Source organism: Bidens hawaiensis, unplaced genomic scaffold, assembly GCF_021521415.1.
Source record: "Bidens hawaiensis isolate Kalapana, Puna unplaced genomic scaffold, B.hawaiensis_p1.1 tig00014836_1, whole genome shotgun sequence".
NCBI classification, from domain to species: domain Eukaryota; kingdom Viridiplantae; phylum Streptophyta; class Magnoliopsida; order Asterales; family Asteraceae; genus Bidens; species Bidens hawaiensis.
The window spans coordinates 64359-208537 of NW_027492312.1; the positions used below are offsets into that span (position 1 = coordinate 64359).

General features: G+C 35.9%; 9 protein-coding genes and 3 pseudogenes across 11 annotated transcripts in view; 8 read left to right on the forward strand and 4 right to left on the reverse strand.

The window, feature by feature from the left end:
* The window catches only part of LOC143547836 (putative pentatricopeptide repeat-containing protein At5g06400, mitochondrial), a 3097-nt gene extending 113 nt beyond the window's left edge, over positions 1–2984 (forward strand). Inside the window, exon 1 of the mRNA XM_077039154.1 lies at positions 1–2984. This exon is cut by the window's left edge and continues 113 nt beyond it. Within this exon, the coding sequence (XP_076895269.1) occupies positions 1–2984 (2984 nt within the window).
* Positions 2985–6750: 3766 nt separating this feature from the next.
* Positions 6751–10156, forward strand: LOC143547837 (uncharacterized). The gene is made up of 4 exons (XM_077039155.1): positions 6751–7309; positions 8084–8239; positions 8499–9125; positions 9217–10156. The coding sequence occupies exons 1-4, from the start codon at positions 6947–6949 to the stop codon at positions 9427–9429; spliced, it is 1359 nt and encodes a 452-aa protein (XP_076895270.1). The 5' UTR covers positions 6751–6946; the 3' UTR covers positions 9430–10156.
* LOC143547841 (uncharacterized) lies at positions 9445–10224 on the forward strand. Its single transcript, XM_077039158.1, has one exon. It carries the CDS (start codon positions 9445–9447, stop codon positions 10222–10224), a length of 780 nt encoding a protein of 259 aa, XP_076895273.1.
* A 14583-nt stretch (positions 10225–24807) lies between these two features.
* LOC143547838 (F-box/kelch-repeat protein At1g55270-like) lies at positions 24808–27296 on the forward strand. The gene is made up of 2 exons (XM_077039156.1): positions 24808–25222; positions 25597–27296. Exons 1-2 carry the CDS (start codon positions 25151–25153, stop codon positions 26845–26847), a joined length of 1323 nt encoding a protein of 440 aa, XP_076895271.1. The 5' UTR covers positions 24808–25150; the 3' UTR covers positions 26848–27296.
* Positions 27297–53456: 26160 nt separating this feature from the next.
* On the forward strand, positions 53457–54403 carry LOC143547842 (uncharacterized). The gene is made up of 2 exons (XM_077039160.1): positions 53457–53852; positions 53942–54403. Exons 1-2 carry the CDS (start codon positions 53457–53459, stop codon positions 54401–54403), a joined length of 858 nt encoding a protein of 285 aa, XP_076895275.1.
* Positions 54404–67114: 12711 nt separating this feature from the next.
* On the forward strand, positions 67115–67567 carry LOC143547843 (putative F-box protein At4g10190). Its single transcript, XM_077039161.1, has one exon. The coding sequence runs from the start codon at positions 67115–67117 to the stop codon at positions 67565–67567; it is 453 nt and encodes a 150-aa protein (XP_076895276.1).
* A 2964-nt stretch (positions 67568–70531) lies between these two features.
* On the forward strand, positions 70532–71742 carry LOC143547827 (DEAD-box ATP-dependent RNA helicase 41-like). Its single transcript, XM_077039149.1, has one exon. The coding sequence runs from the start codon at positions 70574–70576 to the stop codon at positions 71714–71716; it is 1143 nt and encodes a 380-aa protein (XP_076895264.1). The 5' UTR covers positions 70532–70573; the 3' UTR covers positions 71717–71742.
* Positions 71743–72787: 1045 nt separating this feature from the next.
* On the reverse strand, positions 72788–83397 carry LOC143547844 (callose synthase 3-like; annotated as a pseudogene). The gene is made up of 42 exons (XR_013137854.1): positions 83219–83397; positions 82849–83138; positions 82039–82139; positions 81839–81963; positions 81634–81727; positions 81409–81519; positions 81208–81324; positions 80973–81063; positions 80773–80866; positions 80454–80580; positions 80182–80319; positions 80006–80092; positions 79836–79928; positions 79632–79750; positions 79406–79523; positions 78993–79324; positions 78851–78903; positions 78713–78773; positions 78507–78588; positions 78379–78428; positions 78226–78312; positions 78015–78152; positions 77844–77938; positions 77680–77764; positions 77436–77596; positions 77219–77342; positions 77035–77126; positions 76853–76955; positions 76618–76769; positions 76330–76439; positions 76096–76221; positions 75957–76025; positions 75522–75859; positions 75318–75437; positions 75121–75239; positions 74968–75051; positions 74758–74870; positions 74449–74678; positions 73578–74374; positions 73450–73500; positions 73177–73362; positions 72788–73099 (listed from the first exon to the last, which is right to left on the reverse strand). The product of XR_013137854.1 is annotated as a callose synthase 3-like (transcript).
* Positions 83092–88250, reverse strand: LOC143547845 (callose synthase 2-like). The gene is made up of 5 exons (XM_077039162.1): positions 88139–88250; positions 87272–87372; positions 87085–87203; positions 86923–87013; positions 83092–83169 (listed from the first exon to the last, which is right to left on the reverse strand). Exons 1-5 carry the CDS (start codon positions 88248–88250, stop codon positions 83092–83094), a joined length of 501 nt encoding a protein of 166 aa, XP_076895277.1.
* A 4768-nt stretch (positions 88251–93018) lies between these two features.
* LOC143547828 (putative E3 ubiquitin-protein ligase LIN) lies at positions 93019–98326 on the forward strand. Its single transcript, XM_077039150.1, has 8 exons — positions 93019–93117; positions 93940–95500; positions 95784–95954; positions 96049–96683; positions 96765–96909; positions 97008–97259; positions 97355–97667; positions 97766–98326. The coding sequence occupies exons 2-8, from the start codon at positions 93965–93967 to the stop codon at positions 97879–97881; spliced, it is 3168 nt and encodes a 1055-aa protein (XP_076895265.1). The 5' UTR covers positions 93019–93117; positions 93940–93964; the 3' UTR covers positions 97882–98326.
* A 567-nt stretch (positions 98327–98893) lies between these two features.
* Positions 98894–101579, reverse strand: LOC143547829 (acyl-lipid (9+3)-(E)-desaturase pseudogene; annotated as a pseudogene). Its single transcript, XR_013137853.1, has 2 exons — positions 101514–101579; positions 98894–100069 (listed from the first exon to the last, which is right to left on the reverse strand). The product of XR_013137853.1 is annotated as an acyl-lipid (9+3)-(E)-desaturase pseudogene (transcript).
* A 6477-nt stretch (positions 101580–108056) lies between these two features.
* Positions 108057–110235, reverse strand: LOC143547830 (non-structural maintenance of chromosomes element 4 homolog A-like; annotated as a pseudogene).
* Positions 110236–144179: the final 33944 nt, after the last annotated feature.

The following is a 144179-nucleotide window of genomic DNA, read 5'->3' on the forward strand; positions in this document are numbered from 1 at the left end:
AACCCACCTGTAACCCATATCGGAACAACACCCAACAAGACCATATAAAAAATGGTAAAGAAAAGAAAGAATTTGCAAATCTTTTTGATGAAATCACTGAAATTATAGGAACCCATGACTTCAAGGTGGATAACAATAAAGGGTTTCCAATAATAAACTCAGGGAGTGATGATTTGAGAGATTCTTTGGAATGCACACAAGGTGTTTGTGGAAATGCCTGTATGAACCAAGATTTGGAAATCGGAACAACCCGTGTTTCGGAAAAGGATGTGAGTCTTGTAGTGCATAAGGTTACACAGATTTTAAGGGGCGGAGAGAGCGAGGCATTGATTGAGAGACGGTTGGATGAAATGCGTGCCGAGTTAGATTCCGATGTTGTTGATAAGGTTTTGAAGAGATGCTTTAAAGTGCCTGATTTAGCTTTATGGTTCTTTAATTGGGTAAAGCTTAAAAATAGATCATTTGTCACGACTGCAACGTACAATACGATGATTTATATACTTGGAGAATCTAGAAAATTTGAAGTGGTTGAAGAATTAGTTAATGAAATGGAGAATAACTCGTGTAGGAAAGATATTAAGACATGGACTATTCTTATTTCTCAATACGGGAAGTCGAATGTTATTGGGAAAGTCTTGTTGCTATTTGAAGACATGAAAAGATCGGGTTTTGAACCTGATTTGGCGGTGTATAAAGTAATGCTGCGTGCACTTTGTAATGGTAAAAAATCCGACATTGCGATGGAGTTCTACAAGGAGATGGTGTCGAAACAAATGGAACCGGATAAAGCGTTATACAAACTGTTGTTACAATGTTTAGCACATTCTGGAGACACTAATGCTGTCCGCTTGATTGCTAGTGACATGATAAAGATTTCCCAAATCCCTGAACAAGAAGTTTACACGTGTATGCTTAAAAGCTTTTGCATTTCAAGTAGAATAACAGAAGCATTAGAAGTCATAAAGGATATGAAGAACAAAGATATTGCAATGGAGGCTGAACATTTTGAGATGTTGGTGAAGGGAATGTGTCGTGCGGGTCGGATCACTGATGCTTTAGAGATTGTTGATATATTAAAAAGAAAAGATGTTATTGACAACAAGATTTATGAAATTGTTATCAATGGGTACTTAAGAAGAAACGAAATCTCTAAAGCACTCGAATTGTTTCACAAGTTGAAAGATTGTGGACAAATGGTTACAGTCTCTACTTACACAGAGCTGATGCAACACCTTTTTAGAATCAACGAGTTTGAAAAAGGGTTTGATGTGTATAATATGATGCTGGAAACAGGACTCGAGTTAGACAGTGTGGCAATAACTGCTGTAATTTCTGGTTATGTTCAACAAAACCGTGTTTCTGAAGCTTGGGAAATCATAAAGAATATGGAGAAGAAAGGAGTGAAATTGACTAGTAAATGTTATATGGTTTTCATCAAGGAATTATGTAAGATTTCTAGGTATGATGAAGCCATTAATGTTTTGAATAATATGAAAGGTTTAAAGTTAGTTATAACAGATAGCATATACAACTGGATCATATCTCATTTGGGTAAAAAAGGAGAATTTGGGAAGATACAAGAAGTAAAAAAGATCCAAAGTACGAGCAGTAACAGAGACGTAACCACCCTTGATTCAAGCTCGGTCCAGGTACAGCCAAAAGACGAAACTACACTTGATTCTGTAGTAACACGTGCGCCGCCTGCTAAGTCTTTTACCGACCATGATCTTCACAAAGTTTGTGATATTGTGTCATCCTCAATGCCTTGGTGCTCAAAAGAGGAATCCTTACAAAAATGTGATCTTTATATCACACCAGATTTAGTTGTGGAAGTACTGAGAAAATGTAGCCTGCACGGCGGTGCAGCATTGCAGTTTTTCACATGTGTAGGTAAGAAAGACGGTTACAGACACACTGCAGAGACGTATAACATGGCTATGAAAATTGCTGGAAAAGGGAAGGATTTTAAGCATATGAGAAGCCTGTTTAATGAAATTGTTAGAAAAGATTTGTCGGTTTCATCAGACACTTTGACTATTATGATTCTGCAATATGGTCGAATAGGTTTGACCGAAATTGCTCTCAAAATGTTCAAAGAAATGAAAGATAGACGTTTGAATCCAAATAATAGTACATATAAATATTTGATCATTTCCCTTTGTGGGAAAAAGGGTAGAAAGGTAAATGAAGCAATCGAAGTGTTTATGGAGATGATTCAAGCTGGATTTGTACCCGATAAAGAGTTGATAGAAACATATCTTGAATGTTTGTGTGAAGTTAATAACGTGACGGAAGCTAAAAAATGTGTCAACGTGCTATGTACACTTGGATTTTCAACTCCTTTAGCTTACTCGTTGTGTATTAGGGCTCTCTGTCGAGCAGGTAATATAGAAGAAGCTATGGTGATGATAAACGAGGTTAATGAAAAATACCAAAATACCCTCAACGGGTACGTTTATGGAAGCTTAATTCACGTGCTACTTAGGCAAAGGCGGTTACAAGATGCATTGGAGAAGATAGAATCAATGAAACAGATCAACATCTTTCCTACAGTTCATGTTTATACATCTCTAATAATTTATTTCTTCAAAGAAAGAGAGATATCTAAAGCTTTAGAGGTTTTTGAGAAGATGAAAGAAGACGGGTGTGAGCCCACAATCGTTACACATTCATCGTTAATTCGTGGTTATGTGAGTAACGGGAAGATTAATGATGCTTGGAATGTTTTTCATAAGATGAAAAATGAAGGGCCATTGCCAGATTTCAAGACTTATTCTATGTTTATTTCGTGTTTATGTAAGGCAGGCAAGTCTGAAGCAGCCATGCAACTTCTGCCTGAGATGTTAAGTGTTGGGTTTGCTCCAAGTACGGTTAATTTTCGTGATGTATTTTATGGATTAAACCGAGAGGGAAAACATAATCTAGCTCAAACTGTTCTTAGAAGAAAATGGGATCTTGCGAGTAAAAGAAAATTGTTAACTTAATCTTTTCAAAATTGATATATGAACGAACATTCTTCGGTGGATGCAACTGTGTTATTGATATATTATCAGTCTTGTAATATAAGGGATGACTAATTCACATATAATAGATATTATTAGAGCTTTATTTGATGCTACAGTCTTCTAAGATGTAAGATTCCTGAAGCAAATCCCATGATTTAATTTGATCTAATTTCCTGAAGCCTGGTTAGGTTTGTTCTCAAGCTTGGAACTTAAACGAGTCAGCTTCGCTCGACACGTTTATCTTAATGAGAGGAATCATTAAGCTCGAACTCAATGAGTAAAAATCTTGAGACAACGAACTTATATAAAATCTTATATATTGCACATCAATATAAATAGAATTATAATTAACGTTTCTAACATCTAGATGGTGTTCTTGCTTTCATTTCTAAACACACGAAAATATACAAACTTTTACATTCATCAACATTAACTTCATTTTCTATTCGCACTTCATATGCCCAAAATATGATAAAATTTAAACGAAACATTTCTTATAACCTTATGGTCCAAAATATGCGATATGCGAATTGGTCGAGTTGATATTTACTTAAGATGTAACATATTATGTGTTCCTATAAAATGACTCGACTCATCACATTTTACCATTTATTAATTTAATATACAAACGCTTTTGTCCAATAATTTATATTTCCAATTTATTCTCAAAATACGTATACGACACGTACAGATAATAATTGTTGGCAGCCTATTTTCGAAAATTTGCATGACATTGAATGAAGCGGTGTCGGTGTACTCTTTAACATGTTTTGGAGTATAAATAACGACGATGACATGTCGTATTCATGAATAATTAAAATATGTTTGCATAGGTTATGTTCTTTATTATATTGTACAACGATTTCAGTGAAAGAATCATCAAAATTTGCAACTCACATAGCATATACATACTATATGGATGTATATAGGTTGGAAATTGGAATAGAGGGAATATACACATTTATTGCTCTTTATTTATTTCTATATATTTTAACTTAATGAACTTTTATATACTTTATTTATTTTAATAAAAATGTATACAGTAAAAGAGAGTATTTGTATTTTTAATTCGAGTACATAATTACCATATTGTTAAAACATGTTACAAAGTTGATAAACTTGTGCATACAACGTTGCATTGAAAAACATTTATATACGTTGTTTTTAACTCAAGCGTCAATCTATACGACAATGTATTACCTGACACTTTAAACTCAAGCGTCTACAAATTTCACATTCTAGAAGTTTTTCGCTCTTTAAAATTTTAATCTTTTTTAATGTATATGACCGACTCTCTATATATGTAATATTTTTGTATGATATAATTCTTATTTGGACTGCGTTATGAGAAATTTTCAACATTCTTTGGTGCTCTTTTTGGCAAATGCTTAGTAAAATTACATTTTTCAAAAAAAAAAAAAAAGTAATTTGCACATGCCTATTAAAGAATTACGTGAACATTCAGTTCCCTTTAACACAAAAAGTTGTTCACAAACCTACTAATTTTTTATTATCCCGTGGATACCTCCCATGCGTTCACCAATTTTGAGATTGGCTTCATCTAACTACGTATAACACATGATGATAATATTTTATTAGATACAGATATTTAATATTTAGCTAGAGTAGCTGGAGTAGCAAACGTTTGTGAACCATTAGTTGAATTTTATAGTTTTGAATCCGAGACCTCCAACTAAAGATGCATGAGCCTCTATCAAGCCGGCTATTCTACATTAACTATAAAATATTTTTTATTAAAGTTTTCATAATATTTTAAATTTAATTTAACACAATGAATTATTTCAAAATTCAAACGTCTCCTCTATTTTAAGGTGTATAAAACTAAAACTATTTTATATATGAAAATCTGTCTTAAATCCAGAATTATTTAAAGATCAATAAAATTATAGAAGTAGATAAGTAATTTGATTTCTAGAATATAAAAAGTAAAATTGCTTGTGTCCGCTTGAGTTGACTTATTAGGTAACATTAAATGGGTTTGGTTGAAAAATGACATATCATATACATGGTATATGACTATGACATGCAAAAAAAAATATAACTAAAATTATGAGCCATATGTCATACCAAAAATATCATATGCGTCATGTGAGGGATGGGGGGTCGTCCTAAACAAATCGTTAAAAAATTTAAGCCCTAAAATAAGATTAGATTTAAATAATTAAATTTTTAAAAGGATTTATAATTTAGGTTGAGATTTTTTTATATATAAATGACCTTCAATGAATGTGTCAAGTTATTCTAGACAAAAATAGAAATATGAGATAGATTTGTAGCCACACGAAAAAACTCCTCAAAAAAAAAAAAACTATAACTCAAAATTTAATAAAAAAACGAAAAAAGTAAAAACACAAGAATGTTTTCACCGTCTTTCTCGTTCTCACAAAAAAACAAAAAATGGTAAGTGGTTGTGTCTTTTTGTTTATCATTGTGTTTTGTGTTTATTTCCGTCATTGATTGTGTCTTTTTTTACTTGACATTATGTTTTCTTTTCTTAATATTGTGTTATATTATTCAACACTGTGCTGTATTTTGTTCAGCATGGTGTTACATTTTGCGATAAATTGTGTCTCTTTTTATTTATAATTATGTCTTTTGCTCATTTTCGTTATTGTGTCTTTGATCTCGGCATTGTGTCTTTTCGTCAATTTTTTTATTATTTTTTGTAATTCTTTTTAACGGGAATGATGACGGAAACATTTTAGTTTTTTAATTTTTTTCGCTTTTTATTTATATTTTGAGTTATGATATTTTTATTATTTTTTTGAAATTATTTTTAAGGGGCTTTTTTGTGAAGTCACATATCCTTCTCACACTTCTTATTTTTGTTTCCCTTTGTATTTTAATTTTACCTTAAATGAATTAGGTAATTTGGTTTAAACATTAAGAATACAAACTTTTTTTATTACACACACTTATATATAATATAAGGAGATGTTCGTGCACACAATAATCTTAACATGAAAACGTAAGAAACAATATTAATCTATCAAAAATGAGTATGTAGAAAACAATACAAATCTATATAGGCGATATTTGTAATAACAAAGAAAAAAACTAATATTAACACCAAAAGAATCATAATCAACAAAATAATAACAAATAGTTATTCATGTTATATATTTTTTTGTATTTGATTATGAAACAATAATATAAAAACTATTAAAAATTTCAAGCTTGCCCGAGACGGTCACCCATCCCTCTCCAAGGCCTCAATGAGAGGCAATAACAGTTGGTGTTCAACAAATAGTATGACCATATGATATGTTTGGCTAAGACATAAATAATCGATGTGATCAAAGGCAACATCATATAATACGATAACCATTTTCGCCTCATTAAAAAACCACACAACATCATACGACACATATAATACGAAAGAAACACCCTATACAGATTTAAGTGTGGAGTCTTCTTAGTATAACCCTATTTAATATAATTATTTTAGTTTTTTAACAACGTTTAGAAATATCAACAATACCCGAGTGAGTCTTCCTGAAACAGGATGTCAACCGTCCATACTGATTTTAATTATCGACACTCCAGGTCCGACTCACCCAAAATCACTATCAAGTAGGTAACCCACCTCTCTAAAAAAACCTCTTAACCATCACCCTCACGATATTAAACACTATTCTCGTAATTTTATTACACAAGATTTTCTTGAAAAAAAAAAACTTAACTCAACCACACCCATTCTAGTTATTACTTATAGTTATTACTTAACCACACCGCTTTTAATATCCGCGTGTATGTGTTTTCTTTGACCTTAATTCTCACTCACTCTCTCTACATTAACGGCATATTCATCTCTCAAACCATTCCAGCTTTCTTCAATTCGGACACAACCCACATTCAATCTTGAATCTTCTCTTCAAACCCATTAATAAAAATCCAATCTTTACCCAAACCCATATCAAATGGTGGCGAATGTGATCAAATGGAGGCCATGGCCACCGCTTCTGTCAAAGAAATACAAGGTCAAATTGGTGGTCAAAACAATGGAAGGAGAGTGTTGTGATCCTGTGCATGCGGACACACGGGATGATAATCATCATAGGGTTGTGGAGATTAGATGGAAAGGCGCCAAGATTAGTTTGAGTTCATTTAGAAGAACAGTTAAGAGGAATTACACAAGGGTTGGTGTTGTTGACTCAAACGGTGTCGTTCAATGGGATGAAGAGTTTCAAACTGTTTGTACACTTTCTGCAGCAGCTTCTAAAGACAACAGTAATAATAATGTTGTGTTTAATCCTTGGGAGATTGGTTTTACTGTCTTCAATGTAATTTTTTTTTTTTTTCATTTTAAAAATTGGGATATTTTCCCTTTTTGTCATGATGTTGATTATATACATACACTGATATACATATGCTATATGACTATATCTACCTTAATTAGGGTTTTATTGCATTTTTGTGCATGTTTATATGAATTTTTGTAACCAGTTGTGTGAAATTAGGATGTTAATTTGGTTATTTTTGATTTAATTGTTATAAGTTTTATACCCTTTTTGATTCTTTGGACTAGAAGATATGCAGCTAAGAACGAAGGAATGAAGATTATGCTAATTTGACCGATTTTATTAAGGTTATTGTGCTAAGTCATTGTGGTTATTTTAAATAAGTTTTGCAATATCATACGATGACGAAAGCCCTAGTTTAGCTCAAGATATGATTGGTGTGTTAGTGACGTTTTGACTTTGGTGGAAACGTATACGGATGACGCAGATCATAGATTTAGATTGTCGCATATTACGTACCGTTAATTTGTCGCATTATACGTATCATAAATTGCTTCATTATGAATATAAATTAGTAAATCCGGCCGTTGTATTGTATGATGTATCTAGGATCCAACTTCTCACTAAACCAGATTATTAGTTTTCAATAAACTGATTCGTTGCATAGCTAACTGCAGAATATTAATCAGATACTCACTTTTAAAACGTGACGCCAGTTATCTCGTTTAGAGGTTTTTAGTGAAGCTGATGTTGAGAATCTCTAAATCAAGTATTTATGATACTGTTTGCTAATAGTATATTGTTTTCTTAATCCAGGGATTAAGCCCAGGACCCAAAAACAAGATTCCTATAATTGGAACAGCATCTTTGAATCTTGCAGAATTTGTTTCTGCTGCTGAAGAAAAAGATCTTGACCTCACTATTCCTCTCACCGTATCATGCGGACCAACCGAACCTCGCCCCTCTCTTCATGTATGTGAACTCAAATCATAACATTTCATAACTTGTAGCCGTTTATTGTTATATGCATGTAGGTCCCACAAAATCACATCATTATTTCTTTAAAGACCGAAACTTTTTCAGAAAGGCAAATGCGTATCTACTGAACTATTCCACGTGTCAAAATTGTATGTTAGTCGGTGCATATTTTTAGAAACAAAATACCTAAAATATCCTTGAACAATACAATCTATTTATCTCAAGAGTTGATGATGTGAAATTGGTTTTGCAGATACAACTAAGTCTGATGGAGTTGAGAGGTGAACAGGAACCAGCAGAACCGACAGAAAGTCAAAGTCAGAGTCAGATATCAGAAACTTCACCAGAAGAGAAAGACGAGCTTTCTGCACTGAAAGCTGGATTAAGAAAAGTCAAAATCTTTACCGAATCAATTAGACGAGGAAGAAAAGCGTCTGGTGAAGATGATCATGATAGCAGGAGTGAAGAAGGCGATTATTCCTCATACCCATTGGACTCAGAATCACTTGAGGAATCTGAAGAAGGCGAGTCAACTGAAGTCAAAGAAGATGATGACACTACTATCAGGAAATCATTTAGCTATGGTACATTGGCATATGCTAATTGTGCCACAGCATCTCTTAATGAGGACAGTGTGTATTACAGTAACAGAAAGTCTGATGTCGGTTGCTCTCAAAATGATGATTCAAACGCTTCTGATTCTGAACCGTATGTGATTCCTAATCCAAAACGCGGTATCTTTCCTTGGAAGAAAAGAAAACTGAATTTAAGATCACCAAAAAGTAAAGGTGAGCCCCTTCTAAAGAAAGCATATGCCGAAGAAGGTGGTGATGACATTGACTTTGACCGCCGCCAGCTCAGCTCCGACCAATCTCTTGGGGTAAAACTGTAAAACTAAAAACCCTTTTGTGTTTTTCATTTTTAACATAAAAAAGTTATCCTTTTTAATGTATTCTTTTTTATTTGAACAGTGGTGTATGTTAAACGACCAATCTTCAATATCTGAATTTGGAGATGATAGTTTTGCGGTTGGAAATTGGGAGCAGAGGGAAATAATCAGCCGTGACTCGCACATGAAGCTTAAAACACAAGTTTTCTTTGCTTCAATAGATCAACGGTCTGAACGAGCCGCTGGTGAGAGTGCATGCACCGTCTTAGTTGCAGTGATAGCCGATTGGTTCTAAAATAACCTCGATCACATGCCGCTTAAGTCCCAACTCGATTCTTTGATAAGCGAAGGCTCATTAGAATGGAGAAACCTTTGTGAAAATGAAGTTTACCGGGCCCAGTTTCCCGACAAACATTTCGATCTTGACACCATTCTTGAAGCCAATTTACGCCCTTTATTGGTTGTTCCTGAAAAATCTTTTATCGGGTTTTTCCACCCTGACGAAATCCAAGAGGGTAGTTTTGACTTTTTGCATGGTGCAATGTCTTTTGATACCATGTGGGATAAGATCAGTCGCGAGTCACAGCCACGAGTCTACATCGTGAGCTGGAATGACCACTTTTTCGTGTTGAAAGTCGACTCCGATGCTTATTATATTATTGATACTTTAGGGGAGAGGCTTTTTGAAGGGTGTAATCAAGCTTATATCTTGAAGTTCGACCGAAACACAATAATTTATCAACTTCCGGATTCTGAACCCGCTTCTGATGATTCTAACAGAAAGTCAACTTCAAAAGCCGTTGACCTGGTCAGCGGTTCGAGGGAAAACGAGATGGTTATCTGTGAGGGAAAAGAATCTTGTAAGGTGTATCTAAAACGCTTTTTGGCAGCCATTCCGATAAGAGAACTGCAAGCAGATATGAAAAAAGGTTTAGTTTCTTCAACACCGCTTCATCAAAGGCTTCAAGTTGAGTTTCACTACACTCAGTTACAACCGTCACCGAGTCTTGACCTCGTCCCAGTCCCAGTCCCAGTCACTGACACCTCAGCACCAGAAGTTGATGACGCCGCAGAACCGGTTGCTGCATAGGATAGTTTCACAAAGGGCAATGAGAGTTCTTGATTAATAGTTTAAAAGTAGCTTTGTTTTTCTTGAATGTTGTTCATAGTTTTTGTGTTATAACTTAAAAGGGAATCCTAACTGTGTAGTCTCTGTTTGCCATCTTTTGCAAAATGAAGACGTTGACTTTTTTTGGTCAACTTATGTTTTCTGGTTTAAATTTTGTTATTTGATTAATTGATTCCAATTATCTAATTCCAATTCCCAAGCTAATGGGAATTTGTTTTTCTGTTAGTAATTTGAGCCTTTAGGCTTGCTGCAGGTAAAGATGTTGACTTTTTTAGTCAACTTCTTTTTTTTCATATTGTGTGGTTTGATTCCAACTGTTTTAAGCTTCCAAGTTGATGGGCAAATGGTGATTCTGCAATAATGATGATTGTTTAATGTAACCAACTAACCATGTGACTCGTGTGTTCGATAAAAAAAAAAGCTCGACTTTTTGGTCAACTTTCTCTTTTATGCTCCAAAATGTGTGGTCTGGTTCCAATTCTGTTGATTTGAACCCACTTTCTGACTTCAACTCCTCCAAGTTGAGGGAGCAACTGGTCATGAATTTTTTATATGTAAATGTAACCATGTGATTCATTTCATTGGCTGTTTATATGCATTTGCTGTAAAGTTTTCACCTTTTTCATTTGTGGGCGTTGATTGTGACTTTGTGGTCTCTAAAAGTTTTCTTTTTGGTAAGAATTTGTATCCAAAGTTTACAGGACCCTACCTTGAAGGGTATTTTTTTTAGCGGCCAATTTGGATCACTGACAATTGCCTCACCCGATCATCTTCGTTCCACCCTCACGAGGAAACCCACCAATAAGTAAGAAAACCACATGTGACCCAACTTGAGCCCCCTGTTTTTTTTTCTCAAGTCAGACTTGAACCAAACCACCACCCCCCTCCCTTCATTAAATTGAAGTCTTTGGATGTCTTACCTTTATCTCTATAAATTTTTATGTGGTCAAAAAATTTAATTTTAAACCTTACAGATTTGTATTGAAATATTATTTGTATCACATTATTTTTAATTTTTAAATACTTATTTAGTTGTTTTTATCACGATACATTGTTTATTTAGTTATTTTTATGAATTTCTATCATGATATGATATTTTATTATGTAATTATATAATGTGTTATTAATGTCTTATGAAATATTATAATTTATATAGGCTCGTATCAAGCTATGTATATGAAGTCCGGGTTAAAATTTTTACCACTAATCGAACTCAAGCTCGTTTAACTTTGGTTCTGAGTCAAGCTTTTAATAATTCGGTCTTAGAGTGGGTAACAAATGTCTCAAATCATTCACCAAATTGACTTATGGACTCTTTGTTGGTATTTATATCACATAAACATTGTATACATATATAACAAACTCACACATAATAGTATAATACACCACATGTTACATACATACTAACTTACAAAGTCTTACATGTAAAATTGTAAAGTACCGGACTGACACTTAGGAGACCAAGAGCCTGGCCCATTGAGTTTTCTTTAGTGGGCCAATTTTTTGGTTTATGCATCCTTTGTTGAATCATTACTCTAGTAAACTATATGTTTGTATATCAAAAACATTTGTCATCCTCGCCTTCCTTGAACGTAGTTTGTATCATGAATGGGATACACAAGTATAAAATTTTACGCAACCGTTCTAAAAGAATATTAATAACAATAAAAGTTTTACGCATCCACAAGTCTTCAAGATGATGGAATTTACACAACCGATATGACTTGTGAGTTTGCAAGACAGGATACTGAGTCTTTGATGTCTTTTAAGCTCGATGACCATTTGTACGAGGCCCGTCAAAATGTTGGGAGATTGAAAGTAATAAATAAATGGTATAATGCATGTATGTATGTATGTATTAAACTGGATAATATGATTGTAACAATGAACGTTATATCATATTTAATTTGTTGAGTGATGATGACGAGGAAGATCCACCTACTTATGAACAAGGCACCAGAATAGAATTTTAGTGTTACCAAGAAATGTCGGAAAACACATAATATTAATGCTCGTCGTCCACTTCGACATGTTTTAATGGAACATACATGATCCTAAAAACTAACTATATTTATGTTTGTAATAATTAAATCTCTGTCATTTTTAAACCTATACGTTTATAATTCCTTTAATTAAACCAACACTACTTTTTTTTTTCAAACCAAGGCCCAATTGCTATAAATCTAGTGGGTTTAACTGGGCTTCTTCCCGTAATTACTTACTCGGAAGTCGGAACAAAAAATAATAATCAATTTATATGTATATATAAATCAGTGAAGGACCTCTTAAATTTTAGAGTAAAGTGTCATTTTAGTTCTTGTGGTTTGACAAATAATACGAATTAGTCCAAAAAGTTTATTTTTTGCATATGGACCCTCCACGTTTCCCAGTTCTTGCCAATTACATCCAAATCACTAACCCAGTTAAATTTTATCGTGAAGTCAGGGGTAGACATGTCTTTTCACTATTTCTTTATTATAATACTTATTTAAGTAAACTGCGATTTTCGTCCTTTTGGTTTCTCAAAATCTGCAGTTTTAGTCCAGTAGTTTCAAATTTGCAATTTTCTTCCTTATGGTTTCATTTCACTTGCAATTAAATCCGAATTTATTAGCCTTGTTAAGTCTTGTCGTTAACCCATTTGCGTGCCCCTCATGTGACGATCAATTTCGTCTTTTTTCTCTACAAATAAACCTCAGCCCTAATTCGCAACCCCCTCACGTGAGGGGCTGGGGTGTATTTGGGGAAAAAGGGAAATAAATAAGGAACAAAATTGTCTCTCACGTGAAGGCATACTGATGGGTTTAACAACCAAACTTAACGAGATTAGGGAATTCGAGTTTAATTGCAATTGAAATGAAACCACGGGGAAAATAATTGCAAACTTAAAACTATTGGACTAAAACTGCAGATTTGGACAAACCACAAGGACGAAAACCGCAGTTTACAGAAATAAGTATTATAATAAAGAAATAGTGAAAAGACATGTCTACCCCTGATTTAACGATAAAATTTAACGGGGTTAGTGATTTGTATGTAATTGGCAAGAACTGGGAAACGTGGAGGGTCCGTATGCAAAAAAAAAAACTTTTTGGACTAAATTCGCATTATTTGACAAACCACAAGGGCTAAAATGACACTTTACTCTAAATTTTAAGAGGTTCCGTTAATTATGTAAAATGTACAATTTTATATGCTTATATTTTTCAAAATTTGAGGGCATTTATGTCTTTACTCAATACTCACTAATAGTTACTTTTCATTCTAATTCTATAGTTACACTAAATTCTCTTATATAGTTACAATAATTACCCTTGAATTTTAGATAACTTTTGTAATATTTGAGAATAATTATACATCTAACCCTTCATCTTTATCCGAAAACTTGACAAATTTATTTATTTTTTTGTTTCCGTCTATATATTTAAATATATTATGTTTTTAACAAAATTGAACATATCATTATAACGTGTTTATTTTTTCGACGTTTAGATATAAAAAAAATTCAAACCGATGTGTAGATTATAATGTACAAATCAATGAAGCATTAAAGTACAACATACATATGCAACTATAAGCTTATATATAAATTTTCATTCACATTTTATATTTACAATAATTACCCTTAAACTTTATATAACTTTTGTAATATTTATAAATTGTTGTATATTTAACCCCTCATCTTTAACCAATAATTTGATAAATCTATATATTTATTTTTTTCATCAATATCTTTAAATATATAATGTTTTTAAAAAAAAACCAAAACCAATATTACGACGTGCATGTTTTTGTCGACGTTTAGATATAAGAAATTTACAACACCAGTGTGTAGATTATAATTTACAAGGTAATGAAGTATTAAAGTACAACTTAGATATGCATTATGAACATACAAAATGTTTAAACTCATAAAGATGCCATCAGTTTTACTTTATCAAATCATAATTTATAAAACCAATCCTCCCATTTAATATAATTTAAATTACAAAATAAAATGAATAAATTAACTCCAACTAATATTATTTTGGATATGAGTTATAGTTCTCTTGTTAAGATCTTATAGCTAAGTTCAAACTAATGAAAAGCCCAAAAACAACTCAATAAAAAGGGTTCGAGCCATTTCGAGTGGACCCGAGCTGGCTCGATTTATGAGTGAGCCAAGCTCAAGCTCCCATGGTCTAGCTCTACATGTATTCGAGTCGAGCTCGAGCTTGGCCGAGCTCGGCTCGCTCGTTGACAAGCCTGCATACATGTTCCAACCGAACCAATTAAACAATTACAGTAATAAACTTTTGTAAATTATTACACGATTAAGAAAACTAACATAAGTATAGGGAAAAATTTTAAAAAAAATATATTAAAAATGAGACAAAATGAGAAGTGTGATTAGTATTTGTGACCTCAAAAGAAACCCTTAAAAATTTAAAAAAAATATATTAAAAAAATCATAACTTATAATATAAATAAAAAAATAAAATAATATAACACAATGCCAAGCAAAATATAACACAATTGGGTAGGATAACACAATATCAAGAAAAAAAGACATAATGACAATAAAAAAATTACACAATAAATGACGAAAAAAAAAAAAACACAATGATCTTTTTTCAAAAAAAAAAATTAGAACGAGGAAACTACGGGAGGAACATTTTTGTTTTCCTTTGTTTACTTTTTTCATTTTTATATAAATTTTGAGTTATGAGTTTTTATTAATTTTTTGAGGAGTTTGTTTTTTGGCCACAAATCTTTTTTATTTTTTTCATTTTTATCTCTCTTTGTAGAATAAATTGATCATGTATGGATAAGTATTATACACTGTATCACGAGAGGATTGATAAACTAACATAAACAAGTATCCCATTGCAAATTGTTGTCGCCGCAGCATCGTGCGCGGGTTTCATGCTAGTTTTGTTTTAAACATGACACTCTATAACATATTTATGTGACTATCGGTTCGGATTTTATAACTCATTATATCTGTTAAAGAATTATTCACGAATACATTATATGATATTCTACTTAAATTAAAACATGTGTATACACATATGCATGCAAGTGTGGTGGACGGAGGGTAAAGTTTATTGCAGATACCAAATTATAGCGAGTACAAATTAAATCATGTGAAAGTTTCACATCTAAATACAAATGTGTATGTTATTTACATAAAAGACCATCGAACTAATTTGCTTTGTTTTTTTTAATTAACTGTTTACCTACCTTTTTGTAGAAAATATAACATACACATGACTTACACATGCGTAACTTAAACGAAAGTTAATTTATAATTTTTTTAATTTGATAAGAGTTGAAAAAACATTGTATTTCAACTAGTTTTCTTATATTTTAAAACTTTTAGCGTTAGAAAAATGTTTAATTTATTTTATTACCTGTGATCTCGAAAAAGTATATATATATGTTTTTCCTAAAACACTTGTAGCAAAAGTGTTCTCTCTCTAACCCTCTCCTATGAAACGTCTAATACTAACAAAAAAAGGATGGTTTGTGAGAACACCAATAAGAAATCTGAATAGAATACTTAAGAAAAAGTGGGCACACTTTTTTGGAGTAGTCATATAAATAAACAAAATTTATAAATATACAATTTCAAGTGAAGTGTGCAGTATTGTTTTGTACTTTCTGTATCAAGTTTAGTACATTGCATAATGTGTTGTAGGTTATGCATTGAGATTTGTACCTTTTAGGCTTCTTTTTATTTTATTTGTTTAATTGTGTCGAATCTTAATTGGGTTGTGTTTGTTGTTTGCATGTGAATTCCCTCTACATCAGTGTATCTGGAATTGGCTGCATAACCAGTCCTGTTGAGTACTTTGGACTTCCTTCATTTGAACCAGGGAACACGACCCATGGTTAGACCAGATTTTAAAATTCGTTTCCAAAGCTCCATTTAGTGATTCGTTTACTACTTCAGGTTTATATTTTATTTACCCTCTGTTTCATATTTTGTTAAAACCGAGGTCCACACCAAGATAAAGTAGACTCATATTTGTTTTAAATATATATGCTTGCAATTTGTTGGAACAAGAGAGACAGAGACACATAGGAATCACTTGGGGTGATAAGAAGAGAGAGAAGAGGACACACCAGTTTATTTCAATGTTGATTTCAGAATAAGAACATGAACATGTCACAAGACATGTTACAAGTGCAACATAGATTAAACTTTTGATTATGGGAATGCTATTTGCAAACGGGCCAAATTGGCAAAAGAAACTTTTTAACATTATGATTCTAGGTTAGTTTTGATACGAGTAAACATCAGTTACGAGAATTTTTAGATCTAACTAACAAAAGGGTTGTTGACCCGTTAGGGCCGCGCAACTAGTAATATATGTAAAAGGGAGTGTACTCATATAAATACTATAATAGATGTAAAAAGGGCACGCAAGGGTACATAACATTGACCACCCTTATTTTATTACATTTTCTTAATTAATTATTATCTCGAAAACCACCTAAAGAGAATCTTTTATGTAAATATTTACTTTTTCCTATTTCTTAATAATTTCGAATGTCCATTACTAAACAGTAAATTTATAGTATATAACATGAGTATTTGTAATATATTGCAATTATAGAAATTAATTTTGTTTTTTATTCATGCAATTGACTGACTTTTTATGTAGTGTTCAATTATATGGTATTATGGTATGCATATATTTTTTGTTAACTATAAATTTGTTACCAAAAAAACTCACAAGACCCGCAAATACGTGATATAACTCATAACTTATGTAATACAAGTGACCTATGTTATGATAAAATATTAACGATAACAAGATTCAAACATAAGACCTTTGTTACAATGAAACTTGTTTACTACGTGCAATTTTATGGCTAATTGAACAACACAAGTTTATTATTTGGTTGATTAAATCATTCACTTCGCATATATGATAAAAGTGTTTCAATGAAATTTCTTAGAACTACCATCACTCATGGCTTGTTATGGAAGCAAGTCAATTGAGAATTAAGATATTGTAGCATCTACTTGAGTTTTTAATTGAATAATAGTAACATTTCTAGAACCTTGGTAGTGGGATTCCGGTGTCAGGTTATCATAAAGATTACTAGCTGATGCACACAACCAAGAGTTGACTATATTGGTGGTCGAAACTCATAATTTACATGCTTATGCGCAAATTTTAAACATCCTACCCGTAATCACAACAACCTAATGGCAACGACGGAGCTCTACCAACTTAGCGAAACACCCCCCCCCCCCACACACACAAAAAAAAAAGAAAGAAAAAGTTAATTGTAGCATACATGAATGAGTTAGACGCTTATTCTATTCTTTCGTTGGTGCAAGTGGCCAGACCATCCTTGACTTAACACCAAAGATCTCATCCATGAAGTAAATCATCCCACCTATGGTCCAACCAATTGGAAGAGAATCAACAGACACCTTTCCAGAAGCGATTCATCCTTCCTGAACACAACATACAACTCTCCGTTGTACTGTGCTCTCCAAGTGTGTCTGTACCCATCTTCTTCCATACCATGACAAGTCTTTGTGTATTATTATTTGACCAAACCTTGAATTTTCGAATGATAGCTCTAAGATTTTTAAAGACCGGCTACCGGGATTATTTAGCTAACTTAACATCAATTCAATTGATAATTAAATTTTTATTCTTTCTAATTGGTTATTGAACTCTACATTATCTTTTTATAGTCATAATTACCTAATAAAACCTTATTGTAGCTCTTATTTTATTTACTGGTTGTACAACAAATTATCATTACTCATCTAACTCGACCTATCCTATAACAAAAATTTCATACGTCGAATTAAGAAACATTCGAGCACTATAAAAACCACCCTGTTGGAAAAAATAGTGAGCCGTCATTGGTTATGGATTTAGTTTGATTATGCAGGCTTCTCGTTCAGTTGAGGTTTCATAAAGGGTTCTGGTCCAAAACCGAAATAAGTTCTTAAAATTGAAGGATTTTTATGATTTTTTGTAAATACCACTCCTTGAAGAGGTTTAACTCAATGTTGCAAAAGTCGCTAAGCAGACCCTATGCGGCCGACTGGGGAGTTGGGTGTACTCGGAGTACTCGAACATAGTAAATATAATGAAAATTAGTTTTTGGATATTATATAGAAGTCGAATATCATACATTTACTAATATTTATAACAAAATAGGTAAAGATCAAATAAATAAGAGAAATATATTTTTAAATAATAATTTATTCTAAATATTGTTAGTCATTAAGTAAAAAAAATATATTTATTCTTTAATATTAAAGAAATACGAGTTATGTTTTATTTTTACATGCCAAAGTCGGCTCAAGTTCGCCGACTAGTTGCGATTCGGACTAAGATTGACCACCTTTAGTCAATTCTTAGTAACTAGGCGGAATTAAAGAAACTCGGTCTTGAAAACCTACTTTTACAACATTGGTTTAACTACGAAATAATCATACCTTTCATATTGAAGATTATTGCTCCGTATTTATTAACATTACATTACATTACATTACATGTGGGACCATGCTTATCATTTTAGACGGCAATGTTTAATGAAAACGAAGAAACATAAATTACAATAATGCCTAAAATACCCTCTAATGAATATGACATGTCATCGTCACATTAAAATTTTATCAGTTTTTTCTTTTCTTAATATGAATATGGTAAATTACTAACTTGTAAATAAGACGACTATAATGTCAAATGGAGTTGTGACTTGTGACCGGCTCAAAGTAGCTGTTGACATATAGTCCACCAACGGTTTTTGACCTTTTCTAAGACCCTCATTTTCTACACCTATTAATTAATGATTTTGTATCCAAGGAAAAAACATGTTTTAACCTAACTTCGAAAGACATTTAATATTAAACTAATTTTTAAGTAGAAAATTAAGATAGTGTTGTCGTCATGTTAGTCAATACCGGAAGTTAGAAACGAAAAACTATTCAAGTGAACACTGAATTCTACTGCTATTTACCATATAAATTATTGAACATAAATAAAATGAACACTTTTTTCGGGTAAAAAAACAAGTCAAATCTACCCAACTTGGAGTGGTCTTTTTGCATCTTGTAAGTATTTGGCTTTAGCCCCTTGCTCGAAGAAAGTAAAAATAGTGAATTAAGATAAATATATAAACACATGTATATATTGCTTTGAATATTGTATATATAGTTTCAGTATATTTACAACTCTAGATCAGTTTATAAGGACAAAGAACCACACACCATGATCACCCAAACCATCTTAAGACGGTACAAATATTCTCCTTGGCTCCTTGCACTATTACTAAGACCCAGGTCCAGCTATGAATATACGAGTGTTTGTTAAGCTCTCATGGTTATTTAACGCTCCCCAATTGGAATTATAGTTGAAATTTATAAAAACAAATAACAATGAAAACATGAAAATGGAACAAACTCAAATTTATATATATTTGAAGTTTTATTTAATAAAAGAAAACATATACATAAGCGAGACGCCGAAAGTTGAATTGTTTTCAACCAATTTTTTACTATATTAAATACACATAAAATAAACAATAAAATAATTGATAATTTCGTAGTTGTTTAAGCTAATAGTTAATCATGCAAAGTCATCAACCTTTTTTAATGTAAGTAATTTAATGAATAAGTCACTATAACTGAAAAAAGTCAAATTAAAACAAATAAAAAAGAGAAAAAATAAGCAACACATTTCTTCCTCCCCTTATAAATCATTCACATGTTGAGTTTAGACCTTTTATTAGAATAGTAGTAATTTTAAAGGTTCGTGATTATGAGCTAAAATTGTAGTTTAATAGTTAATCAAATATTAACTATTTCAACTTTTTGTTTAATATTTTAAAAGTCAGATTAACCTTGCCATATCCGAACCAACACACAACGTTATATCCCTTAATCCTCAGGCCAATCGCAAACCCAAGGGCCTAATAGCACCAATAGACATGTTTAGTTAGCTAACACATCGATTTCCACATATACCTTAAAACACTTATTTATCTCTAACGGTCTAACCCTACAAAATCATCACATTCTTGCATCGTTACCTTGTACATGATACAAGTCATGAACTCAATAAAAACCTATATCACATAAAAAGATTTTAAAGAACAATAATAGAAATAGAACCAACTTAGCCAACCCAACACACCCGGCCTCATCCTTTCCTTAGGACATCTCCCCAAAGGGCACCCTTCTCAAGCGATTGTGTTATCCACAGATCCTTTCCCTCATCGATGAATTCTCCATGAGAGGCGGGTTAAAAATTGTCTTCATACCGTATTTTAAATATCATGATACGTGCCATATATCCCTTGAAGTCTTAAACTAGAAAGTGAAGTATTTATGGAGCATGCCATGTGACATCTTATACCATTGTTTAAAAGTTGTAGTATCATGATATGTGCCTTCACAAAAACCATTATTTTTATATACTTGTTTTAGAATCTCAGTTTCTGTCATCAATCTAAGTTTCTTTATAATATCAGTCATGGTTTAGTTTGATCCCATATTGATTTTGGTCTGTTTGTTGATTTTAGTCTGTTTCTTTTTATGGTGTATAAATCACATCCTTTTAAAAGGAATTGTAGCTTACAAAATATTATTATACGGACGACATAGGGCATAAGCTGTCTATCAGTCTCTTAATGGTTTTATTAAGTGACTACTTATGAATTAGTTAGAGATATGGTGTGTTTGATTCATTAACAAAAGACCTAATAATGGTTCGTGAAGTTTCTTAATGTGTAAGGTTAAGAAACACGTTGAATGATTCATGGACTACATCTTAATGATTCAGCAAAGGATTACCAAACTACGTCTACAAGGCTTTTTTAATATACGTGATCCATATATTCTATAGAATATATATAAACTTTCTTTAGAAGCCAAGTAAAGTTTCAAAATACAATTACTTAGTGTTTAAAGAATGAACCAGATCACGAATCAAATCCGCCACCGGCTTGGTTCAGTAGGTTTGGGTATTTTTTATTGGTTTTTGTAAGACAACTATTATTGTCGTTTTACAAAAAAAATTACGCTCTAACAATACATATATATCAACTAAATACATTCCGCTCACATTTAAGCTCCTTTGTCCCAAAATTTCTGGTTATTATTTTCTTTCGACATAAAATCAATTTATTTTTAAAACTTTTAGTTAAATATAGTATATGTATAATTTATGTAACATGTAAATACTTTTTTTGAAATTAATTATGAAATCGTTTGTTTTTCAGTCTCATTCAACCGGTCAAATAGATAAACCAGTAAAACAACCATAACATATTCGATTATAAAAAACATTGATCAATATAAAACTAAAGAGCTATAAACTCTAAACGACCCTTTCAACATCCAAATATCATGACATCAATGCTAACAATACTTAATACATTTTTATATTATATTGTCATTATATTATCACAAAATAATGACTTAAAAAAGACCCAAACTTCGTTGACCTACCAAGGTAATTTTTTAAAACAAATCCCTTTTAAAGTCTTGAGTTCATTACCCAATCACTACAAAATCAAATATATATTATATACTAGGTTATGTACCCGTGTATTACACGGGTTTAACAAATTAATTTTATAAATTTTATTATATAGTAAATGCATACAGCATAATGTTGGTGCTATGATATTATTTCATATCATACAACATGAAACCATAATACCATAAATTATGAGTTTAACATTAAATATAAAAGGTTTTAAGAGTATTGCCAATATAGTAAGCGCATAATGTTGGTTCTATAATGATATTAACAAAATTCAAAGAACTTATATTTACAAACATAAATCATATGTTTAATAGTGTCTTCGAGAACCATATCGTTTGTTGGTACCTAACTATTTCAAACATAATATTTCATGATCATACAACATCAAATCTTATATAACTTAAAAGATTTTAAACAACATAAATTTCTGAAAGAGACACCGTTTCATCAAATAAAAAACAGCCTCTTTAAAACCAGACATCTGATAAAAGGAAAACATCAACAAAAACCCAAGAAAACAAATTGTAAAGAAACGTAAATGAGCCAACATTGAAAAATGGATAACAAAAAAGGAATTTATTTGTAACGATAAAAAAATCAGCATCTACTTCTCAGTTTTTGGAATCATCAGTCTGCTATTCAAGTTGCATCGGGCACACCCTTTGCGTCAATCTTCTCTTTAAATCAACATCGGTAGTCTTGCGGTCTTGCCCAAATTATCATCATTATTGAAAAGCTGGGTTCATTGTTAGCAGTAAAGAAAATAGAATCCTACATAAAAAAAATAAAGAAAACAAATATTTTAAAAAATTAATATCCTTCAAAGTAACATCAGTTTTTGGTAGCAATTATGCATTAGTTAGATTCTCATAATCAGATTCGTCAGCCTGCATTTGACATAAAAGGTGGTATGTTTTACTTGCACACATACGGCTGGTTTATTATATAAATGAAGAAATATTATAATGATGTTTGATATGGAGTTTTTTCAAGTCCGGAAATAGTTTTTGGATCTTCAGTCATTTTAGAAATTGAAAAAAATCGACATCTTTATCAATATTATTGTTCTTGATCTCGATTCTAAAGGCGATCTTTCTTTCTAGTAAGATATTGAAATGAGTAGGAAGCTTTGCAAATTCAGCCGACTGTGGAAAACACTAAATATAATTACTGAAAACATTATAAAGTATAGTAAAGTTATTATAAACGGTTGAAAACGACAATCAGTATACCTTTTCTTGTTTTTCAAGGCTTGTATAACAGTTTGTCCTAAAAGCTCATAAACCTCCCGTTCAAGCATAGCAAGAGTCACAGTCCCCGTGCAATCCTGGACTCTTATGGGGATCTTGTTTCTAAAAAATTAATACTTGTAATAACTTTAAATAATAAAGCATACCAATTTTATGAGTATACCACCTAGGGAATGAATATGAAAAAGTTGTATTGTAGATAAGTAGGAAAATATTTAAAACTTAGGAATAACATATGATACTGTAGTTTAAGTGCATTTGTCATTGACACGGTGTACTCCTTATTGAGATCAAAATCACCTGGATCTTCTCTCTTTTGAATAGTGACTAAATTAGTTCATATTCCGTTTTTACATAAATCACATCCAAAATAATACCATGATTCTTTAATGCATACATCTTTGATCTTACCAGCAATAATAAGGGATTTCACATATATCATTAATGGTATGTTAATAAACATGTTTAGTTGAATATAAAAACATTAATTCAAAATAATAGAACATACCTTTCTTATTTCATTAATTACACGAATGTTGACGAAATCAATTTCATTAAGAAATTCTTCTTCAAGTGACGAGACCCTAGATATACCAACGAACCGATGAGAGGATGTTGCTTCACCAATACTTTTCTCTAGAAAGCTGGTGTGAATAAATATTATCGCTTATGTTGATTAAGTAACTTTAAATAATTCAAAAAAAAAGTATACGCAAGACATTCATAAATGAAATGTTATATGGTAACGACTTGAAGTTGAATAATAACGTACCTCTTCTTAATATAACAATTTCATTGATCGGCGAATATATAAACAACCGATAGAAACCGTAATCATTAGAAACACTACTATCCTCTGCAATAACCACAAATTCGTTTATTGTGTGAAGTGTATTGAAATAATCAAAATAAATCTGTAGATTTGTTAAATATATACTCAAATAAAAATGAGACGATAGAAATCAAATTGAATATTATAAGTTTTTAACAATCAATGCTTATAATGGGCTTTCATAAGAAAACTTTTATGAAAGACAAAAACTTTATTGTTATTGTTATGTAAACCATATTGTTGTAATCAAAGTATTATGAAATCATAAAATACTGTTAAGATTCAAAGCACTAATGTAATAAAAAGAAGAAATGCATATCTGTGAACAATAATGTACCACTGTAATCACACTAATCAAGATGGCTGAGTACCTTATATCCCCTGTTCACATCAGGTTTAGAGTTAAAATGCATCATATTTGGAACTGCATATATCATATAACGGAAACATATAAAAATCGAATCCCTAATTCACAAAGTAGTTGAATTAAATGAAATTTCAAAAGACATAAAAAACTAACAGAAAGAGAGGTACCATGTGAGAGAAATCAATTGTTGGTGACTCCGCCCTAAGTTTTGATGAGGGTTGTTGGCATTGAGAGGATTTAGATATACTGATTACAGATTGATTAGGGTTTGATTTCGTTTGAAAAGTCATCGACGGCGTGGAAGCTGTAGTTTGACAGCAGTGATGGAGATGAAATTGGAAGTTTCGGTCGCCCGTGATTTTGAGAATGGGATTTGATGGATTGAAACATTACGAAAGATTTTCTGAAGAGAAGATATAGATTGGCACAGGAGAGGTTTGGGAGTGATTGTGGTTGTAGATTAGGGTTATGAAAGGAGTGTGGTGAGAGGCGGGATTTTGAGAGAAAGAGGTGGCTAATTAGAGGACACATGTCACAAGTAAAATTTTATTTATTAAATTGTATAGATTTATTAATTTCCCAAATTCAGAAATTAGATTTTTATTCAATTTACTACTATATAACCTACCATAATTAACAACAAATTCAACACCGGTCCAGATGTGATTGATTCATTTCTCATTCTCACTTCATCGATTCAATTTGCTTAGCTTCAATCGCACATATTCAAGGGTTTGCTTTGTTTTGTTTTGTTTTGTATTGTTTTGTTTGATCTTTTGGATTTGTCTCGATTATTGTAACCCCAGGATCAGATTTCAAGACTGCCGGTCTGTCATTTTTCTTGATCTAAGATAAACATAAACCCTGGTCCCAAATCTTTTATTATTTGATTTGTGTGTATGAAATTGGTACAATTGTGAGTTAGATGGCTCAATTAGCTGAACCTCAACGTTCACCAAGTGTTCAACAAAGGGGTTTTCGTCTTCAAGCTCCACTGGTGAGTTGTTGCTTACAGTTTTGGTGTTTTCATGGATACCCAGATGAAATTGTTAAGAGATATTGGCATTATGCTTGATTCATGATGTGGGTTTTTGTTAATTTCAACTCAATTTTGTGGGTTTTTGAAATTGTTGAATTTGGGGGTAAATTGTATGTTGAACCCTAGTGTGTGTGTTTGTGTGTTTTCTTTGTAATGTTAGTTTTGTATTATGTTATTCATGAAGTTAATACACCAAATCTGTAAGTCAACCCTGCAGACACAGTGGGTTTTATTGATCAATTTTGGGATATTTATGTTGAATTTTACTTATTTATGATGAATTTATGAAATGATATATTTGTCTGGTATTATATATTTGATAAATGATTCAGGTGGAGTCGGTTTCGTGCTACTGCAGAGTCGACGCGGGTTTAAAAACCGTAGCAGGAGCCCGAAAATTTGTTCCCGGGTCAAAATTATGTATCCAGCCCGATATCAACCCGCGTGCACACAAGTCCAAGAGCGGGCGTAGGGAACGGAGCAGGGTCCAGCCGCCTCTTTTATCTGGACTCCCGGACGACCTGGCCATTGCATGTCTGATCCGGGTCCCACGAGCCGAGCACAACAAGCTTCGGTTAGTCTGTAAACGATGGTTCCGGCTTCTCTCGGGTAATTACTTTTATTCTCTTAGAAAGGGTCTTGGGATGGCAGAAGAATGGGTTTATGTTTTTAAACGAGATCGTGATGGACGGATTTCATGGCATGCATTTGACCCGGTTTACCAACTTTGGCAACCGCTGCCACCTGTCCCGGTGGAGTACGGTTATGCAGTCGGGTTCGGATGTGCGGTTTTAAGCGGGTGTCATTTGTATTTGTTTGGAGGTAAAGACCCGCTTAAGGGTTCTATGAGACGGGTCATTTTCTACAGTGCGAGAACAAATAAGTGGCACCGAGCTCCTGATATGCTTCGAAAACGACACTTTTTTGGCGCATGTGTGATTAACAATTGTCTTTATGTGGCGGGTGGTGAGTGTGAGGGGATTCACCGGACCCTACGGTCTGCGGAAGTTTATGACCCGAATAAGCACCGATGGAACTTTATATCGGATATGAGCACGGCTATGGTGCCATTTATTGGGGTGGTTCATAACGGGAAGTGGTTCTTGAAAGGGCTCGGGGCCCACCGGGAGGTTCTTAGTGAGGCATACAGCCCAGAAACGAACACGTGGGGGTCGATAACGAATGGAATGATTAGTGGTTGGAGGAACCCGAGTACTTCTATGAACGGGCATCTTTATGCTTTGGATTGTCGGGATGGATGCAAGATTAGGGTTTATGAAGAGGAATCGGGTTCTTGGAAGAGGTTCATTGATAGTAAGGTTCATTTGGGGAGCTCGCGTGCATTGGAGGCTGCGGCTCTCGTTTCGTTAAACGGGAGGTTGTGCATTATTAGAAATAATTTGAGTATAAGTTTGGTGGATATATCGAGCCCGAATAAAGAAGTGGCTAGTAACCCTCAGATTTGGGAGAATATTGCTGGAAAGGGTCAGATCAAAACATTGTTTACAAATTTATGGTCGAGTTTGTCGGGTCGGAACAGTCTCAAGAGTCACATTGTGCACTGTCAAGTGCTTCAAGCATGATGAGATGTTGGCTGTTGAAGGATCTGTTTTCGGTACTCGGTGTGGAGATTGATTCGAATAAGAACACAGGATCAAGAAACTTAAGATGAGGGGCATGATGGTAATTGGTAAGTTCAGAGGTGAGGTAGGTTTTGTACAAAAATGTTAATGTAAGAACTCAATGGTGAGAAAGCATGAATCTTTGAACTCTTTTTGTGGCTGTTATGCCCTGTTTTGAAATCTTTGTGGCTTGCATAATTTTATTCTGTTTTCTGATTTTGATTCTCTTGATCGGTTAACCGATTTCCGACGCGGAAACCTAAACATTTGGAATGGGTATGAGACCGGTTTAAAAGTATTTGACTGGTTTAAATGATATCTTCTCAACCTATTCACCCAAATCAAAATCAAATATCTTGTATAAAAGATATATAAATAGTAAGTTAAATTTTGCTAGAAACTCGAAATCATCAAAAGAGATTATTCAAGTCGGGGTTTTCGATGAGTTTTAACATCAAGTTTCAGGTAATGGACATGGAACCTGAGTTTGTAATTTCCGTACCGTTGTCATCTTTATTCATTTAATCTTCTAAGATAATTGATCACACTTTTAACACATTTGGGAGCTTGATAATACACCATGTAATAGTCATTGCACAGCTGAAAGTTGATACATACATTATACACTTCTTAGGGGAGACCAGAGAAGGGGGTGCCATCCTTTCTAACCATCTTTCACCTTCTCTTTCGTCCACGTTAGCGTCTAGTCATTCCGCCATTAACCGTCTTTCAACCTTAGAAATGCCACTAATTCAGCTTCATCTATCTTTCAACCATTTTTTTCTTTCACTTTTATCTAAAACTAAATATCTAAACTCTTTTAACTTAAAAATAACATAAAGTTTAAATAACATTATATTAATTAGAAAAATATAAGACTTCAAAAACAGATAAAAAAAACATAAATAAAACAAGCACCCTAACATAAACAAAAACTAGAAGTTTCATTCCAACGTTTAGTGATTTCTTTTTTTTTTCTAATACTGATTCTTTAACTGGCTCGAGCAAGTTCACGAGAGATTTACACATGAAATCCAAATCCTCTTTTCTTTGTTGGGCTGCTGTTCTTCCAAAACAATTTGTGCAGCTTTGTTTTTCACGATGTTACTTTCGTCAAGCTTGATGGACCTTTCCTTGTGAAGTCGGTTATCACTTCTATCAAATCTGGATCGTCGCTTGAGGATGCTTGCCTTTTCTGTTTGCGGGTTGGTCTTTTCAACTTCAACTCTTGCGGGAAAGGGTCTTATGAGAAATGATCTTGCAAGAAAAGGTCTTGCGAAGAAGCCGATGTCTTCATTCGTTTATGTAACACTCCAAAATTGAAACATTATTATACTATATTAAGTATCGGAAAAGTAGGTCCCAAAATACATTTTCTTTCGTTTATAACCGTTTTTAAATTTGGCAACTGATAGTTTTGGATTCTTACTTTAAACAAAACAACCATTAAAGACATTTCCAACTTCTTTGTGTTATTCGTGTTTTATCCCCGATTTCAAAATAAAAAATAAATAAAGAGAAAGCATCCACGATACTTATCCGAGGTTGCACCTAAGGTATTACCACGCCACAAGTTAGTTGTATAACATAAGGATTTGCATCAAAACATCCCCAAACCGTGACAAGATAACCAAGCGAACGAATCCAACGTAGGCCCCATTCAATATGGCATAGGAGAGACTTCGCATAATTAAAGACTATAACAAAATTCCATATTGGTGTAGGCTATGCTGGGTGGGGCGTAAGCTACGCCCCCTGTAGCACCACTTCAAAATTTGCCAACTTAATTGACCCGCTTTGATTTCGTTCAACCTTTTAAACACTTCAATGTTCAACATTAGAAACCATGAACATTATTACTAAGTTCTAAACATACTATTTTAAATCATATCTTGATTCACAACCTTGTTACAAGAGTTAGTAAGGGTCAATATTCGATGACTGAGAAATTGTTAGATTTTGGTCCATTACATCAGTATGATGTTAGAAACATCAAATATAGTAAATATGAACCGAGTTATCTTAATTCAATTCAAGAACGTCATTAAACTACATGTAAGGCTACAACTTAAGTCCCCAGTTTATGAACATGAATCCAAAATAATATCAAATCAAACAACCAAGATGATGATATATAACCACAAATTAACATAAGAAAACCAAACTTTGGCACCATTAACATGATCTAAATATGATGAAAATATAAGAGTGAACTGCGGTTTTTGCCCATGTGGTTTGTCCAAATATGCAGTTTTAATCCAATAGTTTCAAATTTGTAGTTTTCGTCCCTGTTATTTCATTTCACTTGCAATTAAACCCGATTTCACTAATATCGTTAAGTCTGCTCGTTAAACCCATTAAGTGCCCTTCACGTGAGGGGTAGTTTTGTCTTTTACTCCCCAAATACACCCCTGCCCTCACGCGAGAGGGCTTACGAATTTGGACTGAAGTTTATTTAAGGAGAGACATGACAAAACTGCCCCTCATGTGAGAGGCACGCTAAGGAGTTTAATGTCCAGACTTAACGGGGTTAATGGATTCAAGTTTAATTGCAAGTGAAATGAAAACACATGGACGAAAATCACAAATTTGAAGCTATTAAATTAAAACCGTAGATTTAGACAAACCACGTGGACGAAAACCGCAGTTCACTCAAATATAAATAACCATTTTAAGAAGAACTTCCAACATAATTTGCTATTTAAAATCAAATCCATTACCATCAACAAAGTTCTAGGGTATTTAAACAATAGGATAAATTACCACATAAATTTCAACAATTATGATAACTAAGAGTTAGATACACAATCCTCTCTTCAATGTCTTCAAAAGATTAGAGATTTCATCTTTAACATATCAATTTTCATTCTTTCAACTAGCATTATAAAACGTATTTTACTTAAATCTTCATTAATTTTGAACTTTATAGTTCCTGAATTTAATATATGAAAATCCTTTGGATATAAATATCCAGAATTTGGGATGTTACAGTTTAGACGATTGGCTCATTGAAACATCGGCTCCCACTTTTGAAACTGGACTCCATTTCATATGAGTAGTAAAAACCTCCCACTCCTTTAAATTAAGAAAACCGTTTTTTGCTTTGTTTCTTCTTCCTATGCTAATTAGCAAGTGACATTGAATTTCCATAGTTCTTTTTAGAACATTTAGGGGTGTAGAGAGGAGTGCTTTCTTTTTCAGGTTCGAGCCTTAGGGGCAGAGTTCCCGCCGGGTTGAAGACTGTACCAAGCCCATCCCGTGGGCACTCCGTCCACCCTTGGTACATATAAAGGAAATTATTATGATATATTAGCTGTCATATTTAGTTGCCTGTTTAGTTTATCTGTTTCCTTTTTGTTCTCCTTGATCTTAGGATCTTATTTTGTATTTAACCTCTTGTTATGATATGAAAAACCAAGATTGAATACCAAATTCTATATGGTATCAGAGCGGGTTCTCAAGAACCGCCGCTCGTAACCTAAGATGGCCGGAGATAAATCCAGCGGCAGTGGCAAGAATGAAGCCATCGACGCCAACTCACCCTATTATTTATCCCCTTCTGACTTACCCAAACAGATGCACGTCAATGAAACCTTAACCGACGGAAACTATAGTGACTGGGCGAAGGAGATGACAAACTTTCTGTTTGCAAAGAACAAGATGGGATTCGTGGACGGTACGATCCCTAAACCAGAAAAGGCGGCAGCCAACTACATGCTGTGGATGCGTTGTGACGCCATGATCATTGGATGGCTCACGACAGCGATGGATAAAGACATCAGGGGGAGTGTGAAGTATGCTAACGCCTCCTCTGAAATATGGAATGACTTGAAGGAAAGGTTCGGGAAGGAGAGTGCGCCTCGAGCCTATGAGTTAAAACAATCTCTCTCAATAACCCACCAAGATGATTCGTCCGTTTCGGCGTATTATACCAAGCTCCGTGGGATATGGGATGAGATACAATCTGTCTTTCCCATCCCGCGATGCACTTGTGGAAATTGCACTTGCAACATTGGGAAAAGACTCACTGAATTCAAGGACAAAGAACGATTGTATGAGTTTTTGATGGGTCTCGATAGGGATTTTTCAACAATAAGAACTCATGTTCTTTCCATCAAGCCCACTCCCACACTTGGAGAGGCCTATCGTCTAGCTTCTGAAGAGGAACAGCAGAAACAAATCACCATGATGAGAAAAACACAGGTGGAGCCGGCTGCGTTTAGAACTCAAGGACAACGGGAAGGTTCTTCCAGCTTTCAACGAAGCAAACAAGTTGATCATTGTTCTCACTGCGGGAGAGATGGTCATAAACGGGAAGGCTGTTTCAAATTGATAGGCTATCCCGAATGGTGGTCCAGTAAAGGTAAGATGGACAAAGGGAAGCCGAAGGCTGCACACGTTGAGACCGAATCCAGTCTAGCGGGCCTAACAGAAGCACAATACCAAACTCTCATGAAACATCTTGGTGGCAGTGGGCAGCATACAGAAGGTGAACCTACTCGTAAAGCAAACATGGCTGGTAAGCGTAATGAACCTGATTATTGGATCTGGGATTCGGGTTCGACCGAACATATTGTACATAAACAGGAGTCTCTTGAAAATGGCACTCGAGCCATACGAGAGGCGCCTGTTATGATACCGAATGGCGACAGTATACCGGTAGAAGCTAAAGGGAACTGCACCCTAATCGGTGGAATTAAAATCAAAGATGTTTTACACATTCCTAACTTCAATTGCAATTTGCTTTCTGTTAGTAGACTATCAAAGGAATTACAATGTATTGTAAGTTTTTTTCCGGATTTTTGCGTGATGCAGGACTTACACTCGAGGAAGTTGATTGGCACGGGTAAATGCGTTGAAGGTCTATATCGGATGGGGATGGTGGCTCAAGAAAGGAAGGCTATGGCAACGAAGGTTGATGCAAAAACTTGGCATTCAAGACTGGGCCATGCATCTGAATCCAAGTTATCGCATATTTCTTTTTTAAGAGAATTTTCTTTCAATTTTAAGAACAATGTTTGTGATTCGTGTACTAAAGCAAAACACACACGGTCTCCTTTTCCTAAGAGTTTTATTAAAACTACCGAATGTTTTGAGTTGATTCATTGTGACATTTGGGGTAAATATCGTAAACCATCCACAACCCATGCAAGTTTTTTCTTAACTATTGTGGATGATTTTAGTAGGGCTCTTTGGATTTTTTTAATCAGGCACAAGAGCGAAGCTAGTGATTGTTTGATAAACTTTCACCAAATGGTTAAAACCCAGTTTTCAAAAACCATCAAACGGATAAGAAGTGACAATGGAGGTGAGTTCACTTCCAACCGCATGAAAGAATTTTATGCGCGTGAGGGTATTTTGTCAGAAACTACTTGTCCTCATACACCCCAACAAAACGGAGTGGTTGAACGAAAACATCGACATCTCCTCGAAACGGCTCGGGCTCTCATGTTCAACGGGGGCATTCCAAAGAGATTTTGGGGAGAATGCATAGAGGCGGCTGTCTACATCATTAATCGCCTTCCGTCTAAGGTTATTAACAACCAAACCCCTTATGAGATCATTTTCGGACAAAAACCCGACTATGAACACATGCGGACTTTAGGGTGTTTAGCCTATTATAGCAGCATAGAGACAGGAGGTGACAAATTCGAATTCAAGGGAAGACCGGGAGTGTTTATGGGTTACCCACAGGGAACGAAAGGTGTCAAAATTTTTGATCTTGAGCACGGAAAAATGATAGTCTCACGTGATGTCAAGTTTGTTGAGAATAATTTTCCATTTGCTTATCTCAAATCCAAGGATCCAACTTCTGATATTTTTGAGCTCCCCATGTGGCATGAAGATGTTTATGCCAAGCATATGGAAGACGACAATGGTGAAGAAAATGCCATGTCCGATTTCTATCAGGAAACCGAACCCATTGAGACTACTGAACCGATTGAAGAGACACAAATCGAGGATAACATTGCCATTGAAGAATTTCATGTTGACCCTCTGGCTCCACGGGACACAAGGATCAAGGTGCCTCCATCCCGACTACAAGATTACAACGTGTCACTACCACCATCCATAGACCACGCCAAACCCGTGCACAATCGAACTTCTTCTACGGTACATCCTCTTTCCAATTATGTTTCTTATAACAAATTTTCGGAATCTCACAAAGCTTTTTTAGCGGCCATTACTGTTTCAAATGAGCCAAAATCCTTCAAAGAAGCTATGCAGGATAAAGATTGGCGTGATGCCATGCAGCAAGAGATTAAAGCTCTTGAACAAAACGAAACATGGACGTTAGAACAATTGCCAGAAGGGAAACACGCCATCGATTCGAAGTGGGTTTACAAAATAAAATACAAACCCAATGGCGAGATCGAGAGATATAAGGCCCGTCTAGTGGCAAGAGGATTTACTCAGATAGAGGGAATTGATTACCATGACACTTTTGCCCCAGTTGCAAAACTGGTTACTATTCGAACTCTGATCACGGTTGCTGTCAAGAAAGGATGGTCACTACACCAATTGGACGTAAATAACGCTTTTCTTCATGGTGATTTAAAGGAAGAAGTATACATGAAGATACCGCAAGGTTTTTCCAATCCAGAAGAATCTAGAGTTTGTCGTCTCAGAAAGTCCCTATACGGATTGAAGCAAGCCTCGCGTACTTGGTATCAAAAGTTCACAGTCTCGCTTCTAAATATTGGTTATAAACAATCTCATGCTGATCATTCCCTTTTTACCTATCAAAATGAAAGCAAGTTTGTGGCAATTTTAATTTATGTTGATGATGTCGTTATTACTGGTAATGACGAAGATATGATTCAAAGAACCAAAGCTCATTTGGATACGAATTTCAGCATTAGGGATCTTGGCCCATTGAAGTATTTCTTGGGTATTGAGGTTGCTCGGACTGAAGATGGGATTGTTCTAAGTCAGCATAAATATGCCATGGATATACTAATTGATTGTGGGCAGCTTGGATGTCGACCCAGTGGTTTTCCCATGGAGCAAAATCTAAAGCTTGATAAATGTCTTGAAAGTCACAAGGTCGATGCCTCTCTTTATAGGCGTCTTATCGGGAGACTGTTATATCTTCAGGCCACGCGTCCTGACATTGCCTATGCGGTCAATGTACTAAGCCAATTTGTCTCCGATCCCAGAGATAACCACATGAATGCAGCTCTTCGCGTGCTTCGTTACATAAAATCTAGTCTTGGTCAAGGTATATTTATACCAAAGGATGGTGGAATCCAACTTGTCGGTTATTGTGATGCCGATTGGTTGGGTTGTCCTTTCACCAGACGCTCGCGGACGGGTTATTTGCTGCTTTTGGGTGGTGCTCCGGTATCCTGGAAAACAAAGAAACAGTCAGTAGTTTCCCGTTCCTCGGCGGAAGCTGAATACCGTGCTATGGCTACTACAGTTAGTGAAATTCTTTGGATTCGTTCGCTGCTTAAGGATCTTACAGTTGACATACATGATGCTACACCTCTTCATTGTGATAATCTAGCTGCCAAACATATTGCAAACAATCCAGTTTTTCACGAGCGCACCAAACACGTGGAAATGGACTGTTTTTTTGTCCGAGAACGTGTTGAATCCTGTGAGATCTTGCCCCTTCACGTGTCCAGCAAACAACAGATTGCAGATCTTTTTACCAAGCCCTTGGGAACTCAGCCTTTATGTGATCTTCTTGGCAAGCTAGGTGTTCGAGATCTCCACACTCCAGCTTGAGGGGGAGTAAAGGAAATTATTATGATATATTAGCTGTCATATTTAGTTGCCTGTTTAGTTTATCTGTTTCCTTTTTGTTCTCCTTGATCTTAGGATCTTATTTTGTATTTAACCTCTTGTTATGATATGAAAAACCAAGATTGAATACCAAATTCTATAACATATATATTACTAGATTTTAAAAGCTTTTATTAGAACATAGACTCAACGGGGCTCAAATACCCGGTGGCTTCTGACTTTCAAAACACACATTCGATTACAGAAACCTTATTATCCTCTTTTACGTCTACAACATGACTCCATGGTCCTGCATCTACTCGGCTGTTAGCATTTCAACCTCGTCAAAAGTCACTGGAAACTTCAAGACAACAAAATGAAACTAATTATTTCTGTCATGAATGGAACACGAAGCATATATAGTTTTTATGTTAGCCAAACACATTTAACTATTATAAACAATCTATAGCAGCACCTTAATGCAAGTCAAGGGGTCAACACTAGTGCAAAAACAAATACATTTCATGGCGGAAAAAAATAGTGAAAACAGTATTAGGCCACTATAAAACTGTACTAAGCAATTGCATGCATATATATAGCTGTAGTAAGGAATTTTGTTCACATTTTCAAATAGTATTAGGCCACTATAAAGAGTACTAACTACTATCTGCCTGTAGCAGATAGGCGTTAGGTCCGAATATGGGTTAACAGAGTATTGAATGCCACGTGGCCGGTGCAAGCTGGGACGATCGACTTGCTGACAATTCCGGAAATGAGTTCTCATGGTTGTCAAAAAAGGTTATAAAATAAAAAAATAGGGATAAACAGAATAAGTGCCAATTCACAAAAGAAATAAACATGAAATGTTGGCAATTTGTAATTATCCATATGAATACGTACATACATGTTATATATTGTTTTATAAAAACCTTGCATTTCGAAACAAAAATAATAATAATAATAATAATAATAATAATAATAAACAACCTGAGAATTAATAGGATTTGCTGATTGAGCAGAGGCCGGCGTACACGAAGGAATCTTGTCAAACTCACGGATAAAAAACAACAGATTACCAAACGAAATATGGAAGAAGACATCATAAGTACCCAAGTTAACCCTAATTGCATCAACATCATACCTGGTATAAAGGGTTCTGTAATGGATCCCAACCAAATCCGTTTAGTTTCGTAGTAGATACGGCGACTGAACTGGATATAGCAGGGTTTCTCCAGTTCAACCACGAAGGTTCCTTCAAAAAGTGAGACAATTGTGTACGATTTGATCGAGTCCGGGAACAGCCCCTTAGGAAGATCATACCTCTCCAGAACGTCGTAGAAAGTTGTTGAGGAGCTGACTGTCAGCAGCGTTAGGACCAGTAGGGCTTTTGCTGCCATTGTTGTCATCATCATTTCGGTTTTACTTCTGTTCCGTGTGAACTCATGATCATATTTACATACGACCAGCTAGATTATATGTCTGTTTTTTTTTTCTTTTTACCACGTCTCAATCAAATAAAGCCATTCTGTTTAAGTTGTGACAAGTGGCACTCTTTCCTTTAATCAATTTTTGTTTTCAAACTGTAAAGCCCTACCCTTCCACCATGGCCATCTCAGAAAATAAAAAAAATAAGAAAGGCTCTTATATATAAATACAAAAATATAATATGGTATGAAAATATAACGTATCAAAAACGACATCTATTAGGTCGGTAAGGTAAAATATAGGTGATGCAGTGGCGAATTGATGTGAATTTTGGCAGTATCGGCCTCATTTGTTATGGTACTTAAACCAAACCCAGAATCTAATTTCGTAAAGTTAACATATTTAAAAATAAAAAATAAATAACAAAAACACTAACGTTGTGAAGACGAGTCAATGCGAATTCGATCGGTATTCATTATAAGTACGGAAAGTAAGACTAAAATATAATTTCGTTAACTTATCATTTCTAGAAAAAGAAAAAGATACTTAAAAACGTAGGAATAACTAATAGAAAGAACAAACAGCGCGCACACATGAAAATAAAGAGTAACTGATAAAAAAAATCTTAAACATGCTTCCAATTAGAGGTGCACAAATCGGGTTTTATAAATACCTGGGTTGTGGTATGACCGGGTACGGGTATGAACGGGTATTGGTAATAATCGGGTCGGATTCGGTATTGTCTCTAAAAACCATACCCTATTCATCGGGTTCGGGTCGGGTATAGAACCGTGTATTCTAAAACCAGGTATTTGAATACCCTATTATCGGGTATTGAAAAAACCCTATTTACGGGTTTTTCGGGTTTTTTTCGGGGTATTTTTCGGGTATAGATGGTATAGATGGATTTTTTAAAGGTTTGCACTTTTTTAGGGGCATTTTTCGGGTATCTTTAAGGTATTTTTCGGGTATGAGTTTTCGGGTATTACCGGGTACAAATCGGGTCCGGTTCGGGTTCGGGTTTTAGTGCCAAAATGCATACCCTATCCGACCCTACGGGTAGGGTCGGGTACGGATTCAAGTATTAAAAAAACCGGTTTCGGGTTTTTATTTCAGGTCCGGTTCCAAATTCGGGTTTTTTGTGCATCTCTCCATCCAATGGGCTTAGAAGTTGAGCAAACAAGCATAACATGGACAAACCGACAGAAAAGATGGAGTTTTTTCAATTACGGGGAACGAAAAATGTCTATGGCGGTTCCCCTTGTTGGCCATTGCATCATGGGCGGACCTACACTAATGTTACGGGGTCGGCTGACCCCTGTGAAAAAATTAAATTTAGTGTTATTGGTGTGTTAAAAATCCCGATCGAATCCTGTAAAATTTTGAGACCGACCCCTGTAAAACTAGTTTAAAACTAGTGAGGATGTAAGAAGAAGAAGAAAAAAAAAAGAAAATATAGGCTTTGGACTCGCCGGAAAATTCCGTTGTCTGTGTAAGATGCCGGGAGAACTGAGGAGTGTAGGGCTTAAAACTTAAAAACGAAGAAGATGAGTTATATTTAATACTTTTTTTTCCTATAGTTTAGATTGACAATCAATTTTTTTCGCTTTTCATCTGTTGTATTATTTTTTTTTTCATAACTATTTTATGTTTTCATTCAGTAGATGTTATATTAATTTTCAATAATTTCTTTCAATGTTTACATTATGTGACCTAACCCGAATTAAATTAATAAGTTATTGTACATGTGCATTACGGTAAATTTCTGACTCTCATGAAAAACAATTTTAGGCCATAAAATTTAAGTGAAGATGAAGAAGGAAGAATGAACTGGTTTTTAGGTTAAGTTATTGGGTATATAGTCACGACAAAAGCCAATATTAATTGTTAAATATTACATTTCACGGACTTTATTTTGGTTATATAACATTTTGTTTAATTATCTTAATTTTTATATGACACGGTCCGATGTGACTGGACCGGAACCGATCCGGATCGAAAAAAATATATACCAATTTAAACCGGCCAAACGGCCGAACCAAGTCGTAATAAATTTAAATATTAAATACCGATAGTCAATTGAGCATCAACCTAAAAAATTTCCAGCCCCTGTAAGAAAATTTTTTGTACCCGCCATTTTGCATGAAGGTTTTATTTGGATGTGGCATGCATAGTTTATCCTACTTGGCTTACGGTGAACTCATGGAAAAACAAAAAGAATGATATATTCCATGTGGATGGACTGAATGAGGATAATCACGTGAAGAAACAAAATGATGCTGGGCTAAAAAGTGATCAAGTTGATGGATCACAAATGGGTGGATTGGTTTCTAAAATTCACCAGTGAACAAGAAACGGTTCAATGCTCCTTTCGACTTAGGTGGTATAAATCTGGAGTTGGGCGAGGCGATCGTGTAGTTAACTTGTGTGGTCGGTCCATGAAAATAATAGATGAGAGGCAAGTTGATGTTCCATTTGAGTGTTCGACTCTAGTGGCTTTGGCCCAAAGGCAAAGCTCGAGGATGAGGTTTTACAGAGAGAATGATGCCGGTTGGAATTCTCTCATAAATTTGAGTTTGGCATTTATAATTTATTTTCCATTTCCCAATAAAACACCTATTTTGGTAAATTGTTTTCAAATAATCCATTTTGGTAAATACTTCTTCTACCATCCCATTCCGTTGAAGGTTACAGCTCTTGTTTCGTTAAACGGGAGGTTGTCAGTACAAGTTTGGTTGATACATCAAGCCTGAATAAAGAAATGGCTAGTAACAATCAAATTTGATAGAATATTGCTGGAAAGGGTCAGATTAAAACATTATTTACAAATTTATGGTCGAGTTTATCGTGTCGGAACAATCTCAAGAGTCACATTGTGCACTGTCAAGTGCTTCAAGCATGATGAAATGTTGGTTGTTGAAGGATCTTGTCAACGAATATTTCGATTCGGGTAATTTGATTATGATCAATTGTTTCGAGTCATTTGGGTAAAGCGTAGAATCAGTATCAAGAAGCCTTGTTGTTTTATATATATATATATATATAATATATATATTGTATGATATATATAGGATTGATTTCTTTTGAGAACCACTTTGAGTTTTAAGAACTCAACGTAACAATTTTTTTTTCGAATTTTTTTTACACATGTGTAATATGTAAGTGTAAGTGATGTACAAAAAATTACGGTATTTTTTTACATACCGAATCGACTTTTTACACATGTGTAACAAACGTTTAAACTTGTGTAATTATCAAAAATATTTATTCTCTCTCCTGCTTCATTTTTTAATCAAATTTAATCTCAGCCACATATTTCATATCATTTAATTAAATGTGTGGTTCAAAATTGTGTTCTTAAAGTTCTTAAAACTCACCATGATTCTCAAAATAACCCTCCCCTAGATAAGCATATGTAATAATAATATATTAACAACAATAATAATAATGATTATGTTGATATAAATTATTTAAAAAAAATACCGGCCACTTAATTTTATAAATGTAATGTATTTGACATTTTTATTATTTTATTAACAATTAATCTTATTCAATAAGACTGAAAGTGAGTAATATGTATAAGTTTCTAATAAAACACCTATTTTGGTAAATAGTTTTCAAATCAACCATTCTGGTATAAAAAAAACTCTATTGAAGGTTACGGCTCTTGTTTCGTTAAACGGGAGGTTGTCAATACAAGTTTGGTTGATATATCAAGCCTGAATAAAAGAAATGGCTAGTAACACTCAGATTTGATAGAATATTGCTGGAAAGGGTCAGATTAAAACATTATTTACAAATTTATGGTCGAGTTTATCGTGTCGGAACAGTCTCAAGAGTCACATTGTGCACTGTCAAGTGCTTCAAGCATGATGAGATGTTGGTTGTTGAAGGATCTTGTCAACGAATATTTCGATTCGGGTAATTTGCTTATGATCAATTGTTTCGAGTCATTTGGGTAAAGCGTAGAATCAGTATCAAGAAGCCTTGTTGTGTTATATATATATATATATATATATATATATATATATATATATTGTATGATATATATAGGATAGATTTATTTTGAGAACCACTTTGAGTTTTAAGAACTCAACGTAACAATTTTTTTTTCGAATTTTTTTTACACATGTGTAATACGTAAGTGTAAGTGATGTACAAAAAATTACGGTATTTTTTTACATACCGAATCGACTTTTTACACTTGTGTAAGGTTAGTTACACAAGTGTAAAAAGTCGATTCGGTATGTAAAAAAATACCGTAATTTTTTGTACATCACTTACACTTACGTATTACACATGTGTAAAAAAAATTCGAAAAAAAAATTGTCAAAAATATTTATTCTCTCTCATGCTTCATTTTTTAATCAAATTTAATTTCAGCCACATATTTCATATCATTTAATTAAATGTGTGGTTCAAAATTGAGTTCTTAAAGTTCTTAAAACTCACCATGATTCTCAAAATAACCCTCCCCTAGATAAGCATATGTAATAATAATATATTAACAACAATAATAATAATGATTATATTGATATAAATTATTTAAAAAAAATACCAGTCACTTAATTTTATAAATGTAATATATTTGACATTATTATTATTTTATTAACAATTAATCTTATTCAATAAGACTGAAAGTGAGTAATATGTATAAGTTTCTAATAAAACACCTGTTTTGGTAAATAGTTTTCAAATCAACCATTTTGGTAAATACTTCTTCTACCATCCTATTTTGGTATAAAAAAAACTCTGTTGAAGGTTACGGCTCTTGTTTCGTTAAACGGGAGGTTGTCAGTACAAGTTTGGTTGATATATCAAGCCTGAATAAAAGAAATGGCTAGTAACACTCAGATTTGATAGAATATTGCTGGAAAGGGTAAGATTAAAACATTATTTACAAATTTATGGTCGAGCTTATCGTGTCGGAACAGTCTCAAGAGTCACATTGTGCACTGTCAAGTGCTTCAAGCATGATGAGATGTTGGCTGTTGAGGGATCTGTTTTCGGTACTCAGTGTGGAGATTGATTCAAATAAGAACACAGGATCAAGAAACTTAAGATGAGGGGCATGATGGTAATTGGCAAGTTCAGAGATGAGGTAGGTTTTGTATAAAAAATTTTAATGTAAGAACTCAATTGTGAGAAAGCATGAAGACCGAACCTGTATAATAAAAAAAACTTTATTCAGGTATTTCATCATACAGTCGGTGTGCAAGTATAAAAAATACAGTAGAAATACAAGTTTGTAGTGAATTGAACCCATAATAACAAAATCAAACAAGAATTATACCCATACCACAAATTCATATATATTTTCATCAATTTAATCATTTAAGGTAAAAACATAAACATTAGTATGTAATTAAAAATTTTGAATTACCTTTAAAATGGGGATGAATAATAAAATTGATGTAGACGAAGAAGATTGTATGTTGAATTGAAGTCTGATCAGCCCTAATTTCAAACGTGTTCGTGAGTGAATCGCTTATTCGGTCTACCCTGTATAACCGGTAACCGGGACCGACTTCGTCGGTTAACCGAGTTTTGAATGTAAGTCAGTCTTCAATTTAAGGAATTTCGGGTATCGTTCTCGGGTCGGTCCATCTCACTTGCACACCATAAAATTGTTAAAAAAGTATATTCAAGCAATTAAAACTTGAAATTATTAAAACTATAAAATTGTTAAAAGTATATTCGAGCAATTGTTAATTTTGTTCGTTCGGCTCTAACCGGTTTTCTTGTTCATGTAATGAGCCACAAATTTTAAATGAATGCATAAACAAACGTTAACATAGACGAGTTTATTTGAGTGGACGTTAATGAACATTATCTCTAGATAATTAGTAACACACTAACACACAACACTAACACATTCAGGAGCTGCTAATACATAGATACCATAGTCATTCATAGTGGAAAGTTGATACAGACACGATATTATACACTTTTTAGTACAGATTACTAGATTCCGAAAGTTTTTACACCTGAACAGAGGCTCAACAGGGATCAAATAACCAGTGGCTTCTGACCTTCAAACACAGGATAAAGATATAGAAAGCTTATTATCCGTCTACAGCATGACTCCATGGTCCTGCATCTACTCGGTGATCAGCATTTCAACCTCGTCAAAAGTCACCGGAAGCTGTAAACCAACAAAATAAACACCACTTCCGTCAATGAATATACCATCAAGCACAATTAGTAAACAAAACTAGGAATAATAAACATAACAATTGGCAAATGACAAAAGAAATAAACGTGCAATGTGGATGTTTTCTACTCAAAATTTTGCAATCTGTAATATATGGTTTTCGTTAGATTTGGAACTTTGAAGAAAACAACAAACCTAACCATTTATATACATGTATACATACATATCTGTACAAATATACAAATACATGGTTAAATCTGTATTTATAAATTCATACAATTTTTGGGACATTTCGTATTTTTTGGTTTCGGTATTATGGTTTCTTGATCAATCAAAAGATATTAGGAAAACGACAACGCAATACCAACGCGAGTACCGTACCGAAATACCAGAACCAAAACAAAACAAAACATTCAATTTGATATTTTATTTCGTACCGAAATACCAGAACCAATACATATTTTATTTTCGTTATTTTTGGTACCGGTACAGTACCGATCTCATCCACCTAACAAAAGTACGGATACTAAATTTGGGGGTTAATCACAATTAACCTTAAACTAAATATAATGTTTACAAGCAAGTAATATACCTGAGAAGAAACAGATTTCGACGATTGGCCACACGCGGCAAGAGCGTTATCCGTACACGAATGAATCGTCTCAAACTGATCAATATCGAGCTTCTTATTAATAATCCCAACAGTGAAGTAAATATTTTCAGAGGTCGGCAAGTCAACTCTAATCTCATCAACACTGAACCAAAACAAGAACCTCTTGACTTGGATCCCATCCAGATCCGTAATCGACCCGTAGCTCAGCTTCCCAGTGATCTTACTATCATAGTAGACAAGATAATCAAACTGGATGTAACACGGCTGGTCCAGTTCGACCACGAAGCTTCCGTCAGAGGAGAGAGTGTAGGATTTGACGGAGTCGGGTAACAGGCCGCTGGGAAGGCCGTACTGTTGGAGGATCTGGTAGACGGTGGGTTGGTCGTCGGAGAGTGAGGTGATTGAGGTGATGAGTGTGATGAGGGTTATGAGTAGTAGTAGGGTTTTTGCCGCCATTGTCGTGGATGATGATAATGATGATGAAGTAGGTGATGAAGTAGATGATGACTATTGGTGGTGTATTTAATGGTAGGTGTGTTTTGTTTGGTGAATTTGCAATATTTGTTTTCGGTGGATTATGACGATTTTGATATAGTGGTAAGTGGTTTGGGTTATCTAGTGAAGATTCAAAATTTGATTCTTACTTGTGTGACTTTTGACGGATTATGAATATGAAATATTTTAGTATGTCTTGTGAGGTTGTCAGTTTGAATCCTGAGCCCACTCGTGTTTCGTCACACTGTATGTTATGCCAGAAAGTCTCGCTCTTGTGGTGGCACAGTGACTGTCAGGTGGCAGCCGATTATATGGTTTTTTGAGGGAATGCCCAAGCAAAACTCTAATATCAATGTGGGCCCGGTTAAGACAACATAGTCTGGCTAGAGTGGGGCAACGAGACTCTCCAAAATTGGGGAGTGTAGTTGTGACAACTGGCAAAAATTCAAATCAATATCCGTACAACTCATTAATAAAAATTAATCATTATTATTTATCACAGGCATTTTAACACGGATGTATGATCATTCATCACCTGGAGGTCATAAATTCCAAACATGTTCATTACGTACAGTAGGTAATTATAGGAATTACCGTGTCACACGCACAATTACCTGTTACACATAAAAGTTGATGATACTATATTTTGTACATTGTATATAAATAACGACTCTAAACAGTGTTCGAAGCGTAACAGTACTTTATAATCAGTAACAAACTTGTGTAAATGAACCCATATGACATCTAAGGCATCAACCTGGTGACTGCTAAATATTTTATTGCACATTATGGAATACAAAGCCACGTCTTAGTAATACTAAATTAACAACTAACAAATACCATAACATAAAATGAATGAGTAACAATAAATAAATTCCATACTGCAAAAATATCATTTCTTATAACTCTCTCGTTGATATTCAGGATGTAAAATGTTGCTACAACAAAAATAAGACCAATGATAGTGAATGGACTGGTTAGGCTAACAGGATTCAGGGGTTCCGGTTAGACTAACGCAGGTCGTGGTGTCCCTCTACGTTTGCAAAACGCAGAGAGAGGTTCACTAGTTTATTGTTGTTTGTTATAGCTCACCGGAGATCCAAGGCCGAGATGTTTGGAATCGGTTTTTGGATGAAGTTCTTGGTGAAGTTATGATGTTTGTGAAGTAAGAAAGAAATAAGCAAAGTGCATATTTCTCAAGGAAGAAGATAAGATAAGGGAGTGTGTGTTTTGCTCAGATCTTGTTGTGTTCTTGTTTATGGCTAAGTCATCCTTTTATAGAGGGAGAGATGCAAGCCTTTCGTCCAGTTATAACTAAACTAGTTAGCCTCCAGTTTGCTAGAGAGTTGACCTTTATGGGCGGGAAGCTTTGGACCGTTGGTCCATGATTAAAATAATAATACTTTATCTGAGTATGTTCCCTGTTCAGAGGGAATAGTGATGTGAATAGTTATTTGACATCGTATTGTAGCACGTGGGTATTGTTGTCACATCCCGCCTCAAAGCCTAGGCGTGTGACCACAAGTTGGTACCTGTTTTCTAAATACATCAGAGTTGCGAGTTTATTTTTAGCGGAAGTCTTTAATAAAATATTATTACTTTTAAAAACTTATTAAAAGCTCGGGTTTAAATACCCGTTCAATGTTTTCAATACATTTCTTTAGAAAACATAAATTTTTTTATAATATTTTCAAATAAAATATCTGAGCCATCAGATAGCATCTAATGACTACAACTACAATCTTTTATTCCTTCTTGTTTGTCTGCTCTAACCTTTCTTGTTTCCCTGTGACATGGGTGGGAAAATACGTCAGCAGAAAGCTGGTGAATAACGCTGTGTAACACCCCAACCCGGAACAGGCTAACGTGTTACTATTACAGATATCAAATCAACGCCACAATCCAAAATACAACAAAAATTAATGCAACCTACGTCATATTATTAAACAAAATGAATTAACTTTTAGAAGCTTGAACTTCATTTTTTTATCTCTCATCACTAAATTCCCAGAATCCCGGATTACCTGAAAACAAAATAAGAAAAACAAAACAAGAAAACACGGCTGAGCCAAAAATTGCCCAGTAACGGAAAGAGCAATAGTATAGGTAAGGACAGACGTAAGAGAATAAATATACGAACTTCAATTCAAACTCGAAACCAACCTTTTTTACCTAAACATATACTTAATAAAATTTGGATGTATGATCCGACACTTGGTCAGAACATGGTCAAACGCATGCGGAAATATATCAGAACTATAACAAAAACACCCAGAGCCAGAAACATATAACTTGTAACATATAATGTGTGACGAGTAACATATAACGTGTAACATTTAACTGAACTATAATTTAATGCGAAACATAATCCGATACACGATCGGGACGAAATCTGAATATACTCAAATTTAATCAAATGCATATACACATATCAAAACGGACCAGAAATATAGCGAAACAAAATATAATTACTAAAATACACGACGATGATGTTAAAATAAATAGGTCGTGTAATACGGAAACACCCAGAGCCTAAACAGAGGGGTACACAGCTAGCTAGTCCATGCACCAAAGAGACGGTGTGGGTGGCGTGCACACATTGTTCCATCTCAAACAGAAGTCAGGAGTCAGGAGTCAGGAGTCGGAGCTAAGATCGATCTATACGCCTCTAAGTGGCCAAGGTACTACATGAGTACTTTCAGAGACGCCGTGAACTTTGATTACGCACTGTCACGATAAGTGCCATGTCAGGAGTCAGGAGTCGGAGCTAAGATCGATCTATACGCCTCTAAGTGGCCAAGGTACTACATGAGTACTTTCAGAGACGCCGTGAACTTTGATTACGCACTGTCACGATAAGTGCCATGTCGTTGACGCCCCAACGACAAGTCAGAAATGCTCAGGTAACAGAGTACTAAAACTAAAAACATATAACTAAAATATATTATATAAAATAACTGAACTCAAAATATAACCGACACGTAACGAAAATCCGTACTACAAAGTAACGGAATAGATTCAATACTATTAGTAAACGAGAACAAAAGCCGCACTACGAAGTAACGGAATATAATTAATACTATTAGAGAAAGAAACCAGAAACCGTACTACCAAGTAACAGAATATAATTAATACTAAGAGTAACAAAAACAGAAACCGTACTATGAAGTAACAAGAAACAGAATCCGTACTAGGAAGTAACGAAATATAATTAATACTACGAATGAACGAAATCAGAAACCGTACTACGAAGTAACGGAATATAATAATGCTAAGAGTAAACGAAAACAGAAACCGTACCTTATAAGCGAATGGCGATAACTATAATAAGAATTAAGCTTGAATTAAACTTCACGAGGACCTACAATTTTATTGTAATTTAGATTATGTTTTGATATCCATGTATTCTTTATTTATTTGGTGATGTCCTTTATATATGTATATATATAATTGTCTTATTATAATTACCTTTTCCCAGTTTTCAGTAATATATACTACATGCTTTAATAGTTATTTAATATTCATAAAACTGTTTACGTGAATTTCATTTATATATGTTAAAACTACTAAACCTCATGTTACAAACTTTTCAACATAACTCAAACAGATAATTACATTTTTATTTATATAATTTAGTCACCAATACCTTTGGATCACAAGTAGTTAACAAAAAAAATAAATAAATAATTAATTAAATAACGTTTTAAAATTTGTAGTTGGATATTGGGTTTCAAAAACAAGGTGCCATGCAAAATTAAGATCAAGTTACGTGTGAATTCATGGTGCCATGGAGGTGTTTTCAAGAACAATGGTTAGTATGTAATACGTGGCCAGGAGTTTGGTTCTGAAAATTTTTAAGCATACGTTTTACCTTCATCTTTAAACTCCACTAGCTAAGACTTGTTAATCCTACCCTTTGTTAAAATCGATAGAATGAAACAGACATCATAAATCCATATGGGGTTACCTTCGATGGAAACGGATTACAGCGCTGAGGCTTCACGCGGACTAAACAAGGGTGGCGGAGAGCAGCGGCGTATGGCTATGGCGGCGTCGGTGACGGCGGCAACAGGGGCGGTTTAATACGGAAGCACAGAGGGTGATGGCGAGGAGGGGGCGGTAACGGAACGGTGGTGGTGCAGTTTTCTGGCGAATTCACAAAGCGGGTGGTCTTGGCGGCAAACAAAAGCGACTGCTACGGTGGCAGAGGTGATGACGGCAACCGGCGGGGTTGTGGTGTTGTACAGAGAGAGATTAAGATTTAAAGTTTGATGAATCCATCTCATTGGAACTTTATCGTTTATATATATTAAACAAGTTATAAACACAATCAAATTCCTAAATAAGTTAGTTGTTTGTTGCTCAAGTTTTCGCTGGAATGTTACAAGTTGTAAACTTGCTCAAACTCAAATTCTTAAATTTCATATTTTATTCAAAACACTCATCCGTTGATGTTATTATTATTATTATTATTATTAATTATACCATTTACAGTTTAAAATAATATTTATATTAAAATTATGGTTATTCGTTTGTTATCTAATACAAAAGTTTGGGTTATTATAATTATACTCCCTTAAAAAAAAAATTTCGTCCTCGAAATTGTAAGACGGTGACACATACTTTCGGATATCACGGAAACGAAACAAACTTAAAACTTTCATAAATTCAGACATGACAATTGCAAAGTCTTGGAAACAAATATTAGGACATATAAAACAGAATTAATATGAAATCAAAACCATCCAAACTGAAATAGCTGACTCGTTGCCATGATGATATTGAACGAAACTATGGGTAACCTAAAACTTGTATCGGATAATACTAGTTCTTATAAACGGAAATCAAAAATTTCATTTGAACACAGAATTACATATAACATAGTGGATAACTAATAACTAAAATAAATAAATTTTGATGAGCTAAAGCCTATGACTAAATTGTGTAACTAATAACCAAAACGAAAGACAGATAACTGAAACATGTGACTTATAAGTGGAAATAAAAAGTGATAACTAATGGAATACTAAAAAAAAATCAAGACTTAAAACGTAAATTTTCAAAAACATATTTTGAATATTAACATGCATTTCTACACTGATATAAAAATAAATAAATATATAATAAAAGACACGTAACACTAGCAGATAATAGCGAAAACTTAAGACAATGTCGTATCTAAATATTAGAGGAACATTAAGCTGCAAAATGGATTTTAGTAGCACACATACATACCTGTAAATTCATGGTTACGTTCGCGACCATAATCATCAATTTACCTTACGAGTGTGTCCTAACGGTCCTTCCATTACACATCTTAAAGACTAAACTTATATAAAAAAAAAAAATGACGTGTTGATATACTAAAAAAAATGATGTCAAAGTCTTGACATAAATGATACGAAACACGACCCAAATATGCTAAACTTCAAACATACCAAACATAAGAGTCTTCTAACATGACAGATAAACAGAGTGTGAAACTTAACAAAATCCAAATTCGCACGAAATCAAACCCAAATAAACTGAAATACGGGGTACTAAAACGAAAACAAATACGGATAATCAAAACGGTTCATGGCTTCAATTTCCCCAGAACTTATCTTTTTGGGCAGGTCTAGCGTTTTCTCCATTATTAGCTCTAGGGTCCCGCTGAGGGCAGTCTCTGATCATGTGTCCTGCATCTCCGCATCTAAAACAACGACCTTCAGCTCGACGACAAGCACCTCCATGACGTTTCCCACACGTGCCACACAGAGGAGTATTTCGGTTTTGTTGATTAAGTGGTTGAGCTCTGGTGGGGTTATGATGTTGTTGCATATTATTCTGTGCGGTCCTATGATTCTGATTTTGATTTCCCCCATTTCGTGGCTGATTGTTGAAATTCCCATCAGTACGCTGTCTACGGTCTCGGGGTACAAGGGACTGTTCGGTTCCAACCTGAGAAGAAGATTGACCCTGATTATTTTCTCTTGGCCGCTTACGACTTTCATCAAAAGACTTCTGGCGGTGTTTCTTATCATTATCAAGGTTCTTAACCGCATCAACTATCTCATTTATGTCATTAAAACGGAGGTTCAAGATAAACTTCCTATCTCGGTCACAAATGGCCCACTTGAAATGGTTGGTCTGTTGTTCTTGCGTGCCTACAGTTGGGCCAAGAAAACTAACCAATCGACTGAAACGATTTTTAAACTCAACGATGGGCTCATCATTAGCCTTAATAATTGAAGAATATTCTCTCAAATATTCACTGCGATCAGCATCAGTGAAATACTGTTGGTAAAACAAAGTACGGAATTCATTCCAAGGAAGTGTAGCAGCATAATTGTCTCCACCACGTGCAGCTTTCAGTGTCTTCCACCATCTGTGAGCGTCATCTTCGAGCTTGTAAGTAGCTAACCGAACCTTAAACACATCTTCAACACCCAGCACTTCAAACAGTTTCTCGATGTGCGCGATCCAGTTTTCAGCTTCTACTGGAGAACTAGCAGTACTAAAGGATTTTGGCTTTTGCTTTTAAAAACGCTCAAGCCAGACATGAATACCAACAGGGGGATTGTTGCCTCCAGCGTTGTTGCCACCGGCGTTGTTCCCACCGGCATTGTTGCCACCGGCATTATTTTGCTGCAACTGTTGTATGATGTTAGGGACTATTTCCGCAATAGCTGCATTGACGGCGTTAGTAACAAGGGTCGCAAGAGGAGGGTCGTTTCCAGCATCATTCTCGTTTTGGCGATTCACACGTCTTCTAGGAGGCATCTGGAAGTAAGGTAGCGTATGAGCTGAAAGATAAAGATTTACGGAATACGCGGAGAACGAAAAGAGGAATCCTAACCCGACGTCTACCCATTAACTCACATGATTAATTATTTATTGTATAAGTTTTCTACAGGAAAGAGCCTGAGCTCTGATACCATAACTGTAACACCCCAACCCGGAACAGGCTAACGTGTTACTATTACAGATATCAAATCAACGCCACAATCCAAAATACAACAAAAATTAATGCAACCTACGTCATATTATTAAACAAAATGAATTAACTTTTAGAAGCTTGAACTTCATTTTTTTATCTCTCATCACTAAATTCCCAGAATCCCGGATTACCTGAAAACAAAATAAGAAAAACAAAACAAGAAAACACGGCTGAGCCAAAAATTGCCCAGTAACGGAAAGAGCAATAGTATAGGTAAGGACAGACGTAAGAGAATAAATATACGAACTTCAATTCAAACTCGAAACCAACCTTTTTTACCTAAACATATACTTAATAAAATTTGGATGTATGATCCGACACTTGGTCAGAACATGGTCAAACGCATGCGGAAATATATCAGAACTATAACAAAAACACCCAGAGCCAGAAACATATAACTTGTAACATATAATGTGTGACGAGTAACATATAACGTGTAACATTTAACTGAACTATAATTTAATGCGAAACATAATCCGATACACGATCGGGACGAAATCTGAATATACTCAAATTTAATCAAATGCATATACACATATCAAAACGGACCAGAAATATAGCGAAACAAAATATAATTACTAAAATACACGACGATGATGTTAAAATAAATAGGTCGTGTAATACGGAAACACCCAGAGCCTAAACAGAGGGGTACACAGCTAGCTAGTCCATGCACCAAAGAGACGGTGTGGGTGGCGTGCACACATTGTTCCATCTCAAACAGAAGTCAGGAGTCAGGAGTCAGGAGTCGGAGCTAAGATCGATCTATACGCCTCTAAGTGGCCAAGGTACTACATGAGTACTTTCAGAGACGCCGTGAACTTTGATTACGCACTGTCACGATAAGTGCCATGTCAGGAGTCAGGAGTCGGAGCTAAGATCGATCTATACGCCTCTAAGTGGCCAAGGTACTACATGAGTACTTTCAGAGACGCCGTGAACTTTGATTACGCACTGTCACGATAAGTGCCATGTCGTTGACGCCCCAACGACAAGTCAGAAATGCTCGGGTAACAGAGTACTAAAACTAAAAACATATAACTAAAATATATTATATAAAATAACTGAACTCAAAATATAACCGACACGTAACGAAAATCCGTACTACAAAGTAACGGAATAGATTCAATACTATTAGTAAACGAGAACAAAAGCCGCACTACGAAGTAACGGAATATAATTAATACTATTAGAGAAAGAAACCAGAAACCGTACTACCAAGTAACAGAATATAATTAATACTAAGAGTAACAAAAACAGAAACCGTACTATGAAGTAACAAGAAACAGAATCCGTACTAGGAAGTAACGAAATATAATTAATACTACGAATGAACGAAATCAGAAACCGTACTACGAAGTAACGGAATATAATAATGCTAAGAGTAAACGAAAACAGAAACCGTACCTTATAAGCGAATGGCGATAACTATAATAAGAATTAAGCTTGAATTAAACTTCACGAGGACCTACAATTTTATTGTAATTTAGATTATGTTTTGATATCCATGTACTCTTTATTTATTTGGTGATGTCCTTTATATACGTATATATATAATTGTCTTATTATAATTACCTTTTCCCAGTTTTCAGTAATATATACTACATGCTTTAATAGTTATTTAATATTCATAAAACTGTTTACGTGAATTTCATTTATATATGTTAAAACTACTAAACCTCATGTTACAAACTTTTCAACATAACTCAAACAGATAATTACATTTTTATTTATATAATTTAGTCACCAATACCTTTGGATCACAAGTAGTTAACAAAAAAAATAAATAAATAATTAATTAAATAACGTTTTAAAATTTGTAGTTGGATATTGGGTTTCAAAAACAAGGTGCCATGCAAAATTAAGATCAAGTTACGTGTGAATTCATGGTGCCATGGAGGTGTTTTCAAGAACAATGGCTAGTATGTAATACGTGGCCAGGAGTTTGGTTCTGAAAATTTTTAAGCATACGTTTTACCTTCATCTTTAAACTCCACTAGCTAAGACTTGTTAATCCTACCCTTTGTTAAAATCGATAGAATGAAACAGACATCATAAATCCATATGGGGTTACCTTCGATGGAAACGGATTATAGCGCTGAGGCTTCACGCGGACTAAACAAGGGTGGCGGAGAGCAGCGGCGTATGGCTATGGCGGCGTCGGTGACGGCGGCAACAGGGGCGGTTTAATACGGAAGCACAGAGGGTGATGGCGAGGAGGGGGCGGTAACGGAACGGTGGTGGTGCAGTTTTCTGGCGAATTCACAAAGCGGGTGGTCTTGGCGGCAAACAAAAGCGACTGCTACGGTGGCGGAGGTGATGACGGCAACCGGCGGGGTTGTGGTGTTGTACAGATAGAGATTAAGATTTAAAGTTTGATGAATCCATCTCATTGGAACTTTATCGTTTATATATATTAAACAAGTTATAAACACAATCAAATTCCTAAATAAGTTAGTTGTTTGTTGCTCAAGTTTTCGCTGGAATGTTACAAGTTGTAAACTTGCTCAAACTCAAATTCTTAAATTTCATATTTTATTCAAAACACTCATCCGTTGATGTTATTATTATTATTATTAATTATACCATTTTCAGTTTAAAATAATATTTATATTAAAATTATGGTTATTCGTTTGTTATCTAATACAAAAGTTTGGGTTATTATACGCTGACTCTAAAATCTCTTTTCAATACCTTTGTGAAACCAACAATAATACCTTTGTGACTACTCATTAGGCACCCAACTAAATTGGGATCAAATTACCCTAAGTACCTTGTACAATTAATTATATATACAATATCATTTCTCTGAACAGTCCCGTAGACCTTCAGAGGCATGTTGATGATATGTATGGCCTCGGGGAAATGCCGAGTCACCATGTATGTTTGGATCCAGACACATGTATACTCTTAATCAGAGTGTCCGTTTCTTATTATTGTACACAAAGTTTTAAGGATTCGTAAATCCTATGCAAACATTCTGACTCAATATAAAAGGATTGGGGCGTATTCACCTTTTCTGTTTATAATCAGTTTCTGATACTGATTCCTGTTTCAATATATCAAGATTATTTGTTGTTGGTAACACCACCAGTAACTTGAACAGCTACCGTTACAATCTAGCTGAACAAAGCGACGCAGAGAAAACTTATGTGCAAAGGTACGTATCTTCAATGCTGAAACCGTTAATTCCATCCGGTGTAGAACTAAAGTTCATCAACTATTTTGATGGTTTGGTGTCAAGAACCACTACTGATGAGTCTAATAAGGATCCTCTGGGTGCTTATGCAATAACTGAAGAACTTTTGTTTATTTGTGGAAGAATGGAGTGGAGGAGAAGATTGCGGTTTCTTAAATCTGCTTACCTCATCCATACCGAGGTACGTTTGATACAGTTTGATATCCATGGTAATATCATTCCAGTGGATACGAATGATAAGAAAGACGTGGATCATAAGGTGGATACTAAAGAAATGGTGGATTCAAGCTGGTTGGCGATGAGGTTTGGTGTCGAAACATTGTTTAATCAAAAAGAAAGGAAACAGAGAAAGGGGTTGGCTTTTGGATCCGTTGGGGGACTTTTCTGAACATACTTTCTGTGGTATCAAGTTTAGCACTTGAAGTTGTTTGTGTTGATAATGATTCGATATTTTATCAGATGATTCTTGGTTGCTTCAGGACCTCTAAATCCCCTGTGTTGATATATGAGTTGGATCCAATGCTGATTCTTCAACTGTATCATGCCCCACCGCCAAATGTGACCGGTAGGATTGCTGTTTTTCAAAACAATAATCATGGAAGGTTTGATATTCTTGTTGTTGATTTGAAAGAATTTGTTGGGGATCGTTTATGTGCACCTGTATCTATAATGACAACATTGGGTTGTTTGCCAATGATGAGGTCGGTTATCAGTGATGATGGTTTGTTAGTGATTCATGTGATTCCGAGTGACTACTTAAAGTACACCGATGTTTTGGCTTCTGTGAAAGATGTGTTTAGGAAAGTTTGGAAGATTGGTATTGACGGTGATAAAGATTTTATAATTGTGGCTAGTATGGATTTGACCTTTGTTACGCAGGAGGGAGGACCGATGTCAAAGTTTGTGTTGGAAGAGATGTAGTTTTGAAGTTTGTGTGGGTTTGAGGTTTGAGTGGGTTTGTGTGGTGGAAGAAATGCAATTCTGAATTTTGTGTGGTAAGAAATGTAGGCTTGAAGTTTCTGCGTTTTGTTTTTTGTGGTAAGAAATGTAGGCTTGAAGTTTCTGCGTTTTGTTTTTTAGAACTATATAAAAAGGATGCTCTGTTTAGCATCGGTTATGAATGTGTTGTTTTTGTGTTCCATGTAGACACTTCATTAGTTGGAAATTGAATTAAAGATGATGTTTATCCTTTTGGATTCATATACTTCACCTTTTTTTATAGCTTTTAATAATTCCATGCCAAAAGTTAACTAGGCAGTAGGTACACTACCAGTTACCATAGCCGTCTACTGTTGTTTGACCATTGAAATATTATTTGTTAGACTAAACCCAATATAAGGATGAGGGGTGTGGGGCGCTAACCGGGGCGCTAGAGCCCCTCCGCTCGCGCCCCTAGCGCCCCGGGGCGTTAACCCCACACCACCGGGGCGCGAGCGCGGAAATCCAGGCAGGCGTGAGGCTGGTCGCGGGAGAAGAGAGATAAAAGGTGTCTTGGAGTTCGAAAAAGAGCCGTTGAGGGGTGTGGAATTAATTAAAAAATATATATTAGCTGGAGCCCCTCCACACCAGGGCCAGGGGCTCCAACGGGGGCTCCAACACCCCCCTTATCCAGTTTCTTTCTCTGCCACACGTCATAATATTATTGGCTGGAGCCCCCATTAGAGCCCCCACACCCCTTAACCTAACACTTGAAGTGTGCGTTTGGGTGACCTGTCGCTAATGATGATTCATTATTTATATTATTTTATGCACCTACTAAAATTTTCTCCAAAACTTTATATTAGGCAGAAGTGATTTAGTTAAAACAGATTAATTGAATGCTAAATGAAAATGATGTCTGACTTTAGAGTAAAAAAAAAGGACAAGAAAAGCAAGAAGAAACAGTAAACAAACAGAGATATGACATAAAGTGATGGGCCTTTGTATTATTTCAAGATGTACTTTCTGATTGTTTTTAAAGGCCAGACTAATTTCCTTTTAAATATAACACATATCTTTCACTATCGATTTAAGTGTTTTAGATTTATGGTCAATAAAAGAGTAATGTAGATGTGTCAATAAGATTTCACTATCGATTTCACTATCGATTTCACTATCGATCTCTTTCCTTATAAGAAAGAGATCTCTGCTACACCTTCAATTGACTTAAACTTGGATAGTAAGGGTTGACCGTTTGATTCAGGAATCACCATGGTTACCTATCTGGTTTATCATATATGAATGGTTTATGTGTTGTATTTAATGGTCGGTTCGGGTCAAGTTAACGCGGACCGACCCAAATGTGACCCGGTATAAGTTACACCGGGGGTAACGAAATATATAAACCCACTTAAACGTTAACTGAGTCCGACACATTAAGATGGTGGTTTAGGCTTTGGTTGGTATTTGGGCTTAAGCCCAATAGGTTTAAGGTAAATATTTTCTATATATAGAATACTGTTTAATAATAATATTAACCTAATCATCTTTATAACAAAACCCTAGCCACCATTCTTAAGAATTCCGGCAGCCGCCACCTCCGGGCCACCGTCCAATCATCACCACAACCGCTCTTTACACTACCGACGAGCTGCTGGTGCCTCCATTTATTTCAGCCACAAGTCGCAGCTCATCTCCGGCGAGTGTTGTATGATTCCGGCGTATCCCGGTTTTCCGGCGAGGGTATTTCCGACCATCTGAGACTTCCGGTGACCTTCATTGTTACTGTACCATCATTGTTTAGCTGCTACAGTCATTCCGCGCCACCACCACAGCCCACTACCTTCTTTAATAGTCGCCAGACGTTTTTCCGCTGACCGGAAAAACGCCGCCATTATTGTTGTAGTTGTTTGCTGCCGGCGTATCCTGGTTCTCTGAACTTGCTGGTCACCGCAGTTGTCTCCACAAGCCACCGGAAATTCCCAACTGCTTACCAGAATCCGCCACCGCCGCCACTGCCGGATTTGCTTGGATTCGTTTGATTGTGTTGTTTCGTCTAGCACGTTTCGTTAAGCCCTCGGTGTCTTCCCGGTTTCGATAACCGAGGTATAAAAGCTTGAAACTTTGTCTATGGTTGTTTATCATTTATGTTTAATTGAACTCGTGTTACGTTGTAATCGGATCCGGGTTTTGGGTTTCGGTTTTTGGTTCATGTTAATCGTTTATATTCCGCTGCGTTTTATAGTTCGTTTTAACATATATATTAACATTGATTAATATTTATTGAAACGAAAATACTTAACTAAAATGGGTTAAAAATTACTTGACCGTTTTCGTTCCGAACCACCGTTGAAACCCAACAGTGGTATCAGAGCCGCGGTTACAACGTACGAGTCGATCCCGGTTCGCATAAACCGGATCTACATCTTAAACTTTAAATCGTTTAAAGTTTTGATCTAGATTTGTTTTTGGGTAATTTTAGATTTGGTCAAAGTTTTGTTTATTTTATTTGATCGAGTCAAAACGACCCGAAATTTTATTTATTTTGAATATGTAAATCCGGCCCCGACCTATGTTTGTTTGGTTGTGTTTGGTGTTTGAGCTTGTTTTGGCCATATGGATGGTTCAAAAGTTGTAAACGGTTATTATCTATTTTTTGGTTTTCTTTTGGCCATAAAAATGGTTCAAATTTGTAATAGGGCAAATTATTGTTAGTTTATAAATTTGTAATTAAGAAGACGCGAAGATAACCGAGGACGAGCTCAATGATTTCTTGGAGTTAGTGGGAGTTCGGGCAAGATAACGGGATGCACGAAGAAGTCCATCCTTGTGGTTGTTTTGTGTTGTGAACCCCTTGACCCGATCGGTCTCCCTAATTGGCTCTAGCGAGACCGATCACCATTTGGCCATAAGGATTTACATATTATTATTTGCTATTGTGGTTGCTTGGATTGTTTATAATAGGATTATAATATCGCCGACCTTATACCAAATAAATTTGAAAATAAACATTTTAATTAACCAAGTAAGTTTTGCAAATTAAAAGCGTTTTGATTTCCAAAACTAATAACTTAATAGATTTTCTATTAACTTAAAATTTGTTAGTTATATCGCGACAAACTTAGTTTTAATAGGTTATTTTTTAAACTAAGTGTCCTGAGAGATGAAAGGGTTCGTCTATTCGTCCCGATAATAAATACGGTAAAATTTGACTTTTACTCTATTTGGTAATTTTAAAATTAATCCCAATTTTAAACCAATAGTTTATGTCAATCCTACTACAAGTCACACTTGAGGCATACTGCGAAATTTCGAGTGTTTGGAGCTACAACACCACACTTGTTTTCTAGCCTATCCCATCAAGGTGAAAGCGTTTCGTTGACACATCCGGCCCTTTCACACGTCACTATACTAGGACAACTATTACTTTACTCTCCTGTTACGTGCTAAAGCTGTCTGGAGACTTAAAGTGGGCAAAGATGAGACTAAACGTATCTATACAGACAATCGTTGTCTCTATAGGCCTCATAACCGAGAGTTGTGCTCTATTTACAATTGGCAATCGTTGTCAGTCTGCCTAACCACTTATTAATGTTATGTGCTACAGCTGCCTTTAATAACTGGAAGCCAGATTCTCATACTCCTAATTAATTAATGTTATTGGGTCACTAATAATAGGACTACAACGTCGAAAATACTAATTAGATTTACTTTTACTTAATTAATCAGATGTCGTCAAACGAAATCTCACCCTACGCCCTTAAGACTATCCTTGAGAAGGATAAACTGAACGGTACCAACTTCATAGAATGGCACCGCAACTTGAGACTTGTTCTCACCATGGCAAAGTGCCTGTATGTTCTCGATGGACCTGTTCCAACCGAGCCTGAAAACAACACAGCCGCTGCACGAAAATTTCTTGACAAGCATAAGGATGACTCGGCTGAGTCTCCTGTATTATGCTAGCCACCATGACTTCTGAGCTTGCTAAAAGCTTGGAAGACTTTGGTGCCTATGAGATGCTTGAGTAACTCAAGGGCATGTTCCAGAAACAAGACCGTCAAGAACGTTTCGACACCATGAAACAACTCATAAGTTGCAAGATGGCAGAGGGGTCTCTCGTCAGTGCACATGTTCTTAAGATGAAGGGGCAAATCGATCAGCTTAAGAAACTTGATTATCCCATGCCCGATGAGATGGCATCTGATTTCATCCTCAACTCTCTTCCCAGATCATACGACCAGTTCGTAATGAATTTCAACATGAATGGCTGGGTGAAGACAGTGTCGGAGCTTCATAGCATGCTCAAGACGGCTGAGATGAACATTCCTTCAAGGACCAATCAAGTTCTGATGATCCGATCTGCTGGTGTCAAGAAGCCTAATCCCAAGAACCTGGGTTATAAGGGTAAAGGCAAGAAGAATGTTACCATTGTTGCCCCTCGTGCCACCAATGCTAGAAAGGGGTTCCAAAGATACCACCGCCGCCCCCTGAGGAGCCAAGTGCTACCGGTGCAACCAAGTGGGACACTGGATGCGAAACTGTCCCGAGTACCTTGCTGAGATCAAGATGAAGAGAGCCAATGGTGAAGGCTCTTATCGAGGTATTTCCATATACGTTATTAAACTTTTCACTGTCTCTAGCAACACATGGGTATTTGATACCGGATGTGGTTTCCACATCGTTTATGTCTTGTAGGAGCCTGAGAAGTGGAGGAAACTGAATCAAGACAGCATGGAACTCATCGTTGGAGATGAGAAGAGACCAGTTCTGGCAACTGGAGTATTTCGTTTTACTTGTCCATCTAGCCTAGTTTTTCTTTTGAATAATTATTTGTATGCTCCTGGTTGGACCAACAACATTGTTTCAGTTTCTTTACTGTTTGAACAAGGTTTTAAGTACGTGTTTTAATGGAATAGCTATTTCTGCTTACTTAAACGACATATTTTATTTTGAGGCTAAACCTTGAAATGATATATATAAGATTAATGTTCAAACTATTAATAACGTATATATAATCTTTCAAAAACGTATCAGATCTGGCATCAATGATACATTTCTGGCATTGCCGACTTGGCCACATAAGCAAGGCAAGAATTAAAGACTCCAATCCGAAGGGATTCTTGAATCCACAAGACCGGACTCTTTTGACGATTGTGAATCTTGCTTAGCTGGCAAACTCGCCAAAAACTCCTTCACTAATAAAAGTAAACGAGCAAGAGATCTGTTAGGACTCATACATACTGATGTATGTGGACCTTTCAGAACCATGCCTAGAAACCATGAAAGATACTTTGTTTCTTTTATCGATGATCATATTCGATATGCTTATGTGTATCTTATGAAACACAAGCATGAAACTTTTGAAATGTTCAAAGAGTTTCAAAACGAAGTGGAAAACCAACTTGGTAAAATCATTAAGATACTTTGATCAGATCGAGGTGGAGACTATCTCAGCTCAGAGTTCATTACTCATATAAAAGAGCGTGAAATTGTTTCACAGCTCACTCCACATGGCACACCCCAACATAATGGCGTGAGCGAGAGGAGGAATCGAACTTTGCTAAACATGGTTCGATCGATGATGGGTAGAACTAACTTGCCTCACTCCTTTTGGAGTTTCGCCCTTATGATCACCTCCCGCATTCGTTAAACACTACAACCAAAGCGGTTATTAGTTCTTTCATCCTGATACAAATATGATTTCTATCAAGAGGAATACATTATAGTTCTTTTTAAATAAAACCATTACGATTATTAAGTGTAAACACAAGTTGAAGTGAACTTAATGCTCAGGAATGTTATATTGATATATCCTTTGTTAATTAATGCCAGGAAAAATCTTGATCTTATACTTAGTTTTGATTGTGAAGACACCGACGAGTTGTTGACAATCACTTTAGAAGATCTAAAATATAGTTTTTTTTTTTATTATTATTATATTTGGTAGATTGAGTTACATATAGAGTAGAGGGTTTTTATACCACTATACCCAGTTCAAATGAAACTTACAATTATGAGATGAATCCATTAAAAAAGCAACCAAAGCAATCAAATTAAAAATTATGATCTCTATATTCTTCACGAGAGCAAAAAATTATTCCTTGAAATTAGAAGATGAAAACGTTTGATTAATATAAAAGCTTGTGTTTGATATGAATTTACCTCATGCTTTTTCATCATTCGTATGTTGAGTAATACCATCATCATCAGACTCGTAACAACAGGCCCATACAAATTATCATAAGCACATAAACTATACTTAAACACCAACCCAACTATATATAAACCCAAGTAAATCCAAAACACACCCACAACATGCCCATGCAAACATACTAACAACCAGCAAACTAAACTTAAACTATAAACATGTCCGTCTCAATCTGAAGAGCTCAATTATATACTTCAACTCCAACTAACTACAAACCTATTAATGTCAATTGAAATAATCTAAACGTTAAAAAACAATTGACGTAACAAACAGATATTTACATTTAAAATCAAAACAACTCTTGGTTGAAAAATAAAACAAATAATTATAAAAAAATACAATTGTAAACTAAATACAAAATTTTAAATAAACTCGCGTGTAGTATTTATATAATTGACTACCATAAAATTCTACTTGTCGTTCTCACGTTGCTCTACACCCCATATAGAACCACCATATTACTTGATTTATAAATAAAAAGCTCTCATTAATTTAACAATTTACGTGGGTAATAGGTACCATGTAACCCGGATAGCCCTTACGGGTCATAAAATCTCTTTTAACCCTTTCATAATAACCCTCTCATCGATTGATTCTGTATTCTGCGGATTCTATTTCGTTATTCGTGTTCACAATCATGGTAGCGTTGATTTTTATTCGTTAATTAGATTTTGTTAATTGGTGTGTGTATATTTTTTTGATTCTTTCCGTTAGGTTGTAGAGCTGAGTTTGCATTGGCAATCTCCAGCCCTCAAATTAGATGTTCTTTGAGGAACGATTTGAAGGTAATTAACCCTTTTGTGAAACCCTCTTTCACCTTCTTCAAAACCGATTTCAATCATTCTTCAATTCGTGTTTCTACAATTCATCCACGATAAACCACCACCATCAATACCAAAGATTCAAATTCTCACATCCAATTCAATCGAACGCGTCGAAGCTTCTGCCGGAGGTTGATGAATCGATTAAAACCTTGTGGATCAAGTCCTGGGTTGCACGGCGCAGGTATACGCTTTCAATTTTCGTGGGTTTTGATTCGGTTAAGTCGCCGCCTATCCCAGCTTCTACATAAGAAAATCAGCTTTAGTTTTATTATTTTATACTAAAAGTGAGTAATATTAGTTGATATTTTCTGTTACATTACATCTATGCCCCCATTTGCCTTTGGCTGTGGACATCAGGTATGCCCCGTTAATTCAACATTGAAAATTTTAAAAAATATATACACATACAAAGCTTTAATGTGAATGGTACTTTTTTACTAAAAAATCTTGAAAGATGACTCGTTACTGGGGGTCGATCTAACTTGACCTGTTTTGGCACGTTTATATTTTTGCAGACATGTTGCAATTGTGGACAAATGCTCAAGTTGTGCCCGATTTGTATCCTACAGTAATTGGGTTAATCATTCTTTATCCACGAATCTTTTAATGAGTTTTTACCTTTTACGCCTTTTTAGTTATATGTTCTTATTTATGGATATTCAAGTAAAGTTATGGCAATCCAAGCATTTTAATCATGAAAGATTGTATTTTTGTTAGTGCCTGCAAGATTGTATCTTTTTATTATAATTTGTTAAATCACTTTTTATCCATGGAATTCATTTGACCCGTTTAAAAATCACGGGTTAGAAAACCCGCCAGATCCGGATTTCAAACAACACATTCTTCAACACCATATGTTTCATTCCGAAATCAGTCTCCACGTTTTGTAAACCGTAATCCGCCCCCATGTCTCGCGATTCAATGTGATTTCTCATTCAAGATGATCATCCCAATCGAAGGTATGTTCACCCTAAATTAGTTTATATGTTTTGAATAATTCACTTTCTATCGTAGATGGAGCTGGGTCCTGACACTGAAATCTTTTGTGAAAGTGAACCAATTAAACGGGATTACTAGGACCGATTAGATGAGATAGGTTATGATGATGTAGGTGGGGTTCGTAAACTAGTGGCTCAGATTCGTGAATTGGTTGAGTTACCATTAAGACACCTCATCTTTTCTAGTCAACTGGAATCAAACAGACTAAAGGTATTTAATATAAAGCCCACCAGGTTCTGGTAAAACACTCTGTTCTTTTGATTCTTCATCTGAACAGACCACCGATGGATCTGCTACCACATCTCATGTAAGATTTTAGGTTTTCTGATTTTCTGATTATGATTATTAGTCAATGTATTCAATTATTCAAATTGTTTGAAACGACACTAATAGAAACCATAGTGCTTTTGTTAGTTTATGCATTTGTAATAATATTATTTTTCTGTATCATTCACTATATGTTCAAATTTCTATAATGCATATGGTTTTACATTATGTGTTAAAATTAATTCAATGAATCTATTTAATGTCTATGGTAAAGACTCCAAAGAAACCAATTGTTTCAGAAACATAACCATCAAAGTCTTTGATGGTCTATGATAACCGACCTATTAAAGGTTTCGGTTTTTTTGGTTCGGTTTTTTCAGGAATTCTTTAATTCAGGTTCGGGTGGCTTCGGATTCTGTGTCATCTTAGGTATTTGCAACTAATTTAAAATTTGATCTTAGGGTTGTAAATGACGAAGATTCGTTGAACTGTTCATGAAATATTTGGTTTGAAGTTTGTTTAATAAACGAGCATACATGAACAAGGAATTTTGTTCTATTTACTGTTGAAAAAGTTAATATATGTTTCTTTTTTTTAAGAATTAAGAAATTTATCAACATTTTTGTAATTAATTGATGACTTCTCCGGAAACCGACCCGTAACCATAAATTTTTTATTGGTGCAGTATTCTTTAATTGGTTATAAATGTAGTTCTTTTGTGTTTTGTTGTTTGTTATACTTGATAACATGAATGGGATGCCTTGGTGTTGTCCGCTTTTGCGTCAGAGCAACAACTACATACGACAAGACAAGAGCTTAGTCATTGTTTGTACCGCATAATGTTAATAACGAGTCGTTTGCACTTTGCAGCTTGGATATTATATTTTGTTCCGCTGTTCACATTTCTTGCATTTGCAAGCTTTTTTTTAAATGTAACATAGATTCTGAAATTAGGATGTATCAAATATCTTAAGACAGTGCATATGTTTTTGAGAAATCTGCAATTTGCCTCCCTGATTTATATCGTCGCTGGATGGAATAACCACTGAAAAAGAATTTGCAAACTTCGTGCCACTATGTTTCTCCGGCGGGTTCTTCTTACTCCTTCCGTTAGTTGACCTTCCTTTGACCTGTTAAAATTGTTGAAATGACCCATTTACCCCTGTATCTTCATCTTCATCATCTAACCCAGTGTGTGTGTTCTTGGTGTAGACGACCGACCAAATCCTTCACCGTTCATGATCCATCAAATTAATCCCACCAATATTCAATTAAACCCTCACCATGACAAAGCCCCAATGTAATAACAACATAAGCCACAGCGACGAAGACGAAGACCCAAAAAAACCGAGCATGGCTTTCTCTCCGGCGACTCGCCGGCCGGCCAAAAACCCAACAAAACCCGACATATACCAACAAACCATAACAATAACAATAACCCACCACATCCAACCCATAAAGACTCCACAGTGTTATGTAAAGACGATGACGAAGACGAAGATCCGAAGGATTTTGGCCGGAATCAGTGGCGGCGGTGGCGTGGTGCCGGAGGTTAGGGGTTTTGATCGGAATGATTTATGGGTGCGATGGTTGAATTTTTGAAGCGATTGGTGGTGGGATTTGAGAGATTTGAGGGTTTTAAGTGATGAAATCTAGGGTTTGAGGATTTGATTAATTGTTATGAAACTGATGATGAAGATGATAAGATTAAGAGGGATTAATTGGTGGTGGGTTTAAGGTTGATGATGATGAAGATGAGATCTGCTGATGATTATTATTATTTTGAAGATGAGTTATATTATTATTATTATGAAGATGATGATGTTACGATGCTACTATTATTATTATTATTATTATATTTTATTTATTATTTATTAAAAGAAGATTACTAAAATACCAACAGTCAACTGACGGCAGGAGTCTGAAGAACCCGCCGGAGAAACATAGTGACACAAAGTTCGTAAATTCTTTTTCGGTGGTTATTCCAGGGAGGCAAATTGCAGATTTCTCTATGTTTTTTAATGTAATCCCAATTCCCAATCAAATAGTCAACGATGCTATCCGGTGTGGATCTCGGTTTGCTGCTCAATGGCTTACGTGGCGAGCGGTGTCGGCGGCAAACACCGCCTCGCTGTTGTCGGTGCCGCCCAGCGGCGAAGTTATGGGTGAAATTTTACCGCCCATTTCACCGTTGAAAGCATCAGACCTTGTTTCTTTCTTTTTTTTTTTAATAAATCAGAGCATATATTAGGGGGTTTGGTGAGTTGAAGATTTAGAATGTTTGAGAAGAAGAAGATGAAGAAAAGAAGCCTGTAGAGAAGATGAGGAGCTTGAGAATATGGGTTAGGTGATGTTATATTTTTCTTTATTAAACTATATCTATAACTATATTATAATATATTATGTTTTTTATTTAATATTTAAATGTATATATCTTGTAATATAACTATTAAATTTGACGATTTTTTATTTAATTTATTAAATGTAACTATTAAATTTGACGTTTTTTTATTTAATTTATTAAATGTAATTTAACGTTTTTAAATATATCAAAATGTTTGTTTTTCAAACATAAAATATAATTAATTTTTAGTATATTAAACTATATATATATATATATATATATACGGTAGGGTTAATGTAAAAAACAATATTTTTGTGAGAAGAACAAGAATAAATCTAGGCCCTTGAATCTATGATCTAGTGGTTGAGATTGGTAGTTTCTAAATAATTGTATTGTTTCATATTTATTTTATATAGTGTCATATTTATGTGGTTTTTTTTATTTTAAAGTTCTTCTCACACTTCTCACAAAACACTTGTTTTTTATTTGAACTCTTATATATATATATATATATATATATAGGAGGGTTATTTTGAGAACCATGTTGAGTTTTAAGAACTTTAAGAACTCAATTTTGAACCACACATTTAATTAAATGATATGAAATATGTGGCTGAGATTAAATTTAATTAAAAAATGAAGCATGAGAGAGAATAAGTATTTTTGATAATTACACAAGTTTAAACGTTAGTTACACATGTGCAAAAAGTCGATTCGGTGTGTAAAAAAATACCGTAATTTTTTGCACATCACTTACACTTACGTATTACACATGTGTAAAAAAAATTCGAAAAAAAAATTGTTACGTTGAGTTCTTTCGAGTTCTTAAACTCAAAGTGGTTCTCAAAAGAAATCAATCCTATATATATATATATATATATATATATATATTTTATTTGAAAATGTATCAAAGTGGTAAATTGGTGACCATTTTCATGATATTATGGAAGAGAGTTGACTAAAGTGAGGTATGATGTGGCGCTGACGTGTCACTGTTAAGTAAGAGATAAAATGACATCCATACCGTATAGTCTAAATTGCATTCACACAGCATATTTCTTCTAGGGTCAGATCCTATCAAACTAGAAACATATATTTTGCCACTAGCTACTTTGGTTCATTTATAGTTTTATAAATAATTTAAACCACATCAACTACTAAAAAGAAATCAGTCAACCCCGTCACCTCTATGTACCATTAGCCCTTAATTTAAAATGTGCCAATGACTTTTAGCTTAATTGGTATTGGAGGGGAAGTTACGATTTAGGCTAAGTGGTCGCAAGATCTCAACTTTGAATTTGATGCCAACCGGGTTTCATCGCAATGGGCCTTCGGACGACGAGTGCAAATATAATACTTTTAAAGACTTAAAAGTTAGCATCCCCAAACACAAGACAAACATGTTAAATGATTAATTAATTAGGAATAATGTTATAGGAGTCAACCACAATTTCACGAAGAATAAACGCGAATCATATATTAAAAATTCCCAAAATTATGGGTATAAATTGATTAGCTTCGTCTTATATGTTTTGTTTCAATTTCATACCAGAACTTATGAACTCGATTACCCAATAATTAAATTAACATGAAAAATTTTATATTTAAAATAATATTAAAAAAAAAACTCACAAAACCTCGCGTAACACGCGAGCTAAAAACTAGTTTGACCAATATATGATTAAGTTTTAAGTTGGATTATATATTACCCGATCGTTGGATTATATATTATCCGATCGTTAGTATAAACGAATAACTGAAATACCTAAATTTAAGGGATAATTAGTTTGATGTATCCGTGGAAAAATTAAAGTAGGTGACAAATGTGTATAATAAGGTTAATACTAGAGTAATAGATAAGTAGATGTAGATATAACAGATAGGTGTTTAATGGACTAAAAGGGTTAAAATGGCAAAAACTTAAGGACCAAAACTCGTTTGAAAGTCTAATTTATGCGCATTTAGTGCAAACTTTTTATTTAGAGACGAAAAAAAGAACATAATTGATAGGGTTTTCTTCCTCATAAACAAGTTTCATTAGCTAGCCGATCGATCATCTTCTCGGATCTATGGCTAAAGTCCATATAGGAGATGACGTTCTTCGCAACATACTTGCTCGGCTTCCGGGAAAGCCTTTACAACGGCTCAAATGCACGTCGAAGCATTGGAATCGTCTAATTTCAGATCCCGATTTTATGAAGTCGAGATCACGTCGAATGATCCTTTTGCCATTCCCACGGCCTCTCGTTGTTATAGATGACAACGTACCAATCGAGGATTCCATGGTCAGAGTTCGTTCTCCTCTAGAACATCATCATCAGGAGGAAGGTACACAAGTTTGCATTGTAGGAACATTGAATGATAATGGCATTGTGCTTTTGGCTATTTATGATGGGTGGTCGTTACGACGCTGTCATTTGATCCTATACAATCCGTTAACTTGTGCATCAAAGACACTTGTGGTTATTGATCTACCACCACCTTCTACCACATGTCGTCGGATTTGGGTCATCTGGAGATGACTTAAAGATTGTTAGATTTGAATTAATCTTCCAACTTCCCGTTCGATTTAAATTTGATGTCTTCGATCTTAAAACTAGTTCGTGGAGCATGCCGGCGCAATACCTCAAAGGAGATATATTTCAGTTTTTGGGTAATGCGGGTATATTTTTAAATGGCTTTCTTTATTGGTCAACTTCAACTGGGATCTTGGCCCTCAATCTTAAGGATATGATCTTTTCGAAAATAAACCCACCCAAAGAACTCCTTCACGCAGGGCTTTATTTGGGATCCCTAGACGGATGCCTTTGCACGGTTATAAAGACTGACATGGTTGTGTTCGATGTCTGGTTGTGGAAAGAACATTACTCCTCATGGAGGAGAGTACGTTCATTCACATTTGGTGGTTTGGAACGTGGTACCACGTTCCACCCTATTTGTATTTCGGGTAACGGAAAAATTGTAATGACAAATAGCTCAATGCAACTTGTTATCTACGACACATCAAAACATTCATATAAGACACTCAACGGTTTGGCAACTCCTGATGATTTAGAGACAATGTCCAGGATTTTTGATTTCGAGCACATAGAGCAGATATATAATTACAGGAATATACGCTCCATCGAGTACGTGGAAAGTCTGGTTTCACCTTCTGATATCTGAATTCTAACACACCCTTTCTAGTTTTAGACTGGTCGTTTGTGGTCTGTGGTATACTGGTATTGTTGGGATTAATATTTAATATGCAAACGTATTTGATTAATGCTTCTGATGGGTACGTTTTTTTGGTCAAACATATGTAAATTTGTCCTGGTAAATATATATGCATTAATATGATAACCGAATGTACCCCTTGGTGTTGAAATTAGAGAATATGTTTAATTTGTTGACTAACACACATGCATTTTGCTCGTTTCTAATTACCATAGAATAACATGTCAAAATACTTAATGTATTGATTTACTCTAAACTAATTTATTAACAATAAGATGACTAAACCATTTGCTTGTTTGTGGGGAAAGGGATGGGCAACCCCGGATAGTCTAATGTGGTAGCGTTCATGATATATTATAAATGCTTTTATAATTTTAATTATAAAATTACATATTGTCAAATCATATTATTCATGTTTTTGTTTTATAGAGTGGTTAACAAGTCTAGCTATAACTATTGTAAAGTTAAAATGTTACATCACATAAAGCCCTGTATTTTTTTTAAAATTAGCATAATTAACCAGCGATACAACTATATTAACACATCTTTTGGCGTAACTTCACAAACGCAAACAAATACTAATAATCATCCATAAATCATCACACATCTCCATAAATAATACATCTATCCTGGGATGGCTCATGGTGAAGTGAAAAAAGAAATAAAAGGCTTTCCAACACCTTGTTAACGCCCTAGTTTAAAATATAAAAATAAAGTATATATGTGTTATGTCACATATAGAGTTTAGGCTTTGAGCCTGAAATTTGTTAAATGACTCCAAAAGTTAATTTCATAAAAGGGCTTCATATGAAATTAAGAGTTTAAAATTTCATTTCGTCAAAATTTGATAAACTAGGCAAATTGAAAATAAATAATTCTAACTTTTGTGTATCGATAATAATCTCAACTTTAAAAATCACTACCATCGGTTTCAACTTTCAACTATTTTTGTTTTAATGGACCTCCGTTAAAAAACACTTAACGTCGTTATGTATTTTTTCGAGTTTCAAGCCGATGTTTTAGGGGCTTATGATCGGAATAATGATACGATTTGACTGGATGTAAAACTTATCTTGAAACGATGACTTGATTTTTGTTAATTGGAAATTCAGACACCCGAATTGAAACATTGTTTCGTCGTTTGGATCAGCGTTTCGAGAGAAGTTTTACATTGGTTTACTCGTATCGTTCTTCCAATCAAAAACACCCAAAAACATCGGTTTGAAACTTGGAAAAAAAACTTAACGATGTTAAATGTTTTTTAACTGAGGTTCATTGAGACAAAAATATTTGAAAGTTGGGACCGCTAATAGTGATTTTTAAAGTTGGGATTATTATCGGCCATTAAACAAAAGTTTGAATTATTTATTTCCAATTTGCCGATAAACTAATATACAGTTAATGGTTGAAAGCATTTCGCAGGGACGAGAAGAGTGCGCAGTATTCACCACACTCGACCCTCGCCTGCACGTATCATAATTAATAAAGGCATTTGGCATAGCGGTATTTGGACGTGTATAATGATTTCTTTATCCGAGGACGAGAATTCTACCAAAGTACTGTCATGAACAATATAGGTTGCGGTAAGAAAAAGAACAAAAGAAAAAAAACTAAATAAATATTTAGTTGATAAGTTTAGTATTATTCTCTCTCTCTCTCCATAATTATACTAAACAAAACTACTTTTTCTCCCTCGTCTATAATTAAATAATATTTTTTTCACATATGTATTATTATCTTTTTATATCTAATTTTTAAAAATTTTCTCTCATTTCCGTGTGTGATGACTCTTGCTTAGAATCAATCTGAATAAGAAAGAAACGCAGTCAATATTTCTAGGGTTCTTACGGATCTTATTTAAACGGAATACTTTGGATGTATTATTATTATTATCGGTTTACATGCTAACTGGGTTTTTGATCGATGCCACTATAATCACGATATTTCCTAGTAATTTAATTTGGCCTTCAAAAAATATTATTATATTGTAATGGAGAATGCGAATGAGGATCAAAGAATGATAACAGCATCAGCATCATCATCAGGTATGAATCACCCTTTATCAGTTTATATTTGTTACTACTGCTTGCATACCATCACCATCATAGCCCTAGTTTCACCCTAAATTATTAATTTTTAATTAGATGATGTGAAAAACTATTGTGTGCAACAAAGAGAAGCTTTACCCGGAGAGCCCGTATGCGTAGAATGCGGTCGGTTTGGTGAATACATATGCGATGAAACCGATGACGATATCTGCAGCATTACAGAACGTAGAATCGGTTGGATATGAGATTCCTACGCCTGTTCAAATGCAGGCGATTCCTGCTGCGTTGAATGGTCAAAGCCTGCTTGTTTCAGCTGAAACTGGTTCGGGAAAAACAGCATCTTATTTGATTTCCGTAATCTCTCATTGTGCGAATATCAGGAAACAGGCGGTTACACAGGTTACGAACGAGAAAAAACTGTTAGTAATGGTGTTAACACCGACGAGGGAACTTTGCATACAAGTTGAAGAACAAGCTAAGGTTCTTGGAAAAGGTTTGCCTTTTAAAACAGCTTTGGTGGTAGGTGGTGATGCGATGCCCAAACAGGTCCATCGTGTACAGGCCGGAATAGAAATGATTGTTGCTACACCTGGCAGACTTATTGATCTTTTAACCAAATACGATATTGAGTTAGACAGTGTTTCGGTTTTAGTTATAGATGAAGTGGACTGCATGCTTCAAAAGGGCTTTCGAGAACAAGTTATGCAGATTTATAGGGCTTTATCTCAACCTCAAGTTTTATTATACTCTGCTACCGTTCCGGTTGAAGTGGAAAAGATGGCGAGTTTGTTGGCACAAGATGTCAGCATCATCAACGTTGGAAAGATAAACGAACCGAACCAAGCTGTGAAGCAGGTGGTTATATGGGTCGAGTCAAATAGAAAAAAGCAAAAGCTTTTTGATATATTGACTAGCAAACAACATTTTAAACCACCTGTCATAGTGTTTGTGGGGTCGAGACTCGGGGCAGATCTACTCTCTGAGGCTATAACTGTAACTACGGGTTTGAAATCGTTGGCTATTCATGGTGAAAAGAGTATGAAAGAAAGGAGGGAGATTTTGAGTTTGTTTTTACTAGGAGAGATTCCAGTGATAGTGGCAACCGGGATATTGGGTCGGGGAATTGATCTTTTGCTTGTAAGACAGGTTATCGTGTTTGACATGCCGAACTCGATTAAGGAGTATGTTCACCAGATTGGTAGGGTATCTAGAATGGGAGTTGAGGGTAGTTCGATTCTGTTTGTTAATGAGGAGAATAGGAATGTGTTTCTGGAGTTGGTTGGAATCTTGAAATCGTCTGGGGCTGCTGTACCTCTGGAAATTATGAATTCTAGGTATTCAACAGCAGCAGCAGACGCATCGTTACCTAGTAACAGGGGCAACCGAAAACGGAAGGTCGGTTACTAAAGTGTTAGAAAAGTTCGGTGCCTATTGTTTGTGCCAGATCAGGTGTTGAATCACAAATATCACATAGTCATATCTGTTTTTATTACCTAATGATGATTCTAATTATGGTTGCCAAGAATGTTATAGCTTAAAAGTGCTTCTAAAGAACAGAGTCATGGCATCCAACTGGGGATCACAAAAGGGGCATTTTTTTGTAAGAAATATAAAACAAATGGTGTTGATTGATGGTAAGGTTGAAATTGACAGGAAACTATATATGTATGGATGGTGAAAGAGGAAATGCAAAGATATGATGTAAATTGACTCTGTTCACTTGTTCAGACTAGAATAAAAATAGTTGTCATTTCTTTAATCTCAAATATCTTTATGCTTTAGGCTTACTAAATATTAGTTTATTTTTTTCTAAGTTGAGGAGTCTTGCTATATAACTTCCATTTAAGGTTTACGTGTTCAAAAATGGTTTGATGCGCCGTTGGGTTACAGCGAGTTCAACTTTTCAGATTTAACAAGTTTGATGCACATGTAACCATTACAAAAGTGAAAAGTCTTATCAAACTTTTCAATTTACCATTGTAATTGGTTTTGAATTTTGATACGCAACACATCTAACATTTCCCAACACTTTCTAACTTTGCAGGTCATTGTATAATGATTTTTGTTGCGCATGTATATAACTATGTGTCTTAACGCGTTACAATAGTATGTCCAACCTTGTAGGTTTGACTTACTCTTGTAATAAGTTTTCATATGCTTGTATACACTGATGCATCAAACCCGTTGTCAATGATAACTGGTAACGATACATTAGAACCTGGAGTTTTTTGGAAGGCTGCATGATATGATGTAGGAGAAGTCAACTGTCCTTTTACGGATCGAGATTTGCTACTCGTGTTTGTATTGCAATGTATGATACAGCCTTTATAAAATGTTATAGGTTCATCCAAGTTGCAGGCATAATAAGAGAACCAAAACTCAATTAACAGGATAATACATCAGCACTGACTGACGTGCTGTCCATGAGATCATTCAGTCAGCAAGTGTTCATAATAGCTAAATACACACTTAAAAAAACTAGCTATGGCTAGCTACCAAAATACAGGCCTTAAAACAGTTACTGCTGCATTCCATCACTAAACACTCTTTGTTCCTAGCAGATCGATCTTTCCTATGCCCACCAAGAATACGGGAGATTTGCAAACCTCTACTGAAGGCTTGATTGAAGAGCATACGTGTTTGAAATTCTGAAACAAAGGGAAACCATGCAAGAAACGCAACCGGTGTGAACAGAAGTAGACCCATTACTATCTCATACCCACGTGCAAGTGTCCTCACTGATCCCCAGAATCCAGTCGCCTTCACTACCGGTTTAATTGCCTGTGCAATCTGAAAAAAGAAGAAAGAATTGTGTTAAGTCTCACTTTCAGGGTACGATAATCCAGAAGGATAAATGCTGCACTGACCAGTAGTAAACCCCAGCCAGTTGGCATAAAGGCAAGAATGCACACAAATATGTCTTGGAGAGTCATGTGAGGCAGTGCAATCAGGATCACAAGAATAGAGACAAACATGATAAAGATTGCTCCTTTAATCAGACGGAACACAAGTTGAAACTTTGCACTGAATTTCATCCGTCCAAACGATATAGCCTGCAACATTTTTAATAAATATTTGCATCATACAATTTTAGAAGAAAAATACTAAAATTTTATCTTAAAAGGAAAGTCAATCCTCACCTTGACCACTAACAACATGACAAAGATGACCACCCATGATATACCATAAACCTGCCATACAAACAAAAACCGTTTAGCAACATTACTTTAAAGTCACAAAACAATGTATGCATAAAATCTGAACATACCAAGACACTTTTCTGATGCTTTGTCATACTCAAATGATAAACAAGACCATACTGATATATAAAAAAGCGTAATGATAATAATATTTCTACTATCACACCACGCTTTCCAGAATACCGCAGGTGTTCTTGTTCCTCCTCCCACCATGATTCCCAACTCTTCTCGGGCGGAACCCCAATACCACCCTGATTACTGATCCACTTATTCCAATCAGACCAATCATCAACAATCTTTTGCCATTCAAAACCCGAAGGATTGAACAAGAATGGTGCAAATAACCATGTGCCAACCATGAACCATATTGAAATGGTGATCAAAAGGTAAGCAACTGCTCCTCTATACGACTCGCCAAATATTTGGTAAACAAGTAACAAAATCATAAGCTCAATTCCCTTCACGAAATGACTACGCGAGTAAAGACGATAGTTCTCCGCAACTTTGCATGAAACACGACAAACCCACGTCCCGTTGCTCTGTATTTTGCACCTCCGTGAAGCAAGGTTCTACCATAGTAGTGAGTCTTTGTTCCAAGTGAAAATGTGAAGAACACAGGTGCAAGTTGTAATTGCATAAGAATGAACTCACTTAATGCGGTTCGGAAACCTCGTTCTAGACCGATTTCCATCATCATAGGTAAAGCCATTAAGAACCCAATTTGCACAAAAGATTGTGAAGCAAGAGCCACTTGAAGTGGTTTATTGTGGCGAATTGCAGGTTGGGTGATAAGCCCCTGTTCGAGTCCACTAAGAACAAGATAAAGACGCCCGTAAAGAAACACGTACACGGTCAATACAGTGATCTGCAGAAGGAAATGTAATCAGCTGAAGTGAATATATTGCCTAATAATATGAGGAGAATGAATGAGCATTTTACCAAAGTACTAAAGTAGAAACCAATTGTAGTGAAGTAGCAAGATAACATTCTGAAAAAGTCAAAACGGTGTCCAAGCCTGTATAGGTCTCGGCTAAGTGTTTGTTCCCCATTTCCATTGGCAATTTTAGCCTCAAACAGAGATATTTGATTAAGACCGACATCTCTCCCTTTACCAACTTGTATATATTCGTGATGTGTCACATTGCCTTCACGAAGGGTAGAATTAAAACCTGTAAACAGAAAGAAAACAGTTAGCTTTGAGGCAAAACAATCAGCATAACACAAGAGATGTTTTGAGTTTGAGAATACCAGCAAATATGTCTTCGCTAAGATTTATAATCTTAGAGGCTTTACTGACACCACCTCTGGTAAGGTGAAACAGTCTATCAAAAACATCTGGATGACCATAATGAAAACGAACCCTAGAGAAACCAAGTTTAGCAGACAATTGTTAGATTAATAGGCATATATTAAGACATATGAAAGAGACCAAGCGGACCGATATGACTCAGATCTTACTTCAAAGGGTTGACCAGCAATCTCTGACCTATTGTTACAAAACTTGTTTCTTGATTAGACATGAACCATGCAAGAGAAGAAACACTGCAACAACAAATTACCATGATAAGCATAACGAACAAACAAAGGGGCACATTTTAACTTCTAACATACCTTCCAGTGAAAATATGCTCCCTAAGTCCCAATATTGTCGGGTACCTCACATCATCATGCTTTTTAAGGAACTCTTGAAGCAAGTTCCTCATTTTTAAGGCCTCTTCCATGTAATTATCCTACAAATGGATGTTTGATTGAAGTTAAGACAAAAATACCTTTCCTTATATATATATATATATAGAAACAGAACATGCCTGGTTCATGTCTATTGTCTGCAAGCCCTCTCCACGTGTGAAGATGATAGCATGATTCTGATTCTCAGGCTTTCCTTCTCCTAATATTGCAGGTCCAGGCAACTTTATCTTATAAATGACCTGCACATTGAAGCAATGACTAACTATAACATCTGTAATCAGCTTCAAAAGAATCATCTTTTATAAAAAAATTTACAATTTTACCTGATCCAAGTTTTGTCCCGCCTCAGAAGTATTGGAATTTGGCATAGCTTTGACTAGAGCAGAGTAATAAACTTTATGGTTAATCTCTTTGGTTGCATCTTTGCTAGGTTCCTCAACCTCATCAATGTAAGCAACACGTAGAGATGGGTACTCTGTCATTAGCCTAAGAACATTTTGTGCACGAGGATCACCAGATCGCTTTTGAATGCCATATTGTTGGCATGAAACCACATATGTAAACTTCATATCAGCTACTGCTTGACACTGAGCCCACAATGACCTTTCTCCCTTCATCTGTTCCTCATTCAATTCAATCGCCTTGTACCCTTGCATCAAATCTGGTCAAAACCCATAGCAGAATTAGCAAAACAACAAATCATCCAATGTTAACTTCAAACTTCATCTATAGATAATAATTACTAAATGGCTGGGTACCTTCATCTTTTGCCATGTCAAGGAAAGCCTGAAGCTCCAAAGCCTTACGATAATACATCATCCCTCTAACTGCCATAAATTAAAAGGTAATATTAGTTTAACTAAATTGGTAGATTAGGGCAAATAGGTCAGCATTTACCAGTTTTGGTCAAGGTCTGTCCCCTATATGAAGCCCAAAGACGCAGTTGATCTTCTAACTCATCATTTCCTTTTAGGTCATCTTCACTATGACGATCCACCCTCTCAAGAAAGTTGTTCCACTCATCTACAGATCATCACCAGTCAATATATATATATATATATATATATATATGTATGTATGTATATGATGGTGCCATGAAAGGATCTGACAGAATATGAGTATATGACAAACCTGGGAAAATCTTTTGCAAGTAGAAGAGGATTGATACTCCGTCCTCAATTGGGACTTCTAAATCATGCAATGAAAAGAGAACCTCCTCAGTGTAGTATGGAGTGAGTACGCTGACATAAAAACATGTTACGCAAAAAGTAAGGTATGATGACTCAGTGTATGATAAATAGAAGTAAGCAAAAGTGTTGTATAAGAGAAAGGAGGTCTAGAAAATAGGTTGCATAGACTCTAAACGGTTGTGTCCTAATGCAAGTGATCTCAACAATGTAAATTATCATAAAAACTTACGAGAAGGAAAGCATATTGCGAACTTTGGGGGCTGATGGCATATCCATAAACAATGAATTGGAGAAGAAGGATATTCGTCTTCTAGCTTCCAAGTTTGAAGGCACATCCATAGCAGATTCCTTAACCGTAAGCAGTAAGTACAGCCTATTGATCTGCAAAAGAGCACTGTGTAAGAAGAATATACTTAGTTCAAAACTAAGACCTCAACATGTGTAGAACTTTTTGGTATAATTACTTTCTCCTTCCAAGCTTCTGTTTCTGGAGTTGGAAACAGGATTGCTCCTGCAGGTTGAAACAACTGATATTGTTCATCCACATCGAATCCTTGCCCATCCATGCTACACCATGAGAAAAAAAAAATACAATGTAAGAATTACATAAAAGTGAAATACAAGCAGACACAGCAAAAAGTTTTACTTCTGGTCTTCCATTATGTCTCTGGTCACAACTTCATGCATATCCTGGAAAAGAATTACAACTTGATCCCGGTCCTCCTGCTTGTTTGATAGCTGTGAATAGCAACAGCATTGTAATAGCTTTAGATTATTATCCTTATACAAGATTATAAAAAGTTGCTACAAAGAGCTATTAAAACACATACCAAGTATTTAAGAAGCTTGACAACATGGTCATAAAGGATAGGCAGATAACTCATATTGAACTCTTTCACTAGATCGCCAGCTTCAATATGTTTGTCAACTTCAGCAAATATATCGTTAATAACCCTGAAAAGGAAAAACCAAGTTGTCAAAATTTTGTTTCATGATAAAAACTTGTATAAAAATATAGCTTTGTTGCTAAAAATGAAATAGACTTACTGCTTCTCACGACTCCCACAAATCAAAAACAAAATAATGTTACGAAATGAAGCATAGCATTCACGAACGGCACAAGACATGTAACTGTCATTCTCAATTCGCTTTTTTAGCTCACGGTCCTTTCCATTGCTGTCTTTAGCCATATCCAGTGCAATAGGGATCTACCCAGTAATTAGAAAAACAATAATTGCATTGTCAAAAGCTTCTAGAAGTACAAATTCTCATTGTTTCATGTGTGGCATACCATGCTAGCAAGCAGAAATGGAGGCCACTGAATTATGTCCAAGTCTTGGTCTGCCCAATATGGAACAAGCAAGAGGTTCATTTCCCTGTAGCCACAAAAGGTTTTTCATAAGTTAAAATATAAAATTCAATCCATTTCTCTAATACAAAAAAAGTTATGATTACCTGTTATTTATAAGATCTTCCTCTCTGAAACTTGAGATAATTTTATTCCATAATTGAGCAAATCTTGCAGCTTCTTTCCCTTTCTGGGATGTGATCTGCAACAATAACAAGAAGCATAGCCTTAATATCAACAGAAGATTCTAAAGTCATCTTAAAAGATCACAAACTTACGGCATCATAATTACGAGACAATGTAGCTTTAAGTCCTTTCTTTTTTACTGGATCGCTTCTGTCAGGTGGAATTAAGCAACCATTAAATGCACCAGGTAACGCATCAAAACGAGACCGCAACATTTCTAGAGTTCGAATCTGTAGAAACATAAATTTCAGATCATAACTTAAAGCAATGAGATTTACTTTTTTTTATTAAAAAAGCACAAACCTCTCCAAGACGACGGAATGCCCCATAAACACCTCCAAATAATGTAGAGAAAATAGCATACCAGATTTGAGTATCCATAAAATACACCTGTATAAATCCCGGGTGTTAATAGCTACAATAAAATGTACAACTAAAAAGAATACAGTTACTTACAAGAATGATTGGAGCCCAGAGTGCAACTACCACACCAATATTGTTCCTTGCTGCAAAAGAGCATAATTCGATTACAGAAAACAAACACAGTAGTGGAATTTTTTTTCATTTGAGAACACTATTATTACCCTGAGGAAAGAACTCATGCCATGCATAAGTATTGATATGAACACTCATTATAGCTTTTGTAGGACCCACGAGTGGCTTTATCTGCAATGATAGTTTACAACTGTGAACTGTCAACGATCACAAAATATAAAATGGTCTCCAAAGATTGTACAAAATCATATAAGGCCGAGTCTTAAAAGTACGAGTGAGAACACTAGAACAGAACCTCTAAGTAATAACTGAAAGCCAGCTTGGTTATAATGAGCAAAATCCAAAAGGTTGTGTACCTGAAACGTTAATCAATATATATATGATAAAGTAGCTCTCAAATAACTACATATAAATTCATCTTTTAATATCTTACTTGAAAAGTGAAAAGGTGCTTTCGTGCATTGCCCTCCCAACATAAAGTCGAGGCTGACACATTTCATCATTCATATTAAAAGTTAGCATTTCATTAACCAATAATTAAGGAATAGACCTCAAAACAGATAGGAAAAACATACCTGAGACAACCACATCATGAGCATCACAATCCTGTAATCTGAACTCTCAAGGTAACGCCGTATGAAGGGGAACAAAAACAACACAGCAGCCAACATGTTTGGTGACAAATAGACAACAACCGCCAAAATGAACAACGATTGAGGACCATGGATGTTTCCAAACCAACCTTTAAGGGTTTGAGCAAATCCATGATCTTCTGATGTATAAGCATAAGTAACGGGTAAGATTACAACCCAAGCTGCAGCTGATACAACCTTCAAAAGGTATCTTAGTTTCACATAAAATGGCATGCAATGTCTTGCTTTCCAATTTAGTACCACATCCAAAACAGCTACAAAACAAATCGTTTAGTTTTCTTTTTTAAATAATTGACAATAATTGTAGATAATTACACTATTAGTGGTCGACATACCTTGACCAAGCTTCAATATTGAAGCAGTTATAAAGACACTCAGTACTTTCTTAAAAACATCAGAATAAAAGATTGAGGTAGGGTTGCCATCACCATTCCAAGCAACAATAATCATAGCCTAAAATAGGAAAAAACAATGACCAATTATGTCTCACAGGGCATTGAGAGCTCAGATGATAACTATGATAATTTGTACGCATCAACTATCAAATATAACATATGTTACCTGTAAGCACAAAATAAACTCCACATTCTGTCAAAGCTTCTAAATACATGCCAATATGATCGAATCTCCACAAAATTAACTTTAGCCGCCCGTCGATGTTTAGTAATTGGTTTGCTATCCTGATTAATGTAAAAAAATTTACCACTCAGTTCAACACTATGTGAATATAAATATGAAGTAGACCAAGCATCAATTGCAACTTACCCCATTTTTTACAAACTCACGTGATTTGTCAGGCTCGCAGAAGAAATCAGCATCAGCACGCATTGGCCAACCTAACCGGAAACAATCTACAGACTTAAAATATTCAAGCATTCTTAGTAATAAAGTAATAATATTACCTAAACAAATATCTTAATATTCTAACACATAACAAAGTTATACCAGAAATATTCATTTAGATCATCATAATTTCTCCACTGTGAATGTTTTGATTTCCCTACTTTGCTCCAGGCAGCTTCCTGTGGAACAGTGGCAGCATATGAATTATTTACATTGCAAGCAATTATAACTTCCAAATCAAGGTGAGGCATATAGAGTGCTTGGATACCTTTGCTATCACATCATAAATAGGAGTAACCACTTTTGTCAAAAACGCTTCCTCGTCTCCACCATAAGCTGGTTTTACATTCTCACCCGTCATTGGACTGACATTGCCAGCTAGCATGCCATACAATTCAAAAGCCATCTAAAGCAAATAACAGCCATTAATGTCATCAATAGGTGGTATTTATGTATCAATGTGAAATAAGTAATACAGTCATAAAAAGTCAGAAAAAACAAATACAACTGTCTAACTATATAGAGTTGATATATGCGTACATGATGATAGATGTAGCAGAGGCACTCAGGCATAAATCTCAAATTTGCAGCCTCCCCCCAAATGAGAAGATATAGGCCCATATATAATAATTTACGTTGTTGAACTTCTTGCTGTATGGTTGGCAACCTATTTTAGCACAGAAGAAAACTATATCAGTACAATATAATGCCTACTATAAAATTAAGTCTGCATCTTTTCACATAAAAGAACAGACTTAACTTTAGTAGTTTATGCAATTAGAAACTATTAAAATCCATGCTTAGTTTCCTAATATCCAGATTATTAAGGGTGAAAAAAAGATTCAAGTTAAGCCCTCACCAAAGACTACTTTTTCTGTCCAAGTACTTGCACCATTTCTTGTAATTCTTGAAAAGCTTCTTCATCACTTCATTTAATGCACGCTCATCCAACTAGTCAAACAAAAAACAGAAAAAAGAACCATGAGAAACAAGGAAGAACTATGTGAAATATTAGCTAATGCCGGAATTTACTGCATAGTAAATTTATGTGACAGATCTTGGGCTGCGGATCAGGTTTTGGAATTTGCCGAATGTGAACATTTGCAAGCAACAAAATCAGATGCTCCCGTTGATTTGCCACGTTATCTTTCTGAAAAATAGAAAACAAAAGTTCAGTCATGATGCTGAAAACATAACTCTAATTCATGTTCATAAAGGATTTATTATTCAAATCCTCTTGTGTGCTCCATGAAACATAATAAGTTGTCACCCTTTAATAGCAACAATATGTTACCTGAAACCCAAACATAGCTTGAAGCCAATCTAGAATGTCTTCTTCATTTTTCTTCTTGTATTCCCTGGGCCATGGAAGACCCCTTGTGTTACGAAGAGCAACAACAGCAGCTTGAATCTGCAAACTCATTCCGCAACTTTTAAGAAATATGTTTAAAATGATAGAAGAGACTAACAAGAGTACATGGGATTTTTAATATACCTCTGGGTATCTCATAATAGCTTGATTGGCACTATCAGGGTCAAGAGGTAGTATATTGTATGGAAGATAGATCTCCGTCTTCTGTGCAACTTTATCATGTGTTTCAAGAATCTGTTTTGACAGTTATTGTAGAATTCATAAAAGAATATAGACACGGAGTTTTACAATAAAAACCTAAACAATTGCGTAAGAAGATTCTTCGTGAAACATTTCTTTTGTACCCACCTCCTGGTCAACTTCCACTGCTTGTGTTTGATTAACAGCTTTTAAAACCTCAAAGAGAACATTAGCAGTTTGGTATGCTTTGGTAAGCTGTGCCCTGAACATATATAAGAGTCAAGTACCGAAAATGAGAAGAAAAAAACAAGATGCCAAAAGCAGCAAAGACACTGCTTAGAAGTTAGAACCACTTGCATATTAAGACACTCACCGGTCTGCCTTATCAGCAGCACTTTGCAAAGCTTGGATGTACTTAGAGTAGTAATGTCGATAAAAACTCTGCATTTCACGCGCATCACTTTTTTTCATCCTCCCAATCAAGGTTGGGTCATTTTCCTGGTTCAAATGAAACATGAGTCTTCATTGATTGAAAGGCTAAGCAACCCAAAACACCATTCAGAGAATACTTACCCTTTCAAGCCGCTGAAGAAGGGCAGTTTTGAACTGACGAACACCACGTCCACTAGAAGTGGGGTCCAGTCTATGGGCTTTCTCAAATGCATAAAACCGACCTACAGCAAAACCATCATCAAAATATAAAACAAGAAAAATGAAAAATGCAACATAGTGCATACGAAATGACAAGCCTGAAAGCAAAACAAGATAAAACTTGTTGTCGCTTTCACTTACAGGCAGAGTAGAAGTTATGGGCTATAATAACTCTATAATAAGCATAACAAATCATGTATAGCATAAAGAATAAAATAACGAACAGTGTCCAAAACGAACAAAGTCCATGAGTAACAACCCAAGCCAAGAATCACTTAACAACGCTCGTGATCTCACACAATACTATTATATGTATTCCTCATCCACACATTTTATAATTCCAACAAATAATTGTATTCTGAGCCTTGATAACTTGAAATCAATTTTAGTTGTTGTATAGCCTAGCCAACATACTTATTAGCTAATCTTCAAGAAAGACAGCAGGTAACACTATAACCATGAGTAAGAAAACAACTGTGTTTTATAGGACTGATTTTTTATTTTATTTTTTTTGCAGAGCTAATATTCTACTCATAAATCCGCCTAATGCGGGATTTGAGCCCTCACCTTAAGGAAAAGAGCACCTGTTACACCACTAGATACCATTGGGCTAATATGTTAAGATATTTAATATAATTTCAGCACCTATGAACTTAAATACCGCTAATGTAAAAAAAACACAAAAACCTACAGCATTGTTACCATAAATATGCCTAAAACAGAAAAACTTACAGAGATAAGCAACCCTAGGGTTACTAGGCTCAACTTCATTCGCCACACGAAGAATCGGTGCAATCTCCACCAGCGACGACGGCACCACCTCACTATCAAATATCGACTCGCCGAGATTCCCCGCCGTCTGCGTCCGCATTATCCGCCGCTGCTGCGGTGGCGGTGTCGGTGTCGGTTGATCCGACGACGACGACGGACCACTACCACCGCCTCGTGACGTCATCCTTCAACTTCAATTTCAAATCACCAACTCCAATACACCACGTCAGCACCGCTAAACTTCAAATCCACTTCATAATCAACATAAACACCAAAAATCAACTCAAAATTCAAAAAAAAAAATAGAAAATAGTAGAAGCTTTAAGCATACATTACACCGAATAATTGCAAAATACGAAGATATACGCAGTGGAAGATGATGCTGTTAAGCTACATTTGATTACAGAAGGTTATAGCAAACCCTAGGAGAGATAAAATGGTAATAAAGGTGAGATTCGTGAGGAGGTGGTGGGGTTGGAGAGTGTTCTGCAACTTTAAGCTAACTTTGAATGAAAGAAGACACGCAGGGATAATAAGAGAAAGATATAATATTATTTTTTTGGATTTTATACTGTTGTTAATAATAAAATAAGCATGCCCCAACCGCCTTGTTTTCTCATTATTTACGAACGTGCCATTCATGTTACACGTTTCATTTGCTTTTTTCATCCGTCATCATTGTTTATTTTATTTATCCGTATCATCATTCAATGGGGTGTATTGTCGTAGATTATGAGTGATTGGTGATAAAAACAAATGAAATAATAAAAGGCTATCAGTTACTGATAAATTAATGGTTCTATATATTCTATTGGTTTCATGGTTTAGCAGACTCTTGGATGATTAAGGAATGTGACTTCTAATTTTATTCGTTTGGATATTCATTTGTTTATTTAAAAAATGTGACTTTTAATTTTACTACCCGGGGCTAACAGAGACTTGTGGGTTTTTGTTTTCACCGAACAGGGCTATTAGCGACTCATTGGGTGAATCTTAACTCCGTTCCCGAGAGCTCGATGGCTTTCATGGGCCTTGCACGAGCTATAAAAATGGGCGCAAAAAAAATAACGTACATACTTATATAAAAAAATATAGTAAAAACTATATGTTTTAAATAGTTATACTTAATTTGTTTTATATTATTTGGGTAATTTCACTACTTAAGATTTGGGTCAATAAACTCTTAATGGACTGATACATGGTTTCAGCTTAAAATACGTTGGGCCCCTTCAGGTTATGGGCTTTGTGCAGCTGCCTAGCCTGCACATGCCCAAAACCGGCCATGTGGTTACGGATATTGATTATCTGATTTCATCCTCAATATCTTGAGCAATAGTTCAACCTTAGCATTTTCGAAAATTCAAACTTTACATGATACAGATATGTATAAGAACTCACAATTGAAAAAAAAAACAGATTCTTTTGGAATTTTTTGGTAAAGGACTTAACAGGGGCTCGTAAATTGTTTAAGAAGGTAAGTCTTTCATTCCATCTTTAAGTTTTAACTCATATTACCATCTTCACATGGTTTTCTTTAATTATATTCTCCAAACCTGTCTCATAACTCATTTAATATCTAACTTCATTATTTAATAATAATATCTTAAAACCTCACCTTATCTTTCACTTGATCATACAACTAGACCAGTAAGTGATAGACGCCTTTCGACTTGCTTGTTTTAAACGTATAATGACTTTATCTCATATGCTTTGAGAAAATACTGAGTTAAGACGAGGTTATTTTAATCGATGCATTAATCGGTGATCACCAATTGTTTTAAACGTTTTATGACTTTATCTCGTCTGCTTCAGAAAATGCCGAGTTAAGACGAGGTTATTTTAAATGTTAATTGATGCATTAATCGGTATCACCAAGGAGAGTTATGAAAGGAATATTTGTCGGTTTGTTTGTAAACATGTGACGTGGGGCCACACAATGGTATTGCCCATGTCATGTCCGCACACATATTCCTCCAAATTTAAAGATCCTAACTATTTTAGGAATACTATATTCATTCAAAAAACAATATTCTCATTTAAACTAATAAAAGTACATTATTGAAGCCAAAAAGGAAGAAAGAAAATAAAAGATTAAAGAGCAAGCCGTGCTTCCAAATTTCATTTAACAAGTAAAAAATAAATATGGAAAGAAATAAAATGAAAATATTATATTCTTTTTCCTAAAAAATTTAGATATAAAGCAGAGTTTTGAGACCATATGAAATATAGAAGAAAAATCTTTTCATTCGTTAACTATTAGTATCTCTTGTAATTGACTTCACAGTTGTAGTTATGATCATCTTTAATATTAATACATTATAACTTAATTTACATTGTTTCTTTTAATTCATGCCGACGTATATTTTACAAATCGTAAGTACTAAGTACTAATAGTCGGTGTTCTAGTGATGCCATTAAGCAATATTATCATTGGGAAATCGTGTTATAGAAGTGAAGTTCATATCTTGAGGTAATGTTGGAAAGCACACTCTTATTCCAAGAATGTGTTTTAACACACTGACAAAATAATTTATTTTAAATTTTAAAGACTACAATCGTCGGTTATTAAGAACACTCACTGTCCAAGGCTTGTTTGTTTTTTTAGATAACCAAATTTCACACATGATCAAGCTTATGTTGTAACATCCGGAGTTAAAAAAGCTTGTTTGGATAGATTTGGTGAGTATGCCCTCCACTGTAAGGAATTGTCGGGATTCAAGTATCGTCATGACTGAGTTAGAGATGTTTTATGGGATGTGCTTAGGCGTGCTGGGATCTCAGCCAAGAAAGAGGCACCTGTTAACTTTTTGACTGATCCGCGAGAGGGAAGATTTACCCTGCGTCCTGCGGATGTTCTTGTGTTTGGCTGGGCAGGGGGTAAGCATGCGTGTGTTGACCTCACTGGGGTGTCCCCGTTGGTGGGGCTGAGAGACAGTGGCTTCGTACCGGGACAGGCGGTTTTGAGAGCGGAATCTAGGAAGGTTGCTAAGTATGAGGCAGCGTGTTTGGAGAATCAGCACGTGTTTATTCCATTTGCCTTCGACACTTTTGGATCCCTAGCTCCCGAAGCGGTTCGCTTCCTGGAGCGGGTGCAGAAGGTGGTTCACAGTGACTCGCAGAGCCCGAGGAACCAAGGATTTATATTTAGTAGAATAGGCTTTGCGATTCAAAAGGGCGATAGCGGCACAGCTTGTTGCTCGCTTACTCATTATCCAGATGTAGCTCGGTTTGTGTTATATAAAAAGTTAATATGTTGACAAAGTATGTTATAAACTTATTCTAATACTATAATAAGAGTTAAAAAGTATAAAAAGTAAAGAATGACTACAACTATTAATTTTAGACAAAAATTATATATTTAGTAATTTACTAGAAAAAAATTAAATGTTTTTACACAAAACAAAAGTTTTAAAAATTTATGGATTATAATTAACTTTTTTCAATTTCATTATTGTTTTATAATGATATCTTATCTCAATATATTGTTTAATAATTTATAAATCTTTATTACTAACTATTTAGTATCGTATTTTATCAACCAATAAAACAAATTAGAAACATTAATCTTCAAAGCTCAAAATATATTTGGCCAAGTTACGCTGAAGTTGATAGGCGAACTAAATCATCACGTAAATAATCAAACATGGTCATGTTTCAAGTTCATAGATAATTTAAAATGATCAAAAATATATGTAATCGATCACCAAACTAGCTAGTTACTTATTATGAAAAATCCATCCTCTATATAATACACGAGTACAATGGCTTTATTCTATTATTATAATTAATATTATTATAACTATTACTATTACTACTACTACCACTACTATCATTATAAATATTTATTTCAAGCTTGCGAACCTCATACAATTTGTCCTTCAAGCATAGGGGAATATGAGAACCATCATCTACTCGCAATTGGGTGGTGTATTTTTGTAGATGTCTGTCTTCTGTGTGACAATTATTTTAGAGTTCATACAAGAATATAACAATAGAACCAAAACAATTATATAACAAGATTAATCATGTACCCACCTCACCATTAACTTCCACTTCTTGATCAATAGACTTTAAAACCTCATAGAGAACACTAGCAGTAATTTGGTATGCTTCTGTAAGATGTGTACTGCACATATTTAAAAGTCAAGTATCGAAAAAGAGAAGAAAAAGGACCATGTTGCATCTTAAGACACTCACTGGTCATGTGTCTTGTTTTGCAAAGCTCGGGTGTACTTTGAGTAGTAATGTCCATAACAACTCTGCATTTCAAGGACATCGGTGTCTTCCTTTCGCCCAGTTAAGGTTGAATCGTTGTTCTGTTTCAGACGAAACATTGATAGAAAGAGTAAAGTTAATTCCTAACAACTCATAAGAGAATACTTACGCGTTCGAGCCACTCTAAAAGGGCAGTTCGGAACTGAAGGACACCAGTTCCTTTACAAGCGCGGTCCAGATTATAGGCTTTCTCAAATGCACAAAACCGACCTGCAATCATTATATAAAAAATGGCAAAAATATAAAATAAAAATAATAAAAACATTTTAAGTGCACAAGAAAACAATATATATATATATATATATATATATATATATATATATATATATATATATAACTTTGTCGCTTCACACACATGACACAACCGAACCGGATGAGACCTTGTTCGTGCTTGCCTGTTAAGTTTTGTCGGTCTAACAAATGAAAGTTCGCGTTCGTGTTCGTGTTCGTTCATTAAGGAATTGAGTTTGTTCATGTCAGTTTGTGTGCGTTCGTTAATATTGTAAAACGAATGCTATTGGAAACTATGGACAAACGAACACCTAGACACTGATTATGGACAAACGAACACCAACGGACGCTAATGGACATTAATGGACAAACTAGCAAAAAGGACTCTAATAGGCAAACAAACAGAAATGACTCTGACGGACAAACGAACATACACGATTACATATTAATTCATGAATAATAATCATAAATCCACACAAATCCACCCACAAATCTGGAATTACACCACATGATATCCAAAAAAAAACAAAAAAACTTAACACTTAAACGGACGTAACAGGATGAACGTAAGCGGACGAACATAAAGGAACACATTACCGAACGCTCATGAACACTATTGAACAAGCGCGGTCTTTGTTCATGTCTGGTTCGCTTATTAGACAGATGAACATAAACAAACTTTCTGCCAAACGGTTCGCCTTTCACAACCCTACAAGCAGGGCAGAAGCATGAACGCAAAACTTACAAAGATAAGCAGCCCTGGGGTGGCTAGGCTCAACTTCATTAGCCACACGAAAAATCGGAGCGATCTCCACCAACGACTGCGGCACATTATCAAATATCGGCTTTGATGTCATCTTCAACGTTCAAGAGGCGGCGTGTAGGTGGTGAAATTGCAGTGCATGTGTTATATGCAATTTTAAAGCTATTACGTGCATGTGAGAGAGATTAAAAAAAGATTATAAATTTAATTTTTGAACGTGCCATTCATGGTCCGTCCTTATTTCGTTTGTTTTTTCATTATTGTTTATTTATTCGTATCAGATTTAGTTATTATTTGTGTCAAATATTTCATGTTAGTTATTACCATAATAAAACCTATAAAGGTATCGAATCATGCGGTCTATTATAGTATTATTGCTTTGTAGCGTATTGCCATATGCATGCAGGATTTTTTAGTGATTATGATTCTCATTTGTAACTAGTATATATTGTGAAAAAATGAAAACAAGATTCGTGAAGAAAACAAATAAAATAATTAAAAAGTTAAAATCGAAATAATCGAATCAGCTGATAAATTAATAATTCCATTCTATAACTCGGTTTCATGGTTTGATTATGGCTATGCGTGTTTAAATAACATGTAGGTGATTGTGAAACTATGAAAGCAAATTGATAGTCATGACCGGTCACGATACTTCATGTACCATGAATTTAGTCATTTTACAACATATTTCTTTATTGTTTTCGACTTGACTCATGATTTTTTTTTCCTAAAAACAAATGAAGGCTTGCAAAGATGCATGGGAATAAGTATCGATGTTTTCATGAAATGTAATGTGTCATGTGGCACCCATTAAGGGAATATGTTCGTTTTTTTAATTTTTATTTTGATGTTACCATTAAAGTGTTAAACGTGAGTACTAAACGTTTATTTTGTGTCATATAATTCACTTTTTTAATTTTTATTACGTGTCATGTGATGTTTTCCAATTTGGTTCAACTTTAACAGTTAACATGAGTCCTAAACGTATTCATACATAATTTCTTATTTGTCCGTCTTTTATATATTGTTTTAACGTGACATACTGACATATACTCATTTTTCCTTTTTATTTCAAAGTTAGATCGTAGATGCATTCAAAGCCTCCACATTCACCAAAAACATATGTCAATGAGACATACTAATTTCGACAATATACATATATGACCATATTTCAACACACTCTTTGATTGTCAGTTTGTCACTCTTCCTCATCTCATTTTTTTCTTTTTTTTTTGGGGGGGGGGGGGGGGACCGACATCAACGAAGATAGTTCTCTTGGTTTCAAATATGCACTTTTGTTGGCTTCCTGTTGCGATCGAGACTCATAGAATATGTATACAACACCATCTTTCTATTTCTTTTCTTAATCGTTGTTTCAACAGTTTTCTGCAAATGCATATTTTGTGCTATGGCCGTGTCTTACTTGGTTTGCATCCCTATGGATTTATCAATTGTTAACGGTGCTTCTCTATCGGTAATTATTTCGAATCCTTTCAGTTTAGGGTTTTTCCGTGTATTCGATTCTTCCTACTTAATTATTTTTTATCCGCGTATGTTTTGTTAGGTGCTGCAAATTGCGCTCGGAAGTGTCTGTTGAATCTTCATCGTAGCAGGTATGGAATCGGTTTTTTTTCTTAAGTTGATACGATTCCGATTTTTGGTTGATTTATGTTTAGGACTTTGTTAATTTTGAAATAGATTGTGGGGGGTTTTATGACTGGGTTGGGTTTATTTTGATTTCGTTGTGGTTATTTTATGTTTGTAGATACATAATGTTGGATTTTGTTTAATTATGTGGTACTTTGGTTTCTTTTTTAATGCAGAACCTATAAAAGAAAAGAATAATAATAAAACCAAAACCGTGGAAGCGTTCTGAACCAATTATCACGGGCAGCTTAAACGCATGTGTGACGAGTTTGGGAGACTGTTACGTAATATGCATGGTGGCCGAAAAGGTGGGCCTCATAATTTTCTCTAATCCATTTTCTAAAATTTACAAGTACAAAGAACATTATAGAAAATTACACATGTAAAAAAAGAACTTTTAGAAAGTGTTTCAGTCAATATGATGAAATCGAATGGCCGATTGGATTAATTTATTTTCTGAATTAGATTTTAAAAAGTCAACTGCATCTATTTTTAATGAAACATGTCAATTGGCTTTAGGATGTAGCCTCTAAATAGTCAACTGTATGTATGTATTTCCTCAGCACAAGTTTTGATTTGTTGCTTACGAGCACTTTCTTCAAGTAAGTTTGTCACTGTACAGTTTGACCTACATACTTTTATATATGGTCTACAGGGTGATCACACTTTTGAGTCAATGATCACAGTTCGACCATGCTACAACTTGACAATTCAATCAAGAAGATCAATCTCGGTCTTATGAAGCTTCAACACTAATCGGGTTGAAGGCCATATTCAAACCCCTGTATGATGATACAATTACAAAATGCTATTATGATTTTGCCACTCATGAGCTACTATGGGAAATACTCACTCACAGGTAACCATCAACATTACAAAAATCATTTCAAAAATAGTTCATATCGCCTACTAACGAAATCGGCTGTCTACCATAGGCTCATTAAAACTATGGTGTAAATATGTATGCTTGAAGATGTGTTTTCATAGGTCTACACCTAATTGGTAATTTTTGTTCTCCAATTTGACACTTTAACCATAAGCAGCTTATGACACACACATTAAATGGCAGATCCGTGATCAAAGAGAGAAAAAAAATGAAACGAAAAACATGGCTAAACAACCTTTTTGGGAACAACACAACCCAAGGCATCAAACAAAAAACCCTATAATTTTGGAAGGATAACGGCTATAGTTTTGGTAAGACTTCACGTGTGGAAGACAAACAAAAAGTCCTTGAATATACTTTGTAAACCCCAAAAGAAAAAGGGTAATTTGGGTCCTTGCCAAACCTGCATATATTTTTGTATTGTAATTTAACTGGCACCGTGTGAAATTTAATTTTAGTTAAGCATATCTATGTAACAATAGATAAATGTTCCACACACACGGGCCGTGGCTATTATGTAAGATGTGTAGACGCTAATTGCTTCATAAGCAACCGACTTCATATGCAACCAACAAAGAAAAAGAATCTGTTGCTAACCTTCGTAACAAAGGAAAACAAATAACTTACATTGTCCAGCCGTGTTCTGCCGCAATGCGGCGGGTGAACCAACTAGTTACTTTCTAATTTTAAATGTACCCCAAAACAAGCACACAATATACCATGTGTTGTGAAAGGCCATACGGCTTCACCTGTGGCCATATCAGCACCTTCTGGTGCGCCAAAATACGCTAAGTACCATTACGCAGCCCCTTCTGGTACGCCAAAATACGCTAAGCAACGTTACACAGTGACTTCAAGGGTGCCAATGAGGGACACACTAGCAAGTTGGCGGATGTTTTTTTGTGTCAAAGGGCTCTAAACACATGTCACATGGTCATCGGTGGCGCCTGCCATCCATGGCCAGTTTTAACACTTAGTCTGAATATATGCGAACCGATAAATCTTTAAGCCGTTATTATATTTAAAGTTACAAAATAAGATAAAAAAATTGCGAATTCCACACACAACACACGGGATGGTGTTTTTTGTTTTTCAGAATGTCCATTGTGGCAATCGTTTGGGTGGCATATGCAAAAAAATAATTTTGCATGTTGGACACGTACCTCTCTAAGACTATTTTCAATGTCAATGTTAAGTATGTCTTTAAGCGTCTATAACTGCCATATCATCTGTCGCATAATGTTCTTAGGGATCCTTAAATACCTCAATTCTACCTCCAACTCTATAGATATATGTACATTTTATAATTTCCACTTCATGACCTACCCATTACACACAATATTTATATAATTTTTGTTTTACTTTGGATCCACCTTTTCACATGGTTCATGACAACCCCCCTCCCCATTTACAAAGACATCTCACCCAGTGGCGCAGCTTGGACTAACGCACCGGGGAGGCCGAGCTCAAAATGTATATAAAATTTCACAAACGAGAGGGGGGAGGGGGGCGGACTCAAATTTTCGGCCAAAAAAGGCTAAACTTACACTATGTATAAAATTTTTCAGCCGAAAACAGGTAAATTTCACAAAACAGGGGGGCCGGGGCCACCCCTGCCCCCAATGAAGATTCGCCCCTGATCTCACCTAAAGGTTTCTGTGGATCAATACTCTCCAATGGTAAGGGTATTCAAGGGCATTGATCTTTAAAGGGCTAATTAAAGATAATTTAAGAACGTCTGTTTCAAAAGACTGATTAAAGATAGTTTAAGGACGTCTAAAGCCCTGACATATGGGTATGTGGGCCCATCTAATAAAAAAAACTTTTTATATGTGGATATCATATTGGGGTGTTTATGGGAATAGAGTTGGGGTAAATTGAGTTGTTAAAAAATAGGAGTAAAATTATAAATTGAGTTGTGAAAAAATAGGAGTAAAAAATGTGACATGTTTTCGGAAAAAAAAAAACAATATTATGTTTCTTTTTCTGTCACATCATATGTTATGTTGAGGTTTGATCCATTCAATGCCGAACTGAGGACATTCGAAGAACAATTCCACATCGACAGAGACGATGGATGACGGCCTAGTAAACTTCGAACAGATTCCATACGTGTCACTGATTCGGCCGGCACAACCTTAATAAACTAACTCCCATTGTCCTCTTCCATTTGTCCCATCCTCTGTAGCCTCCCCATCTCCATTTGTCGTTGACCACATTATTATTATTATTATTATTATTATTATTATTATTATTATTATTATTTGTTACATCAAGTAACCAACCAATGGCCTTCACTCAGTTCAGTTGTTGTTACAATCTTTCACTTTTGCACTTTCTTCTCTCATCATCATCATCATACAATTTTATGATTCTGTGGTATGTTCGGATCAAGTTTATATCCACAAGATTATTAAGGTTAAGGGTACGTATTTATATCCTTTTTGTGTGTGTGTGTGTGTGTGTGCGTGAGTTGTAACGTGCTCAGCATGTGTTTGAATTAATGTCTGAATGACTAAAATGAATTGATCATGCGAGATTAAAGAAGATGGTAGTGTCTTAGCAGTTGTAAAAGTTGATCTTATGTTAAGATTTTGTATTGTTTATGCTAACTTGCAACCAACTTTTGAGGAATTTTAAGGGATTTCATAGAAATAAGTTTGTTTTATTTGTTTCTGTTACTTTTGCATAGTAATTTCATACATACACTTATTGGGTTTTATGTGATTACATGATCATGAAGGCAAGTGGATATATAACTAACCAGGGTTCCTTAGGAGTTAGGAGTATTATGTAGTTCTCCCAGATTTTGTGTCACTATATCTATGTCTATCATGCATATATGAATTATATATCTCCTTTATTCACAACCTCAAGTAACAGTATTTTCATCTTACTTGGCCATACTTTTTGTGTGTTTTCATATTGAATGAATATGAATTACAGTCATTAAGTTGAAGAGTTTATCGAACACGTAAACCTTTTATTTTATTATTATTATTTATTTATTTTTTTTTTTTGGGGGGGGGGGGGTTTATCTTTCCTTTGATGACTGTCGCAGCGCGCATGTTTGGACACTACATGATATTAAACAACAAAACAAACACGTTTTGATACCATTTTGGTTATATTATGAATATATTTTTCGTTTTTATATAAAAGGTGCTCCCCGCCGCAGAGCGTGGACTAACCGTCCCCTTGTTGAGATTATAAACCAGTTTGGTGACTTAGTTCTTTATTTAAACAGAATTTCATACCAAAAACTTTTCTAAATGGCGATGTCGCTGGAAGATCTTCTTGCTGAAGAGGGTTTCAAGACTGGTAGCTCGAAGAGAATGACTCGAGCTTCATCAGGGGCCTTAACAGCAAGAATGCCACCTCATCCATTTCGAGATGAACGTAAATCCAGCATTCCAAGTCGTTTGAGGAAGACAGAAAGGGCGTATTCTGATACCAGTAGATATGATATGCGTGGCGAGTCACCGAAACCTGAGAAACTCAAGGCTAGGAGATCACTAGATGTTCTAAAAAGGGAAAGACTTGACAAATACAGTAACGAATCATCACAACAGTTTTCTCATGATGAGATAGTCGAAGTCAAAGATGAAATGGTGGATAGAAGAAGGTACAAAGACATATATCTAAACGGCGTATATAGTCCTCCGATTGGCAAGAGTGATAATGACCATGATGATTATCATAATTATCGAAAAGGCGGGAACCGACCTGGTTCATCATCTAGCAGATCAAACAAAAGTACACAAAACAAAGAAAGTGTCCGCGAGAGTAGGGCCCGCAGACCAGTTGAGACTGAATCTGTTGGTGAAGTAGCTCTTGATGAGGTGGCCATCAAAGCAATAATATCCATTTTGAGTGGTTACATTAAAAGATATCTAAAGGATCAAGATTTCAGGACATCGGTGTATCATAACTGCTTCGCTGCACTTAATTTTTCGAAGTTAGAAGAAGAAATAGTTGCTGAAAGCAAAGTTATATCTAACCTTGAACAAGCTATAGAAACCGTTGAAAAGGCTGCAGAGAATCTTGCTAATGCAAAACAGTTAAAGAAAGCTTCTTTACAGTTAAGTGTGATCACAGGTCTAAATGCAAGTGATTTAAAAGACGGGTTTACATCCGGCTTTCCAAATTCCATTCTGTCAGCTTGTGGTCACTTGTATTTAAGTGTGATATATCAACTACAGAAAAAAGAACGGATCGCAGCCAAACACCTTTTGCAAATGTTCTGTGATTCTCCGTTCGCATCTCGAACCACATTGGTTTCCGAATTGTGGGAAGATGTTTTTCACCCTCATTTATCGCATTTAGAAACATGGTATAACCAAGAAGTTAAATCTCTAGCAGACGACCCGCATAACGCAAGGAAGCTAAAACAACTTAAGAAAGTTTATTATGATATTTTGGACTCGGGTACTTATCAATTTGCATTATACTACAAGGATTGGATCACCGATGATGTTGAAGCTCCCTCGGTTCCTTCAATCCATGTTCCAGTGGCTTCCGTTCAGAGAATCCAGCATTCGGGTGGGAATGGAAGCAGTTTAGATTTTGGTAGCCCGTCGTTTTTGTCTCAGCCTATGGTCAGCAAGAAGTTATATGATTCTGTATTTGGTCAGGTGCACAAATCAGTACCTGCTGAGGTGGATGATTATCAGTATATACAGAGATCAGACGATGATACTTATAGTTTTGATGAGTCCGTGGTTGAAGATAAAAGGACACTTACATACCCTTTGGAAGAAGTTGAATATAAAGATTTAGATGTTAAAAAGGACCATGAAACTTTTCAGGTATGTTAATATTAATATTGATTTATCAGTTGGTTTGCTGACACTAGTTATTCAACACTTCCACAATTATAATCAGAAGTGCTTTCTGTTTACGTTACGATCAAACAATCAAAATTTAGGGAAGGCCAAGTCAATTGCTTCAATGCTAGTCATAGGTCTTGTCTGAAAGTTGTATAAAAAGCAGCACAACTTACTCTATATCCCCTTATATAATTATCATTATATTTGCACATACATTCAGTTAAGTAACCTGCACATGTGCTCAAATTCTCAATTGTAGCAGGGTGAAATAGTAGCCTTAGAAGGATCAGAGGGCACTGATATGTTACAGTCACTTCCAGTTGCAAAAGTCAACGAACTTACTCTCAGGAGGCTAGCAAAGTTTTTCTTTGGACTGCAACAAACTGAAAGTCAGTTGATAGATTCAGATGATAAAAAACATCCCGACTCTTCGGTAAGTCGGTAACTATATGTCTATATCTAAAATTCCGCTCAATACCCTTTGTTTTCCTTTTTTTCTAATTTTATATTTCTCTTATATGATGCAGCCAATAAAATCAAATGGTGATAGAGGATGCTTTTTCTTGAATGTTCCCGAGGATTATATATGCCCTTTAACCGGACTTATATTTGAAGATCCTGTGACTCTAGAGACCGGTCAAACATATGAGCGAGTAGCTATCATGGAATGGTTTATTAAGGGCAATAAAACATGTCCTGTATCTGGAAAAACATTGGAATACCATACTGTCCCTTTCACCAACTCTATATTGAAGCGACTCATCGACAGCTGGAAATCAAAGCATTCTCGGGAGATGTTATCCTCTGCATCTCTACCCACGGGAAGTCCTAGGGAACATGAGTATAAGGCTGAAGCAGCTGTTTTCATAGTAGAACAACTTTTTACTGTTTTTGGTAGAGAGGAAAATATAGCAAATGCAAAACATTTAGTGTCTCTCGGGGGTTTGCAGTTTTTAATCCAAAGATTTCGGTATGGAAATTTGGATGAACAAACACGCGTGGCTGCATTGCTGTTGATCTGTATTGAAGCTGACTCTAGTTGCAGAAGTCATGTGACTAGGCACATTGATAAACATGGTGTTCTTGAGCTGCTTCACTGCAAAGACGTAAAATCAAGATCAAATGCAGCGTTTCTTCTTTTTGATCTAATTTGTTTGAACAGGTATTTCAGTTATAATACAATAACTGTATAACTTTCTGTTGGTTAAAATCGATAACTTTTGTCAATGGTTTGTCACTTTAGGAGAAAAGATGTACATTTTTTCTTAAGTGGCTTGCAGAAGGAGGGTATAATGAGTTCGATGCATATTTTGCTACTTTTTCTTCAGAGTTGTTCACCTGAGCAAAAGCCCTTGGTTGCTGTGCTCCTGTTACACATGGATATTCTGGTATGTTCATAAAAGAAAATTATTTAGTTAAATACTAAAGTTAGTGTGACATATGTGCACACATTTGATTGTTAAGGTGTTTATATTCCAAATGACAGGTGGATCAACAAAAGTACAGTATATATAGAGAGGAAGCTGTTGATGCAATCACATCTGCACTTGATACCAGTCTTTACGATGAAAAGGTGCGAGAAACATGTTGTAGAGCACTTATTATAATGGGCGGGCGTATATCTTTCTCAGGGAAGGTAATCACACAGGATTATATCCTAGAGAAAGCCGGTTTGTTTAATAGACAGGAATCAGATGTTCTAGAAGACAAAGTCACAACGAAAGATAACATTTTGGAGGTAGTTTTCTCTCTTCTTAAAGTTTTGATGATTTTTTTCATTGTTTGATTACATGATTGGGTACTTTAATATTTAAAAAACGCTATGGTTTATAGGATAATGAGGAAGAAGAGGCCGTTGAAGATTGGTTGAGCAGATTGTCAACATCTCTTGTTAGTGACGGGAAAAAGTCGTTTCTGGATTCAGTTTCCCAGTGGTTGAGTTGCGGACACCGTGAAATGACGAAAGTAGGCTTGATGACGATGGTGTGGTTCAGTTCTTCACTTGCTGCATTACCTGATTATGAATTCGAACTTTCAGCTTTCTCGGTTCTAATCTCTAAACTGAAAGAAAATCTTGAAAATAGTGAATGGGTAGAGCACAAGATTCTTGCTGCCACGTCTCTCCTTAATTTTAGCAAAATCGCAGGTTAGCATTTTCTTTTATAATACATAAATATGCTCAAAATTTAAACTTTACCATATGGTAGCTTATAAGATATTAAGATGAACTGTAAATGGCTACAGATTGCATGAACATCTTGTTGACAATGGCCAATGAGATTGCAGCTCCTCTAAGCGAGCTTATAGAAGAAAGCTGGACCGCAAAAGAACTGTATGCCTTAATATCTCAGAAAGATTAACAATCTTTCTAGTTTTCTGATTATGATCATACATCCGTGATCTGTCTTATCTTCTCAAAACTAGCATGGTTTCACTTCATTTGACCCACAAAAAAAGACATATCTTGCTAGTTGCCTGTGACCCTTGCCTAGGTAGTTTCAATGTTATATGGTTGGTTATGACAATCTGTACTTGTGAATAGTGTTGATTGTGCATGGAGATTTTGAATTTTGATTTGTATATTTGTTAATAGACTACGACCGATCTATCCTTTCGATTGGTTTGGTCTTGTTTGTATTGTACAATTACCATTTCTGTGTGATTTTGGTTGTAGATCTCCAATGTAGTGTTATTTTCAGTCGTCTATATATTGTTTGCTAATAAAATTTTGCTTATGTTTTCAAGTCAAATATGAAGTTTTCTAATTTTTTTCACCGGTTATGCTAAGACTCTATTGTGGGGTGGCACCCCATAGGCGTTATTGTTACTCCGTTAGCGCCATTTAACACCAAAAGAGGTGGGATCCACTACCCTTCGGTCCTCCAACAATCACATACACACATACTCTCACTGTTTATTTTTTCTTTTATTTATATTTTAACTAAACAATATCGCACCTGTGAAACGGTGAGCTAGTAAAAGCGCACCGTCTACGATAGGACGGTAATACACTTTTTAATTATCAAATACACATATTCCTCCTGTTTATATATTTAATTAAAATTAAACAATATCTCACTTGTCAAACGGTGAGCTAGTAAAAGCGCACAGCTGACGGGATGTTATACACTTTTTAGTTAAACCATAACATTTATTTAGTATAGCAAGTGACAGAAACAACAAACAGAATCTTACTTTAAACAACAATTATATTCATAGACAATACTAAAACATACCACACAGCCCATTAAGACAATACTGAAACATACCCCCACAGCCAATGCCTGCTGCATTACATCCATCTGACATACACATGAACGACAACAACATAAACACACAAACACAAAACACTACCCATTGCCATAGCATCCTAAGCAAAACACACTATTTATTCTTGTACCAAAACACACCTTTCTTTCCCTCCGCATCTGCCTCCACAAATATACACTCCTTCATCTCTCTCCAAACAGCAACATAAAACGGAGTCTCATCGAACCGATAATAATCCCCAAGCAACGGTGCCACTGCGTTCTTCGCTTCCATCGCGTTATAATGCGGCATTGTTGAAAACAAGTGGTGCACCACATGTGTATCAGTAATATGATGAAACACCTTGTTCAATACACCATAGTCACGGTCCACCGTAGCCAACGCCCCCTTTAACCACTCCCATTCCGAGCTATCATAATGAGGCAAGCACGAATGAGTATGTTGAAGATAAGTTATCAACACCAAAAACGCGTTCACGATCATCAACGGAACCCCATAGACACAAATCACCCAAACCACTCCTTTCGCTAGAGCCACACGTAACAAGACGAGCGATGTGATGACAATGCCGACGTCAGAAAGGAATATTTGGTAACGTTTACGCTCGTTGTAAATTGGGCTGCTCGGGTCATAATGGCAGGCGAAACGGTCATAGGGCCGGCCCGACACATTAAAGGCTAAGTATAAGGGCCAGCCTAGAGTGAGGGTTACGAATAGCCCGAGGATCCGGCCCGGTGTGTTGTCAAAGTATTTTGAGTACCACGGGACTTTGGAACGATATTTAGGGACGAAAACTTCGTCCCGTTCGAGTGAGCCAGTGTTGGAGTGGTGACGGTTGTGACTATACTTCCATGAGAAGTACGGGACGAGTAAGGCCGAGTGGAGTACGAAGCCCACGGTGTCATCAGCCCATTGATAATCACTAAACGCGTGGTGACCGCATTCGTGGGCTATGACCCAGACACCGGTTAGGACACAGCCTTGGGCTATCCAGTAAGAGAGCCAGGCTATGGTGGAAAATGGGACAGGGAGGTGGTGGAAGTATGTGGTGGCAAGGTGGTAGAGGACCGCGGTTATGGTGAGGTCGGATAGGACGTAGGAGAAAGAGCGGGTTAGGGAGCGGTGGAAGCAGTGTGGTGGGATGGCTTTCTTGAGGTCACTGATGGTGAATGGTGGTTTGGAATGAGGGACTCGGTCCAGTGGGTGGTTGTCATCGGTTGCAGCCATGCGTTCTCCTGCTCCCATCTTGTTGTTGACCGTTTGACCGGAGTCTTCAACCTGTACATGCAATATGTTAACCATGATTGGAAGTCTAGAACAAAGAGTATGGAGCCCAGCCCGAGCTCGGCTCGTTTCGAGCTTGGCTCGTTTATTATTTATTAATTAATTTATATATATTTATATTTAATTTTATATAAAATGTTTAATTTTAAATTTATATATAAAAATATATATTATTTAGTTTTTTTTATCATAACAATTAATAATAATAATAATAATTACATAAATAATAATAATAATGATTACATAAGTTTGTACTGAATAAAATTTATATTAAATTTATATTAATAATAACCTCATGAGCCGGCTCAAGCTTAATGACTGAAGCGTGAGCTTGGGCTATTTTATTAAACACTTATTTTAAACTCGAGCTCGTGTAAGCTTGGATCCATTCGATCTTTTTACAAGTTGATCTCAATTAGTTTGCGAGTGGCTTGTCTCAAAAATATCAAGAAAGCCATAGATCTTGTCGTCAAAGAGCTCGAGCTCTATTTCTAGAGCTTCCTAGAGCTCGAGCTTGAATTGTGAGTAGTTATTCAAGCTCGAAGTCGGCTCATTAATATTTGTTAGAAAATTTATATATTTTAAATATAATTATATTTAATGAAAATTTTATAGGTAACATAATATATATTATTTAGTAAATTTATATATTTTAAATACAATTATACTTTTTTTAACATAATATATATTTTTTAATAATAAAATTTGTATAAATAATAGGCTCGGCCACTTATGGACCCTTTTATTAAACAAACTTATTTTTAGGTTTAAGCTCGTTTAAGCTCGGCTCGATTCAAACTTTTTCAATTCAAAATTTTTGTGAGCCGATCTTATATAGCTCATGAGCGGTTTGGCTCGTTTACACAGTAACCAGATGTCATAGATCTAGTTGTCAATTAACACGTATACATAAGAATCACAAAAATCAGCGTGTTTTTTAGCTTTACACGCAAATAATTACTGAAAAATGCATCATTCCAATACAAATGCTGACATCTATGACATTAGTCACATTAGTACTCAAAATAAAATTAACCGATCGACACCTGTCAAAGATATAAACATTTTTTTATGACTCAGCTAAATAAAAATATCTATAAAAAAATCTCTTAGGTGATTTTGTTAAAATGAAGAAAATAATTAGGCAAAAAAAAAAACACTAATGTTTTACAAATTAAGAGTGCTAGTGAAGTGAGTGACATGGATCAAAATCACATGCAACAAACGCACAAATTTATAGCAAACTGAGTGAAATGAATCGAATCGAAATCGCATAGAACTGTAATCAGACTGATCTGTAGATCAATTAATAATGCAGCTAAAAAAATCAAAAATCAAAAATCAAAATTAGAACTGGATATATAACTAATTGATGAATTTCTTGCATGCAAATATGTGTTAATCAATAAAGATAGATATAGATATAGATATAAATCACCTGAATCGATCTGAATACAGAGCCTCACTTGGTAGAAGCACTTGGTGTCTCAGCTGTGTGACACGAAGGGCTTCTTCGTTTCCGTTTACAAAATGGTAGAGCTGGTTTATATAAAGAATGGTTTTTCTTAATGTGCCCTTGACTCCTTGAGGTTTTAATGTCTGGACTAAATAGTCTTTGTAAAAGAACAATGGTCAGCAGTAGATCAGTGCTTTTAAAAAGTATCAAATTCAACCTTTATATATTCTTATTTGTTTTGAACATGAGTTTTAATAGTGTTTTTTTTATTAACTTTGCTGTTCTAAAGCATAAAGTCTCGGATATTTGAAGTGAAAGGATTGTTTCTTTATTATTACTATAAACAAAAAGTAGCATGTTCACCTAACTTAATTGTTTTCTTCACCGTAAGTACAATCTTCACGTGACCAATATTAATCCACATATTCGAGTCTTTAACACCGTCAAAGACAGTCTTTCCATTTGAGTTGTGGATGGATTCAATGATGTTTCCCATTAGGAGTTTTTTTTATTTATTAGCGATTTGAATCTCTTAATTCATTTAGATAACATAGGAAATTTGAGCAGCCTTTCGAAAAAAATTATTTCAGATCATACAAACGAACAATCTGCAAGCCACCTCCCTGACCCTTACACATGCGATGGAGATAAAACGCTAGACTACCTAAGACAAGATTATTCATACTTTTAAATACCACCAAATAAAAAACTTTGAACTTTCCGATTCAATAAATTCTTTTACTTAAGAAATTTCTACAAAGGAAAAATAATAAACCGTTATGGTAAGAAGTTTTACGATAATTTAATTTTATAATCGAAACCTAGTGAGAGTTACTGACCTATAATTAAACTAAGAGAAGACCTTTAAAGCTATAAAACCTTGATAACTATATAAATGTGAACACATAGTTCGTGGAATATTATTTAGTGAAAGACATGTTACTCAACTGTAACATATGTGATTCAATAAGGACATATTTATAAACTTTGAAAAAGTTGAGGAGGGTTTATGGAGAGTGGGACTGTAACTGCAGCATAGCATGTAATTGTAAGGATACACTACACACGTGTAGGCTGGTAGTTTTGTCCTCACACGTCATCCACTGACGTTAAGCCAGATTAATACTTAGTATGGACGGTCGTGGTATTATTACTAACCATGGGCGTGATGTATTAGATTGGTTTATTCCGCAATAAATATTTTCATAACCGTTATGGATTAACTAGGGGCGTCAATCGGATGTCACATGGACAGTTTAACGCCTGAAAATCACGCCGCTTCAAACAAAGGGGGCGTCATAAAGGAGTATTCTTTTTCTTTGTTAGTGTGTTGGCGCACAAGATGACTAAATCAAGTGGTTTTCATTCTTAATGCACTAATCAAACTTTTTTTGTTTTCTTTTTTCTATTATTTAATTTTTAGTTACTCCACAAAGCATTATGTAAGGATTAGTTAGTAAATGGATCCTGCCTACTTGACGTTAACGTGATGCTTTAACTAGTGGTCTCTAATTATTAAGGTATTTGTATTACTTTTTGCTACTTGAATTGAGCTTAAGATCCGGATAAAGCTATCAAGTCATACTTTCAACATATATAGGCTTGTCTTTCTAGAAATCATGTTACTTATTTCATATGAAAGTTTTTCTCACTTTTACACCTTAAAAACTAGCATAAAGGTTATCTAAATATATTTGTTCCAAGAATGTGGTTACGTATCGATGATATTGTTATGGCATATAAACCCTATATAAATTTCGTTTATATAAAACATTAGAACTTCAATGTTGGTTAAGCTAAACACATATGAAGTCAATAACGTTGTTAGTTGTGTGTTGATAGATTTTTAACGTTTAATAAATATCAACTTATTTACAATGAACCTAAACCTTAAAGGCGACATGTGATTAGGGCCGTCCCCAAGAACTCGATAGATTTCGTGGGCCTTGCACGAATTATAAAATTGGGCCCCCAAAATTTTAACATATATATACGATAAAAAAAACATACAAAATTGTGAAGCAATTACAAATAATCAAGCATAATATTGTTCAAGTGCATTTTGTAAACGGATAAACTTATCAAATAATTTTTCAATGTATAATTGAAGAACATGTGAACAACACCTAGTAATCGCCTTCAACGAAATCAAAGTTGCTTCAGTTTCAACTTGTAAGAACTCAAATAAGAAGAAAAAAAGACATGGTTTCAATTTCGAATATATATACCTCTTTAATTTAAAAATATCATAATCAAAGCATAGTTCGAAGTCTAAATTAAATGTTTTTCAAATAATCAAACAATTCAAACATGTTAATGGTTTACTAGTTGTCGGAATCGAGTTCATTGTTCTGAAATCGCGAAATCGTATTCCGTAACCACCTGTCGACTGTCGTCCGCCATCGTACTAGCCGGAATCACTGTTATGGATGATTGGACTTCGTCCAGTCACCGTCGTGAACTCGTGATCGTTGTCTGTTGCTTTTTAAGTTGTTGGCTATGGTAAGTTGGTAACCCTCACTCACTGAACGTTCCTGCAGGCTGCAACCTTGCTACAACCTTTTTTTCTATTTGTATCAATATATATGGGCCAAATCCGGCCCTGCATGTGATGCAATTAGTCTTCACACCGGTGACAAGATATTTCAAGAATCATAAATCGTATGATTGATAACTTACATAAATATCCAAAATTTTGTTGGATTTACCATTTTATACAAGAAACTTATCAAGAATTTGATTTTAAAACAATAAAAACATTCAATCTTTTGAAACTTACTTTTTATTTCTTAGACATCTTTACAAATCTTTTATGGAAAGTCTCCAAAATAGTCGAGTTACAATATAGTCATGAACTTTGTATTTTTCAAAATAATCAAATTCAAAACGATCCGATTAGAAGTTGACCCCTCAGCTCGTTCGGCAGAAAGAATCATTTATCTGTCATGTGTGACACAAGAAAAAGAAACACTAGCTCAGCTACACGAGAGCCGACAAACAACTCTAGTTGACTACAAAGGAGGTGGGGCTCTTGTGTGTGTAGCCGAAAAGTTGTAATCTGACAACAGAGAAGTTGAGGCTTGTGTAACCGAAAAATTGGTAATTTGGTTTTTCCAAGACATGGCGGGCAGAACCTTGTGTAGCCGAAATGTTGGTAATCTAGTTCTCATGTAGCCGATAATGCCACATGTAAGATGATGGTTGATGCCACCTTACATTTTGTGTTATTCAATATTTGCTAGAACGATATATTCTCTGTCAAACGAGCTTAGCTGTCAACCTTCGATATTGTAAACAAATTTAGTCAACTTACTACCTTGAAGATTTTCCTCCCATCTTTTATTCAACATTTAGTTTAACATATGCTATAATAAGTTATAAATGACTTGTATCGTGACTAGGCCTAAACCTAAATATGTCTGGTATTTTACATTAGTAATTTGTACCACGACTAAAAAAACGATAATATGCTCGGATTTTTTATTTATCATGAAATTAAACCTTAAAAGTAACAGTGACAGTTTATATTGTTATTAACTTTATACGTGTTCGGAAGTTTGTGTTCGATCATTAAAATGTTTCTTTTTTTTACTCTCGAAGAATTATAACTTTGACATATAAACATTGACATATAAACACAAACCGAGCTACATCTGAAAAATGGGTAAGCGAGCAACAAGCTGTGCCACTATCCCCTTTTGAATCGCAAAGCCTGTTTTACTAAATATCAATCCTTGGTTCCTCGGGCTCTTTAAAAAGAAAATATCAAATCTTTTGATTTACTCTTATCCGGATACGTTTAATAATAATAAAAAAAAAAACTTTATTCGTTCATCTTTTCATTTCATTTTATATTTACTAATTACTATACATTATGGATGAAACATTTCCCGGACTGAACTTAACCACTACACCACTAGGCTTATAAAATTGGATATGTCTGGTCCACTAGGTCTAATCCATAATATGTTTGGTCCATTAGGCCTACTATAGCTTACAAAGTTACAACTTACCCTACAATACAACTTACAAGTATATTATGAATCATTTTATTATAATATGAATTTTGTATTATGTACTTACTAGTCACATCCCTCTTCTTTATAAAATAAAAGGTCACTTGATGTTTGATAACATATCCCTTCCTCTCATGCTCTCCTACCGTCCAACACATTCTCTTTCTCAAACGTATCATGTGTACGTGGTGTGCACATACACTTATATAAAATTTTAATTGCCAAATGGTTTTCACCGAAACCAAGGACCCGGCCGTTACATGTTTAGTTTTAGGCCAAGCTCGGTAAAGAATAAGAATGCCCATCCTGTTGGTGAGACAATACTTTGTTGGAACTTATAACAATAACTACGATCCTATAACTGGGAACATAGATGTATAGCATAATCTCAACACTTTGGGCCTATTAATATAACTTGTTTATTGAACAAGTCAATCAAACACAAATAGATTAGCAGACCGACTAACCCATTAGCTTGTTCAAGGAAAAACATTTTTTTAAGTTCGTATTTAGATTTTAAATTGCTAGTTTAAAAATATTAACATTTTAAGCTTAATAATTTATTTTTAAGTTTCTCACACAAGTAAAATAATGTAGAGTTATATTAACCTTTGAAACTTGATAATTTATTTAAAACTTTCTCGCACAAGAAAAATTAATTTTCCTTATTGAACTCTTCGTCAAATTTTCAATTCTAGAGAGCCTTTTTTTGTTATTATTATTATTATTATTATTATCAACCACCCACCGTTCGTTTCTCATTCTCTGATCATTTCCATTTATTCGCTAATCTTAACAAAATATATAAACTGAAGCATAACCAATTAAATACCAATTCGAAAAAAAAGGGTTTATATGAGATGGATATAGCATTACTTGTTTTCGCAAATGAACATTAACTAGGTCCATCTAAAACACAGCACGCTTTTTAAACATGTTCTGTGTTCACCTATTCAGCTAGTTACACAAAATCATTCTAACCCATGAACCCAACTCAATTGAAGTCCCTACCTAGCACACATGATGGCATGATAAAAACCTGAGCAGTAATATATATAAACAAAAGCTCATTTGACAAAAAAAAAACCTCTTCTTTTCTAAGACCATCTCCAACAGTTTTTGGTTCAAACCAGTCACATCATTGTCACATCAGCTTTCTTAAAAACCACATTTTTTTTCTACAACAATACACTTTCCCAAACCATCTTTACATTTTCACATCATCATTTACTTTTACATTTATTTTAAATAAGAATTTCACATACTATAAAATATTTAATTAGTATAATTCTTTTTGCTAAGACTTCTTGTAACATTTTTTTTCTAGGACTCTTTGTAATGTCAAGGACTTCTTGTAAGAGTTTTTTTTTCTAGAACTTCTTGTCATGGTTTTTATTCGAATTAAGCGTTATAAAATAGATAATAAAATCGTTAAAAAAAACTAGTTTTAGAAAACTACCCGTTAAATAATTTAACCGTTAAACAGCCATTACGTAAAAAATACACAAAACAAAAAATACATCATTTTTGAAATATATATATAAAAATATGTATATATGTATGTATGTATGTATGTATATGTATAATATTTTAATATATATTATAAATATAAATATGAGTATATATATGTGTGGGGTGAAAGATGTGATGTTTGGGGCCCACAATTGGTGGTTTGGAATATCAAACCTCAAACCTTGTTTTTTAGTTTGAACCAACCACTCCAATGGTTTAGGTGATTTTTGGGTTGGTTTGAACCAACATAAACCAACCATTGGAGATGATCTAACTTAGTCAAAAATGTGTCCATCCAATCATGCTCAATATATCGGTTAACATTGTACACTTGGCTCAAAGGAGAGTCTCAGGAAGAACCCCTCAGTATCTCACCACTCAGTATTATTGATTTAGGAAAAAGAATTTATAAGTGTTGAGTGCTATAAAAGTACAGTGTTTTTCCTTCGATTTACAATGAATAAAAACAAAAAGGTCCTAAAATAAGGGAACCACCCCTGCAATTTCAGAATACCATATCAATGCTTTCATATGGAAAAAAATAAATAAATTGACAACTTTAACCCTTCCACTGAAACATTAACCAGCTAGGATTATATAGTGTAATGGTGTTAACTGTTTTATGACAAACTGTAACAACAATGCAGTTGGGTCGAGCAATCCAAACAAAGGTAACATAGATTCAAACATCTTAATCTACTAAGACCAAGAACGATATGAACAACAATGGTTGACCCAAAACATGACCAGGTGTTGAGGATTATTCAATTCATGTATAGCTGCATTCTATGATGAAATCAGAAATGCATAAAACTAGATGGCGACAAGAAATAGTGACAAAATAGCAGAGCAATATACATAGCCCAAAAGATGTAACGTGTCAAACTTTAATATTCTGCACAAAAAGACACCAAAAATTACATCTTTTAACAATTTACATCAAGACAATTCCTACTTACTCTTACTAAAATCAATACTGTCAATTTTATGCGACATATCAGGCTTTCTTAGACCTTTTTGGTGAAGTTTTTGTACTAGTTCTTGTAGTTGGACTACTGTTTGCACTTGAATTTGGTTCTGACTGAGAACCATCACAGAGATTCAGCTTTGTCCTATGAGGCATCAGCTCAGAATCTTCAGCCACTAAATTCGACATCAGCTGCAATTTCCACATAAATGATATGTTTAGTGCATTTGAATGAGATCCACATACAAAATAGCTATAAATACAAGAACTTGGATATGTTAAGTAAAAGTAATGTATATACCTTCCAGTCGTTGAAGTCAAATCTAAAGATGAAGTGTGAGTATACCACCTTCTTAGACGTAATCATGCTAGAAGCAGGAGCGTTCCTTGGTGCTGAATACAAAAATATCAGTTACAATAAGTATGCACAAAAACAAGGTTTTCGAGACGAACTTTTTTGTTGACTTTAAGAATATTAAACATTGTAGCAATAGTCTTCTCAGTTTCTGTCTTCCCTTTAGATGCAGCGTCCTCAAGCTGTAAAAAAAGACGATTATAGACAATTGCAAATAATATTTAACATGAGTTGGTTGACCAATCATCACATACCTCTTGGGGTGTCACTTTCTCTACCTTTACAGACCTTCGGCGTTTTCGAGTAGCTGAGGCCTTTGGCGGTTTTGGTTCGAGATTCATGGGTCCAAACCTTCAATAACAATAAAAACAGACTAGAAAAAGTAGATTTAAAAGTTAAGACAAGATATTAGCATGTTAAACTGAAGGCTCAAGAACACACATGGTGGAAGAACCGCTACCGGTCATAAAAAGTGAAGAGGCTTGCAAACCAATGTCTTTCCAGCGAATCTTGACACTTTCATTGATTCCTATTTTCCTTTTCTTGCCAAATCTACTGATCAAACTTAACACAAATACTGATGGATTTACATTTCCAGTGCTATGCACTCTTATGGAAGTTACCAATGTGTCAGCTAGGTCACGTAACGCCTCTGCATCAGATACTTGCTCTCTCAGTTTATTAACTACAATATAATAATTAATATTCAATGTATTAAGACAACCAAGTTATAATCATTTCTTTTATGACAAACAGCGAGCAATAAAATAATTTAAAATTCCATACAAACATACCAAAGTTCATTATATCCACCACTTATATGAAAGATATAAACAGAAAGCTACATAATAAGATAACATGATAGATGCTAATGCCTATTTGGTAAATTTAGTTCGCTTCTGCTTATGTTCAAATATGGTAAAAGTGTATAAAATGATATGAATTATCAATTGTATGAGCTTATAGCTTATATATATGTAACAAAATATGTATGTTCATTAAGGACTGCAAACGAACCGAACAAGACCTTGGAAAAAAATGAAATTTCTTGTTCGTGTTTGTTCATTAAGAAAATGAACTTGTTTGTGAACGATTCACGAACACGAAGTTTTTTTTATTTGACTAACCGAAAATGGTTTGCGTCAACAGTTTGGCCAACTACCAAGTTTGTGTTGATGTTTTTCTTATTAACATTCATATGTTTATTTTACATACAGTTGATCACATAACAATACTTAAATACTTTTGGATTATAAATAATAATTTTGCTTAAATTTATATGATAAGATTAGACAAGAGATTAAAAAGCTTTATTAAACAAACATATATAAATGTTCATTTAGCTAATCGAACAAAATTCCTTGTTCACGTTCTTTCACTCATTAAACGAACAAACATAAACAAACTTCCCACTGAATGTTCGGCCTGCTTACAGCCGTAACAGCCCTATGTTCATGTGTTATGGTATCCCTAATCTTACAAAACTCAATAACAATGTCACAATCACATTACAACAAATAATGAAGTATACCTAAATGATGCATTCCATCGACCTCGTCCATAATCGAAAGAAACCTCTTCGAGCTAACCGCCGATATCTCATCCTTTTTATCTATTTCAAAATCAAAGTAATTACACATGCATAAGCAACAGTCAAAACTACCAACTACTTAAACATGCATTATGAATCGTAAATCAACGAAAACTACCGCGAATGAGGTTCTGAATGGATAAATAGCTGTGACGAAGAACTCTACGCTGGCTGAAGTTGTCATCATCGGACTGATCGGTAACGGTGTCTTCAGTGTCCTCCATTTTAGGCTGCTTATTTCGTTCAGTATGGTTCATTGACATTGTTGCAGGCGATTGGAAGTTAATTAGAAAAAAAAAACCCTAGAAATTGTCGTAAGTATGAAATAATAATAAGGGATATATGTGTCGATTGGGTTCTTGTTATTCGAAAGTTTCGAAAGATTGGTGTAATCTTCGCCAGTACGCTTTCCAAATATTACGTGTGCTGACGTGGAAGTTTCGTTTCCCGCGTAAAAAGAGTATTGGATTTAAATGAGAGCCAAAATTGATTTTTATTTATCAGAATTAGATCACAAAAAATTGGGAGTTTGACTTATTTGAGTAGGTTGTGTGGGTTATTATCATTGTGTGTAGGAGGAATTAGAGAGTTAGGAACAAGAAGCGGTTTGAAATTAAAGTTATTAAGGTTGAGCATGTAATTCGAGATATTAAAGTGTTAGGCTTCTTGTGGTTTAAAATTATATCAGGGTGTAAGTCGATTACTTGGTCGAAATGATGTAATTTTGACTTAATGTAGTTCCTTGTGGTTTTGCCTCGTGTTGTTATTGCAAAGAGGGGGTTGTTTATGGTTTGTTTGTCTACAAAAGTTTATAGTTCAAAAAAAGAAAGAAAGAAAAAGTCCCGTCATTAATTAAATTATGTGTAATTTATAAATACCGAAATAAGTATATCTATACTATATATAATACATCAAATAAGGGCAAATTAAAACACTCATTTTTAAGAAATTTACAACACTTAAAGCATGAAATACATGTGTAATTAAGGGTAAACTTGTCTTTTAAACATAATTCACTCGACTTACAAGTTGCTCTCTCATCTTTAACCATATCATGTTTTTAATTTCAACTTTAAACCAAATTTTCACCAACGATTTTTAAACGACAATAAGTTTTTCATACGTTAATATTTTTGTAAAAATATTGTACCATAGAAACGAGTATTTTATTCTCTTTAATTTATATATAATATTATTGTAATTTTTTGAATTGAAAAAATTAATATGTTACGTAGGGGTGTTTAATGCCGGTTTTGATTGTTTTTAAACGAAAACTAAACCATTAAAAATCACAAACTGTTATTAACGATCTGATTCAGGTTTGGTTTAAGAGTTTAAGCTTTGATAATAAAATTTGCTTAGATGTTTATTAATATAATCGTATCATCAATTCTAAATAAGTCAAAATATGATGCTTGAAAGGATAAAGAAAGTAAAAAATGACTGAAAGTAAACAACCCAGCCGGGAAACCAAACCGATGACCAGTTTCAAGGTTTTAAACCAAACCATGAACACTCATAATTGTTACGTGATTAATAGATTCCGCGTTCAAAGACCCGCTGCATCGCGCGGGCACTCGTCTAGTTAAGTTTAACCATTGAGTGGTATGTATGTACACCAACTAACCAAAATTTTATTAAGAGAATATGTTAATGTTGTTTTAGATATATTTTCCAACTTTTCTCCTGCTTTTATTGAGATGCTATGCTAAAAAGAACACCGATTCATTTTTCACCCTCATCTTCAACTCCTAAAGTGGCAGCCACCACAACCATGTGGTGACAAAAGAGGACGATCTCTTTCCTCAAACACCATATGGCGATGTGGTAAGCAGGTGAAACCGGAAGAGGGTTCATTGATCCTAAATTCACAAGAATTGTCAGTTTTTATAAGTCTTTGATTTGTTTTCAAGAAAAATATGAACTGGGCCTCTTAATGTTATTCAAGAGAGAAAATGACATTGTGATGACCCTTGGGCTTGTGGTTGTGTTACGTGATTGATGGTAAACCCCTTAAATGTCATTGTTGTTTCTCCATCCCAACATGAAAGTACAATTTCATATATATTGAATAATAGATGCTTCAAAGTTCAAACTACTAACATTGTCTTCCAATTCGTTATACTCCTTTGTAACATCCTCCAACTAGCCACCCGAACCATCTTCGCCATCCTTTATCCGACTAAGCTTAGTTGACTTTCAAACAATTTGCTCTCAACTGTAGTCCATTTTGTGTTTTTTTTTCTTTATATTTTTTTTCTCCCATTAAAGGCCGTCATCCAACTTGAGGAGTCCCCCAAAAATAGGAGCAAAATACAAGGAAAAAAAGTTGAGGGACCAGTTGTTGCTAAATGAGTAAACTTGAAAGCTGTATGAAAAATGCAAAATCTTTTTGAAGATACGGGGATTAGTGAAGCAGCCACGTTATGGAAGGATATATTCACCAAATCTAGGGATGACAATAAAACCCGAACCTAATAGGAAAACCCGAAACCCGACATAAATGGGACGGGTAATACCCGACCCATTAGGGCTTTGGATTAGTTTTGATTTTTTCGCGAGTTTGGGACGGGTTTGGATTTCTAATATACCCGATTACCCGAAAACATAAACTCATTTACCCGATGTACCCGATATAGCTTAGTATATTATATATATACTATATTCCAAATATATTATTTGTCGAAATTTGTTTATGTTAATTATTTGAGATATTTTATCTTTATGGTAACCATATTTGTAATCGATTAGTTATATATTGTCAAAACCCGGCGGGTTTTTAGCCGGATACACTCGACGGGTATTTTATCAAAACCCGATTGGAAAACCCGAAACCCGACGGGTAATTACCCGATAAAAACCCGACGGATTTTGGGATGGACTTTAATAACCGGATATGGGTTTAGGAATACATAAACCCGACCCATTGTCATCCCTAACCAAATCTCAAATGGAGACGAACGACAAAGCCATTAGGCCTAGGGGTATACCTTAATGCTTATGGGTATTAAAACTGAGTTGATAAGGTTAATGAGTGTCATATCACTCATTTTATGAGTTAAGAGGTGTTAAATGCAATGTGGATTAAAACCTTAATGAGTATTAAAATCTAAAATCCTCTTCACACATAACCAAAATAATTTAAGAATCAATTTAAATTTAACATTATATAAAGAGAGGTAATTTTTTTTTTGGGGGGGGGGGGGGGTAAACAATTTTCTTAGGATGAGATGAAGTCAAATAGGGTAAAGACGTAAAGTAGGTGATGTGGTGTCCATGTGAAGTTTATAAAAAGCTTGAATGTATACCATATGGCCTTACAATCAACGTTAATTGTGTTTAATGTTGGCATAAACTTTTTCTTTCCACTACTAGAAAATTGGCTATATTCCTACCAAAATGTCCTACAGAATTCCTACGAACAACTTTTTCATGGATTTCCAACAAAATTCACACAAAAAATAGCCCTGATTTTTCCGGCAAATTTCTTGCAATTCAGCGACATACATATATGTGCAGGGAAAGTGTAGGAACATATATGAATTCATTTTTTTTTTCTGAAGGCCAAATATTATAAAAATATACAAAAAATAACTTACAAGCCGCAAGTTACCCAAACATACAAGAGAAGAACAAACATAAATGACAAGACTACAAAAGTACCACCACTATTAGACAATTACAATGAAAATTGACAAAATTAAACATGTTCCACTTATCCCTATCAAAATTACACTTATTTCGATGTTTCATCAAAGGAAAAGGAAAGAGAGCTTTGATCTCATACATGTAACATGATACACCAAGTTGACCATGATGAGAGCTTTCTTTTGAAGATTTTATTTTCCATGAATAAGATGTTTCTACATTTCCAACTGAAGAAACACTAAGTGACCCTAAGTGACCGATTATAGGTAATCTGGGGGCTAAGTAATGTTTCCCACGAAGGTTAGGTCCAGCAGAGTAAGTTGTACTTCAGGGAACCTGCAAAACAGACACCGTAAGCTCGTCACTGAGAAGGGGGGGTTCCTCCTTGTGACCACCCTCCGGCGTGAGAATCAGTCTATATTGCTCTTTGAATATAAAAGTATATGAATACTATTGGAGCAGTTATCAAGTAAGTTATACGAGATAGTAGATGATGAAATGATAATACCATTTGCTGTCTTTTATAGCCGAAGGTGGGTTTCCAAGGGGTTTAGCCGGCCCAACACGCTACCAACTGTAACCTATGCACGTGCCCTACATGTGAGTGGTGGATAGGTAGCGGCTGACACAGAGCAGGCGTGCCGTGCACTCTTCGTCTTCTACCAACTGCAGGCTAGGCACGTGGTCTGGCAGGAGTTGGTGGGCAGGCGGCGGCTATTGGTCACAGTGCTGTGGCGTGCTGTCTGCCACGCTGCTGTCAGTGAGCTGTCGCATTCTTGGTCAGATCTTTTGTCTTTACCTCGTCAGGTATCACGCAAAAGATCCTCCATCATACGGACTGGCCCATTTTGGCGGGAGTTTTCCCCCTCCCGCCTTTGCTCATTCTTTCAGGTGACACTGAATATTTGTAAGTGTTAAACCTTATGCGTGTAGCTATGCTGTGCGGGTAGCCTTCCCTGATGGCTTGTATCCGCAACTGCGGGAACAGGCGGGTTACTTTACCATTGGGAGGCTTTTCCCTGCGTATGCAGCTTGCATACTGCGCGTAGGCTTCTCTGAGCATGGTGGGTCCTGCGGGAGTAGATGGTCTTTGCGCAGACATCCCTGTTCAAGGTGAGTCATGCGGGACCAACTGAGCCCTGCTGGGACCTACCTCTTCAAGTCCCCCCAGTCCAATGTTCTTCTCACGAATGTCTAATAAAGTGAGGTGAATTTTTGGACTTAAGCAAAGGGTTTTGAAAAGGGGTTTTTGTAAGGTTTTCCATGGGGGTTCTTCCCGCGGAAGTCCTTGTCACTTGCAGAAATTCCCGAGTTTCCTGCTTGGTCTTTGGGTATGATGCGGGTAGGTCTGTAACCTCCTCGCAAGTCAGGAGCATTGAGTCTTAGTTGTGCGGATTCTCCCTGTGGTTCTGGTAGTTTTTGAACATAGTGATCAATTATGTTTAAACCACCAATTCCGTCTTGGAGCCTCAAACAACGTAATACTCGATGTTCCCGCAATGCGGGGATATTACTTCCGTTTTCACAAGCATTGCCCAGAAGATCCTTCCTGGTTTCAATTCTCAGCGGGTGCTAGGTATGTGAAGGGTTTTGCCCTGACACTGTACCTGCGTCCGTCTTACGGTTACTTTACTTCCAAGGTATTCCTGGCGTCCATTCCCTGCGGGTGCTAGGTATGTGAAGGGTTTTGCCTTTACACTGTACCCGCACCCGTCTTATGGTTACTTGGTTGCCAAATATTTTGGCTTCAATTCCCTGCGGGTGTTAGGTATGTGAAGGGTTTTGCCTTTACACTGTACCCACACCCGGCTTATGGTTACTTGTTTGCCAAGGTAAGGGGTATTTTCCCGCTTACTTTTTTGAACCTTAGTCTTCAAATTTTTAAATTTTGAAATTTGAAGAGTTGGATGGATAACAACCCAATACCTCAAACGTCGTGCGACGGTTTCTTCTGACTGTGTCAGGACGTGCCAGAAGTTATGGCGACATGACATTATGTGGTCATTCCAGTTGCTTTTTCAGGCGCGTGGGCACGGGATTTCGGGCGCGTAGCCGCGAAATCTCTGGCACACGTCCTTTTTGACAGCTGTTGCCAGTTTGCTTTTGCCACGCGTCATAGTTTCATTGCACCTTTGATTTCTCTCTCTTCCGTATTAAATTCATCGCATTAATTGCGATTGCTATATAAAGGGGGAGAATGTTATTTGCAACTCACACTTTCCACTTTCATCTCTTCTTCTCCAGTAATTTCCGGCGAATTTCTCTTTTTCAGTAAAGCATTGCTCTGAAATCTCTTCTTTCTTCCACCATGTCTTCTCACGATGCTGATGATCAGAAGACTGCTGGCGAATGCCAGTGTTATCTTCCTGTCGAGCTGTACCAGTATATCGTCAGGAAGTTCATGCTCGAGTCTCTCGAGCCTGAGTTTCCTGAGCCCCACCATACTGTGTACGATGCCCCTAGTGGCAAGATCGGGGTTTATGCTGCATTCTTTGTCTACGGGAACCTTAGGTTTCCGTTGACAAAGTTTGTGTACCGTGTCCTAGAGAGGCACGGTGTGCACCTGACCGAGGTGCACCCCATGGCCATTGCCAAGGTCCGGCACTTTGAGTGGGTGTGCCGGATACTGGGCCTTGAGCCCCTTGTTGACCGCCTGATGACCTTCTATACTTGGAGGTGCATCCAAGGGTGGTACACTCTTACAACCCGTATCAAGGGTTTAAAGATTTGTACCACCGAGCGGAGTCTTCGCTCATGGAGAAGAGAGTTCTTCTTTATATCCGCTCGAGCCATCCCCATTGCCATGAAGTTCAAGAATGGCCAGCCGCTTCCGAACCTTCCCGCCATCAACTACGAGGAGGCGGAATGGTTCGCGAAGATATCCCGGGTCCAGTCCCCGGTTTTCCGTTTTCCGGAGTCGGCGATGGTGATGCTGGGGATGAGCCGGGTGTGGAAGGCGGCGAATGCGGATAAGGTTCCGATCGTCCTTGAATATGGTTCGAACTCTACCCCTTATGGTATGTCTTGTTTCTTTTTTGCTGACTACGATTTTTTCTAACTTTCTTGTTGATTTCAGAGGGTAACGATCTTCAGTCGCTCCTGAATCCGCGGGAGGAAGATGGTCCTGCGCGGATGGGTACTCGTGCTCTGGACGAGAACGAGTTGCCCATCTTAGAGCAGACTGCGGGTCGGTTCGTGGAGGTTTACCCGCCAGGCCAAGAGATCCTGAGCCACCGACGGCCAGGTAAGCCTATCTTCTACCCTGAACCTCTCAATGCTGTGCCTGCTGCTGGAGTTCATGACATTTCTTCTTCTGAGGAATCCGCAGAAGGTCCTCCACTGGTGCGGAAGAAAAAGGCTGCCGTCGGGAGAGGCAAGGAGAAGGTGGCCTCTACGGCCGACCCGGTAGTCTTATCTGACTCGGAGTCAGATAATGCAGAGGTGGCGGGGAAGCCCGGTGGTGAGGAGACCACCGCTCCGGAGGCTGCAGGTGTTACCTCCGGGGAGGCAGCGACGACGACGGTTACCGGTGTCAAGAGGCCGGCTCCATCGGGTTCGCCCCCGCTCGTCCGTGCGTTCAAGCTCAAGAAACCCCGTAAGTACCCCCATAATTCTTGTCTAGATTTGTTGTTTCAAATAAATTTTTCTAACACTTTTGCTTGTGCAGGTGTGGATGTTGACGCATTCCAGGGTGGAGTTGGAGTAAGTATTCCCCCGCCAATGACGGTAGGCTCGGTCAGCCTTCCCGAGGCGTCGACCCAGGCGTCTACGCTTGCTTCCGCTGGTTCCAGCCTTCCTGAGGCTGTTCCAGCTGAGAAGGTGTCTCCGCCGGCCGTGAGTGCAATTTTTACAGCATCTTTCACGGAGCCGGCGGTTACTGTTGCTGAGGAGACGGCGCCAACAATGGCCACCACGGCGGCTGCCACTATACCTGCGCCACCGGCACCGACGGCCGGACCATCAGGTACGCGCCGGGCTTCCCGCCGATCTACGCCACCTTCCCGTCTGCCTGACCTGTTGGATGGATTTCCTTTAGGTTCAGGTGATGGGTTTGGCGGCTATCGGCCTGTTATTGACCCTACAGGTACGTAGGGTTCTTTTTTCTTTGTATATTTTTGTCATCTTTTCCTAACTGCCCTTGTTTCTTTTGCAGTGTCGGATTCCAATGAAGTGTATGTTCCAAGATGGAACATACGCCGAGGAACAACCCTTCGCACCCCTGTGGAGTGCGTGGACTGGGCTCGCCACGCTGCTCCTCATGGTGCGTTGGGGGAAGCCATGGCTAGCTACCAAGAGGGTAGGCTAACCAATGAGCTTCGGGTTCTCCAGGCCCGAACGCAGCCCCGCGTCGAGCTGCTTTGTCGTGAAAACGACAAGTTAAAAGCAGCTCGCGCCCAAGATGTATCTGAAGCGCGGGCTCTTCGGGAGGAGAACCGGCAGTTGGCCGCTGCCGCAGCCGAGAAGGAGAAGGCATTCAAGGCCCTCGAGGTTGAAGTCCAGGCGCGACTCGAGGCCCGCTCCAAGGCTGCCCAAGCTGTGAATGAACAGCTTCGGCTGGCCAAGGAGACTGCGCGAAACTCAACTGAGAGGGCTGCCAAGGCTGAAGCTGTTGCTGAGCCACTTCGCGAAGAGAATGAGCAGCTTAAATGCAAATTAAAGGCTCTTCAGCATGCTCATGACGCCTTGGCAATGGAAGATGCCAAGAAGCTGCAGGAGATCCTTGACCAGAGGGGGATGCTTGACCGTACTGAAAGGAAACTCAAAAGCGTCGAAGAAGCTGCCGCCAAGGAAGTTCAACTTGCCAACCTTGATAAAAGCGGAGCCGAACGTGCTTACAAAGAAAGTCAAGCTACCCTCCAATGGCTGCTTCGAGAAGCGTTGCCTGAGGTATCTTTATATTTTTCTTTACGCTTTCCGCTCGTAATTAGAAAATGTTCTAACTTGTAATTTTCTTTTGTAGGTTGTGCGTCGGGTCCTTTCAGAGACCTCTTACGACGATGCAATGAGCGCAGCCCTCAACGCTTCTCATGAGGATGGGCAGAAGACTGGCTTCCTGCTTGGTCTAGGGTTTGCTGAGAGAGGCTTTCCGCCCTCCAACTTCCCTTTATTCAATGTTAATACTGAAGCTGCTTATGACCAAGCTGTGAATCAGTACGCTGCCTTCCCGCATCCAGTGGTGGAGAAGGTGAATGAAGCTGCTGCTGCTGATGATGGGCTAAGCATCCTTAAGGCTTTCCTTGGGCAGCCGCGCTCTGACGGTGCTGGTCCAAGCGGAGGTGGCCCTGAAGCCTGATCCTGAAGATCCCTTCCCACTGCTAGGATAGACAGCCTTGTATAGATTTCTTTTAGGCGGGTAGTTACCCAGCCATTCTTGTAATTGATTGTTATTTCCTTCCTTGGGTTCCTTGCTTTATAAACTTATGACTTGCATACTTAGTTTACATTAGCAATTTCCCAAGTGTTTAGAATAAGAACCTTTGAACGTGGTTGATGATGGGTTAAAGTTTCGCCTCCTCCTTCGTGATTGTGCGGGTAAAACCGTCACTTGCACTTGGTAGGATGGCTAATCTTTACCCTCTATCTGACCTGCGTGTAGGTTTTCCTTTTCGAAATTTTTAAGGCATTAAGTTAAACCTTTGAACGTGGTTGATAATGGACTAAAGTTTTCGCTTCCTCTTTCGTGATTGTGCGGGTGTAACCGTCACTTGCACTTAGTAGGATGGCTTTAACTTTAGACCTATATCTGACCTGCGTGTAGGTTTTTCTTATCCTTTTTTAAGTGTTCATAAGTTAACCTTTTAACGTGGTAGACGGTAAGTTAAGTTTGGCTTCCTTGTTCGTGATTGTGCGGGTAAGACCGTCACTTGCACTTACAAGGATGGCTAAACTTTACCTACATCTGACCTGCGTGTAGGTTTTCCTTAGAACTTTTTAACATTTTGGCGTTGTGTTTATGCGGGTATTGCCGCCTTCCACACGCAACTACTTCTTCCCGTAAGGGAAGTTCATAGGTTACAAGCTATTAATACATCATGAAAGGAGAATCATTTCCATTAGAAGTGGCTCTAGGCCTTTTCTTTACAAGTTGGAATTGATCTACATATAACATTTGCGTAATTGAGCTCCATTCCATGTTCTAGGGATGGGAGTGCCATCGAGCCTTTCGAGCCGGTACGCGCCTTTTCCCAGAACTTCTTTGATAATGTATGGCCCTTCCCAAATCGGGGCCAACTTTCCTGGGCGTTGTTGGTTCGAAGCCTCGTTGTTACGCAGTATGTAGTCTCCTTCCTTGAAGTTGCAGAGTTTTACCCGCGTGTTGTAGTATTTTTGCATTTGTCGTTTGTAGTTTTCTTCACGCACGGCGGCTAAGTCTCTGCGCTCTTCGGTTAGCATAAGGTCTAACCGTCTTTCCGCATCATTGTCTTCTGGTTGGATTAAGACCCTTGGTGAGGGTAAACCGATTTCGACTGGGATCATGGCTTCAGTGCCATAAGTGAGACTGAACGGGGTTTCTCCCGTACTGGTCTTCTTCAGCGTTCTGTTTGCCCAAAGGACGTGCGGAAGCTCGTCCACCCAACCGGATCTATGTTCCAAGAGTCTTCTCTTTATGCCTTCGACGATGCTCTTATTTGCTCTTTCCACCTCACCGTTACCTTGCGGGTGTGCCACTGAGGTAAAGGTGTGGGTGATTTGAAGTTCTTTCAGCCACTGCTGTAGCTTCTTGTCAGCAAAGTTGGTGCCATTGTCGCTTACCAAATTCTGTGGAAGTCCAAAACGACAAATAATAAATTCCCAAATAAATTTTTTGATATGCTTTGCGGTTGTCTGGGCTAAAGGTTTCGCTTCTATCCATTTGGTGAAGTAGTCAATGGCTACCACTAGGAACTGAACATTCCCAGCTGCTGTTGGAAATGGGCCTGTCACGTCAATGGCCCACTTCTGAAATGGCCACGAGGAAGTGACAGGAACAAGTTCATTTTTCGGGCGATGCGTGTTGGGTGCGTAAAGCTGGCAAGATCTGCATTTTCTGATGTATGCCAACGCGTCCATATGCATCCCCGGCCAGAAGTATCCCGCATTGTTTAGCTTGGCTACCACAGCGCGGGGGCCTGCGTGTACTCCACAGATGCCTTCGTGAACCTCCCTTAGGAGGTAGTCAGCATCTTGGTTGTCCACGCATCTTAACAATGGGCCAAGAAAGTTACGTCTGTAAAGGGTGTCATTGACCAGCTGATAATTCAGTGCTTTACAGCGTAGTTTTCTTGCCTGTGACTTCGACTCTGGTAACGTTCCTGCTTCAAGGTATTTTATTATTGGGGTCATCCATGTTTCTGTACCGGTTTGGATGACACAAATTTCCTTGTGCGGGACTGATGGTGTTTCGAGGAGTTCCACGCGGATGTCCTTTCCCAAGTGGGTGAAGGCCAGTGATGCAAGCTTGCTTAACGCATCCGCAGATTTGTTTTCGCTGCGCTTGACGTGTATCACTTTACAATCATTAAAATCGCGCATGATGGCTTTGGCTTGGGCAAGGTACAGGGCCATTGTGTCGTTCACAGCCGTGTACGTCCCGTTTATTTGGTTTGCCACTAGCATGGAATCTACGTGGGCTTCCAAATTTTTTACACCCATCTTTCGCGCAATCCTCAATCCGGCCAGGAATGCTTCATATTCAGCTTCGTTATTCGTACTTGGAAAATCCAGCCGAATAGCATAAGTATATTCCTGGCCTGCTGGATTTGTTAATTTTAACCCTGCGCCTGAACCCTCGTTACTAGCTGCTCCATCAGTGTAGAGTCGCCAGACTTCATCGATTTCGTGTGCTGGGGAGGGTTGAACCTCCTCCTGGCACTCTTTCTCCCGTGAAGCGGGGACTTCTGCAATAAAATCAGCCAGGACCTGACCTTTAATGGCTGGTCTCGGCTTGTATTGAATCGCATATTCTCCCAATTCAATTGCCCATTTGGCTAGACGTCCCGATAACTCGGGTTTGCCTAGAACATTTGAGAGTTTGAAGTTGGTGAGAATAGTGATTGGGTGACCCTGGAAATATCGTCTCAACCTGCGTGAAGCGTGTATAAGTGCCAAGACCAGTTTTTCCAGGGTAGAGTACCGGGTTTCCGCGTCTGCCAGCACGCGGCTAACATAATAGATTGGCATCTGGATGCCTTTTCGTTCTACAAGCAGGACTGCCCCGGTTGCTCTATCTGTTGCGGAGAGGTATAGGATTAACTCCTCCCCCGCTTGTGGTGCTGTGAGTGTTGGGAGTTCGATCAGGCGTGATCGAATCTCCTGAAAAGCTGCTTCCGCTTCTGGTGTCCAGCGGAAGTGCGTTTTCTTTAAACAATTTCTTAGCGTTGACATAAAAGGGAACGACCTATCCGCATGGTTTGCCAAAAAGCGGTTAAGCGCGACTAGTCGTCCATTAAGTGTTTGAGCCTGTTTTATGGTGGTTGGTGATTCCATTTTGACAATGGCTTCGACCTTTTCAGGGTTCGCTCTGAAGCCATCTTTAGTAATAATGACTCCTAAGAACTTCCCTTCTTCCACCCCAAATGAACACTTGCTCGGGTTGAGCTTCATGTTTATCTTTCTGAGCGTGTTGAAAGTTTCCTCAATGTCTTTCAACATCGCCTCTGGCTCGGGGCTTTTGATGACCAAATCATCCATATAGACTTCCAAGTTTCTCCCAATTTGGGCGTGAAACTCTTTGTCCATTAGTCGTTGGTACGTGGACCCCGCGTTCTTAAGTCCGAACGGCATCATTTTATAACAAAATGTGCCATCGGGCGTCCGAAAGGCGGTTTTGTCCTGGTCATCTACTGCCATGTGGATTTGATGGTACCCCTTATACGCATCCAAGAAGCATTTAAGGCGAAATGGTGCCACCGAATCCACCTTGAGATCAATTTCTGGCAACGGATAACAATCTTTGGGGCATGCTTTATTCAAATCTTTGAAATCTATGCACATGCGCCATTGTTTGTTATTCTTCGGTACCATTACGGGATTTGCAACCCATGTTTGATATTTGCTGACGCGCACGATGCCCGCATCAAGGAGTTCCTTGACTTGGGTTCTGCACGCGTTGGTTTGCTCGGGCCCCATTACTCTGCGCTTTTGTACGATCGGCGTAACGGCCGGATCGCATTTGAGCTTATGCTCTGCCTTTCCCCGGGGTACACCAGTCATGTCGGCTGGTGTCCACGCGAAGATGTCTGCGTTTCGCTGCAGTAAGCGCTTGAGTAAGGTGCGTGTTGGATCAACAATTGTCGGGCCAATGGTAACGGCCTGATCGGGATATTTCCCATTGAATGCCCACTGTTCAGGTTCAGTGATGGTTTGTTTGGCCATCTTCGGTTTGGGTTTAGAGGAGACAGATGCGATGCATACCTGGGGAATGCCCGTGATCATCGCTACGCCTTCAGTTGTTGGCCATCCCATCATGCCGTGGACTGAGGATACCACGGCGTTGAATCTTGCCATCCCGTCTCTCCCGAATAGGATGTCATACGTATGATGTGGTTTTTTCATCACAACAAAATCCACATCCTCCGTGCGTGAATAATTCCCATCGGTGAGAGTGACGGGGAAAGATAGGATGCCCAAGGGAGTGTTCATGCTGCCGTCAAACCCTTCCATTGAAGCGTAGACCGTCTCCAGGCGTTCCTTGTCTTCATCATCGAGCTTGTCGAAGAACTGCCTGTACATCACTGTCGACGATGCGCCATTGTCAACGAGGGTGCGGGAGGTGATGTAGTGCCCCAGCTGGCTTTTAATGATAATGGGGCCTTCTTTGTTTGGGCCTCCCGGCACTCGCGGGAAGCGCACTTCTGCTTCCTTCCATGCGCATGGTTCGGTCATCGGTCTCTTTCTTCCTCTGACCTTACCATGGACCATGTTGATGCTGATGTCGACGGGCTTTCGTCCGTTACCCCTGTACCTGTTGTCGTTCCTTCCTCCCTTCTTGATAGATGCCACGAGGTGTGCGAGCCTCCCATCCTTGACGAATGTCTCGACGATGTCCCTCAAGGATGTGCACTCCTCAGTGCTATGGCCCTTTGTCCCATGGAAGTCACAAGACTTGCTCTGATCCGCATTGGGTTTCTGTCGGATCGCTGGGGCTTTTGGCCATGGCAGTTTTTTCGTGGCAAATATCTCCGTGACGCTCTTGGTGAGTGGCGTCCAACGGTTTTTCCGGTTCGAAGGGTGCGTGTTGTCCCTTCCGCCAACCAGAGGGCGAGAGCTTGAGGGGGTGTCAAAGTTTATCCTTGACTGCCAAATACCTTGCCGCCTCTTTTTGTTTAGCCGGGCGGTTCTCACATTGTTCTCCCTTGTCCTCTGTGTGTAGAGGTTTGTATTCTGGGGGAGATCTCTTCCCAGCTGTTTCTCCGTTTCGGCGAAGCGCTTGGCTGCCGTCATTATGGCATCCCATGTGGATGGCATGCCGTCTTTACCCGTCAGAGTGCGGATAAGTTCTGGGTACTCAGCGCCCTGAATGAAAGCGGCGCGAACGAGGTCTTCGCTGATGTTGCCCAGACTCAGCTTCTTGGAGTTGAAGCGGGTGATGAAGTCCAGTAAGGATTCATCCTCTTCTCTCACACAGTTGAGGATCGTCCACTGCTCCTCAGTGTGCTTCCTCTGTTGACTAAACTGTTGACTGAACTTGTTCTGGAAGTCTGCCCAGTCATAAATGTGGTGGACCGGTAAACGGTCGAACCATGCCCTGGCTGCTCCTACCAGAGTCATCTGGAACATGTAGCACCACGTGGGTTCCGTCCAGTTACTGACGGTTGCCCCCGCAATGAACCTGTTCAGATGGTCATCTGGGTCGGATAGACCATCGTATGTGCCAATGTTGGACATTTGTTTGGCACTCCTCGGGGCGATTGCTTCTGCAATGTCCCTTGCAAATTTTGACCTTCCTGCGTTTGTGGCAGTAGGTCTAAAGGCCTTGGAGAAGTCACGCGAGCTTTTTTCCGTGACTGGTTGGAATGCTTCCCCAAAATTCCTTTTTGGCTGGGGATCCGTTTCCTTACGCTTCCCTTTCGCCTTATGGCGAGGGTTCGCGTCGGTGTCGGAGTCTTCCCTCTCGTCGTCCGAGTGCTCGTACTCACTACTCATGTTGAGGTGCTGGCGAGTACTACCGAATTCCTCAGCTTGTTGGACTGAACGCAAGCGTTCGTCCAACTCAGCCTGAAATTCTCGTTGACGTGCCTCGGCCCATGCCTTCACTTGATCAAGTGTTTGGCGAGGGGCTCGAGTTCGTTTTTCCAGCTGGGTATCAGTAAATCCCAGTGGAATATTTACTCCACTTGCCCCTACATGAGTGACTGGGGTAGTGTTCGTAAAATGTACTTCACTTGCCCCAGCTTGGGTGGCTGGGGTAGTGTTTGTAAACATTGTGTTGCCGGTGTTTACCCCAGTGGCTGGGGTTGTGGTTACCGGAATTTCTCTAGTCATCTTGGAAGTTTTGAAAAACTGGAGAAAGATGTAGTTCTAGCTTTATGCACGGATGGCGCCAATGAAGAAACACTAAGTGACCCTAAGTGACCGATTATAGGTAATCTGGGGGCTAAGTAATGTTTCCCACGAAGGTTAGGTCCAGCAGAGTAAGTTGTACTTCAGGGAACCTGCAAAACAGACACCGTAAGCTCGTCACTGAGAAGGGGGGGGTTCCTCCTTGTGACCACCCTCCGGCGTGAGAATCAGTCTATATTGCTCTTTGAATATAAAAGTATATGAATACTATTGGAGCAGTTATCAAGTAAGTTATACGAGATAGTAGATGATGAAATGATAATACCATTTGCTGTCTTTTATAGCCGAAGGTGGGTTTCCAAGGGGTTTAGCCGGCCCAACACGCTACCAACTGTAACCTATGCACGTGCCCTACCTGTGAGTGGTGGATAGGTAGCGGCTGACACAGAGCAGGCGTGCCGTGCACTCTTCGTCTTCTACCAACTGCAGGCTAGGCACGTGGTCTGGCAGGAGTTGGTGGGCAGGCGGCGGCTATTGGTCACAGTGCTGTGGCGAGCTGTCTGCCACGCTGCTGTCAGTGAGCTGTCGCATTCTTGGTCAGATCTTTTGTCTTTACCTCGTCAGGTATCACGCAAAAGATCCTCCATCATACGGACTGGCCCATTTTGGCGGGAGTTTTCCCCCTCCCGCCTTTGCTCATTCTTTCAGGTGACACTGAATATTTGTAAGTGTTAAACCTTATGCGTGTAGCTATGCTGTGCGGGTAGCCTTCCCTGATGGCTTGTATCCGCAACTGCGGGAACAGGCGGGTTACTTTACCATTGGGAGGCTTTTCCCTGCGTATGCAGCTTGCATACTGCGCGTAGGCTTCTCTGAGCATGGTGGGTCCTGCGGGAGTAGATGGTCTTTGCGCAGACATCCCTGTTCAAGGTGAGTCATGCGGGACCAACTGAGCCCTGCTGGGACCTACCTCTTCACCAACATTAGTTTTTTAATATAATTATATGCATCACAAAGCATATGAATTAACTATTTCAATCTCATTAACTTTGTAATTACAAATGCTGGTGTGCCATACTGCCGTACATGAACAAATTAAAGGAAATGTATCTTATTACCCCCATTTTAATATATGGACATGTTTAACATTAAGATTTTAAATACACAAGAGGGTAACCGGTATCATGTGTTGAAGAACATGGTGACACATGCAATTTAATTATTATTATTCTATGTAGAATTATGCAAAGTTTGGAAAGAAAATCATTCTAATTAATTGATCACATCATAACCTCTTGAAAGCTAACTTCACATGTTTCACAAAATCAAATCTAACACTTCCTTTCATTTTAGTAGTGGAACCAAAACTTTTGAGCTAGAAGGTCACAATTAATTAAAGTTTTATAATTAGGTGGTCATATGAAAAGAAAAGGGAATTTTGTCGGCAGACCCCTCTATTTCATTGATGTTGATATTCAGTTTTATTCATCATTGATCTTCGCTTTAGAGTTGTATCATACCAATTTCATAAGATAAAAAGACAATTACCATAGGGCCCTGACTCTTAATATGAAAAGAGTACATACTACATAGTGGTCAATCTAGAAAGCCTATAAGACTATCTGCAACGCGGAAGAAAAAACGCCGTTTCCCACAAACACCATGGGGGGGGGGGGGTGGATGCATTTAGGTGGATGTCCGTGTTAACGTGCACCCATTTCTATTTTTTTTTTACTTTCGACACATATAATTAAATCATAAAAAACGTGTTGCATGTGGAAAGAATCAGTATGATAGCGCTTGGATAGAAATGTATTTGAATGATAATCTAATATGACATGCTGACTAGACATGCATTTTTGAAAGAATGAGTTATAAAGTTAGAGAATCTATACTATGTAATAAATAAAACTTACTAAGTGCCACATGTCATAATCAAAATCATCCTTATAAAAATTTCCCCCCCTCTTTCTCATATTAAATACATTTAACAATTATCTTTCTTATTAATAATTTTGTATTTCATTTTTTTTACTATTTAATCTTTCATTTTCTCTTTTTAATAATTCTTTGCTATTAATAATTTTTGTATATTATTTTTTTACTTTTAATTTTTTATTTTCTCTTTTTAATAATATTTTCCTTATTTAAATAATTAAATATCAACATAAATATGTTTTTTTTGTTTTATATAAATATATTATATTAGTTATTAATTTAGGTTTTTTTAAGTAACCAATTTTCACGTTAATACTGAATAATAATTTCAAAAATTAAGGTTTTAAATATATTATATTAATTAAGGTTTTATATGAAATGATATTATTAGATGAATAGACAAGATTAATTTTAAAATTAAATTTCAATAAACTTTAACTTATTAAATATATATGATTATTTACTAAATTACAAATCTTTTTCTTTCAAACTCTGAAAAGACAAATTCACTATTGATGTATTCTTAGTGTTTGTGTTAACTTAAACGAGCAGGTTTCTTTAGCCGGTTAAAATATTAAACATGGTTCAAGTCAAAACAGTTTATGATTAAAATGAGTTTCGGTCAACGGGTTGGTTTTAAAAAAGTAGTAATTTACAACTTCTTTTTAGTTAACTATTTAATCAACCAATCATTTATGTTAAGTTCATTATCTTAAAAATCCACAAAAATATAAACACTAGACTACATGTTTTGGTTTTCAGGTGGATAAAATCACTTATCTTTGGAATACACATGTTAGACATTAGCACACTATTAATCATATGATAAATTGACTTTGTATATTCTTTTATTATTGAAGATTTTAAAAATAAAGTTTTCTTTAGTGAGTTATACTTGCACCGAAAAATGTGGTCGCTCAATAAACTAGCAAGCGTTCACTATCCATGTTCTATCAGTCATAAAATGATACGTTACAAGAAAATATTAGTTTCCTGATGTTTTAAATGACCTTAAAATCTAAGGTTGTCAATTATAAATTAGTCCTAAAAGTCGACGTTGAAGTAATGTTTTTTAAAATATTAACTAGAAAATTAGTATATGGAATGTAACAAAACTATATGTGAAAATACAATAAGATAACCGTGTTATAGAAGCCGAATTATGTCTGAAAGTAATATTGGAACTCACGTTTTTATCTTAAAAAAATCTTATACCTTTAGATAAATGATTAATTTCGAAGTATGAAATTTTCACTTTATTTTTATTTTGAATTAGAGATTAATAAAAACTAAGATCAATTATTATAGATGGTTGGTTTGTTTTTGAGACAATTTATTTTAACTCATGATAGTTATTTAGAGTTATAAACAGAAATAATGTGAAACTACTATGTTTTTATATAGAAAATAAAGTTACAAATAAAACTACAAGTATTGTGTACAAAGAAATATTTAGAGATTTATGAATTTCTAACAACTTTTTATTTTCATATTGTGTAATGTGTAATTTATTCTATCATATAATATATGTTTATATTTTTTGAATATATTTTTTGTATTTTACATTGTATTATTATTTAAATAAATTTATTTATTCTAACCCGTGTGCTATACGGGTAAAACTAGTCTTTTTCTTTTATTTTTTATTATAATAATTACATCAAATAATATTTTATAATAGGCCAAATCACACATGCATTGTTAGTCAGACAGAGCACCAGGTGCAACCATTTACCATAATTTCTCATCTTTCTTAATAAACAAATCTTCCATGTGAAGAGTAACTTCTATGCTTGTCATCTTCTTTTCCTGAAACCATCTTCAGAAACCATGAGTTTCAAACCACTCTTCTTCTTCATCTTCTTCTTGATCTTCTTTCATCTTTCGGTTTCATCATTTGGCTATGAAAAACAAAGTATTCCAAGAGAAAGATTTCAGTCAAGAAGAATGATGGCAGCTTCATCTCTCCCCTCACTTTCCATGGATCCATCTAAGCACAAGGGTGCAGCCATGAACGAGTCACAGACATCCATGGAAGATAGTTTGAGGAACCGACCACCTAGCAAGTCAAACCCTTCACATAACTAGTGATCCACATATTGTAGTAGTACTTTGTGTAGAGATCATGAATAATGAGAGTTCATCTCTTTAATTTTCCAAGTAATTTTCTTGTAGTTTAGCACTTCTTTTTAGGTGGCTTTGCCTCTCTAGCTAGCAAGCTCCAAAAACACCTCCACACTTAGAGCGTCCATTCGTGGGCGTTTCTAGGTGACAGACGCTTCTCCCTCTCTCTTCCACGTTAACCTCTGTCCTTTGTGTCCTCACAACTCAAAAAATATGGTGGTGTGGATCAAACTAAGTGGCAACCACATGAACCAAGGTTTGAATTGCACCAACTTTTTGAAGGATTCTAGCGATGTTGTGATTTACCTGATCTCATTGGTTAATAAAACATTGACGGGTTCGTGGGGTTTGAAGATTTTAGCTCTTGTTTTTGAAGGGAAGGAGATCTTAATGTAGAAAGTTTTGATTTTAGCCAATTTGTTAATTAATTCATATGCTAATGTGATTTGTGAAGCTCTTCACATGACTAGTATTTTTTGTAATTTTTTTATATTAATTTTAGTAGTACTTTGTATAGAATATGAAGAAAAATATTCAATAATTTTTCTCATGTTCTTTCTATCATTATATATCTTGTAGGATTTTATGTATGAACTTTTAATTTTTCCATTTTATTCTAATATTTTATGATTTAGCATATGGCTATGTGTATCTATCAAACCGAACTGATAGTACTAGCTGTTCCGACCTGCTTTTGTCATGGTGCTATCAAGGCATTTATCTGGTCATGCACAATATTATAAATGGCAGGGAAACTTCCATCAATTGTAGGTAATTTCTTCCTCAAAATGTACTTGTAAAATATCATGACAATAATAACACTAACAAATACATGAAATTTGCATACAAACGCGTAAATAGATAAAATTTTATCGCACTTTTAAGTGTGAAAATATACAAGCTTGTAAATCTTAGCAAATAAAAACTCCCGGATTCGAATCAAGAATATAGACACCTTAATTAAGCGAATCTCATATTGTTTTGTTTTGATTTATCAACACATAAGAATGCCGTTTACCTTAAATAACGCTAACACATTTTGTACGTTTAGTTGTGGACGAGAAGATAACTCTATAAATAAGTGTGCTTGCATGGGAGATTAGGAGCATCGACCAAAAGAGTGAAATATTATACATGTAATAATAACATACTAACATAATAACCCAATAGTTAAATGGATCGAGCAATCACATAATAACAGGGTTGCATGACTAATTACGAGTTGATTTAATATTACACAAAATACAATGGTCAATGGTCATACACCTCTATTTATATAAACCTAACTTAACTTGTTTTGAACAACTCTAATTCCTAATAATATTCAAATACTTAAAATAAACTTCATACTGTATCTCTAACTCTATTTATTTTCTTTTATCTTTAAACTCTTCATTCAATTTACCATATGTACTTCTTGATTGTTCATACTAACCCCCTTACAGTCAAGATTAATCCTATAAACTACAGTTAAAGATCATCGAACCAGAAATCAAACAGAACGCTTACCGATCCATTATGAGAACCGTCTTCAAAACACTGTAGTAAATTTAACCTACCTCTAAACATGTGAGTTATAAGACTTTTGTTACAATTGACATACCCAGATCTAGCCAGCGTTCTTTTGTATTCTTATAGGTCAAGGTTCAAGAAAACATAATGAAATGAATGTCATTTTCTATATAGTGCATGCATCTTTAATAATTTAATGGATATTGATCTGGCATTTTCATTAAGACGTGTTTGAAGTAGCACTACAAAAAAAGTGACCATCAGCGACTAAATTATCAGTCTCGAATGCATAGTATCTAGGACTGATTTATCAGTCACTGATAATATTAGGGACTGATTCTTATGTGCCTAATGTTAGTGACTGATAATCAGTCGCTAATACTTTGACGCCTTATCGGAGACTAAATTTCAGTCCCAAATGTGTTTAGGAAATATAAGGTTGTTGTGAAAATTTATTGATGACTGAATTCCACTCCCAAATATGTAATGAAAAATTACTTAATTGTATGGTGACTGATAATGAGTCTCTAACCTAGAAGGAACATATTAGAGACTTGGACTAAACTATTAAGGACTAGTGTTTTAGTCTCAAATACTTGGTATTTGGGACTGTTTTTTAGTTGTTGATGCATTGAGGACTGATTTTTACACAACATATTTTAGTGACTAATAATCACTCGCTAATATTTAGACATCTTATTTAAGACTAATTTTTAGTCTCAGATATATTTTTTCTAAACCGGAAAAATGGGAAATTTTCTTAAAGACTAAACTTCAGTCTCTATTATGAGGGAATGTATAGAGACTGAATATCAGTCCTTATTACTTTCAAAACATGTTGAACTCAGAACTGATATTCAGTCTTAAATGTCTTTTAATGTATGAAATGATTATGAGATCTCTCTTTGTTGATGATATTTAGGAAGAATAATTTATATTCTGAGCTCCAATCTAGAAAAATTATCTTATCATACTATGAACTTTAGGGGATGGGTTGAGAATGCTATAATAGAATAAAAGAGAAATACCCAACTTCTTAAATCATGGTAAATAATTTTTCCACCCAAAAAATCCTTTTTCATATACGCAACCTATTTTATAAATAAAGTTTCAAACTTTACATGTTTTAATTATTTAGCAAAGCATCAAAGACATAAACAATGATCTCCCTCCTCAATCTCGTTTACATTTAAATTATTTCAAATTAGTTAATATATCTGTTGTAGACTCCTTAGTTATTCTCATGTATCTTCTCAACTATTTGTGTATATTTGTTCATGTATTTAAATTGTTAACGTACGTACATTGAATGAAACTATCCGGTGTGTTAATCAAAATCTCTCCATGATATGGCAAACTCTTCTTTCTCTTCTTACTTGCTCTAGTTACTTCTACTTCATCAACAATAAGTATAAAACTTCTAATCCATGTTACATTGAAGAAAGTTTTATTTAATATATGTAAATACGGGTATACTTAGCTTATTAAAAAGTATACCATTAGAAATTTTTAATCACACACTTTCGATCCAGTTCTTTTTTGTTCTCCATAGGTCTAGTACAAACCATTCCAACTGAACGTTTTGTTTTCATCTTTTTATCCCATCCTTCCCCGCTTTCTCATAATAATAAAATCGTAACATGAAACAATTACCACAATGATATTGATTAAAAAATGAAGAAAAAAGCTATTTGTGGGTCAAACCTAAGTTGATTGGCCCGTTATCGACCCACTCAGCCAAAACTAGGGGTGTGATTGGATCGGTTTTGGGCCAAACCCATAACCATAACTGCGGTTAATAGATCACCATAACCATAACTGATCCATTAAGTTGGTTTCGGTTAATCGGTTTTGAACATTATAACGAGTCGGTTATGAGTCGGTTAACCGTGACCAATGGCTTAAAATTTTGGTTTCAAATATAAAAAAGAAAAAAAAAATGAAATGACATACTCAGACATAGTCCAACCAGTTTTGATAGACACCAAACAACAGTGAATAATAATTTAGATTACAATAAAAAAATCAATACATATACAATCAGTTATATATCAAGCAACAACAATCAGTTATACAATCAATTCATGTAACAATGACTACTAATAAATGGAAGGCTCAAAAGGTATGTGCATCATAAGTTCAACATAAAACAAAACATGTCCAACTCAAGTGAATCAAAATTGCACAAATACTTTCAAAGTTTAACAAATAAATAAAAACAAACCGTTCGTTAGCATCCAAATTAACTTGCAGGGGCGGTATCATATCAATAACCTTTGTATGCTAAGTAACACAAGCTTTTAAATTAAGTTCCTTCATAATGCAACCTTATTATATCAATAATTGGATTATTCTTTTCTTGATAACTGTCTTTTCCTTTTTGACCCTGCAGGGGGTCAACTTAGAAGGAATTTGCTTACAACCGGATGGAGTGTTTTTGTTACTTATAAGAAACTAGTGGCTGATGATTTATTAGTATTTTAATGTCTTTACACTGTTGTTGTTACTTAGATGCACACATGTTGTAATTGATATGTGTCCTTACAACACTAAGCGTTTTTTTGTTAATAAGGGGGAAATGGGTGAATTACGGGTAGGTGTTAAACGTTTTTTCCAGCTAACATGTCAAATTGGTAAAGATAAAAGAATACAATCTAAAAAATAAACAACTCAAACAAGATCATGTTTCATAAAAATGCAGTCGGCATTGTTTTGTATTTATTGCTGCTTCTTTTTTTTTTAATAATTCGTAAAATAATTTATCTTTGGAGCATACCTTGTGTGTTTTTTATTGATTTGGAATTTTTTTGCAATGTCTACATACACCCAAAAAAACCGATTATAACCAAACCGTAACTGAAAAAACGAAAAACCGAAAACTGATCGGTTTGTGTATTTGAAAAACCAACTTTTCGGTTTCAGTTTGACCTAAAAACCAAACCGAACCGTGCTCAGCCCTAATTGAAACCACATGTATGTTTTCTTCATTGTTGTTTGTTTAATCGATCAACTGCAAATTTGTTTGTTGTTTTGAGTCAATGTTTGCTTCTCTGTTGTTCTTATTTTTATTTTTATTTTTACATTTGGGTTTTTATTTTATGTTAAGATTCGTTGATGTGATGGTTGTTTTGAGGTGTGGCTTTTGTTTAATATCATTGATTTATGTTATGCAGATTGTTTTTCATGTTTTTGACTCAGTTTATATTAATTTTTAAGTACTGGACCCTCAACCGATAATTCTTAGACAAACAAAATCAACAATAGGTGTACCCGGTACCTAAAAAAAAACCAAAATACGCTATGACCGATGATACTTTATGTATGCTAACTCACGGCTAACTTTGCACACGGCATGACGGTGTAGATTTTTTTGAAAGTGTCTTCTGTTGTTTATCATGTTTGTGTTTGGTTTAATTAGAGGTGCACAAAAAAGTCGGGTTCGGACCCGACTCGGTGTACCCTACCCGGAACCGGTTCCTACCCGTACCCGACCCGCGGGTAGGACCAGGTATAGTATTTCTCCCCAAAACCGTACCCGGAACCGGAACCGATGGAACCGGAAATACCCGGTGAAAACCCGGAGGAACCGGTCAAAACCCGGTCAAATACCTGGAACCGGTTCCTACCCGAACTCGGTTTGACTTTTGTTGACCATACCCGGAACCGGTTCCTACCCGGTTCCGGGTTTAAATAATACCCGATTTGTGCACGTCTAGGTTTAATAGTCTGATGATATGTTGTTGGTTCCTTTCATGATTAACGCATATGCTTTTACTTTTAGTCGGTTTGTACGGCCATCGTCTTTCTTTATAGTTGATTTATTTTGCAGGGGGTTTACGTTGTTAGTGCTTTCGAGTCTTCAATACATATCAGGTTGCATCTTTTTGATTAGTTTAACATAAACTAGAGTTATGCATAACTTCTTTATGAATTATAGTTGTTAAATTAGATTATAGGAGTTTGATTATGAAGTTCAGTTGTCATGTCATTGAGAAGTTACATTATGAAGATTAAGAGGTTTTGGTAGAGGTTTAACTCTTGAAAGACAAAATAAAGTATATATTGGATATAAACGGGCCTGGTTGATAATTTGCAAGTGGCCTTTGATTCTAAAGGCAATCTGTGAAGTTCTAAGTTTATGGTATGGGTGACAGCAGAAATTATGCACAGGGGTAATTGTGGTATTTATAATGTTTTGAGAATAAAGGTTCGTGTGAAATTAAAGTAAATTACTTGCATACCAGCAAAAATAATGTTATGACAACACCATTAGAATGTCAAGCAAACTACTTGCATCATGTATTATGAGACCTAATCACAAACCATATCACAATCAAATCCAAAAAAAAAATCTACTTCACAATGAAAAATCCTAATAATTTAAATTTCAAGACAAACATCTCTACTTTAAACATAAAACAGAACAACAAAATCATACTGAGTAATTCGATTGAGACGTTAACCGTATTCAGTTCGTATCTCATGTTCAAATTCGTTCACATTTACCATTATCAGTTAGTAAAAAGTCTATATATGTTTCAGATCTGTTCCTATGATAAAATTTGATGATCGATTGATGATTATTTGATTATTACAAGATGAGTAAAACGAAACATAGGAATTTTTACCAATCGCACTGACCGGTTGTTGTTTGTGAATGTGGTCGGCAATTGCTTATGTGCTTGGATATGTTAAAACTTATGGAACCCTAAAATTAAGCATTTGAAGTTCAATGAACTGTATGTAATTAAGCTTGTGCAGGGGAGGAGACAGGGGTGGCTGATGGATATGGAGGTTGTGAAAGATTGAACCCTAACCACTAGACTTGTTATTTTTGTGTTTGGCTTCCATTAGTTTTTTTGGCGCCAGATAAGTAGGAGTTTGTTTAGATTAAACGTTAAATAGTGGGAATACAACCCTGTGTTTTCTATAATTCCAATGTTAACAGTAATTTAAAGTTTAAACTTAATAAAAGCCTTAGTAAATTAAATTTGATCTGTTGGTGCTTTGGTATTGCTTTCTTCATTTAAGCAAGGTAATTGTGTTTGATTACCCATATCTTATCATGCATCTACACTCTTTTTTTATTTATTTTTTACGCCAATAGTTAATATGATTCATTTTGTTTTCCTTTAAAACTATAAACTGTTGGCGTAATAAAAATAGTATAGATGTATGACATGATAATTGATTATTTTCTTTTTATCATTCAAAATATAGCTTTTTTTTCCTTTTTAAGTTTTGGTTTTTTTTATACTTAATAATTTTAATTTGATGATGTGGAGCTCAATCCTTGTCGAGCTTGAGCATAGCTTAGCGTGTTTTCACACACTTAATAAATTGGTTTCGTTTGCTAATCGAATAGTTTTATTTCTAATGTTTGAATATTTACTATGAGCGACTAGATTTGACTTTAATTAGTGAAGTCTAAGACCCTGGGTATATCTTAACGCTCTGGGCGATAATGTTAAATTGACAAAGGTTAAAGAATGGGACAATACTCCCTTGTATTGGTTAACGAGTGTTAAAGACAAAATGGGTTAAAGTGTTACTTAACGAGCTTTAAAATCCTCTATGGGTTAACGATTGTTAAAGGTAAAATGGGTTAAAGTGTTACTTAACGAGCTTTAAAATCCTCTACACTGACACATAACAATTTAAAATTTGCTTTAAAATTAAATTGAGGGGAGTTAAGCAGAGTTAACCCATTTTCTTATGGTGAGATGGAGCGAAAAGGGATAAACTAAGTGATGTGACGCTTACATTGAGTTAAAAATACGTGAATGTATAGCTCAATGCATAACAGTCAATGAGTGATATTTAATTATGACTAAACGTAAGGAGTGCAGATTAATGATGGACAACCTTTATAAAGTGACCCGTCATGGATTCTTTAAATTTTTGCGATCTAATATGACTCATTACAATTCAATACGATATATCTCTAAAATACAAATGTGTACTTTATTTATTTGCATATGTTTCAAACATAATATTATGACCTAGCTACTTTGACATACCAATTAAAAGATATTAAAATTCTTAACACGTATAATAAGTGTTTTAAAAACATGTTCAAACCGGATTCCGCCCAACAGACCGGTATTTTGAGTCCGGTATTTTTGTCCGGTTTGCTAGAACGTCGTACCGGCGGTTTTTGTCTAAAATACCGGTTTTAGGTCCGATAAAAATTTTGATATTTGCAACCCTTATTTTTTCAAAACTACTTTTAACCCAACAATTAACATCTAACTGTGTAAACTTTAGGACTATGTTTTAAAGATTGAATGCTTTTACATCATTTTTTATACTATGGATTAACTTTTGGATTATTTTTTGTTATAAACTCATTTAGTTTTGGGTTATTTTTGGATTAAAGTTACATTTGTAAAAAATTATAAGGTAAATTATTCAACCGGTTGAACCTCCATGTATAACCCGGTTCAACCGGTTGTACCATTTTTTAACCCAATCCGGTACAAGTAAAATATTGGTTTTTAAAACATTGCTATAATCCACTAAAGACATGTATGACTTGGTATAACTTTTACCAACATATTATGACATAAGACCCGTTTACACATGTCATAAATGATCAAGAAAGGTTACAGAAGGTCAATTAGATTAATTAGTGGTCAATGAGGTCAAATAGGGACTTTAAAAGTTATTATGACTATTAAGACTCTATATAACTCACCAATAGATAAACGACTCATCATACCTTATAACAACCTATAAGTAAAGCCAAATTTAGGTTGTGTTTGTTTTTTCTTATAAGGTCTGTAAGGAGCCTGTGTCTGCAGGCGCACAGACATAAGCTCTTGAAGACTGTTTATTTAAAAAAAAAAAACTGAAAACTGCTTTTATGGTTTTAAAAAATAAGTTTTTTTCATAATCTTCACACTTTTTCACACTTCTCAACATCATACCAAGTACCAACACCCAATGTCCAACACCACCACCACCCACCGTCCGCCACCACCACCACCATCCACCGTCCGCCGCCACCACCACCCACCACCACCGTCCGCCGCCACCACCACCGTCCGCCACCACCACCACCCATCACCACCGTTAACCACCCACCACCACCACCGTCGGCCACAACCACCGTCCACTACCACCACTATCCACCACCACCACCCACTGTCCGTTGCCACCACCACCCGCCACCCCCACCACCCACCGTCCGCCGCCACCACCATCCATCACCACCCCGCCACAATCATCCACCACCACCATAGTCCACCACCCACCACCACCGTTCATCACCACCACTACCCATTGTCGGCCACCATCACGGTCCACCACCCACCACCACAACCGTCCATCACCACCACCCACCGTTCGCCGCCTACCACAATTGTCTACCACCACCCACTTTCATAGTTCGTACGCCACCACCAATTATTTTAGCAGTCTACAAACGTTAAATGGTTTTATCTACTGTAATATATATGATAGGTAACTACTTTTCAGCTTATGCAGACGATATCCAGTTTATAAAACAAACAGTATTATAATTTCTGATTGTAGACCTTTAGACCACATCTTCATTTGCAGACATTAAATCAGATGAAATCAGATTGCAGACAATTTTTGTCTTCAAAAACAAACAGCACCTTAGTAAAACAAAATAAGTTGTAGCCACACATTGTAGTAGTGGTAACAACAACAACAACAAAGCCTCACGAGACAGCAAATGTTTAAACTCAGGCAAAAGATTAAACCAACACATAATCAACGTGAGTATGCAATGTTAGCCAAGTCACTTGGAATCATATACTATCATCAAAACCAAACGCAAACCCTAAAATGTAAAACACGTAGGTCCTATACAATGGTGCGTGGTGGCGCTAGCACCATGGCTATATACAATAATACATTATTTACGAAACATGTAGTAATTTTATCTTATTAATTGAACATCTTTTCAAAGGCCTTCGGCCTAGTGGTACATGGAGTTTACCCTCTCCTAAAAGGCGCATGGTTGAAATCTAACAAAGAGGATATATGTGCGTTTTGGGGTAATCACATTGGGTGTGTGTTTGTTATATGGGTGCAAAGTAGTCAAGTTGGTTGCGAGCTGCTCTAGATTGTTAGGTAAAAAAGCTTAATTGATCCAAGCTTAAACACGCCTGAGCTCGAGGTCGAGCATAAAATTAAGATTGTTTAACATACAAGCCCTAGTCAGAGCGGGCTTGCGACCCTTAACGACTCTATTATTTATATAATTTTTATTTAATACGGGAAAAGTAACTTAATAATATATACAATATATACTATGTGATATATAAAATTATAAATATATATACATAGAAATAATTATAAATATATAAAATTCAAGTAATGTATAGTAAACGAGCTGATCTCGAGTTAGAAAAAGTATTCACGAAGCTAGCTCGAGTTTTAAAAATAATGTTCGAAACAAGCTGAGCTCGTCGGTTCAGCTCAGCTCGTTTACACCCTTCAATGTTTAAATAATAATAGTAATAATAATAACAACAACAATAAACACCCAGTTCAATACAATTCATTCTCTTCTCTTGTCGTAGGATCCGTTAACCATCTATCTGCATCTCTCTAGCGAAACCACTATCCACAGAAACCGGGATGCCACTTCCCTGGATGTCCACGTTCCCTACCAATGATTCAAACCCCCCCCCCCCCCCTCACGCCACAGTTACTTCCTACCTCTCTGTGCGTTATTGAAGTTTATTCCGTCGAAGAATTTTTGGCAGAGACTCACTCCGTAGATCAATATTTGCAGATTCAGGTATTAATTGAACTACTTTTTTGATATAGTAAACACTAACTACACATTCAATCAGTAGCAGTATATGATTTATTTAGTTTAACATTGAATTATGTGGCTAAATCGATGACTGGATATTCGTTTATTAGGGCTGTTCGATTGCCCTCTTTTATATTGACTGCAAATCTTATAATTTTCATAAGTTTTGATGAATTATTATTGTGTTTTGATATAACATGAGTCCAGATGTCCTGTTTATAAGTTGTATGACACTATGCCCAGTAGCTACATGTAACCATAATATCATATCAGGGTTGCATTTTGTGTACATAAACAATCATGGCATGTGATGTGACGTTTAGGTTGAATATTTACCGAATATAAATAACGGGTTCTATTGTTTTATGTCAAAACTTGCCAAATTTGATATTCTATTATTATGGTAGAACGAACAACTCTTAAAAATTTGATATTTTTTAGCAGCAGTACTAAAAAATACAACTCTGCTCATACTATCAATTTTTCCTAGCAAGTTTCTCTTTTAAATTTCCCATAATACCCCTGAAGTCGTTGTTTGTTATGGTTTGATCTAGTGGATTCCTATTCCTTTGGGATTCCATTGTCATTATAAACTAGTAACATTTTTTTTTAATGCAGGCGCACACGTAAGACGCCCAACACCAGTGGTACAGGTACAAGTGAATTATATTTTTTTAAAATAAATGTTTACATCCTAACCAAAGTTACATGTAAATGGGTTGCATTGCTTTGCTATATGAAAATGGGTTACGGATCGGGTAATGGTTGGTTTTCGTGGCTAGGATCCGTAGAAAATCCCTACTTTAAGTTGTGATGAAATGGGCTGCATTGCTTTGCTAAATAAACTGAACTCGTCATTATCTTTCTATCTTTTATACATTACATGCAGAACAACTTGCTGAAACAGAACAACCACCTGCTGAAATAGAAAAATCTGTTGATCCACCAAATAGACGCGTCCAAATTTAAAATCCCTTTGATAATGGATGAGGGTACAAAAGCTTTTGTTGGGACCTCGGCAACACCTTTTGCGACTGAGTTTGGAATTGTTATTCTCAATTTTTGTCCAATGAATTATCACTCTTGGGACTTAATACCAAAAGAAGCGATAAATATGATGTATGAGAAATTAGAAGTAAGTTGCATATATTTTTACATTTTAATTATTGAGAAGTTTTTATACCGTTATATGTTCATTAGTATCATTAACAATGTATTCTCTGTAGGGTAAATTTGAGTTGTTGAGAACAAATGAGGTTTTTATGGAGTACGTGAATGCTCGACTTCAAACCCACTGGAAACGCGCCCGAGGTAATTGGAGTCGGTACCGGAAGAATAATGGAGGAAAAACCAATCCCGAGTTGGCAAGATCAAATAGGAAACCTGATTGTCATGAAGTAGCTTGGGGTCATATGTGTGATTTAATCATTGGGAGTTAGAAAAAACTCAGGCAGGCTGAATTTCTTTTTACAAAGCATAACAAATATTCGTGAATATTTTCTTTTATTTGAGGTTCTAATATGTATGGCGAATTTTATTTTTTGTAGAAATATAGTGATCAGATGGAAGCTAACAGAGCGCGACAAGTTAATATAAGCAGAGGTGGCTCCTGGTCAATAGCAAATCATACATTCCAACTAGTAAGATCTAAACTTTTCTACTGATAACGCATTTGTTATTCATGTTAACCGCAATGCGGTGCAGTTCTGAAAATCGATTCCGAATTCACGAAAAAATGACTTGGTTTTAAAATAATTGTTATGAAAAACGAAAGGTTTATACCAATACTGTACAAAAGGGCATAGGTTTGCAACACTCGTGCATCATTAATTTTGAAGCCTTTTGTCCATCTTAGATAGGGCTGTAATTGAATCGAGCTAGGACAACCTCGAGCCTGAGCTCGAACTTAAACGAGCTGGATCGAGCGTGGCTCGTTTACTTTTTCAAGCTAAAAATCAAGCTCGAGCTCGACTGGTTTAAAGCTTGAGCCGAGCTTGGTTAACTTTTTAAGTTTTTATAATAACTTAGATTTGTTTTACCGGACAGTGACGAAACTTGGGCAAAAACGTCCGAGACTCAAATTTTCTAAATTTACACTGCTGCGCAAATAAAAGGGAGGGGTGGGGGAGACCCCGGGGCTAAGCTGTGCTTTGCCCATGTTACCAAAGTATTGAACATGATTTATAAATTTACATTTGGCTTTATGAAAACGTACACCCGTAGTATAAAATCTCTTTTTATATTATTATTTCAAGTAGGTCACACATTTTTCAAATTTGTAACGTAGGATATGCTGTCAACTTAGTATAAATACATAACTCGTTCATATTCTAGTTTTTTCTCGTTTACAAACCAAGCCGGACTGTGTTTACAAACCAAACAGGCTTAGCTCAGCTCGTTTATTTTAACGAGTTGAAAAGTTGAGTTAGAGCTCAGATTGTAAGAAAGCTCGAGTTGGCTCGTTTATTTTTTATTCAATTTTTATAATGTTTTATTTCATTCACACATACTAATATATAAAAAACAAAAAAATTAATTTCTTAAAAAATTAAAATACACATATATAATGCAACTACTTTGAAGGCCGAAGAGGGGAAAGGTTCCGTGTAAACGGCACTTGCACATGGGTTAGTCGATCCTAAGAGACGGGGAAGCCCGTCAGATTAAAAAAAAACATATATAATGCAACTTTTATAAACTAGTGAATTTATAATAGTATATGTACTAATTTTTTCCTTCACAAAATTTATATACCCTTTTAGTTAACAAATTTTACTAATGGTGTTACGATGTTAGAGTGAAATGGCAAAAACTTGCAAACCACAATGTCTCACATGCAAGATAATAGAATTTGATTATGGTGACTAGTACTACTTGGGTCAAACCACATGGATTAAAACAGAACTTAACTCTAAAATATATTAATTAGTTAGATTTTACTTTAATGATATATATAGTTTATTAATAATACATACTTTACAGTGTTTTCATATTTCTGTATTTAATTTACCAGAATCGTGGCCTTCTCGCGAAAACGTAAATTCTGGTTGTGTGCTCACATTTATGTTTATCAATTATCATTGTCATTATGAGAACATAGTACACAATTAACTTCTGCCTGTTGTAAGGCCATCGATTGATTCAATACTATATATAATAGTTGTATGGAACATTTTGATGATCTCTATACTTAATTGTATGTTGCTTTCTTGTATACAGTAGTCAAAGATGAAAAGTAGGTCTTTAATGTTGTAGGCATTATGCAGTCACACTCCTTAAAGATATAGCATATTGTTTACAATATATTTATGCTTCATTATTATAATTTTATGATTATAGACAAATCCCGAGACTCACATACCGCCTAGCCTCTTAGAAGTTTATCACAATATGCATTACAATGCCGCAAAACAAGGATGGCTAAATGATGATTCGCGCCTTGAATATGTAAGCTTCTCTTTGTTAAAACCTTTTAATTGTTAATTTTATTTTGGTTGAATATTTAATTTGGTTGCTGCTAGTTCTAAATATTGTTTATGTACATTCTATTATGTTAGGAAAATATAATTCAACATAAACAAGCAGCCATGGAGAAACTAATATCTGAAGGAACCACCGTTACTACTTCTATGGAGCACGAGATTGAGAAAGAAGCCATTAAAAGGTGTTTGTGGCAGGAAGAAAACAATACAATTAGTTTGGGAGGTTGGTGTAGGGCCCGTTTTGAGGAAGAAAGATAGTTGGATGAAGTCGGTAGCCGAATCATCACAATGAGATTCAAGCGAGAACGAAGTTTTGAGAAACAAAGTTATTGCACTCGAGGCGGAACAAAAACGGGATAAGGAGAAATATGAAAAAATGTTTGAGTTCATAAGCACAAAGTTTCCAGGCTTCGAGAACACAATGGCTCCACAAGCGAGTGATGAATCTAATGGCGACAGCACCATCTAAGGCGCTAGTTAAGACGTTTAGTACTTTTTAAATTTTTAAATCTAATACTTTTTTAAATTTTAGAGTTTTTGAATGACATTATTTTTTGCGGTTTTTGTTAGGACATCAATGCTTAAATATATTGTGGTTTTGGAAAACAAAGAATTATGAATTATATTACTTTTATTTATTGATTGAATTTAATGTATAAAACTACAAATTAATTATTGTATTGGTATTGTTCTTCAATACATGAAGAGATTATAAATACAGGTTGGGGACTGAATTAAGAAAAATATTAAAATGTCCACATAGTATTAAAGACTAAAAATTAGTTACTAAAAAACACATTAGAGACTAGTTTAGGAGACTAATTATCAGACTCTAAAAGTACATACTAGGGACTAAAATAACATACTATTCGGGATTAATTTTTAGTCCCTAATGGAGGCATATTAAGGACTGAAATCGAATAGTAACAAACACTAATTCTCGGTCCTTAAATCATTACATTGGAGACTGATTTGATATGGAATCATGAAACGTATTAGGGACTATATTGTTTTGTTTAGAGGACTGATTTTCAGTCCTTCAAGTCATACATTAGGGACTGAAATATTATAGTATCCAAGACTGATTTACAGTCTCTGAAGAAATGTTTTAGAGATTGAAATGACGTGGTATAGGGGAATATGTTAAGGACTGACATTTTATGTATCGGAGACTGACTGTAGGTCCCTGTTGGTGTCGCACAACGGGGACTGACTTTTAGTCACTAAA

Excerpts from the sequence above, each read along its gene's own strand:
- LOC143547837 (XM_077039155.1), top strand. The coding sequence starts at position 6,947 with ATGGTGGCGAATGTGATCAAATGGAGGCCATGGCCACCGCTTCTGTCA. Across the intron at positions 8,240-8,498 it reads AACCTCGCCCCTCTCTTCAT|ATACAACTAAGTCTGATGGA; the intron begins GTATGTGAACTC and ends TTGGTTTTGCAG. Across the intron at positions 9,126-9,216 it reads GCTCCGACCAATCTCTTGGG|TGGTGTATGTTAAACGACCA; the intron begins GTAAAACTGTAA and ends TTATTTGAACAG.
- LOC143547841 (XM_077039158.1), top strand. The coding sequence starts at position 9,445 with ATGCCGCTTAAGTCCCAACTCGATTCTTTGATAAGCGAAGGCTCATTA.
- LOC143547838 (XM_077039156.1), top strand. The coding sequence starts at position 25,151 with ATGGCTCAATTAGCTGAACCTCAACGTTCACCAAGTGTTCAACAAAGG. Across the intron at positions 25,223-25,596 it reads TTCGTCTTCAAGCTCCACTG|GTGGAGTCGGTTTCGTGCTA; the intron begins GTGAGTTGTTGC and ends TAAATGATTCAG.
- LOC143547842 (XM_077039160.1), top strand. The coding sequence starts at position 53,457 with ATGCTGAAACCGTTAATTCCATCCGGTGTAGAACTAAAGTTCATCAAC. Across the intron at positions 53,853-53,941 it reads AGGGGTTGGCTTTTGGATCC|ATGATTCTTGGTTGCTTCAG; the intron begins GTTGGGGGACTT and ends ATATTTTATCAG.
- LOC143547843 (XM_077039161.1), top strand. The coding sequence starts at position 67,115 with ATGGCTAAAGTCCATATAGGAGATGACGTTCTTCGCAACATACTTGCT.
- LOC143547827 (XM_077039149.1), top strand. The coding sequence starts at position 70,574 with ATGCAGGCGATTCCTGCTGCGTTGAATGGTCAAAGCCTGCTTGTTTCA.
- LOC143547845 (XM_077039162.1), bottom strand. The coding sequence starts at position 88,250 with ATGACATCAAAGCCGATATTTGATAATGTGCCGCAGTCGTTGGTGGAG. Across the intron at positions 87,204-87,271 it reads TTTTAGAGTGGCTCGAACGC|AACAACGATTCAACCTTAAC; the intron begins GTAAGTATTCTC and ends CGTCTGAAACAG. Across the intron at positions 83,170-86,922 it reads AAGTGGAAGTTAATGGTGAG|TTGATTTTTGGTGTTTATGT; the intron begins GTGGGTACATGA and ends TTGAATTTTGAG.
- LOC143547828 (XM_077039150.1), top strand. The coding sequence starts at position 93,965 with ATGGCGATGTCGCTGGAAGATCTTCTTGCTGAAGAGGGTTTCAAGACT. Across the intron at positions 95,501-95,783 it reads AGGACCATGAAACTTTTCAG|GGTGAAATAGTAGCCTTAGA; the intron begins GTATGTTAATAT and ends CAATTGTAGCAG. Across the intron at positions 96,910-97,007 it reads TGTTACACATGGATATTCTG|GTGGATCAACAAAAGTACAG; the intron begins GTATGTTCATAA and ends TCCAAATGACAG.